This window comes from Lepus europaeus, chromosome 1 (assembly GCF_033115175.1).
Source record: "Lepus europaeus isolate LE1 chromosome 1, mLepTim1.pri, whole genome shotgun sequence".
NCBI classification, from domain to species: Eukaryota; Metazoa; Chordata; class Mammalia; order Lagomorpha; family Leporidae; genus Lepus; species Lepus europaeus.
The window spans coordinates 34,427,680-34,571,858 of record NC_084827.1 but is presented as its reverse complement, the minus strand read 5'-3'; the positions used below and the strand labels follow the sequence as shown (position 1 = coordinate 34,571,858).

At 38.3% G+C, this 144,179-nt stretch overlaps 1 protein-coding gene across 1 annotated transcript; it reads left to right on the top strand.

Annotated features, from left to right (window-relative positions):
- Positions 1-42,568: 42,568 nt before the first annotated feature.
- On the top strand, positions 42,569-138,198 carry MDFIC (MyoD family inhibitor domain containing). The gene is given in 7 exon segments (XM_062195435.1): positions 42,569-42,743; positions 42,879-43,148; positions 43,410-43,498; positions 43,500-43,617; positions 64,149-64,271; positions 101,451-101,729; positions 135,535-138,198. Coding segments are annotated over 7 exon segments (1,302 nt in total). The 3' UTR covers positions 135,783-138,198.
- Positions 138,199-144,179: the final 5,981 nt, after the last annotated feature.

Sequence of the window (144,179 nt, the reverse complement as noted above, 5' to 3'; positions counted from 1 at the left end):
TTTCATAAAGTTGTCATAAAGTTACATAAGATAAAACACACAAAGTATTTAGCAGATTGATTTTCACATTCTAGGAGCTCAAATAATTGTGGGTATTGTTAATACAACAATTAAAATATATACCAATGAGTTCTATTCTTAAAACTACTATAAAGTCTCATAAAAATAAACATTCGTTATTATTGTTACAGAACAATTTTCAATTTATTTAAAACATATCTTCAAAATATATCTTCAAGATCTTTCAGATAATGTAAGAAAAGGGTACTTCAGATAAGGTACAGGAAAAACTGTTTACGTGTAGTATTTCACTTTGTGTTCCACAAAAACCTTCTGAATTGGTATTATTAGCTGCCTTTTACAACGTGAATCTGGGCCTCAGCAGGATCGTCTGGGCCTGGCTCCAGCAAATTGACACCGTTAGGAGTTAGTCATTCTGTAACCCAAACCCAACCTTGACTCCTGGTTGAGTGATGTTTCTGCTCCGCCACAGTTGAATTGCATAGATTTTTTAACTTTGACCACTCTTGCTTGTTAAGCCATGACACAAATTATAAAATAAAAACCATGCACACTAGATTATTTATTTTATTACTTCCTATTTTTCAGTAAACAAGTAACTGACATGACCTATTTGGGGATTCTCAACCTTTATTGGCTAGGAGTTGTTCTCGGTATTTGAAATGCAATTCTCTCCCACTCCTGAGATTCTGCTCACAACACAGGCATTATGCCTCCTGCCTCTGTGCAGGTCATCATTAGACACAGCAGGGGAATGCCTCGCTCTGTCTCCTATAATGATGTGAACTTATTGTCCATTCCTTTATAAAGCATCCCTCTCTTCCTTTCAGAGTGCAAATCAAAAGTTGATGGACTTCTGCACTAATGCTTCATTTTTCCCTCCTGGATACAGTCAACCTTATAATTAAATACAATTTCCTCTTGATGCTACATGCGTAGAGCACACTTAGTCTATCTTTAACAGATGGACACTACCTCGTGTGTCTTGTATCTGGCTCTTATTTCTGGGTCTTTCTCTTTTCCTTCATTTTTTTCCTTCTATTCTTCTAACAAGTTTGAAATTACTTTTATTTTACTATGCTTTATGTTTCTGTGTAAATGACTTAAATCTTTCTGGAACAAAGTAGTCTACTAACTTTGGATTTTGTATGCAATTATCCATCTTCCAAAGGAAAACCAAGAGATGTCCCAGTCTTATGCTTTGATTCACAGAGCCAACTTATGGCGCCACATCCGTGGCTCTAAAAACAGTTCAGAACTGCTTCTGAGCAGCAAATGACATGGGAGGAAGAAGTATCTCTGCAGAAAGTGGTGAACAAGTTCGTGTGAGAATTACTAGGTCACAGAATATTTTGTTAGAGAGATGATAGAAAGAAAAATATTAAGTAATTCTTAGGAGTCACTTTAGAAAAAAGATAAAACATTAAAAATTATGCCACCAAAATGGGTATTTGGTTCAGCACTTAAGATACCTCTTGGGATGCCTGCATCCTCTATAGGAGTGCTGGGGTTCAAGTCCGGGCTCCAGTTCTGGTTGCAGCTTTCTGCTAATGTGCAAAATCAGAGGCAGAGGTGATAGCTCAATTTGTTGCTTCCTTGCCACCCTTGTGGGAGAACCAGACTGAGTCTCAGCTCCCATCTGGGGTCTTACCCAGCCCAAGTTGTTGTGGGAATTTGGAGAGTTACTCAGTGGGTGGGAGACTTCTATCTCTCTCTCTTCCATGCCTCTCAAATAAATAAATTAAACACATTAATAAAAATTTTTAAATAGAATTACTTTGTTGAAATCAGGTTTCACCAGAAACCCCTAAGACCATAAGTGAAGTCTTTCATTCATAAATCAAATGATTGGATAAAGATCCTACTTAGAAAAAAATATTCATTGCTTTACATAACACTTGAGTCTCTTCAAAACATTTCTTTAAAATATTTCAAACAGTACTATGCAACTGCTTCCACTTTTCACTCACCTCCTACCCAGCACCTTTAAATTGGGCAGCAGGAGACATTGTACTGAACATATTATCTTTATAATTTCACAGGCCCCTCAGCTGGAGGTCAGGATCAATTCTCACACTTTAATCCTATCTGCCAAAGAATTTTTAAACTACATAACTGACAAATAACCTTAGCTGTAATTTATGGATCTCTTCTCCATGGGAAATAGATAACTATAGCTGTTTTTTTTTTTTTAATACGATTCATCTTAGAATACTGTAAAAGCTGAGTGATCTTATCAAGACCAGTGATTCCTCAAAGAACCAATAAGAAAACAAAGCACAAGAGCAACCTGAAAATGGCTGCTGGGTCTTGTGTCTTGAAAAAAGGATAAATTCTGGGCTTGGCTTCATTACATTTCTCATCTTTAGTCTAATTGTATCATATCCCTTTCCAAAAATAAAACTTCATTGATACGTCTCCAGATTCCCTCCAAAGGGTATTCTGATCACAGTATCTTTTACCTACTGGACTTGAATGTTACCATTTTTGTTTTAAAGATTTTATTTCAGAGGTAGAGTTACAGACAGAGAGAGGGGAAGACAGAGAGAAAGTTCTTCCATCCGCTGATTCACTCCCAAAATGGCAACAATAGCCAGAGCTGAGCTGATCTGAAGCCAGGAGCCAGGAGCCAGGAGCTTCCTCCAGGTCTCCCGCACAGGTGCAGGGGCCCAAGCACTTGGTCCATCTTCTATTGCTTTCCCAAGCCACAGCAGAGAGCTGTGAGGAAAGAGGAGCAGCCAGGACAGAAACCTGCATCCATATGCGATGAGGGTGTGGCAGGCAGAAGCGTAGCCTACTACGCCACATTGTCAGCACTACTACCACTTTATTAAAAGCATGAAATGTAATGAATTTAGATGGTTGTATTCACTGAGTTGCATAACTATGTTTGCAATAGATGACTATTTTAAAAATACCATATGCTTAGTGAAATAAACCAGAGCCTAAAAGGACAAATATTGTAAGTTTTCTTTGATTTGTAGATAACATATACAGTACAAAAATTCTAATATATATGGGTGGGAAGTATCATTATGAGCTTAAAATTGCACACATGAAATACATAGAAACTGATCTCTTTATGTAAACAAAAAGGAATTAAGGGGCCAACACTGTGGCATACCTGGCAAAGACGTTGCCTGCGACACCCATGTCCCATATGGGTCTTGATTTGTGTCCTGGCTGTTCCACTTCCAGTCCAGCTCCCTGCAAATAGCTTGGAAAAAGCAGCAGAGGATGGCCCAAATGTTTGGGCTCCTGCCACCCTACATGGGAGTCCTGAATAAAGCTCGTAGTTCCTGGTTTTGGCCTGGCTCTTCCCTGACCATTGTGGCCATCTGTTTAATGAATCAGTGGATTGAAGATTTTCTCTCTCTCTCTCTCTGTAATCATGACTTTCCAAAGATATATTTTAAAAAAATTTAAGCAAACTCATTCATATATCAAAACTCCATGCCTTTACAGATTTTCCCATGTGTCAGATTGCTTATTGGACATCCATATCCATGATTTTTAGAAAAACACAGGATGTCTAAAGCTGCATTTACCATCTTCCCTCCTAACACTTCCATCATCTTTCCATGTTCATGTTTCAGTGAATGTCATGACTATTTTACTTCCCCCCACTGTGCACATTTACTCCAATGGCTCCTAAAGACTCCTAAATCTATTTTTCCCCTCCCTTCTTATCACTTGGATCAACACCATAGGCTCCCAACCTTCACTCCTCTGAATTCATTCTCCAAACACACCAGAGTGCTCATTCCACAGTGCTGATAAACCATCTTAACTCTTTGGTGTGCTTGTTGGTCCATTCTATTCTTTGAAAGAACTTTTAAACTCTGTATACCAAGGTTCTTCCAGATCTGCTTTTTTTCCTTTTGTCTTGCCCTTCATCTCCTGATCACCATTCTCTAGGTATATAAAGCTATCTTTATCTTTTCTATGAATTACATTGCTTTTGGATCATTATTGCTCCTTTTTAGACAAGAAGTCTTCTCCAATAACCCCCTTTTAATCAAGATTCATTTAGGAGTCTCTGTTGCTGGGTACTTGAATATGATTTCCATTATACTGCTTATCTACAGCATTTTAATTGTTTAGCACATATCTGTATCTTGCCCACTAGATTGTAATCACTCTCTTCCTGTTCATCTGTGAATCCCCAGAACTTAACAGGTTATTCAATTCATATACACATACTTTCAGTGTAATTTTATTTCTCATTTACAGTTTTTTCTTCATGTTCTTTCAATAGCAATTTGTGTTATAGCCTCATTGTTTAAGTGAATTTAGGAATTACTTATAGATATATTAAAATTATATTAACCCAAGAATAAAAGTATGCTAGATAACTATTCTATATACTCAATATGGGGACATCAAAAAGAAGCATTAATTTGTTAAAGGCATTTATATATTACAAAAAGCAAGACTTTCAAAACCTCAGAGTATTTCTATGTTGTACTACTTCTTTTCTTTTTTTTCTCCTTGGCAAGATTTTTTTTTCCTATGGAACTTAAAATGTAGATGTTGTAGGCATGATTTATATGCTGCAAATTATAAAGTTAAAAAAGACTCTAAGAAACGACTTTCCTGTCTTCTAATAAGACTACACTTAAAATTTTGCAAAGATAAAACTGTTTATTTTCAAAAACTCAAAAGTTATGTTTCAGAAACAATATAGTTTGGATATTAATTTTAGCCAATATATATATAAAGACAGAATGCAGTGGGTTCAAAAATTTTATTTTGTCTAGGAGTAATAATACATAAAATTACAAAATACCACATTGAATTTTATAGTAGACTCCTAAATAACTTCTTTTAATACTAAAATATTTATGTATACATTCAGATAGCAAAGATGAAATATTGGTCACATTTTTCCATTTGGGGAACTTTAGTGTTTCTTTGAACAATATGATAAAAATCTAAGTTTAACAAATAGAGTAAGTTTGTAGTTCATTCCTGGCTCTGTGACCCCTTGCTTGTCTTTTCCTGTTTAGTTTTTAGCTTACTTGGTTACATAACCATTGCTTTTGCTTAAAGGTCAGCCAAGAGTAAAGTTATATCTTGCTGGAGGTGAGATGTAAACAATGTCTGATCTTGCCCTGCCATTTTTCTTAAATCTTCCACAGAGCTGGGTGAAATTGTGCCAGTATTCATAAAAGAAGATTATGTTTTAGAATCTGTATTGTATTATTCAATAAATATTTCAAGGTGTCTGCAAACAGGGATTAATGGGTATTATATTTCAGGAAACCAGAAAGGTATCAACTGGAAGAATTAAATAAAACACTCATGTTTGATGCTCATATAAACTGTAACTTAAAATAAAATGTGTGTAAACTTCCTTTTCCTTTTGTTTCATTTTCTTGTCATAAGATAATACAGAATCAAATGAAATGAGACAAAAACCAAAGGTAATAAAAAAATCTAAAATTGACCTTCACTTTGGAAAGTAATGCCTTTCTTCAATCATCATTGTTAATAGTCAATGATGTGTCTGCAAGCAATTAAAACATCTGGATGAAAAAAGCATGCTTCAGAATCTCAGAGCGTGTTGCACTGACAGTCTACTGCACACTGATGCAACTGGAGGCATCTGGCCATGAGAGGACAGCACGAGAAAGTATTTCAACAGCACAAATTGAAGACTTGTATTCAAGCATTCAATCATATTTACACTGATCAGGTTCTTTGGAAAAACCTATGGGTTTTAGAAACATTACATTTATGTCATGATTAACAGATATTAAATTGGATTTTCATTTGCTATTTGGTCTTAAGAGAGTCATTAATGATCTAAATGAATTTTTAATCTGTTGTAAAACCTCTGCATAAGCTTACTGGTGTTTCTGTGTTTTTGCCTCAGAAAATTCTGTAAACAGGGCAGCTACAGCTCTTTAGAATATCCTAGATTTATTTAAGAGGTCTTTCTCCTCACCTGAACCACTTTAGACATCATTCATTTTAATGCTAGTAACTAATCAATGAATGTACACACTGAGACAAGCATTGTTGTCTTTGTCAGTTGTTTAAAATTTTAATTCAATCTAATGAATTGTATTTATACATATTTTAATAAAATAAATAGTAAACTTCTTGTAAAAATATGGACTAGTTAGTATAAAATATTAATAAGGAAAAAGTATCTTCCACAATCATTTCTTCCATGCATAATCTCTTAAATTTGTGTGTCTGCATGTTTTTTCCTACCACACAATCTTGACTATTCCATGTCAAGATTTTTGTAAAAGATGGATAAACCACAATTTTCTCAAGGTTTTTGAATCCTCTTCTAAAGAGCCTTATGGTCAGTCTAAATCTTTTATCATAATACAAAAAAGTGGTTGGAATTCTCTTTTCAGTTTAATTTGTTAAGCTTCTTAGAGATTGTGGCTTTGGCTAATATCATTACTGTATCTTTAAAAGAAAGCTTTAATCAATCCAAAAATCACAGTCTATAATGTCTTAGTTAAAATTGTTTGCTCAAAATTCTACCTTTGTGTTTTGTGCTTATAAATGTAATGTACACTAAATAAATTGTTTATGCATTATCACTCAAGGAATTGACTGAAGATTGGAGTCAATAAAAACTGGTGCATTGAAACTTCAAAAAAGAAAAATTAAAAAGGAATTACATTGTGATTATATCTATTTAACAAAAGCATTATACTCTGTGGTGGGGAAGGTCTAGAAGAATATATCAAATTATTAATAATAGATTAGTCTACCTAAAATAAGGTACACTGAAGATGTCTAGTTAAAGACTGTGGTTATCAAACCCATTGTTTCATTAGAATTATCTGAAGAATCTTTTGAAGACACAAATTATCCAGACACCATCTTATATCTATTGAATTAGAATCCCTGTAGACAGTGCTTGGAAATCTGCATTTTTTAGTCTATGGTTTTGTGTTTTGAACCTATCAGTCTGAAGAGCACACAATTTGTTTTTCTTTAAAATACTCTAACTTGTAGAATCTCCTTGGTAAAACACTTAAAATGCCCTTTACTTTTATTGAGAATAGTTATAAGAAATAAGGAAACAGGGCATTTTTGCTGTTTTATAAAATTTCCACTAAGGTGGATATGAACAGGTACTCATGGGTATGACGAAGGAGGTGATTCACACGCTCCATGCACTTGCTCTGAGCCCAGCGTAAAAGGCAAAGGTCAACACTAACGAGTGTCACCAAACTTAGACATTTAACATTTTTATTTGATATGAGATTTATGTGTGTGATAAAAAGTAATTCATGGCCGGCGCTGTGGCTCAACAGGCTAATCCTCCACCTAGTGGCGCCGGCACACCAGGTTCTAGTCCCATTTGGGGCACCGGATTCTATCCCGGTTGCCCCTCTTCCAGGCCAGCTCTCTGCTATGGCCTGGGAATGCAGTGGAGGATGACCCAAGTGCTTGGGCCCTGCATCCCATAGGAGACCAGGATAAGCACCTGGCTCCTGCCTTCGGATCAGCGAGGTGCACCTGCCGCAGCGTGCTGGCCACAGCGGCCATTGGAGGGTGAACCAATGGCAAAGGAAGACCTTTCTCTCTGTCTCTCTCTCTCACTGTCCACTCTGCCTGTCCAAAAAAAAAAAAAAATTAATTCATTACATATATTCTAAATGTCTTAAAATTTTGGTATTCCTCCTCCTTCCTTTATTTTTTAATATATTAGAGACTAGAACACTGATGTACCTCTCTTGACTTTGAGGGACCCTAATTAGTAAATATTTTTTTTTTTTTATTGAAAGTCTCATGAAAAGAATTTTAGCCCTAATTTCATTAGAGGTAATGACAAAGTTGTGTCTGCTGATGAATTTTGAGCCTGGGAGAGAACACAAATGCTGATCTGGGTTCCAAGATCAACAAGAATAATCCCTGTGACACAGCTTGAAGTTTTTTTCTCTTTGATTTATGCCACTGACCCAGCACACCACTGTTGCTGTGGATTCGTCCTGAGAGGAGAAGCGTGGTGGGGGTGAGAGGTGCAGAGTCATGACACAGACACCAGGAGTTAGCTGAAAGTGGACTAGAGGTGAGCAGCTTGCTGACTTGTTTATTTCAGTTGGTGCAGCAGCTTATATAGCTGAGGCAGTCAATCTGGTCAAGGGGCAGTTTATGTCATAAGCAATCACAGCCTGTTGCCAGGCAGGCTCCTTTGCCAGGTGGGTTCTGAAGCCATTCCTGAGTAACTGATGCTTGCTTGCCAGTTGCCATCTTGGCATGGCCTTCTCATTCCACCACACATCACCAGGGCAGATATGCCATAAAATGTATGCAGGGGATGCAGGGGGCTGGATGTATATGCCCTCATTGCATCCATTTCTCTTCAAGCACTGGCATTTCAACAGTCAAAGATGCCTTTGCAGAGGGAGGGATCAGTTAAATTGGCAGAACCCAGAACTAGAGATTTCTACCTTTTATACAATAGACTCCGTGGTGGTAAGCAGGTGGGTGGAGGCTTCAACATTTAGTGTCACACACTTCTGAAATCTACTTTACCTCGTCACTGGGTCCAAAATGGGCTTGACGGGGTGTACCATAGGTGGGAATCCTTCATGTCATCATCCTGACCTTTATCTGAGCTTTTTGGATTATTGGAGGTACTTTTGTTCAATTTCAAGAACATGTTCCATGAGAGCAAGTACTCAGTCTTGTTCATCATTGAATTTCTAGCACCTTATAAAACCACCGTTGGCACAGAGTAAGTACTTGTTAATTATTTCTTCAACAAATGAATGTAGAAGCTTCTCTTTTTTTAAGATTTTATTTATTATTCATTTCACAGGTAGAGTTACAGGCAGTGAGAGGGAGAGACAGGGAGAAAGGTCTTCTCTCCACCGGCTCACTCTCCAAATGGCCTCAATGGCTGGAGTTGGGCTGATCCGAAGTCAGAAGCCAGGGGCTTCTGCCTGGTTTCCCAAGTGGGTGCAGGGGCCCAAGCACTTGTGCCATCTTCTACTGCTTTTCCCAGGCCATAGCAGAGAGCTGGATCAGAAGAGGAGTAGCCAGGACTAGATCCAACACCCATATGGGATGCTGGCGCTGCAGGCAGAGGATTAAACTACTGCACCACATTGTCAGTCCTGCTTCACTTAATCTTAAAGTCAACTTTTTTTCAATTTAATTAATTAACTTATTTTTAAGATAACACATCTTTAATTTATATTACAGCCAAAGGCTTGATGGCTCTACTAAACAAAGAGTTCAACAAATAAAAAGTAAAAGGATCAAGATCCAGTAGGAAAATAGGCAAGGACTGTAAACAATAATCAAATGAAAAGATGTTCAAGTTCACTCACATAAGTTCCAAAACAATCAGCAATCATTAGAAGTATAGTACTATATATATAATTCCTTTCCAAGTGTTTGACAGAGCTTTGAAATGAAGCTTGATAAAACACTTAGCAGATTTTAAAAATTGTTTTTAAAAAACTTTCAAAGAACTGTATCACTTGAACCTATTTATTTTATAAAAATTATTAAATTGTACCAAGACACATGCTTAATTTAGTTATTTTTTATTTCTATTTTGTTAATTAATCAACAGTCTTCATTATCTGTAGAACACAATACTGGCACTTGGGTTGATAAAAATATAGAGAAAACGTAGCCAATTAGTCATCTGCATATCCCCTGGGGGAATTGAACTTCATAAAATATTAGAATCTTTATAAAATTAGTTTCCATATTATTACATATTTTACATAAATGTACAAGGAAACAGTTACAGGACTGAAGTTTGATACTGGTTAAAATTATGATTACCCAAATCTTAAAAGAACACATTCTCAATATAAAGGATTAAATATGGGGTGAGCATTTGCCCTAGCATCTAAGATACCAGTTAGGATGGGCTAGTGACTAAGATTCCAGTTAGAATGCCCGTGTCCCACATTAGACTATCTGGATTTGACTCCCAACTCTAATTCCTGGTTTTAGCTTCCTGCTAAAGCAGATGCTGAGAGATAGTAAGTGATGGCTCAAGCACTTGGTTTCCTGCTACCCATATGGGAGGCCTGGAATTAATTCTGGATTCTAGCTTTGGCCCAGACCAGCCCTGGGCATGTGGGGAGTGGAGCAGTGAACAGGAGCATTGTCTCTGTCTCCTTCTCTGATTCTCTCTCTCTCTCTCTCTCTCTCTCTCTCTCCCTCCAATAAGCAAATTAAGCAATTTTAAAAGATTTAATATAATAAAAAATACAGGATAAAAAAGGAAATCTCTTTTACCCCAACTCCTTTTTCCTTTTTTCAAAAGATTTATTGTATTTACTGGAAAGGTAGAATTACAGAATGAGGAGAAGAGAGAGAGAGAGAGGTCTTCCATCCCCTGGTTCACACCCCAAATGGCCACAACAGCCAGGGCTGGGCAGGGTGAATCCAGGGCCAAGAGTTTCTTCCAGGTCTCCCACGTGGATGCAGGCATCCAAGAATGTGAGTCACCCTCCTCTGCTTTTCCAGGCACATTAGCAGAGAGCTGGGTCAGAATGGAGCAGCTGGGACTTAAACTAGCACCCATATTGGAGGTTGGTACTGCAGGCGGGGACTTATCCCACCACAACACAGTGCTGGCCCTCTCCAACTCCCTTTTTCTAGTCACTTTGCTTAAAATAACTCCAGAAGTACTATTAATAGCTTAAATATTTTCATTTATAACATGTTTATGCACTTGGATTTCAATATATATGGGTGTTGTTCTATATCTTGCTTCTTTCACTCAATAATTTGCCTTGGAGATCTCTCAAAGTTAATACAGAATAGATCTAGCCCACTCTGAAGATTTTAAGTTATTTGGCATTTAAGATTTGTTAAATTTAACTTAGGTTTATATTTTATAAATACAAATGTATAAGCATGGTCTTACTTTCTAGGCTAATTTATGTTTCATTATTTCAACATATTCCACTTTATTGGCAAGTTGCCGAGATAACCTCATCTGGAGAATATTCAGTACATGAGATACTGGTTAACATAAAGCTTATCTTTTTTTTTTTTTTGTATTAAGTGACTTTAATAAAATAGTAAGTAACTCTCTAAAATTTGTCTTTTTTTCCAAAGGTGCACAATTAACTGTAGATTTTGTTTTTCTAATTATATAACAGAATCACTCTTTCATGCAGAGACATTGTTCTTTCTTCTTTCAGTATAAACCCACCACTATGTATTTTGTGTTGTTTATGAAACAAATGTTTCTGGGCATTCAGTTTTAAAAAATGGTTGTAAAATGGGTGCCGGGTTCTTGTCCTGGTTGCTCCTCTTCCAGTCGCAACTCTCTGCTGTGGCCCAGAGGGCAGTGGAGGATGACCCAAGTGCTTGGGTCCTGCACCCACATGGGAGACCAGGAGGAAGCACCTGGTTCCTGGCTTCAGATCGGCTCAGCACCGTCCATAGCGGCCATTTGTGGAGTGAACCAACGGAAGGAAGACCTTTCTCTCTGTCTCTCTCTCTCTCACTGTCTAACTGTACTTGTCAAATAAAAAAAATGGTTATAAGAAATACCTTATAAATTTACAGAAATCTTAAAAGATTTCCATGAATAACTGCTTAAAAAGATAATTTTTTGTTTATTGTTGTTCTCAAAGACTTTCATTTCATTTAAGTGAGCCATGGTCATTCTAATCAGATATAATTTTAACAGAACATTAAGCACCTAGCATTCAGACAGCATTCTGTGTATATCTTCACATATAAGTTTCTATTGCCCAGTAACCTTTAACAAATACATTCCTGAAATATGTGCTCATATCAGAAAACTCAATCAAAATTAGTAATTTTATAAAGCAAGTAACGAGTCTATTGAAGAATGAGAAATCATGCTCTGAGGCTCTGAGATGGAGTGTTCTGAGCTAAAGGTGTACCATCTAGGTGCTAATGACCAGAGAGTAAGAATAGACCGAACTGATACTCCCAGGCACAGCCTCAATGGGATCACCAGACATAGAGACAAAAGGGAAAGGGAAGGACACCAATTAACTCGCACTCACAAAGTGCAAGAATAAAATGCTCACTGATCTAGATTTGGACTCAGGCTACAAAGCATTTGATGTGAAGAAATTATTAGATTTGCACATTAGCCTACTTTTGAGTCCTATTAAGTTTTTTCAGGAAAAAAAAAAAAAACTCCTAAGAGTGAGAAGGGGATTCCTGCTTTGCCCCAGAGAGCAATGAAGTGATTAATTCCATCACCTGGAGCAAGAAAAAAAAACTCAGAGCAAAAGATTTACCTTCTACATGACAATCCCAACTGAGAAAAATAGTTTCAAGTGTTCTTTAATCTATTTCTTTATTTCTCACACTACATATGATTTCTCTTTTCCACATTGTCGAAGCTTACATGCAGTGAGTTATCTTTCATAGAGTAGCTTTCAAATATAAAAATATAAGCCTGAGCCATTGAACTATCTATTTAATTCATTCTTTTATTTATTTATTTGAAAGGCATAGTTACAGAGAGGCAGAGGCAGAGAGAGAGAGAAGTGTCTTCCATCTGCTGGTTCACTCTCAAAATAGTCATAATGGCTGGAGCTGTGCTGATCTAAAGCAAGGAGCCTGGAGCTTCTCCCTGATCTCTCACGCTGGTGCAGGAGCCCAAAGACCTGGGCCATCTTTTACTGCTTTCCCAGGCCATAACAGAGAGCTGGATAGGAAGTGGAGCAGCTGGGACTCAAATAGGTGCCCATATGGGATGCTGGCACTGCAGGAGGTGGCTTCACTCTCTAAGCCACTGATCCAGTCCCTTAATTTATTCTGACTAGATCTACTAGAAATGGTAATTTGGGGCCAGTGTTGTTGGCACAGGAGGTTAGGCCCCCTTTCAATGCTGACAACCCACATCTAACTGCTGGTTCATGCCCTAACTACTGAGTTTCCAACCCAGCTTCTTGCTAATGCACTTGGGAAAGCCCAAGTATCTGGACCTCTGCCACCAACATGCAAGACGTTTCTGGCTTCTGGGCTTCTGCCTGGCCCAGATCTGGCTGTTGTGGCCATGTGGGGAATGAACCAGATGATGGAAGATCTATTCTCTGTGTCCCCCCCTCTTTCTCTCTGTTGCTTTGCCTTCAAATTAATAAATCAAAAATTTCCCAGAAATTTTTTATTTAAGGTATACAAACTTCATGCATTTCACATTTCATGAATTCGACTTTAAGAACATAGTAATTCTTACTACTATATCCACACTCCCACCCTTCTTCTTCCTCCCTCTTCTATTGCTATTCTAGTTTTTTACTAAGATTTATTTTCAATTAACTTTATACACATATTAATTCTATACTAAGTAAAGAGTTCAACAAATAGTATGAGAAAACAACTATCCCTTTTTATTAAAGAAAGGGTAATGTACATTGGTTTTTTGAGTTCTAAGAATGTATGTTGCCCACAAATAAGCTTTATTTTTTCAGTACCTAGCTTTTGAAAGACTATACAACTTCAGTTTGTAACTAAGAACTGATTTTCTAGTCCCTGAACAGAATACTTAGCCTGAAAAAAGTTAAACTTCCTATATTGCTCATATTCACAATATATTTTCTTAATGCTAATTGATATGTATTTAAAGACTGGTAATTTAGTTTATTTTCTGTGTACAATCTATATGGAGATTCTGTTGAGTGTATATGCTTGGGAGAGACGATCAGGAAGATCAAGAAGAGGTTTTTAAAACGTTCTTCTAGTCCTAGTTGTTAACAAATAAATCATTAGAAACTAGCTTTTATCTTCAGGTGTACAGTTTAATTATGCTTTCAGAAATTACTGGTGATCCCCTTGATCTCACAGTAACATATATGACACCTTTGACATTGGTTTCCTGTATCAACAAGGACTTTTGGTGATAAGTAAAAAACAGGCCAGTTCAAACTGGCTTAAGCAAAAAGGGAACATATCCACTCACAGAACTGCAAAGAATGCTGACGATTCTGTCCTCAGGTAGACTCATTCCATAAATGGATAGAGCTCTTGTCTTCTCACCATCTCCTGTGGTTCAGGCTCCTTCTTTGCAAGAACACTCACCCTTCAACCGGCAGAATTTGTTATGTTCTTACTGTTTGTTAATCATAGGGAGAAAGAATTTCTCTTTTTAGTAACTCTCTGTAAATCTCCAGGAAGGCCAGGCATTCGAATCAAGTTTGGTTCATTATGATTGCTCAAGTCAAGGGCACATTCATCCCTATGACCATGAGGTAGAACACAAAGATTGGAAACCCCAGAGATCATATTACAATGGGGAGAGAAGGCTTTAATCCCCAAAATATAAAGAGAAGGAGAAAGAACCCAAGGAAAGATTTCATTGCCCCTTAATCCCCTCTTCAACATCTCTGATTTATTTTTCCATTTACTGCATTAAATTCTAATCCTCGTCTTACCCCATGACTTTCAATTACGTGTTCTGCTCTTTTAAAAAGTTACATTATCTTTCTCAATTAGCTATTATCAATACACAGTTTCAATTAGTGTGTCTATGCAGAAGCACTGTAAGTTTTTATCTCTAGATATCAGTACCATTACTATCTTCTTTTTTAAAAGATTTATTTATTTATGTAAAAGAGTTACAGAGAAGGAAAGGCAAAGGCAGGGACTGAGAGGGAGAGAGAGAGAGAGAGGAGAAAGAGAGAGAGAGAGAGAGAATCTTCCATCTGCTGGTTCACTCCCCAAATGGTTGCAATGGCCAGGGTTGGGCCAGGCCAAAGTCAGAAGCCAGGAACTTCATCCAGGATACCCACATGGGTACAAGGATCCAAGTATTTGGACCACCTTCCTCTGCATTCCAAGGCACATTAGCAGGGAGTTGGATCAGAAGTGGGGCAGCCAGGACTCGAACTGGTGCCCGTATGGAAGGCTGGTGCTGCAGATAGTGGCTCAATCTTGACAACTTCATTCACTTCCATTAAAGGATCAATTCTTCAAGCATAGCAAACAGCCAAACACCCTCTAACAGCAATTAGGGTACTGATACTAAGACTCACTAATTGATAAGAACTGGGCAAAGAAAGATACCTACATGAATTCTCAATCCCCACAAAACCTCTACTAATTATATACTATTTATCCAGTTTTGAAGATAGGAAAACAGGGATGTTGAGACATTATTTTCTTGGCCACACAGCTAAACTTTTGTGTAAATTGGTTTAATTGGACAATTAAATTCATGACATAAATCTGTCATGAATCCTAGATTCCAATTTTCAACTTTGGAATGGATGTTTTTAAACTTAAGATTGAAACATCTAACAAAGCATTTAACTTCTTCTCCAATATGTGTTGCTGTCTACTCTGTTCTTTCAAAAACAACCTTTCCTTTCTCTCTACTCCCATCAAATTTGCTTCATCTGTTTGGCACTTGCCACATTATCCCCCGAGCTGTTGTACAATGCATGAGGGAGAAAGCAATGCAAAGTTGACCTATTCAAGCCAAATGGATGTAGTCCTCCTTCTTCTGTGTTGTTCATTGTTCAGCAGTTAAGGGGATAAGCAGTACCCAGACCAGAACACAGGTAGGCTGCCTTCTGAGAGCCTGCCTTTGCTGTGATATATGAAAAGGGGTTCTCTAATTGCTTACATTGTAGGTGAAAACTGAAGATGTGCCTAATACAGATGGTAGAAAGGGCTCAAGTCCCTGGATTCACAGGAGTCCTGGACACGAGGCAACCATATAAACAGTTTCATATTGCATAATACGTTGCAGAGGTTTATTTTTCAAATGATGAGTTTTGCCAGGTGTTTCTGCATAAGGTTGTACATATGATGTTTCTGATATGTGAAAATCAGTGCTTCACATTAATCATATTTCTCATATAACTTTGTCAGTAAGAATGTCAGTTCCATAGTTTAGTCTCAGGAGTTCAAGGAAAGAGTAAATTCTTCCTTACAATTTTCTATTGAGATTCAAAGAGATCTTTGAATGGGCTTTGCCAGTTTGTATTTCTTCTATAGTATATAAGCTTCTGAAGAATGTGTAAATTTTTAAGTTACACTTATGTTCTTGTGTGAAAGTCCACATATTGGACTCTCCAGGCCACTACATTCACTGCCAATTTGTCCCCTTTCCTGATCTTTCTTTTCATCTCCAGAAAATTTCTCTCCAGAGATCTGTTCCTTCACTTTTGTATCTTGAAGCCCTCTTTTCGCTAGTACTGCTGAAGTGTCTGGTGTTACTGACATAATTCTGTTTTATTACAAATACTATTATATATACCTTAAATTTCCTAAATATTGGTTAAATTATCCATACAACCACCCTGCAAGGTGAATATTGTGCTACAGACATATTAAGTTATGGGAATACAATAATATCCAAGATAAGAGACAGAGTATGTAGCCAAAATAGCTTGAAATAAAACCCTCAGTCTTTCCCACTTTCCTAAGCTGCCTCTCTTTATAAGAGGAGAAATGGATATAGCTATTGCTCTTTGTCAAAACTCTGATCATTATCTGATACTTATTTCTAATCTCAAATTTTTGATAATTCACTTATTGAATACCTTGGCCATTGATGGTCTTCTCTACATCTCAGTATTCAGGAATATGTGATTCAGAAAATGGAGAATCCTATATGAAGTACAATGATGGGTGAAAATAGTAGGATAGAGAGATTTTGGGAAGATGGAGAGCAGGAAAAGAACTTATTAAGTAGAGGCTTGGCGTGAGCCTGTGTGATGCTCAGTAGTGAGCAAGGTATTCAGAGGAATAAAGGAGCAACTCCAAGGGGCAAGAAAATCAAGACAAAGATGAGTAATTGGAGTAAATGAGAAAGTTGAATGACAGATTCAGAGTTGCCAGTTTTGTCTTGAGTGAAGCTATTAGACAGAAGTATTAGAAATAAACTAATAACATTTCAAAGTTACGAAAAGACTTAATCCATATGTGTTTTATCATATTTTGCATTAGTTCAGTACACAGTTGCAGTCACTATCATTAAGTTCTGAGTCCTCAAATAGAGAATTTGCTGTTGGAAGACAGATTCTTGTGGTAGCTTCTCAAAAACAATTGTTTAAAAGAATATATAGACAAAAAGAAGAAAGAAAAAGGGGGATACAGGTATGCACACAGGTACAAAATGTGGCCAAGGAGAATAGGGAACTTGAATAAGAATTAGTAAGAGTTACATGTAATTCAAAATTAGTATCTCTCCCTCCCCAAGACACACACACACAGTGCTTGGATGTTAAAGGTCCGATATACTTAACTATTGTGAATGCTTTATTTAAAACATGTTCAATATGTCTATGCTATTGATAAAGTTAAAGAAATAAGACAATGTTTTTGCTGCTTTTTGCCAGGGCTAGACTTCAGATGACTACTAATTGTACAGTATGATATTGCTTTAATAAGAATGAGCTTGATGGTGAACGGATAAATCATTTCCTGTAGCATCATGATTGAGCCAAGAGGCAGTGGCAACTATGTGGAGCTGAGGTAGTGAGTGAATAAAATATGTAGCTTCTTCTTACTGTCCCACAACCCATTTATTTGTGGGAATTTTGGAGAAACCTTATTATGCACATACATACCATTTTATTGCCTTGCAGTTTCTCTCTCTCATTGCATGTTACCTTGCATATGTGTCAAGCAACATAAGGCAGAACCATATCTTATTTGTTACAAAATTCCACATAGTAGAATCCTTAGGTGATAGCAAGTATTCTTGTGTATTTAGTAAATTGACTTGAATTAAATGAACTAATGTACTGCTTCATAAATTAAATATTATGAAATATATGCATTCATGATATGTCCTATCAAAAATTTACTTGTTTTCTATTTTTTTTATTATTTTTAATCTACATGTACTAAGTATATTTGCCTGATACTAAGATACATTCTAGAAAATATAGGAAAATGACTGAAATAAATATAACAAATCAGGGTACCTGCTCTCAAGGAGCTAGTTTCATGTCATGTAATATCAACCTGATCTCAGTTTTTATTTTCCTGGTGGATTTCCACTTTTAAAGATCACTTGTCTATATTGAGTTTTCCAGAATTTTGTCATTCTTTCTATAGGGTAGAAACCTGACAATTATAGGAATTGAATTATTTGTCTCCATCTGTCATTTCTATTCTCATCCTTTACTTCATCTTTCCATTTTTGTTTAAAATAAAATGAAATCAAATGATATTTTTAAGTACTAAGATGACAAGTGAAATGATAAAAATCAGAAGAACGGAACATGTGACAATCCATAGTTCCTAGCTAAGATCTGAATATCTGAGAACATTTTTTATGGATCTCCACTGCCTATATACTTCAAAAATTTTATAACAGTTTGAAAAAATAATTTGGGATATCTATTTTGTCATCAATTAAGAAATATTTCATGACATATGAGGTTGTACTGGTATATGATTTTTACTGGTAGAAAAAACTTAGAAGCCAACAGATTCTGGTCAAGCAGTTTCACAGATGAAGTAACACAGTCACAAGTCCTGATGATGACAAAGTTGCAAGGTAAAAGCAGAATTTTGAAAAGAACTCAAAATTCATCACTCTCATCTAGTCCAAGGATCCTTGTCTTGCACTATAAATGTCATTCTTTCTATTTTTTAAAGGAGATCTTTATCTTTAAGAGTATCATTATTTTCCTTTTATTTGAAAAAGCAAAGTGGCATGGAGAAGAGTCAGAGTAAAAAAGTGAGAGAGAGGGAGAGGGAGAAAGAGAGGGAGAGAAAGAGAAAGGGAGAGGGAGAGGGAGAGAGAGAGAAAGATATCTTCCATTTACTGTTTCACTGCCCAAATGGATACAGCAGTTGGACTGGGCCAGACTGAAACCATAGCCAGGAACTCCATTCAGTTTTTGCACATAGGTGGCAGACACTTAAGTACTTGAGATATCATATGGTGCTTCTCAGACATATGAAGAGGTAGCAGAATCAGGATAAAGGTAACTGGGACTTCAACTCATGCTCTGCTATGGATTGCACACATCGTCAGCAGGGTCTTTACCTGTTGGACCCCAACAGTCATTGCCATTCATTTATTTCACTCAGTCAAATATTAATTTGTTTCATTTATTATGAAATATTCAGAGTGATTACTGCATGCCAGGCACCTTGTAAGAAACAGAAAGTACACTTAGTTGTATAATGCACATGTCACCTCAACTCAGGGGCTTAGAATTTTGTGCACTGTTTTCAGATTGCTTGTTTCAACCCTCCAGTTGCATAGAAGTACGTGAAAGATTAGGCTAGACACTAAGAAGCTTTCTCTAAATCAATAACAGATTTTAAAGTGATGCACTCATTGTTATTTATCTCTTTTGCACATGGTTTTGGAGAAGATTTCACGTGAAGAAAGAGTTCAAAATCGAGTCCAATGGGATTGACTAATTGCTTAGAGAAAACAAAATAAGCCATATTTGGGATAAAAGTGGTATAGACTTCCATGATTTCGTAATAATCACTCTGTTTTCCATTAAAATCTAAACATATTAAGATAAGTATCTTATTTCATTCTTTTAACACTTATTCCCAGAAATATTCTTGATATTTTTGATGATTTTGGTGCCAACTGGATCATCATGTAGAAAAAAAAAAAAAAAGGTTATTTCTCTATACTTTTAAAGGTCTTGTACTTAAAAGAGTGTTTTTTCTCGGACTGATGTGAAAGTTTATATTGCAGCTGAAACATTAATTTTTAAAGATTTTCTTATTTATTTATTTGACAGGCAGAGTTACAAAGTGAGAGAGAGAGACAGAAAGAAAGGCCTTCCCTACGTTGGTTCACTCCCCAAATGGCCGCCACGGCCAGAGCTACGCCAATCCAAAGCCAGGAGCCAGGTGCAACCCCTGCCCCCTGGTTCCCCACATGGGTACAGGGGCCTAAGCACTTGGACCATCCTCCACTATCTTCCCAGGCCACAGCAGAGAGCCGAACCAGAAGAGGAGCAACCGGGACTAGAACTGGGCCCACATGGGATGCCGGTGCTGCAGGCAGAGGACCAACCTAGTGCGCCACAGCACTGGCCCAGATACAGTGTTATAGTTACTCACAGAATTAAACATTTGCTATTTGACATTTTGTATGAGTCACATGAGCACCATGAGTTATTACTGGCTGGTGCAATATTATCTAGAATGCAGTACAAAATTGGGGCCTTCTAACTAGATGTCTTAGATTCTGTACTCATATTCTTTTTTTTTTTTTTTATTTTTTGGGGGGTAAAGTTATAGACAGTGAGAGAGAGAGAGACAGAGAGAAAGGTTCCTCCTCCATTGGCTCACTCCCCAGATGGCTGCCACGGCCGAAGCTACGCCGATCCGAAGCTAGGAGCCAGGTGCTTCTCCCCGGTCTCCCATGTGGGAGCAGGAGCCCAAGCACCTTGGCCATCCTCCACTGCCCTCCCGGGCCACAGCAGAAAGCTGGACTGGAAGAGGAGCAACCAGGACTAGAACCAGCACCCATATGGAATGCTGGCGCTGCAGGTGGAGGATTAACCAAGTGAGCCACAGCGTCGGCCTGGGGTATTCATATTCTTAATACTCGTGAATGCAGTAATCTGACTCTTTCATTTAGTGCTTTTGTAAACTTTGATTTCATTATGATAATAAAATAATGAGACATAAATACTCTGCTTTTATTTCTTTAAAAGATTTGTTTATTTACTTGAGAGAGAGAAAGAGAGAGGAGGAGGGGAAAGAGAGAGAGGGAGAGACAGACAAACAGAAAATATTCTATCCAGTGATTTATTCCCTGAATGTCTGCAATAGCTGGTGTTAGGACAGGCCGAAGCCAGGATCCAGAAACTCCATCTGTGTATTCCACATGGGTGGTAGAACTCAAGTACCTTGGCCATCATCCACTGCTTTTCCAGGTATATTAGCAGGAAACAGTAGCCAGGGCTTGAACTGGCATTCTGATATGGGACGTGGTCATACCCACCAGTGATTCATCCTATTGCGCCACAACACTAACCCAAATACTCTACTTTTCTAGAAGGCTGATGCATTTCTAAGGTATTTAAAGTCAATTAGACTTCGGCCTTTGACTGTATAACACTATCCAAATATTTAAAGCTACACAAAACTTATAGTTTTTGTTGATTTTATTTACTCAACGATGAGTTTGCCTTCAAAGATTTCCCAGAAAACTAAAGGTCTTTCCTGGATTCTTTTATTCAATGGATACCTCATTAGCTATAATACCATGTGATTTGTTAAATGCGTACAAATTTCATTTAATCTACATCTTGCAGAATTTGGGGAATTTCAGAAGTTTATTGGAGCTTGTGCTGTAGGGTAGTAGGTTAAGCCTCTGCCTGTGGCCCTGGCATCCAGTGTGGGCACTGGTTCGAGTCTGGGCTGTTCCACTTTCAATCCAGCTTCCTGATAATGCTCCTGGGAGGGAAGTAGAAGACGGCCTGAGTGCTTGGGCCCTGTTACCCCTATGGGAGACCTGGAAGAAGCTGCTGGCACATGGCTTCAGATGGGCCCAGCTCTGGCTGTTACAGCCATTTGGGGAGTGAACTAGCAGACGAAAGACCTCTCTCTCTCTCTCTCTCTTGCTCTTGCTCTCGTTCTTAACTCTGCCTCTCTATTAATAAAAATAAATTTTAAAAAAATTTATCAAAACTTTTGCATCTGTTATAAGACCTTTAAAAATATGAGCTCTGAGGATAGGTGTTTGGCATAATGGTTAATCTACTGGTGAGGATTCTTGCATCCAAAATCAGAGTTCCTAGCTTTCACTACCTACTCCAGTTCCCAATTAAGCTAATATACACCTTTGGAGACAGCAGAGATGGCTTAAGTAGTTGGATCCCTGCCACCCACATGGGAAAACTAGACTGAGGTTTTTTTGTTTGTTTGTTTGTTTTGTTTTGTTTTGTTTGTTTGTTTGGTTGGTTTTTTTTACAGGCAGAGTGGATAGTGAGAGAGAGAGACAGAGAGAAAGGTCTACCTTTTTGCCCGTTGGTTCACCCTCCAATGGCCGCTGCGGCCGGCGCATCTCACTGATCCGAAGCCAGGAGCCAGGTGCTTCTCCTGGTCTCCCATGCGGGTGCAGGGCCCAAGGACTTGGGCCATCCTCCACTGCACTCCCGGGCCATAGCAGAGAGCTGGCCTGGAAGAGGGGCAACCGGGATAGAATCCGGCGCCCCAAACGGGACTAGAACCCGGTGTACCGGCGCCACAAGGCGGAGGATTAGCCTGTTAAGCCATGGCGCTGGCCTAGACTGAGTTTTTGGCTTCTGGCTTCAGCCCCCACTCCCTAGACATTGTGATCACTTGGAGAATGAGTCAGTGAATGGATGGATGGAAGCTCTATCTTTGTTTTGTGTCTCTATCTCTCTCTGTATCTCAATAAATAAATTGATTAAACAGAAAATAAGAGCTCTTCAATGAGCTCATAGTTAAAATGTTCATTACAGCTAAAGATGCTGATTATTTTATCCACATAGATTGTATTCTATTGTGGAGGATGTCAGTGGGAATGATCCAAAAAGGAGAAAGAAAAACTTTTTTGATTTCATCATATGATCCTTTGGAAACTTGAATTTTCTGCTAATTTCCACCACACAGGTTAGAAGTAACATTAGATGTGTGGTAGAATTGTAAGGTATTTAAGTAAATAGCTTTTGAATATTATAACTATATTTTAGAAATATTTTACTATGCATTCAATATGATGAGCTCATAATATGTAAATGTATTCTACTGTTAATATGCACTCACATCATATGTGGATAATGGTTCCAAAGGAACTGTTGTTAAATATGCTCTGAATATGAATGAAGAATAATAAACACATGTTATGGGCTCAATATGTAGTAGGACTCCAAAAGGCGGAATACATAGTTTTGTTAATACTCATTCACTAAATATACTGAAGCAACAAAAAGAGACACATTACCATGTAAGTTCAAATACATATTAAATATACACCACAAATTTAGCAACCCTTTATGAGTTCATGGGTACTGCAACAGTAATGCAATGAGTAGCATTTTGTTATAGAACATTAGCTTGTCTATAAATATAGAAATTATTTAGATTGGATAATACAACTCACATTTAATAAAATGAAGCTCTTGGAATATATTTGCACCTGTCATCTATTGATCAAAGTAAAGACTTGGCAATCTGTTTTGGAGGAATGAGCTCCTAAGGAGCTGAGCCTCCCACAGATTATAGCTATAAATTTTAGAGAAACTACAAAAAAATACCCAAAGACTATGGTTAAAGACTAAAGGCAAAGACTAAGATTTGGGTGAGGAGTCAATATGTGAGAGGAAAAAATGGCGTAGTGGAGTGAGTTGTAGTGTATCATGGTTTTTGAAAGCTGTTAAAGTTTTACGAGAAAAACATGGTCTTTCTGGTCCAGGAAATCTGAAGACGAAGCTCAAAGCAGATACTGCCACAGGAAAATGAGAGGTAATCTTGAAAATGAGAAAAGAAATGAAAAAGAAGACTTGGTTCTGGGTAGAAGTTCTGCCCTAATTTCTGAACTGTGCATAATACAAAAAATTGAACTTTGATTACAGATGGCCACAGGTGGGTGGTATTTGCAGTTTGAAACAAAATCACCTATTTATGTATGTATGTATGTATTTTACTTGAAAGGCAGAGAGATTGTTGTCTGTCAAAAAAAGGAAATACTGAAACTTTTCAAAGGGTTAGGATAGAATATAGAGTTTTCATAATATAACCTACATAACAATATTCATGATTAGTCTAAGATTACTTGTTACACAAAGAATTAGAAAACCGATATATTCTTAAGAAAAAGACAATTGTGGATTTTTGGCCACATCCTATCACAGAGTGCTTAGGCTTGCATCCTGGCCCTGCTCTTGATTCCAGCTTCCTGTTAATGGCCATCCCTGGAGACAGCTGGTAATGACTCAAGTGGTTGGGTCCCTGCCACCCACGTAGGAGATCTGGATTGAATTCCTGACTCCTGGCATCAGCCTGGCTCAGTCTTGGCCTTTGTGGGTATTTGGGAGTGAAAAAGTACATAGAAGCTCTCTGCCTCTCTGCTTCTCATATAAGTAAAATAAATACATTAAAATGTAAACAAAAGAAAAACACAATAGATAGAGACTTTTATCTTTCTATTGCTGCATAACAAATTACCACAAATTTAGTAGCATAAATCCACATACATTTATTATTTCACTGTGCCTATGGGTCAGATCTAGGCACAGCTTAGTTAAATTCTCTTTCCAGAATTATAAAGTTACAATCAAGTTATCAGCTGGGCTGACTTCTAATCCAGAAACTTTGCTGGGGGAGAATCTGTTTCTAAGCTTATTTGGGTTGTTGGCAGAATTAATTTTTTTGATTGACTAAGAGTCCCAACGTTTAAAGTTGTCAACAGGGGCCTGCCTTCTGATCCTAGAAGCCATCAGCTGCTAAAGATGACACAAGTTCCTAACCGTGTGAAATTACCAAATATGGCTTCTTCATCAAGAATTGATAGAATTATTAGGAAAATAAATATTCTATAGTCATAGAAGAATCTGAAGCTCAGAATTTGATTTTTGCCCTACTTACAAGATATTAAACTAGCCAGGTATCGTTTCATGGATGCTGGCAGAAAATATAAGACTTCTGATTTGTAGAAAAATATTGTTCTTCACAGCAAAGGATATTAGTATTAGCATAAAAGCATTAGTTCTCCTTTCCCCCAAGTCCCAAAGGGGAACCACATAGCCTCAGATAGGTACACAAGGTGTCAGAGGAATAGCTAGACTGAGGAACATGCTTCTTTCTTCTTTAAATATTTATTTATTTGAAAGACAGAGTTACAGAGAGAGGGGAAGGAAAGAAATCTTCCATCCACTAGTCCACTTCCCAAACGGCTGCAATGGCTAGGACTGGGCCAAACTGAAGCCAGGAAACTGGAACTCCATCTGGTCTCTCATGTGGGTGGCAGGTACCCAAGTACTTGGGTGATTTTCTGCTGCCTTCCCAGGCATGTTGACAGGGAGCTGGATCAAAAGTGGGACTCAGACTGGTGCTCATAGAGGACGCTGATGTAGCAAGTGGTGGCTTAACCTGCTGTGCCATAATGCCCGCCTTTGAGTCTAATATTGTTATACCAAGCAGTGAGTATGTTGATTTCCTGGTGGTTTGGGACTGGCACTTCATTTCTCAAGCTTATGAGTGGCATTAATAACCCCAGGAAATGGCCCAGGCAAAACAGAGATCAGAGCTTTGTGGTTGGCACAGTCAGTAAAATATATAGAAATGCAAGAGCTCCAAAGAGAACTATGTCTCACAAAGGATATTTAAGAAAAGCTATCTCAACAACTGACAAAACAGCTACACATTCTTTTTTGTATTTTTAATTTTTTTAAAATCCGAATCCAACTTACAATAGAAAAATGCAATATTTTTCTTTCCGTGTCTCCCATATTTCACTCAATATAATGTCCTCCAATTCCAACTAAATGATAGGATTTCATTTTTAACAGCTGAATAATATTCCACCATATATACCATATTTTCTTTATATTATGTAATAATATAATATATATTACATAAACACATTATTGGATATACATATTATATATATTGTATAGTCATATATATATATATATATATATATATATATATACATACACATATACACACATATCCTACATTTTCTCTACTAATTCATCAGATGATGGGCACCATGGTTAATTCCATTTTATGGCTACTGTAAACAGTGCTGCTATAAACATGGTGAAAAAATGTTTGTCTTTGATACAATGAGTTCATGCCTTTTGGCTACATACCCAAAGGGTGGGATTGCTGGATCATTTTCTAATTTAAGAACTTCCCATATTGTTTTCCATAGTGGTTGCACTAATTTACATTCCTGCCAACAATGTATAAGAATTCTCTTTTCTCCATATTTTCACCAGCATTTGTTGCTCTCAATCTTTTGGGAAACAGCCATTTTGACAAGGATGAGGTTATAACTCATTGTGGTTTTGATTTTTATTTCCCTGATGGCTAGTAATATAGAGCTTTTTCATGTATTTATTGGCCATTTGTATTTCTTGTCTTGAGAATCGTCCATTTAGATCCTTTTCCCATTTCTTAACTGGATTGATAGTATTTTTAGTGTTGAGATTTTTGTGTTGTTTATGCATTTTGGATATTAATCCTTCAAAGTAAGTTAGAAAAAAATTCAAAATGTTTATTTATATAAAGGGTGCAAAATTCACGTATTTCATATATACAGTTTTAAGAACACAATGATACTTCCCACCTTATTTTCACTTCTTTCCCTTCCACCCCCATTCTCCTTCCTTTCTTATCTTTCTTTTAATTTTTGCAATAACATCTTTTAATTTACTTTATTTTTTTAAAGATTTATTTTATTTATTTGAAAGAGTTACAGAGAGAGGTAGAGACAGAGAGAGAGGTCTTCCATCTGCTGGTTCACTCCCCAGATGGCCTCAATGGCTGGAGCTGTGCTGATCCGAGGCCAGGAGCTAGGAGCTTCCTCCAGGTCTCCCACATGGGTGCAGGGGCCCAAGGATCCAGGCCATCTTCCACTGCTTTTCCAGACCATAGCAGAGAGCTGGATTAGAAGAGGAGCAGCTGGGACTAGAACCGGCATCCACATGGGATGCCGGCACTTTAGGTCAGGGCTTTAACCCGCTGCACCACAGCACCGGCTCCTTAATTTGCTTTATAATCACAAGCATAACCTTCCACTAAACAAAGAATTCAACAAATAATAAATAGAAAAAAAAAAAAAAACACTGTTCCTTAGGAGTATAAGACAAGGGCTATAAACAATAATCAAACTTTAAGATGTCAATTTCACTCAAACACATTACATTTTTTTGTACTCTATTTAAGTTACCACAAGTCAGGGAAATATATGACAATTGTCTTTTGGGGACTGGCTTACTTAATAAAGCATAATGGTCTCCAATTGCATCCATTTTGCTGTGAAAAAGGATTTCATTCTTTTTTTACAACTGAGTAATATCCTTCATGTACATGTATCACAATTTATCCAGTCACCAGATGATGGATATCTGGGTTGGTTCCATATCTTGGCTATTATGAGTTGAGCTGCTATAAATATGGAAGTACAGATAACATTTTTAACTGAGTGCTATTTAACATAGAATATTTCGAACTTGGTGATAGAGAGTTAAACCAGGGTTTAGAGGGAAAGTGCTATCTCTGAATCTTTATACGTGGAAAAGGAAAGGTTCTAAATCAAGAATCTATCCTGGGAATCTAGAAGAAACAAGACAAATTAAATCTACACTGAAAAAAAAAATGAAAAGTAAAATTAGAAATCAACGAAATAGACATTCAATGACATAGAAAAAATTTTGAAATCATAACCTGGTTCATTGAACAGATCAACAAAAATTTTAAGCTCCTAGTTACCTGCCATCCACCTGGAGACCCAAATGACATTCTTGATCCTGGTTTTAGTCTGTCCCAGACCTGTTTATTATGGAGATTTGGGGAGTGACCCAGGGCACTGAAGATCTCTGTCTCTGTCTCTTTATCTCTTGCTCTCTTTCAAATAAATATAAATAAATAAACATTTTTAAAGGGGATATCTTTATGCCAAAAAATCAACTACTACTTAAAACGGATACAAAATCTACAATGTCAGTACAGGCAAAGATTTCATAGGAAGAACACGCACATGAATACATGATTACATAAAGCTGTTGAATAAAACATGTATTTGAGAAATAGATTCTTGGTATTGTGTTTGTTTTCTAAATATAAGGTGCTTACTGGTGGGCTTATGACTGTGGTTAAGATGCATGTTTTGGCAGCTGCGTCCCACATGCAAGTATGAGTTCGATTCCAGGTACAGCTCTCACTCCAGCTTCCTGCTAATGCAAATACTGGGAAGCAGCAGTGGTGGCTGAAATGACTGAGTCTTTGCCACCCAAGTGGGAGAACTGGATTGAATTCCCAGCCCAGCTCAACTCGGGCCATTGCAGACATTTGTGTAGTGAACTTGTGCAGGGGAACTCTCTCTCTCTCTCTCTGTCTCTCTCTCTCTCTTTTGGTGGCTGTTTGTCACTTTCCCACTAAAATAAAGAATAAATAATAAAATCAAAGCAGTCTTAGAAGTAATTTTTTAAAGATTTATTTGTTTTTTGAAAGTCTGAGTTAGAGACAGGGAGAGAGAGAGAGAGGGAGAGAGAGGAAGCTCGGAAGCTCGGAAGCTCTTCCATCTGCTGATTCACTCCTTAGATGGCTGCAATGCCAGGGCTGGGTCAGGCCAAAACCAGGAGCCAGGAGCGTCTTAGGGGTCTCCCGTCTGGGTGGCAGGGGCCTAAGCACTTGACCCATCTTCTACTGCTTTTCTTAGGCCATTAGCAGGGAGATGGCTCATAAGCGGAGAAGTTGGGACATGATTCAGCATCCATATTACCACTGCCACAGAAAAAAATATTTTTGAAAAAGAGAGAGAAAGAAGATCATGAATTAAATTTGCATATGACAGTCCATCAGGGTTCCTCCAGGACGACCTGGCTGACTTCATGGCTCCTGGATTGCTCTGGTCTAGCCTTGTCTGTTGTGGGCTTTGGATGATTAAATTAACAAATGAAAGATCCCCCTCTGTCTGCCTCTGTGCCTCTTTTTGTCTCTCTGCCTTTCATATATATTTAAACACACACATACACATATATGTACACACACGTGTATATGTATATGTATATAAATAGATAAACCATTGTCTGGGGAAAATATTCACAGCACATACATTCAACAAAGGACTTGTATACAGTATAAATCTATCTATCTACCTACCTACCTACATACCTACCTACCTACCTACCTATGTATCTATAGTATTTTTATGTAAAATATACAATCAGGTACAACAACAAAACTCAAGAAACTCAATTTTTTTGAACTTTTATTTAATAAATATAAATTTTGAAAGTACAACTTTTGGATTATAGCGACTTTTCCCCCCATAACCTCCCTCCCACCTGCAAGCATTCCATCTCCCATTCCCTCTCCCATCCCATTCTTCATCAAGATTCATTTTCAATGATCTCTACATACAGAAGATCAACTTATTATATACTAAGCAAAGACTTCAACAGAAGGAACTCAATATTAAAATCAGCAAGAAAGTATAATAGTCTATAAACCTATAAAAAATGTTCAACCTCTTTAGTTATCAGCAAAATTCAAATTGATGCCACAATGTAACATTTTTTTACCTACTACATTGGCTAAGATATTACAGACAAGGCAAAGTATTACCAAATAAGTTGAATAACCAGAACTCTCTGAAATGTCTAACAGCATTGTAAAATGGCATAACATTTTTGAAGACCTTTTTGGCAGATTTTTGTTGATATCCTTACGCTTGTTCAGAAATCCGGCTCTCAATTATTTACCCATTTCATATGAAAACATATGTTTACATAAAAATAATACTCAAGTATTTACAGTAGTTTGATTTATAATCAGCAAAAATTCAAATAACTTAAATGTTGATCAGCAAATAAATGGATAAATAAATGGTACATCCACTTAAATAAAATGATATTCAGCAATTTAAAAAGTAAACTACTGTTAAACACAATAACATGAATAACCATAAAATTCTAATGTTAAGCTAAGTTATCCAAACACAGAATAGTATACAGTGTTTAAATGCACTCATACAAAATCTAATTTGAGGCAAAATTACTCTATGTTATAAAACTTAGATAGCTGGGATGGACAGAGGCAAGGGGAGATGACTAATTGCAGGAACAATGGAGAATTTTGTAGGGCAATGGAAATCTTCTACAGCTTATTTGGGCATATGTACGTATACATACATAAAATTCTTATCAGACTAAACATTTAAGCTTTTCATTTTATTACATATTAATCATATCTCAACTAAAAATCAGGACATTCAGTGCTTTCTCTGGGTACAGGTGTTTGTTTATTTACCAATAGGCATGATGAAAAACACAGAGTTGACACAAATTTACTCTTTGTGAAAGATGTTTCCTGAGTTTATGTGAGTTGAGATGTGAAGGAGCAACACTCCTCTGCTTCTGGAACATCAGTGAATATGCTGCTCACTAAGGCAGCTGCTGTAGGCTCTTTCTTTACAGTTCTGTCTGGTGGTCTGCTGTACTCTGTGGATTTAGTAGAAAAGAGCTACTATTTGTTGTGGGTTACCGCGTTATGAATTATTCCAAAATACAGTAGCTTAAAACAGCATCTATTTATTATCCCAAGATGTCTGTGAGTATGGTACGGTTTTGTGGAAAATTATATTTCCTTGCCTTCAGTTCACACATTTTTTTCAGCTTAACATTGTTGAGAAATTCACATGTTACTATGGAGAAAATATAAAAATCCTTAAATCTATCTTCAGAAGGTAAGTAATAATACAAGCATGGATGGGGAGGGATAGGGGACATTTGGTCTAACAGTTAAGATGCCAATTAGGACACCTGCATCCCATTTTAGAGTGCCTGGGTTCAGTACCCACCTCAGGCTCCTGACTTCAGCTTCCTGCTACTGTGAATACTGAGACAGAGGTAATGGGTCAAGTGACCAAATTCTTGTCACCCATATGGGAGACCTGGACTGAATTTCTAGCTCTTATCTTCAGCATGGCCCAGCCCTGGTTTTTCTGGGCATTTGAGGAGTGAACCCTCAGATGAGAACTCTCTATCAATCTCTTTATCTCTCCCCCAACATCTTAAATAAATAAATTAAAAATTTAAAAAATTACAGGGAACAAAGTAATCTTTCAGAGTTTTTAATTATTAAATTTGCATTGGGGGGGCCAGCACCGTGGCATAGTGGGTAAAGCTTGACCTGCAGTGCCAGAATCCCTTATGGGCACTGGTTCGAGTCCTGGCTGCTCCACTTCCAATCCAGCTCTCTGGTATGACCTGGGAAGGCAGTAGAAGATGGCCCAAGTCTTGGGCCCCTGCACCCACATTGGAGACGTAGAAGAAGCTCTTGGTTCTTGGCTTCCTTTTGGCACAGCTCTGGCCATTGCAGCCATCTGGGGAGTGAACCAGCAGATGGAAGATCTCTCTCTCTCTCTCTCTCTCTCTGCCTCTCCTTCTTTCTCTTTGTAACTGTGACTTTCAAATAAAATAAATAAATCTTTAAAAAAAGATATTACTTGATTACATGTATGACTGATTTTTATTGACTTAATAGTTCAATGAAAGAACTCATCCTGAACCACCAAATATAATTAACTTTAAAATTGATTTTCTTAAAAATATTTTATTTATTTGAAGGGTGGAGTTACAGAGAGAGAGAGAGAGAGAGAGAGAGAGAGAGAAAGTGTGCGTGTGTATGTGAGAGAGAGAGAGAGGTCTTCTATTTGCTGGTCCACTCCCCAAATGGCCACAACAGCTGAATCTGGACCAGCCAGAAGCCAGGAGCCAGGAGCCAGGAGGTCTCCCACATGCGTGCAGAGGCACAAGGTCTTGGGCCATCTTTTGCTGCTCTCCTAGGTGTGTCAGCAGGGAGCTGGATTGGAAATAGAGCAGCCGGGACTTGAATCAGCAGCACCCACATAGGATTGCAACATCTCAGCTAGCTGCCAACTTGCATGCCACAACACCAGCCCCTAAAATTGATTTTTTAATGTGACAATATTTTGAAAATATAGTAAGGTTACTACCATTATTATACACTTAAAATGTCTAAGGAAACAAAATGGTTTGAAAATTTTTCAGGGAAAAATTATATCTCTTGTATTCAATATTTTAAAATTATCATTAGTTTTCTACTGAATACACTAATTATATACACATAGATAGGGAAATAACTTTATTAATATATTAGTCAAGCTTCTGTATCATCTATAATCCTGGAAGAAAGATTCATGTAAAAAGAGATTATCACTCTTCGGAGGAATTTATTCAAGTCAAAAGAATGATATTAAATGCCTTACTGTTAAAAAAATGAATTTCCTTCATTTCATCTAAAATGTTTCATTTATAAAACGTATTTGTTGCCTTGGGTCAAAGGCCACAAGGGAAGTATTTGAGGCCTCTGATTGTTTTGCTACAGTATCTCACCTTTCTCTTGGATTAAGGTTTAGAATTTTCAAATCAGTCAAAAGCCCTCCCTCTCTTCTCTTGGGTCATTGTCTACCTGACTGGATAGAGGATGAGCAGGTCTTCTGGACTTAGGAATCATTGAGTCTAGGAAAACATGAAGAACGATTTAGGTTCCTCGTACTGAACCAAAAAACAGAACCATGATTTGCATTGAGAATATTGTTTAGCCTTGTTTTGAAGGTAGTTAGGGGAATTACGCTCAATTTCATATGACTTATTTAGAGAAAGAGAGAGAGAGAGAGAGAGAGAGAGAGAGAGAGAGAGAGAAATAGCACTTCCATCAGCTGGTTCACTATCCAAATGTCTGTAACAACCAGAACTGGGCCAGGCCAAGAGCCAGGAGCTTCCCCTGGATCTCCCATGTGAGTGCAGGGGCACAAACACTTGGGCCATCGTCTGTTGCTTTCCCAGGCACATTAGCAGGGAGCTGGATAGGAAGACTAGAAGTCAGGACTCGAACTGGTGTCCATATGGAATGTTGGCATTGCAGGTAGTGGCTTTACCTGTTATGCCTGAGTGCCAGCTTCACACTTGATTTATTTTTTTTTTATTTTTTATTTTTTTATTATTATTTAATAAATGTGAATTTACAAAGTGCAACTTTTGTATTGTTTTGCCTCCCCTCCCCCAACCTCCCTCCCTCCAGTGGCCCTCCCCTCTCCAACTCCCTCTCCCATCCCGCCCTTCATCGAGTTTCATTTTCAATTACCTTCAAATACAGAAGATCAACTTAGTATATACTAAGCAAGGATTTCAACAGGTTGCACTCACACAACCGCACAAGGTATAGGGTATTGTTTGACTAGTAGTGTTGTTTTTAAGTTTCACTAAGGACAGAGATCCTACGTGGGGAGCATGTACCCAGTGACTCCCGTTGTTGATTTAACAATTGACACTCATTTATGGCATCAGCAATCACCAGAGGCTCTTGCCATGAGCTGTCTAGGCTATGGAAGCTCCTTGAGTTCACCAACTCTGAACTTGTTTAGTCAAGGCCATATCACAGTGGAGGTTCCTTCCTCCCTTCGGAGAAAGGTGCCTCCCTCCTTGATGGCCTGTTCCTTCCGCTGGGGTCTTGTTCACCAGGATCTTTCATTTAGATTGTTTTTGCCACTGTGTCATGGCTTTCCATGCCGGTTCACACTTGATTTTTAAAATGGCTATTTAAAATGTGATGCTAAGGAAATCTCAGACCCTCTACAAGGACTGATTTATCAGAAAACATGTGTGTATATGTGTGTAGACAGTCTTAAGATGTTTTCTTGGTCTAGGTTTGAAGGCATCACACTTGCATCAAAAAGGGTTAATATCTGTAAGACTAAGTGATCGTACATAATGTCTGCCAGCCAATCAATATCTACGAGAGAGAATTCACAGTCTTGGTGTAGACTATGTAGAATATTCACAAGTCATTCCTTCAATTTTAAATGGTGTAGTTGAATTTTGCAATGACTTTCTTCAATCTCAGCTTGATAAATAAACTTTGGCAGTAATACTTATGTTTAAATGGTTTAGATATTTTCTTTCAACAGACTTTAATAATTATATCTTTATAAGCACCGTTCCTTTTCGTCTGTGTACAAATTCTTTTACTCTTTGGTGGACCTTCCAAATATAAGCTTCTTGATTAGAGAGAAACTTAGAAAAATGTTTTCTGCTGTGGGGTTCCTGAAAGTTAAAAAGTGTAGAATAAAAAGAGACATGGGAAGCCCAGGTCTTCAGCCAAAGTCCCAGCATCATGACCGGGTCTATGAGAGAGTCCAGTGCTGTGGTACATTTCATGGTGTAACTCCAAGCAAGCCTTTTAAGCATACTCTGTGCTCTTCTTTCTTTCCTCTGACTTTCCTATAAGAAAAAAGATTTTTATTTGAAATGCAGAGTTACAGGGAGAGCAGGGAAGAGCAGACCTTCCATCGCTGGCTCATTCTCCAAAGCACTGCGTTGCCAAAAGCATCTTGGGCATATTTGGAATGGGTTTTGGAGAAGATTGAATCAATGGTTTTATTATTAAACAGTTAAAATTTTAGTATAGAAATCCTTTTAGTAGAATTCTGACATGAGTTGAAAACTTCCGGAATGTATAAAAGAAGTCCTATTTTGAAGCACATACATATGATGTAAGAAATACAATGGAACAGCTGTGAAGTGTAGAGTTCTCTGAATGTGCCCATTTTCACCTTCTCTTGTACCTCTGCACTCACTATTCCCTTTGTCCTTTCTGTCCTCTATCCAATGGTTAATCCCTTCTAATCCAGGTTGCCATTTTCAAACCCATTTCACTCTTCGAACTCTTTTCTCTCAGAAAGGGGTCTATATGGGGCCTGTGTTGTGGCAGGGTGAGTTAAACCACTGCCTAGAACACTGGCATCCCATAGGGTACCAGTTCAAGCCTTGGCTGCACCACTTCTGATTCAGCTCCCTGATAATGCACCTGGGGAAGCAGAGGAAGATGGCCCAAGAGTCTGGACCCTTGTACCCATGTGGGACACCTGATTGAATTAGAATCAGGCTGGCTTCAGCCTGGCCCAGTCCCATCTGTTATAATTTGGGAGTGAACCATTGGATGGAAGATTTCTCTCTCTCTCTCTCTCTCTCTCTCTCTCTCTCTCTCTCTATATATATATATATATATATATATATATATATATATATCAGTTCTGCCATTCGAATAAATAAAATAAACCTTTGGGGGGAGTAAAAGAAAGACATCTATGCTTCTGGACACAGAACCCAATCCCTGCCTCATAGTATGAACCATGCTATATTTAAATCTTCTCTTTTCCTGGTCATTCATCCTTCTCTACTGTTAAGTATTTAGAGTATGGACACTCTAAATCTATGCCTATCCTACATACTTCTTCAGCATTCCATTGTTATTAACCACTAACTACTATCTGTAGTTATATATTTATATCTATGATTACTTGATTGACATATGATGTGTCCAAGACTTTATAGGACTTGGAGGCATCTGCTTTGTTTTCAATTTCATTCCAGTGGTTTAGCATAGCACCTGGCATCTTGCTGTTGAATAAAGGAATTCTGAATTGCCAGGGCCTAACAGGAGGTCTGGTGTGGAGTATCACTCAATATTTATCTGATGAATAATTAATTTAATTTCATTTAAAGTCCAAGCTTTTTGACTTATATGGTGGAGATTATAATACATATACATTTGATACCTTTCACACAGAATTATCCCAAGGATAAAATTGAATGATGTATGGTAAGGAATGTGTACTCTGTGCATGATAGTCATTATAATTGATGATAACAGATGGGCACTAGGCATAGAGGATTTGGGATATATATCTATATAAGCCTAGGAAAAACTTTTTGGTAAATTTAGAAAAAAAAAATGCATGGTTTATTTTAGAGGCAGGAAAGCAGAGAGAGAGGCAGACAGGGAGAATGCCCATCCACTGTTCCACTCTTCAAATTTCCACATGGCCACATGCTAGCCAAATACAGGAGTCAAGAACACAATCCATGTCTCCCATGTGGGTGAGAGGAACCCAATTACTTGAACCATCACCACTATCTCCAAGGGCGACCAGGAAGCTGGATCAGGAGCTGGAACTGGGAAATGAACGTAGGTCCTCCAACGTGAGACGTAGACATCTTCCCTGTGGGGCCCTCAACTTCTTGCAGGAGTTTAATTCTCAAAGTCACATGCTAACAGTATTAACAGGTAGGAACTTAATCCAACTACAGTATTCGGGGTGGAGCTTGTGTGATTGAATCCTGGCAGCTTTATGAACATAGAGAGAGATGCACAAACATAGGCGCAGACACTAGCAGTCACTCACCATGTCCCTCGCCATGTGGTGCTTTGCATTGCCTTGGGGCTCTGCCAGCAAAAAGGCCATTACCAGGTGAGGCCCCTCAACCTTGTACCTCCAGAACTGTGAGTGAAAATAGACCTCTTCTCTTTATAAAATTGCCTGCTGCAGCGATTTCATTATAGTAATGAAAAACTGACTAACACATAAGGCTCGGCACACAAAGTCTAAAATTAACAACATGAGTGCCTGGGAGCAGTCAGACCTATTCAAAGTAGGAGACAGGAGAAGAATGGGAGGTGAGAATATTCAAGAAAACTTTGCCTTTTTACCAGAGTTCACTAAAGGTCTCACAATAAGCTCAAAACTATAGGTTAGTCACAATCCTGCGTTTCAGATTTAGTCTGTATTTCTTCATATGAAATTTGGAATATATAGGCAAGATGAAATGTCAGAACTGAAATCTTCTCTTTTTTACTTGAGAACCTAAATGAGTTTAGGAGTCAGAAATGCAAATGAATTCTCATAATCTATGTCATTTTAAGCATTTGTGCCATGATCATCATGCTGTGATTTTTTCCATTTGAGCAGATCAGTCATCATTTCCGTATTTACTGTTTTTAAATTTTTCTATTCTCCTGGTGTATCTAGGTTCACTTTCTATGAGTGAAGCAAAAATCTGCTTATTGTCTACTGCATTTCTTATACCAGTTTTTCAAGCCTTTAATCACTTTGTCCTTATCTGATATGTACCAGTGTATAAGCTTTAACATTTCCCTCCCTTCCTTCAAAACACAAGCGGGAAAGTACAGTGACAGCAAGGAGAGACCCTGAAGGCCAGTGCCCCAGGCCAGAGATGTCAGCCAACTGAAAGGGACACTAACTGAGACCAGGGAAGGACAAGTCCAGCTAATTCAGCAGCAGAAGATTTTGTATAGTACCGAGTTCTTTGGTCCACATTCACAGCAGAAAATCTTTGGAACTCCTACATATAACATCAAGTGAAGTGCAATCTTGCTTTGCCATCACTCAGAAAGGATGGATTCATTTGCATGCATTTTTCCAGGTAACATGAGCAAGAAATGTGTGCCAAGAAACTTGGGCTGCTAGCACTGGCCCTGTAATTAACCTAGTAAAGGACCGTTGCCAAGTCATTGCACTTCTCTGGGGCTTTCACATGTCTGTGGCTTTGAAGGTAGTATCTCTTCTATCTGGAATTCCCAAACCTCTGTTACAGGCAAACTTTTACTCATCAGCAATACTGGGTTTGGTGTCATCTTCACTCTGAAACAGCCCTTGACTACCCCCACCTACGGCCTGGGCAGAGTTAAGTGTTACTTCTCTCCTGCTGCTTGCTTGCAGCAATTATTTTTGGCAGTGTCCCTCCCAGCTCTGCTGCTTTGCAGACTGTGAGTTCCCAAGAGACTAAAAGAATATTTCCTCTATTTTTGAAACCCCAGTGCCCTGCATGTGGTTTGACCTTATAGTAAACAACAATATATATTGAATCTCAAGAATGAACTTTATGTCTTTATATTTCTTTATATGTCAAACGAAGGACTTGAGCAAGATTTGTGACTTTCAAACTTTTTAAAAATGGAAAAATTAGTTTTATCAGTTAAATATTTAAGATAAGAACTAATACATTATGAAGAAGAAGAAGAAAGTCTCTTTAAAGTAAGAATAGGATTCTAGAAACCCGGGCTCTTGCTGTCTCTTCTTAGAACATCCTATTACAATACAAAGTATTACAATACAATTAAAACAAGTTGGCCTAGAATCATGATTGCTAACTTTTTTTTTTTTTGCAACTATGCCAAGTGACCACTGTTATTTTAAGTAGCAACATGTGTTTATTTGGCATTTGTTTCCTAAAACGTAAAAGTATTGAACTGGCTCCCTGAAAAACAGAATGTAGCATTCACGTAAGTGACTGTTTCCTTAATGACTCAGGTTCTCATTAGGAACATTGCTTGACGGTTTCACTGAGCTGAATTCACAGAGGTGTTATTATGACATGTTTATTTTCCTGTATCTTCCTTGTCTGTCAGCTGTCATTTCTCCTGCTGTCATTTTTACTAACCTAATAGCTCCCTTAGCTAATCTCTTCTAGTCAAAGCCCATGTGCCCTAAATTTTCTTCTACTAATACACTCTGAGCTAAGACAATAGAAACTAGTTTATTTAGAGATGTACATTCAGAAAAGAAAGAGTAGGATTTGAGAAAGTTGATGGCTTTTGTGTCCCCACCTTGTTAAGGCCTTGAAAGTTATTTTAGGTAGTGGAGGGTTGGGTTTATTTCCCAGTTTCCAGGTCCTTGAGTTTGGGGATTTGTAAAGTAGTGCATCTACAAAAATGAGGTGTAAATGTTTTTGAGAAAAACCAACCCTGACACAACCTGGAAATGACTGAATGAGTGTACTTTAACCGACTTAAAATATTAAAACAATCTTTTTTACAAACAATTGATGAAATATTTGAGTATGAACACCTAATGTTTACTTACAAAATTACATGAAGGTGCTTTTGTACTCATTTATTATATACCCTACAAAACATGCTCAAAATATAAAAATGGTAACATAAAAGCAAATATAAGTGTTTATTCTAATACTTTCTGCCCACATCCCATATAATTGTTTTGTGCACTCCCTGGGTGCACTCACAACTATACACTCTATTTGTAGACCTCTGGTTTAGAGATCTATATAAGGATATTAACTTTGAATTTACCTAGGCCCATAAGCCTCCATTCAAGCAAAAACTAGTTTATCTGCTTTTCAAGAAATCAAGTCAATTATTTCCAGAGCCTAACATGTGGCCTGGTAGTAAATAGTAGGTGCACAACCACAGTGATGAATATTTAATGAATGAATGAAATTAAACAGCCAATAAAGATGGTTTATTTAGCCTCTTAGTTTTTTGTTTCCTCAAGCCAGACCTCTTTCACAGTTGAGTGTAGGTCAGCCATCATTAGTGTGTGCCACACTAGACAGGAATGGCTGTGAAGCACACTAGGATTTCAAAGAAACAGGGTTAAGGCATTCAGATCCAGTGGAAGATAAGACCTCATGGTAGGTTTTATCCATACAAATTACCATAGAGTGAGACATGACAAAGTCTGGTCTAATAATAATCCTAGGGGTATTTGGGATAGCAGATAGGGCACTGTCAGTAGTAGTATCTAAATAACGATGATTCTCCAAGCCAGGCAAATAAGAGTATTATGACACTGAGAAGGGGGAAGCAGGGGAGGGGGTCCAGTAAAGATACATTTGTATGGAGTTTCAGAGCATAGCTGTTCCTTAGGCCCTCTGTTTTTACTCTACACACTCACCTTGGTTACAACCTTCTAGCTAGTAAAGTACCATCTGTGTAAATGTATTCAAACTATACATCCAGCAGCCTTCTGGAAAGTTCCAATTAGTGGTCTCATAATTACTACATTATTAGCGTGATTGACTAGGCAGATTTCCCCCAAGCCCGCTTCTCAGACAGAAACCTGGAAGTTAAACCTTGATTCTTCTAGCTCCCTCATCCTGCGTATTTGGATCCATTGCCATTGTCATAGCCATTGTCAGGATGGTCTCTGATTTTCTCATTGGGCTTCCTAGCTGCAATCTCAATTCCTGCAAGTTATTTCTCATAGTACCCCAGAGTGACTTCTATAAACAGCAATCTGGGTACTATAGCACTCACTCTGCCCTGTAATGTCTGAATGTTTGTGATCCCTGAAAGTTTATGTGTAAGCAGATGACACTAGAGAGTGAGACCTTTTGGAGGTGATTAGATTCTCACATGCAGAGAGCAGAGCAAGGAAAAGTATGCTCCCTCCTGTATTCTTTTTTAATTTTATTTATTTGTGAGGCAGAGTTACAGATAGAGGGAGAGACAGAGACAGAGGTCTTTCATCTGCTGGCTCACTCCCCAAATAGCTATAATGGCCAGAGCTGGGTCAATCAAAGCCAGGAGCCAGGAACCTCCTCTGGGTCTCTCATGTGGTTGCAGAGGCCCAAAGACTAGGGCTATCTTCTACAACTTTCCCAGGCCATAAACAGAGAGCTGGATTGGAAGAGGAGCAGCCAGAACACAAACTGGCATCCTTATGGGATGCTGGCACTACAGGTGGAAGCTTAGCCTACTACGCCACAGCACTGACCCTACTCCTGTTTTTTTTTTTTTTTTTTTTTTTGTAAAGGCACTAATTCCACTTGTGAGTGCTCCACTCTTATGACCTAATTACCTGCTGATACCATCACGTTAGGGGTTAAGATATCAATACATGAATTTTGGGGGACACAAGTATTTAGTCCCTGACACTCAATGGAAGAGCAAGAGGATGAAGTCCCTGGGGTAATGTTCATCAGGAGCCAAGCTAATTGATTAGTTAGACAGAGTAAGTGAATGGAGAAGGGTTGGAAGAAATTAAGTTAGGGGAACTCACACTATAACTACTGGCATCACAGACACTAAATTTACAGCATTAAGACCAAGTCTTGGACCCTGCAGCTAGAAGACCTCAGTTTATCCAAAGAAGTAAGATGTCCCTGAGGTCTGACAGCCCTGAGCTCTACAGACTATTTGTCCACAGTACACATCATGGTTATCTAGTATTTTGATGTGGCCCTTTTGATAGTCATTTTGCCACAGTCAACTCTAACCATCAAAATGTTACTGCTATATAACAATACTAATAGTTAATATTTTTAAAAATATTTTTATTTTTAATTGGCATATAGTATTTACTCATATTTACAGGATACTCTGAAAGGTTTCAGTGCATCTATACAATGTGTGATGATCAGATCAGGGTAACTGGAATAATCATCACCTCAAACATTTATTACTTCTTTGAGTTGAGAACATTCAAAATCCTCTTTACTAGCTATTCTGAAATTTACACAATTATTATCAATCATAGTTACCCCTACTGTGCTATAGCAGATTAGAAATTATTCCTCTTGGGGCTGGCATGGTGTAGCAGGTTAAGCCGCTGCCTGAAGCGCCAGCATCCCATATGGGCACTGGTTCATGTCCCAGCTGCTCCACTTCCCAACCAACTGCCTGCTGATGGCCTGGGAAAGCAGCAGAAGATGGCAACGCTGGCCCCAACAGTTACTATTTTTGAGCAACTTCCCCATTTCCTATTTTCTTCCAAATGCTGTAGGAAAATTACCTTATTTGATTCTCACCAAGAAACTCTGTGAAGATTTTTCTTTTCCCATTCACTTGATGAGAAAACCAAGGCCTCAGAAAGATTGACTAACTTGCCCAAAGTCACCCAAGAGCAAGAATATAACCATCTCAGCAATTCTACAACACAGCCTCTCATTTGTTCCTAGAAGTTTTATTTTAATTTTATCTCTTCTCCATTAGATGTTTACATTTAATTAAAGAAATATTTATTGAATTACTCACTATATCTGAAACATTAAGCACTGTGTGAAATTAAATTAACAAATATTTACCACTGACTATGACTTTCGACTAGAGTACTGGAACTTTTTTGCTAATTCTGGGTCTTACCATCTTTGTGAGAGAATTAACAAAGTGGGACAAGGAAACATAACAACGGGAAAGGACAGACTTTTCCGGATCAGCTGCTTTCTGCTGTAACACATAGAAAAGCTTCCTAAATGCTTGTTATCAGAACTGACGCCGTCATTCTCAAAACTGATATTGTCGTTCTCAAAACTGATCTGCTCCTGTGAAGCAGATTTCAAATAACTCAGGCCCCTAGACAAGTTTTCAAGAGAGTTACCATGCTTTCGTAAGTGCCATTTCTGAAACCGTCAACAAAATAAACACGCATTTGTTTGTTATACATCATTGGACAAAATGTCATTTGTCCTTCAGGGAGTATGCGATGAATCATCGTCATCAGACTCTTCCAAGGCTGTTTTTTTTTTTTTTTTCCTGAATAATAAAAACCAAATTTGAGTCCACTGACTCTCAAGAAATGCAAGTTTTCAATCAATTGGATTCAATTCCAATGGGCTTGGTGAATAAATGAAATTCCGTGGATATTAATGCTGCATCTAGAAAGTGGGTGAATCCAGTGTCCTTTTGTTCAATGTCAAGAGAATTACTGTGATTCCTTTCTTGTCCTAGAGTGTCCAAAAATGAGTTTGCACTAGCTTTCTGTAAACGAATTCTGCGTTTTCTCACAAGGAAATAAAAAGGAAATATCTGAATACCTGACTAAAGAATTTTTTTATCAGCAAACTACTTTACTTTCTGGGCTCTCAGGATTAAGCTGCAATCAGAACGTCTCATTTACACGCTGAGAGTTGATCAGTTTTTCACTTCCAACCACAACTTTATCTCCCCACAGAGGGCCTTGGTCCAGCGAGGCAGGCAGCCCGCCACAGGCCAGACTGGGAGAGGCGCCAGAACCTTCATCCCCAAGGGTGTCAACCCTGCCTGTCTGGATCTCTCCAGAGGATTGGATTCCGCAACTGCAACTGGTTTTACCTGATCAGGGACCTACCTGTTGGGCGAAAATAGACCAAGAAGAGAAAAACAGAGATAAAACACTCCACCTGCATTGTGTGTGTGTGTGTGTGTGTCGGGGGTGGCAGGGGGCTGAGGTCAAGGTTTCAAATGCACACTCTATTCCACCATGAAAGTTACATGTAGTTTCTTTTCCTTTGTCCTTGTCCATCTGAAAGGTTCCCACTTCCCTTCAGGGCACCCCCAGAGCTTCCAGCTGTCTGGGGTCAGGATGAGAATGGAGTCGGGATGCAGCGAGTTTCTGGGCAGGGCTAGGGTTCGGGGTGGTCCGTCTGGGCAGCCTGAGACCAGCCCGGCCCACTCCCTCTGGTTCCCGAGCCCGGGTGGGGAGCCCGCGAGCGCTGGGTCCGCCTTTGGCCTCCTGACCCACACAGCGCGAGGCGCGGGCTAGCGCAGCAGCCAGCCTCGTGGCCGCCCGCCAAGGGTTCGAGGCCTCGGCGACCCGGACGCGATGACCAGAAGCCACACAGGAACAAGTGTTCCGGGGCCGCAGACGTGCAGCGGCGGGCACTGAGGCACAGGAGGAAGAGTCCTCCTCGGAGGGGACCGGTCCGGAGCGAGCTGGCTGGCAAGAGGGGGCGGGGTGCGCGCAGTCGGGGCCGCCGCGGCCGCCGTGGCCGCCACCGCGACGTCTGGGCAGAGCCGCGGCGAGGCGGGGAGGGACGCGCAGGGGCGGCTGCCGCAGCCGGCAGGCCACGGGGCGCGATGCGGCCGCGCTAACTTTGCCGGACGGAAGAGGAGGAGGAAGGGGGCTTTGAGCGACCGGGGCGTGGGGGCGGGGGGATGCTGAGGTAGGTGGTGGCCCCGGGCCGGGAGGAGAAGGGGTTCGGGTCCCGTCCCCGGGCTTCCTCGGCCCTGTCCCCCTTCTGCGAGCGCCCCGGGGGCGCGCCGCTGTCAACTTGCTCTGTCACAGTTTTCCTCGCCGCGTTCAAATCAAAACTTCCCCGGGGTGGAGTTTGAGGGAGGGCCGCGCAGGGGGAGGGAAGTCCCGCAGGGGTGGCGTGCTCTTCTCTGAAAACAGGGCTTTTTTTTTTTTTTTTCTTTTCCGCCAGAAGCAGTCAGGTCCTTGCGCCCGACACGTCCCGAGCCTTCCCCGGTGCGCCCCGCGGGGCGGCGAGCTAGGCAGCGGCGGCGGCGGCGGCGGCGCGGGCTCGGCGCAGCGGCCCATGTCCGGCGCGGGCGAAGCTCTGGCTCCCGGGCCCGCGGGGCCGCAGCGCTCGGCCGAGGCGGGCGGCGGCCGGCAGAGCTCCCCGGCCCACGGTGAGTGAGCGTGCGCTGGAGAGGGGCAAGCGCCTGTGTCGTTGCTGCGCTCGGAAAGTTTGCTCGCGCGGGTACAGTGGGAGGGGGTGGCTCGTGCGCCGCGAGGCCCGCTTCCCACCGTGTGGTTGTGAACTTTTGCACAGTTCGCGTTCCTCCAGCAAGTTCGTCAGGATTCCTGCCCTAGATCAACAACCGGATAGGAGGGCGGATCGGCTGGTCCCTCCACTCCTCTTCCTTGGGTGGCGGAGGAGCAGGGTGACAGGCTTGCTTTTGAGTTAAGCGTATGCATTTCTGGGCCTGTGGCTCAACAGTGTGGGTCCTGAAGCCCTACTACTCCAGGCCTCTCTGGTTCTCGTGTCCTGGAATCCAGGACCCCCGCTGCTCTCTCAGCAAACATGCAGGCTCCCTTTCAGCTTTCTTTTCCTCCTGGGCTGCTCTGCACCCTGGCTGGTGATCTGGAGTTCTGTGACTTGGGAATGGCTCATGCATATGTTTTTAGTAACTTTTGTTTTGAAACAAACGTGCTTTAAAAGATGCTTTTCAAGAATGAATTAGCTCCCGTGTGTTCTTACAAAGTGTAAATATGTACAGCCTATAAAAAATATACTGCTGTTTCTGGGAATCTCATAACAAGTTTATATACAAATCAGACCCGTATCTTTTCTGTTTTAGGTAGTGTTCTCCAGGGTTTCATTGATGATAGAGAGCAAATGTCTTAGACTTCTCTCACCTTTTCTTCTAAGGACAATTCTGATTTAAAGCATTCTGACACTGGAAGGAACTAAGTACTCTATCAGGGATCAAAACTTCTTGATTTCAAGCAAATCTGGAAGCACCCTGCTTCCCTCTCCCTTAGCCCCGGAGAATGATAATGTAATGAGTTTGAGTTTTTGTGGTTTTTTTTTGTTTGTTTGTTTGTTTTTGTTTAACAGCCAAAAGTGGAAAAGAAGATGTTAATGTTCACGCCACACAGTAGGTAAAAGCAGAAACCATCCATGGTTAAATTAGAATGTTCTGGTATCCGGGGCTGTTAGATTGAATTACGTTTATCATTTTGCATGGACAGAGTGACTCATTTTTTCTAAACAGAGAAAATTAAAAACGATGAGCTGCAGAAAAATCAGGGAACTAGGATGATAAACATATGTTTTCCCAGAAGCAGCTTGTGTTCTCCACATTGTATTGTCAACACAATCATTTTCCTGTCATTAGACATGCCCTCAGTAGTCATATCGACTCATTGATGGGCTGTTTACGCTCACATTTGAGCTATTAATCACTACTGTTAAACAAAGCATATGTCAAAAACCAACATCAACCATCCAAGAAAAACAGTTTGACTTGGAAATGGTTAGTACCTACAATGTCCAGTGTTAGTAGAATGCATTTTTAAAATCAGCTGGAAAAGCCTGCAGTGGTTCTTATTGCACCTGTACTATAGGAAAGCTGTGTGATGTCACATGATCTGACTTTATGAGGCAGGTTGCCCAGGATGGTCTAAAGTAGAATGCTTGCTGCATACAGCACATACAGTTTCAGTGTAGGAACACTTGGATTATATTTTACCTAAAATAGCCATCACTTCAGTGACATATGTTGCTTTCTTATTAGTTTAACTTTGGCACAAAAAGTTATTTAAATAGGGATTCACTTAATTATAAATGTAATATGGAGTTGGTTCTTTAAAAAGAAAATTCTCAGTGTCTTGTTAAAAGTATTGTATTTCAGACAGGTAGATTTCATAAGGCATATTAAAGAAAAAAATTTGGAGTGAGTGAATAGGCAAATTCAGTCTTTAGGTTGGTTTCATTGGTAAAGACATCTGTGAAGAAGGCTTGTCTAAAAGCCACTGTTCTCCTAAGCCCTCACTCAAGGTCCTTAACCCACTTCCTTCTGTCCTTGGATTCTTCCTCATTCTTTTCAAGTAATAGGTTAGCAGTTCTCTTGTAGAATGTGGCTGCTTAGTTAATTGAAACTTAATTTTAAAATCCTGAGTGTTTTGTGAAAGTTAACAGAAAACACAATTTCATGAAGATCGTGTCTTTACTGTAAAGTTATACATTTATATGCACAATATGTAGGTACAGACATGCATGTGTAACCTGTGGGTAACATTACTATTTGGTAATGAGTTATCCATGCTGTTAACCAAAGGCATGGAACCTTGGAATTGGAAGTACTTTTAGTGATTCTCTAGTCTGAACTTCTCATCAAATAAAGGACTCCAGCCTAGGTTGGTTTAAACCTACACAGTGTCATCCATTGCACTCAACAGTATTAAGAGTAAGGAAGGCTTTCCTTGTTGAGAACATAGCTCTGCTTTCTTGAAACTTCTATTTTTTTGTTGTGATTCTGCAAGTTTTACTACTGCTTTGAAAGCATTAAACAGCATAAAGAATCTTTTATGTGTATTTTAAAAATTGTTCCAGAGTAGGGATATAAGCTCACATACTCCTAACTGTGAGAGGGAACCAAGATAGGTGTCAGACACTAGGGATTTCAGGAGCCTGAAGAGCACATGGCCAGGAGGGCAAGGCCCAGTTGTAACTAATTGTTGCCATGTGGCTTAATACCTTCCAGTATTTCAACAGATCCTGGAAATATGGATCTTTGTGTCTTACTTCCCCACTTTTTAAAGTTGGCAATTAAATACAACTTCTGTCCAGGCCACACAAAACAACCACACCTGCAGGCTAGATGTGGTCTCTGAGCAGCTGATTTGTGACCTCTGTTATTAAAATAGAAAGTAAATGTGATTTTAAAGTTATTTCCCTCTCTGACTGCCTTCTGAAATATTGATTTATGTTCTTATGCAGAGTACCTGTATGAAGGTCTTCATAGGTAAAAAACAACTTCGGTCATGCCTATTTTTGTTTTAAGACTGAATACTTTAGAGGGCAGGCATTTGACACAGTGATTTCAGATACTGCTTTGGGATACCTGCATCCCATATTGGAGTCCCTGGGTACAAGTCGTGCACCTACACCTGATCCCTGATGCACACCTTGGAAGGCATCAGGTGACAGCTCAAGTAGTTAAATCCTTCCACCCATGTGTGAGACCTGGATTTGAGTTCCTGGCTCTTGGCTTTGACTTGGGCCATCCTTGGCTTCTGGGGCATTTGGGTGTAAACCAGTGGATGAGAAATATTTTTCTATCCATCTGTCTCTTTCTCTCTATGTTTCAAGTACATAAAATAAATAACTCAAGATAAAACGTGAGAATGGGCCTTGTGTATGTGGTTCCTCCAACTGTCAGTCTTTTCTGAGTAAGCATTTTAGAATTCATTATTTATCAAGCAACATTGAAAATGTTGGTATCTGGTGTGATAGTTGTTAGATTCCATGTAATTGAAAGAACCTTTTAATTATTTCATTCATAAGTTTGTGACTTGTACCCAGAGAGATCTTTAGGAATGATTTAGCCTAATCTGACCATTTTTTAGATGAGGAAAAAGATGTTCAAGGAATTTAAGTGACTTACCCAAGGTCCTGCACATAGTCAGTAGCAAGAAATCAGGGTAGAAGCACAAATTGTAAAATATATTATATGTCATTGTGATAAATGTGGTTGAAATAGAAAATCAATACAACTTTTTTGTAGGGTCAGGTGCATTGAAGTTAATAGGCTTTGGATATTGTGAATCACTTGAGCCTGTTTCCGTCTTTGTAGCATGCTCCATCCCCCACTCCAGTGCCTTTGCCAAGACATAGGCTGTTGGACTCTGAGTGCTGCAATACACTTTAATGTGATAATGTGTGATTTAATGCACTCTTCTCTCTTGGGAGAGTCCTCTGAGACTATTAGGCGGACTTTTCATAGCAGGATGCAAAATGCCAGTGAAGTTAATTAAAAAATAATCTAAAATAGAAGCTAGGGAGAGAATCTTCAAGTTGAAATTACATAAGAAGAGCTTTGACTTAGAGGCTTAGCTAAGTTGTCAGGAGTTTGTAATGGCTAATCAGATTTCCTTTTCGGGAAGCCTGTTTATTTCAATTTATTTAATGCATGCTTATATATATCGGCTTTCTACTTTTTTTTTTATCATATTGTTATTATTGTTTTAAAGATAGCATTTCTCAAAATGTGTCATCTTTGGACAGCTTCTGTCCCTGGTTCTCACTGGGGACAGTTTTGCCCTCTGCGAGGCTTTGGACAATACCTAGAAAAGAGCTTGTTCCTAACAAGGGCTGGGGCGTGTGCTTCCTGTGGGCATTGAATGAGTAGAGGCCAGTGTACTGGGATTGGGTCCATAGGATTCATATTCTTGAGCTCCAGAAACCTTGCTGTCCAGATCTCTTTAGAATCCCTGGGAATAAGAACCCAAGGTCTTATTTTTAAATAGCTCCAAGTGCTCCTTAGCTTGAGTTGAGGATCACTATTCTGGAGGCTTTTATCTGGAAAAAGACATAATATATTTCAGGCTTTATATTATAAACAGTCTTTTCTTTCTGAAGCCAGAGAACGGTTTCACAAAGCTCTAAAAACGTCCCTTTTGTAAGTTCCAAAATTAAAGTCGTATCACTAGATAAACTCACTACTGATGTGCTCCAACATTTTTTTTAACACATACCCCAGTTCATCCTCAGAATAGTCCTGAATATTCATCTCCAAAAATTTTCTTTTAAAAATGTATGTACTACAATCAAATATATTTCAAACATCATAAAAATACAAGTAAAAATTAAAAGATAGTTAGCAAAAATTTGAACACTTACTTTCACCACCTCAGTAGACATTCTTGCTGATGCTCCCCTGCACTTCTCTTTGGAGACCCTCACATATGACAAAACATGGAAAGGACTCCTCCATTTTCACATGAGTTGTGTTCATATGTAAGCTGGACCTTTGAAAACATGGATTATGCTCTCTTATAGAAACAGAGTGATAAATTATGTTTGGTTTTATAATAAATCTCAAAAGATGTTGGAATTAAATTTTTTGGAATTTTTGTTTATGATGATAAATCACAGAGAACATACTGTTATAATACTGGCAATCACATATACATTAAGTGAGAGTAAAACTACACTTAAACTGCTTTAAAATGCTTTTTGAATGCAGCTGCTAGAGTAGGGACAGATTTAATTAGAAAATATAGGGAGACTTGTCTGGATTTAAAAGAGGATTTGGAGACGTTTTCAGAACTTATACTTCTAATTCTTTTTTATGTCCAAAGAAGCTAATAATGTTCATTTTATAAGTTTAGCTGTAGAAGTTAATGGCTTACCAGTTGAGCATATTCATTTTCTTTTTGCTAAGCAAAAGAATCAAATGAATAACTGCTTTAACTGAGTGGGCAGCTGGAAGGGGGTGGGAGGGAGGGAAAAAACAAAACTAACTAATATAGGAGGGAGGGAGGAGGGAAGGAAGTAGTTAAAGAAAATGTGTCTAGAAATTTAAGGAAGTGTTTGGACAAGTTGAATGGAGAAATGTAGAGAAAAAAATGTTCATGGTGTGAGCTGAGAATATGGCTGGTATTTTTTTTAAAAAAATACTTATTTTATTTATTTTATAAGTGGAGTTACAGAGAGAAGGGAGAGACAGAGACAGAGAGATCTTCCCTCTGTTGGTTCATGCACCGAATGGACACAATGGCCAGGACTGGGCCAGGCTAAGGCTAGGAGACTGGAACTTTGTCCAGTCCACATGAGTGGACTGTAATTATGCTAACTTTTGAATGGAAAAGTAAAAATAAAATTGTTTAAAAATATACTGTTTATAAATAAAGGAGGTGCGAATTAAATGAGTGGCAGGGGCCTGGGTACTTGGGTCATCTTCTGCTCCTTTTCCAGGTATATTAGCAGGGAGCTGGGTCAGAAGTGGAGCAGCTGGGACATGATCTGGCACCCATGTGGAATGATGGCATTGCAGGTCGTGGCTGTACCCACTATGCCACAATGCTGGCCTATGGGTGGCATATTTAAGGAAATAGTTACCATGGTAGGGGCACAAACATACATGAGGAAAAGCATCTATGTCTAGGGGATTGGGTGAACCTCGAGCAGAAGTTCTGGTTTGCATTGGACCAAGAAGCATGGTCATAGGGCAGTAGAAAACAACGCTTGGAGCCGGTGACTGCAGAATGCTGTCTCCTTTACTAAGGATCATGTAAAAATTGTATGAAGGGGCAGAGAATGAGGTACAGTTGTAGACAGGCTGAAGTCAGTTTTAGGAGGGTCCTGATTCTCCAGCTGAGCAGCTTGTACATCTTTTCTGTGGACAAAAGATGGACCATCGAATGTTCTTAAGAAGAACAATGACAGGATCCCATTGCACCTTTTAGGAGAATAAATCTAGTGGAAGTTTAAAGGATGATTTTGGAGGGAGGGCCAAGAATGGAGGTAGCTCACCATAGCCTGACAAAACATTAGATGACCCAGGAAGACCTCTGCCAGTGGGAATGGAAATTAGGAAATGCGTGTAAAAACAATGACAAAACTAGGGTAGAGCTGTGTCTTGGCTGAGAAAGTCCCTTGAGGACATTGATTTTTGCTTATTCATCTTCAGATCTCCTCAAAGTGCAGCGTTCACCTTTTGATGAATAGATATGGTTGGATAAAATATTTCATGGGAGATAATGGAAAGGCAGAAATTGGAAGTTATCCATGGGTTTGCCTTGATGCCAGAGTGGAAACACTGAAGTAGCTTTAGTCTTCTTTATGAAGTTGATTCAAGGGAATTTAGCCACGGTCATGGTAGCAAATGGGCAGCTGGAAAGGGGAATATGTGACCAAAAGAGTGATGAGGGTCAGGCTCAAAGTCTAAGATTTCTCTACCAGTTGGTGCTGGTGCTGTGACCTCTTAGGTTAAGCAAAGTCTTGTGGTGCTGGCATCTCATAAATGACTCATATATGACAGCATCTCATGCTGGCATCTCATATATGAGTCCCAGGTGTCCTTGTTCCAGTGCAGCTCCCTGCTCATGTGCCTGGGAAAGCAACAAAAGATGGCCCAAGTGCTTGGGCCCCTGCTGTCCATGTGGGAAATCTGGATACTGGTCCTGTCTTCTGGCTTTGGTCTGGTCCAGGTCCTGGTTGTTAGGGCCATTTGAGGAGTGAACTAGTGTATTGAAGGTTTTCCTCTGCCTCACTCTCTGTCTTTGTTTTGGTCTTTCAAATAAACACATGAATAAATAAATCTAAAAAAGAAAAATAATTCACCAACAGGAAGCTGATGGATAGGCCTAAGAGTAAAAGAGCAGTCTGAAGACTAAATTTTGCGGAATGGCCTCACTTTATGGGAGGAATGGGAAAAGGATGCACAAACACACAAAAATATCAAAACAAGTTCATGATGATCACTCACAGAAGCATTGGATGCTTGGTGGTTACAGAAGGTAAGATAAGCTGTGGTTTGTTAAAGAACAAACCAGGTGTATGCTTCTCTTGGATGGGTGGATTGAGCATGCTCACTGCATATTGATGGGAAGACAGGGGATAGAGACTGAAGATGGCATGGAGCAGAGTGAATTGGTGATATGGTGGGTTTTGTAATTGAACCAGTACGGTCTGGAAAGAATGGGATAGAGTCCAGTCTTAGAGAAGTAGTGTTTTCCTGTAAGGTGAGGGTAGGCAAAAGAATGAGTGACCATCTAGAGAAAACTTGATATGAAAAAGAGAACATGGAGGGCTTAGATTTTCTTATTAAAGCAGATGGTAACATTTGATGAGAGCAAGGAGCTTTGGATGAGTCAAGAAATTTGAGACGTGTGGAAAAGATTTGGAAGAATGAAGAATTCACCAGCAAGTGAATCTGGGGAAAACAAAAGGGCTGCTCTGTAACAGCATGGGCTTAACCAAGAATGAATGGCATGAATTCTCCTGGACCTGGATCAGCATGGTTGGTTGCTTTTCTCAGCAAGAAGCATGTGGGAGCTTGAGAATAGCTTGGGAATAGAAACAGACAGAATGGATTTTGGAATTGCCATGGGTGGGGGTTGGCTGGGTGGAAGCCCTGCAAGGACAAGGGGCTTGCATCACAGTGTGTGAGGGAAGAGTGTGTTTTGTACTAACTGCTCTTGCAGTCCAGGCTGGAGAGGGGAGCCAGAGAGACTAGAAATGGAATTGGCAGGCTAACATTCCTGGCAATCAAAGTCTGTGCTTGCTTGCTTTGTTTGGTCAGTCCATGTTTAGGGATTTAATATACATGATGGAGTGACCTTTCAGGGGCTAGGAGGGAAGCTGTGGAATTTTGGGGTGTGTAAAGGCTTTTCCTGTTTCTTTGAACCTTATTTCCTGGATTTTGTGGAGGTTGTTTCATGGAAAGAATTCTTAATAACCGTGTAATTATTTTAATAGTATTGTAGTTTATAATAATAAAAGACTTTGGGAAAATAAGGAAACATAAATCTACACAATCTAAAGTTAGGCCATTTGCAAATGGAAAATTATTTAGAACAACAAACACAAGAGAGAAAAAATTCAGTCAAATTATGTTTCTGAAACTAAATATTCTCCTGTATAAAGACAGGGGACTTCTAAGTTTCTGTTTAAGTCTTTATTCAGTTTTTATTAAGAAAATGATTTGGGCCTGGCTAGTTTCTAGATTATTGATTCTTTAACATTGGTGATTTATGACCAAAGATGCTACAACTCCTCTGTTCTAATTAGAGCTGTGTGTAGGCACCAGCATTTTGGATGTTTTTCTCTCTTTCTCTCTCTTCTGTCCTATCCCCATACATTTTTTTGTCTCTCTCTCTTGCAAGTAATACTTCATTGAAGTTACTTTTAATATCTCCTTTTTTTACGTTCATGTCTTAAAGGGGGAAAACCTTTTAACCCTAAGTTTTTGAAATTGAGTTGTATTTTTATATTCTACTTCTAAACACTTAGGGTTTACTAAGTAGGAACTGTGAAAATAGTTATTTTAATATGAATTTAATTTTGCTTGTGGTTTCCACTCGCAGTCCACTTCTGTTTTCAGATTCACACCCATGTGATCTGAAGCAAGATGATTCATATACATGTGCTTTTCTGCCAGATTTTTTTAGCAGCCTCAGGAATAAAATCTGAAATTAATTTTTATGCCTGCCCATTTACCACATATAACTTAGTATTGAGTCATTTAAAGGGGAAAATCCTGTGTACACTTATGTTTTTAGTGCCTACTCTGTACAAGGTCCTGTGAAGACTGAGAATGTATAATACACAGTTTTGCTCACAAGCAATATGTAAACTAGATGAGAGAGGATGAGATATAAATGTGCATCAAAAGAAATTGAAACTCCTTCCTTAAATATCAGTTCCAGAGTACAGAAAGAACCATGTGACAGAGCAATAGATAGGCCAGGTACCAACTGACTGCTGTGGTTCTGGCTCTAGGTAAAGGTGAATGTAGAAGTTCAGGCAGAGTCTCAGGATGGCAGTAGGATTCAGTTTTGTTTGGATAAGGCTGCTGATGACCCCAGTCAAAAACTACATGGATTGTGGTGTTTTTGGTTTGAATTGTGTCGAGTTGAGCACTAAGAAATAAGGCAACTTGTGGTCAAGCAGTTGACAGGCACTCTGAGGCTAGGTGGCAGAGTACAAAGACACTGGCTTCCTCTCCATCCTTTCTCTACTCCAGGGCATCTTTTTTCTGCTCTTTTTCATGGTGGAATAGCCCTGATTTTTTGAGTCTCTGCGTGTAAACCCATTCTGTTCTTATTTCTTTCATCACCCAAGCAACACACAGGATTGTTAGTTTTTCTGTAGGGTTTTACTGTTTGGTTTTTTTTTTTTTTTTTTAATAACATACAAGATGAAATTATTGAGCATGGAAAAGGTGTAGGATTTACAAGTTAAATTTGGGTACTATGTTAAATAACAATGTCAGTTTTTCCTCAATATACAAAATTAGTGTAGTTCTTATTTGAACTAAGATGCAACAAATCCAATCTTTGTGTTTTTGGTTAGAGAGAAAACACATTGAGGCACTATAGTGGGCATTGGAAACTACAGATTTTGAGAGCAATTGGGGAATTATAACTGTACGATCTGGTAATTGGTTATGTTAGGACAGAGGAAATAAGGAAAAAAGTCATGAGTAAAAAATGATCCTGTGACTACCATTGACCAAGGTACAGACCACAGTTAGAGAAATAGCAGGGAGAGAAGTGATGAATTGTCAGTCATGTTGAATTTGCATTGCTAAAGATATTTCTGTGTACAGTTGAAACTTCAAACATGTAGTTCAGGACAGGGATCAGGGCTAGGATAATGTCTCCAAAAGTTATTCTTCTGGACGTGACTAAAAGTGTAGAAGTCAATGATATTGCAAAGATGGGAGAACTTAAAGGAGAAACAGAAGAGTGAAGTGTCCCAGAGCAAGGGAGGAGCAGGCCCAGAAAACAGAGGCTGGGCTAATGAATTATATGAGATACTCCTGGTTTGGGTCTTATGAGAATTCACAGAGAGGACACACTTCCTGACTTCAAATCCATATCCATCATTCTGAAGTCCAAGAAATCAATTTCAATATACTTCTAATTCATTTATCATTATCTTATTTGTGCCTTCACCACTGTTTGAAATGATCTTCTCTTATTTACTTCAAGATCAGACTTGAATCATAACTTTAAAATGCCTTCACAGATTAAGCAACCCCCTTTGGTTCACTTTTGATCTCCAATGGCATTCATTCTTGTAATGGTGCCAAATAAGGGTTCATTGCCTAACCAGAGAGCTGAGAAAGAAAGTATTCTTGATAAAAGGATTCTGAGGGTTCATACCTGCTAAACTTATTTGGTGACATATTAAGCCTTTTTACTGTCATGTACATTTAAAATATGCTATCCCAAAAGCTAAAAAAAAGGAAAGAAAGAAATGGAGAAGGAAGGAGCATGAGAAGAGGAGAAAGAGGTGAGGGAAGGAAGAAGGTAATATGTTCTCACAGTTGTATCTGTAAATCACACTGAATCTGTTAACAACTAACTAAAAATTAAAATAAAAAACTTATAAGACTGATCTGCTGAAAGATAGAAAATGGATTGTGTATCATTTTTAAAAGGGGGTGATGGTAGAGTCCTTAATTATGTTTTATAATAGGATTAATGGGCTGCTAATTCAGTAAATTGCTATAGATATGGTACATTTGGATTTGAGCAACCAAACTCTTCCATGATACTTAGCTTTCCAGGTAAGATTAAAAAATTGTTATGCCTGTAAGAGTGGATAGACTGTGAAACCTCAGAAAAATCATTGAACGAACTAAGGCTATTATTAGTAGTACAGAAGATATGGATAAAAAAACATGAACTGTTTTCTAATATGCAACTGTCACACGGAGTAAAGATTATTTTTTACTTGTTTATTTTGATTTTGGAAAGACCAAACTATGAAGAATTGATGGAAATGACAGGAAAGTAGATTTTTAGCCATATGTGAGGAAAATGTTGAATAATTAAAGCAGTTCCAGATTGGGGTAAGATATTTTATTTTTTAAAAACTTATTTAAGGTATACAAATTTCATACATTTCATATATATACAGATTCAGGAACATAGTGATTCTTCCTACCCATGTTTGGACGCTTCTTCCTCCTCCCTCTCCTATTCCCGCTCTTAATTTTTTTTAAAGATCTATTTATTCATTTGAGTGTCACAGTTAAAGAGAAGCAACGCAGGGGGAGAGGCAGAAGCAGGGGGAGAGGCAGAGGCAGAGAAAGAGAGAGATTTTCCATCCTTTGGTTCACTCCCCAGATGGCCAAAATGGCCGGAGCTGGGCCAGTCTGAAGCCAGGAGCCAGGAGCTTCCTCGGGTCTCCCACTTGGGTACAGAGGCCCAAACAATTGGGTCATCCTCTGCTACTTTTCCAGGTGCGTTAACAGGGAGTTGAAAGTTTTCACTTGAATTTATGTTATCAGGTTGTCAGTGGGACCTCTGGGAGCCTAACTCCAAATTTCTTGAATCTATGACTGTTTTGTGTTAGTGTGAGTATATTGGTTGAAGAAACAGAATGAACGTGTGTTTGAGGAGGTAAGAGCTCACTGTGACTCAGGGTCAGTCATCCTGAAAATCTGTTCTGGGAGTAAGAAACCACAGGTTTAGAAGTAAACAATGGAGCTGGCACTGTGACGTAGCAGGTAAAGCCGCTGCCTGCAGTGCCGGCATCCCATATAGGCACCGGTTCGAGTCCTGGCTGCTCCACTTCCGATCCAGCTCTCTGGTATGGCCTAGGAAAGCAATGGAAGGTGGCCCAAGTCCTTGAGACCCTACACCTGTGTGGGAGACCCAGAGGAAGCTCCTGGCTCCTGGCCTTGGATTGGCATAGCTCCGAATGTTGCAGGCATTTGGGGAGTGAACCATTTGATGGAAGACCTCTCTCACTGTTTCTCTCTCTCTCTTTTTGCCTCTCTGTAAATCTGCCTTTCAAATCCATAAATAAATCTTAAAAAAAAAGTAAAAGGTGCAAATTATGATGACTGAAATAATGTGTACTGGTTCCCTCATCAGGCTGCTGTAACCTTCCCACCTTTGCTTTTACAGTAGTTCAGAATTCCTGTCTTCTCTCCCTGTTTATTTAGAGCCTTTACTTATATTGATGCATTTTTTTTTAAAAAATCTATTTATTTATTTTGAAAGTCAGAGTTAGAGAGAGAGAGAGAGAGAGAGAGATCTTCCATCCACTGGCTCACCCCAAGCTGGCTGCAACAGCTAGGAAGCCAGGAACCAGGAGTCTAGAGCTTTATTCTGGTCTCCCAAGTGGGTGACAGGGCCCAAACACCTGGGCCATCTTCTGCTACTTTTCCCAGGCCATTAGCAAGGAGCTGGATTGGAAGTGGAGCAGCTGGACAGCCATATTTGATGCTGGCATCAAAAGCAGTGTCTTTACCCACTATACCATAACCAAGTTGAGCTGTATTCAAAAAAAGTTTTTAAAAAAGATTTATTTATTTATTTTGAAAGAGTTACAGAGAGAGAGGAGAGATAAAGAGAGAGAGAGAGAGAGAGAAAGAGAGAAAGAGAGCATCCTCCATCTGTTAATTCACTCCCCCAGATGACCACAAAGGCCAGCAGTGGGCCAGACCGAAGCCAAGAGCCTGGAACTTCATCCAGATGTCCCATGTGGCTGGCAGGAGACCAAACCTTTGGGCCATCTACCACTCCTTCCTTTTGCACATTCCCATTTTGTTGCATATTTGTGTAATTTTGCAGTTTTTTTCTTTGTTTTATCTCACTGTTACTCACCCACCCCAATTCTGTAAACTGATTGATTCAGTGTATTTTTTTTTTCATTCTTATGCTCCTGAGCATACCATAAGCTTCTGTATGCATAAAAAGCCCTTTGAAAGAATGCATTTTAGACCATTTTTGTCATCTTTTTTTCCCATAATATTAGTAATCATGAATTAAGTGTTTAATTCATTCTTTAAATATATATGATGTGGCCGGCGCTGTGGCTCAATAGGCTAATCCTCCACCTGCGGCGCCAGCACACCGGGTTCTAGTCCCGGTCAGGGCGCCGGATTCTGACCTGGTTGCTTCTTTTCCAGTCCAGCTCTCTGCTGTGGCCCAGGAGTGCAGTGGAGGATGGCCCAGGTCCTTGGGCCCTGTACCCACAAGGGAGACCAGGACGAAGCACCTGGCTCCTGGCTTCGGATCAGCGCGGTGTGCTGATTTTGTACATATGCTCATTCATTTGTTAAAATGCATTATTTATCTTAACATATTTTTCAAAAAAAGAGATTTTAAACGATTTTAGGACATTAGGCAAAATAGGTTCGTTTTGCAACGTTCCTTAAAGGTCATTAGGTTTGAGGGTTGTTTTTTTGTTTTGGATCAGTGAAGAAGTAAAATTCCAGAGCCTCAAGTCTTCCTGAAACTGCCTTATCTTTGATTTTTTAAAGGTTACATTTGGGAAGCATTTGTAGAATTTTCATTTTGTTCCGAGCCTCTGGGGAAATACAGACCCAGATTTTTCACTTTTCCCAGAGATTTTTGTTTCAGATTATTTGAGATTTCATATTCCAGAATACACAAAGATTAAATGTAATTATGCTAACTTTTGAATAGAAAAGTAAAAATGAAATTGCTTAAAAAGATACTGCTTATGAATAAAGGAAGTGTGAATGTAGATCACAGAGCGGTGACAATATACATACAATGCAGATTAAACATGATCTGTCATAGATTATTATAAAATATTTAACTGAAGCAGAAGAATTCTACCATATGAAAGTCCTAAAGCCTAAGCACTAAGAGAGCTACTTAGAAGAATCTTCGCTACACTGATTACATTTTATAGGTCTTGTGAAGATTTTGAAGCACCATCGTTTATATACTCTTTCATGAAGTAAGCAAATAAAGTATGAATAACAAGTGGAAAGTGAATTTGATAACTGTGAATTTACACATACATGCCTAGTAGAATATTTGAGGTGGCTTATGAGTGTGCATTAAAAAGAAAAAGATTAAAAGAGATGAGTGGGTAATGTAGGTAGCCTAGAAAAGCCAAACCTGGAGGAAAACCAGAATGTGCAGATTTAGACTGAAGGGTCAGACTCAATTATTTGACTTTGTAAATTTGAGTTAAAAAGAAGATTTTTTATTTTCTATGAATGTGATTGTCCATAAGAAAAAAAGGATAACACAAGGCTTCTTGGAAGAGCAGTCCTTTTTCCTTGTAGTCAGTCTGGAAACGGATGTCTTGCATGGTTTTTCATAGAGGGATTGCTGAGTAGATACTGCCTTGAGCAGCCTCCTTTATGATGCGTTTATGACATGTTTTTTTTAAAAGCTGTTTATTCCAATAACAATAATAATAATAACAATAATAATAATAATAATAATGGCATGAATGAGCTGCTGTTGTACACCAGACACTATGTGTTCCAGGCATGATTTCATTTATGTCAGCATCCTCCTTATGAGGTAGTACTGTTGCCATCTCCATTTTAGACGAAAGATCTGAAAAAAAAATTGTTTACCCCGGATCCACATCATTATTGCTGGACCCGGACGCCCCGATTTCATATCATGTGTTCCTAACCAGTTGTTTAGGGCAGTGTACAATTTAGGGATAATATTTCTGTCCCAGAGAACCTAAGGTCCTCATTAGGAGGGATTCAAGTGTCTTGACCACAGAATGGCAATATTGTCCATATTTCCTGGAAGACTGTGGCATGTACAGCACTTTATATGTCATAGCGTTCAAGCACATAACTACAGTAACTTTGATAAGCTCATTTCATCCTGAAGCAATATCCTATGTTCTTTTGTACGATTATTTGTTAATAGTGTTCGGCTATTGAGTTAAGGTTTTTGCTTGATTATAAACTGAGGGAACAAATATCCTCTTCAATAGTTTGAACTTACAGAAAAGTAGCTTAGTGTTCTTACTTACAAAGGACACAGCTAGGAATAGTTATAGCTGACATGGCATGGGATTGACATTCAGGATAAATAATATGTGATGATGCTCTAAACTGACCCATAATAGACTGTCTTCCCTTGTAAGGTGCCACATTCCTTGACATTGTGGAGAAGAGCTGAGCATTGCAGAGGAGCTCTTTCCTCTGGGTGGGGCATGAAAGTAGCTGAGCCACAAGAACCTGTTTCCGGCTGAATCTCTCTAACACTCGCTCTGTTTTCTTCCCTATTATATTGTTGATGGTACTGAAGAGATAATAAATACAGATTAATGTCCTTTAAAAGCTGTAAATACTGTAATTGCAAGAATTCATTGACTTATTCATTCAACCAAAGGAAGAATTTTCATATTTTTTTTCTTTGAAAACAACCACATATCAGCTGTGTGGCTGTTGTATGGCATATATAATATTTTATATAAATTATTATTCAATTTATTTAATTTCAGTGCTCATAGATTTTTATCTTCTCTTATTTACCATTCTTTTGCTTTGTACCTGAGTTGTCTAAGTAGAACTATCAAATTTTCAAATTTGGATAATACTAACTATATAAAATATTATAGAGTTTTAAAGTTGAATAGAAGTTCTGTTTGCCTGAATCTTTTCCATTCTGATTTAGCAGTAATAATCAAGATTGAACACTGTTGCTTCTCACCATTCATAAGGTTCTGCAAAAAAAAAAAGGGGTATTGATCCAGTAAGTCATTTCTGAGTAGGACATAATTGCATTTAAGTTGATCATTTTTTCCTTTGATTCTTTTGTGTCATTCATGCTCATCACTTTCTTTGAGAATTAACTCAAATTGAAGACTTTTCTATGATTTTTTTCTGAATTCTGAACACCCTTGGATAGGAGACTTGTGTGCTATTGTTCAGCTCCAGTGCAGAGGCAGCTTTACAGGACTTCAGAGCCGGAGGTTCTCTGCAGCCATCCAGCACATCACCCTCATTTCCTGATGAAGAGGATCAGGGAAATGAGGTCCACCCAGGTCACACAGCTGCTCAAACTTAGAGCCAGAAGTGTGAACCAGGCAGCTTTCCTTACTTTCTGCTTTGTCGTTGCCTGATTTTCTCATGTGTGTGTGTGATTTGTCTCTCTGGTTAGATTTGTTATCATGGACCTACCTTTTTTCCTTAAGCAAAAATTCTTCTTCACATCTGTGTACAAAGGAGGCACCTAGAACCCTCGGGAATGAAGCCTTTAGAAGCAGGTGTCAGTGGTCTATGACTAGCCCTTGGGCAATACCATTTTTAAAGTGTCTTCAATGTCTATTTTTATATATAAAGCATATACATTTTCTCTCATCTATTATTAAACTTATTGAACTATGTATAATTAAGGTATTGTATTCTTATACTTGCCTGAAAATGGAGACAATACTACATAACATCCATAATAAGTAGATGACCAGGTCAAATTTTATTTTCTGATTACTTGAAATACTGCGACAAGGTGATGAGTAGTAAGGTCTGTATCTCAATATTTTATACATTTTTAAATGGTTTTTTAGTACAGAAGAATATGTGCCTAGAATGGTGCCCATCCAACTTGGCCATATATCATGAAGCCATCAATTTAACCATTTGAATTCAGAGTAGGACATTGAGACCTGTGCACCTTTGTTTTACAGAGCTCTATAGTTGGTTGTAACCCCTAGGCAAAGTAGGGAACCATGGATTTAGACAAATGGCCTTGTTGGGATGATGAAAGCTTCATTTTAGGAGAAAATTGCTACTTTGGGAGACACACCCATTGAATGTGCGTATAGAAATCTTGTAGAAAGATACCAACTGAATTCATACATCACTAAAATCACCTGATTGTGGACAATACCTGTCGGGCCTACATAGTAGTTGAGTTATAGCTACAAACCTTTGTAAATCCAGAATGGAATGCATGAGATCAGGAATGAGCCCTCTGCTTTTCAATTCAGAAGTGACACAGGAAGCCAGCATTGATTACAGAAATACATTGTTTAAAACTGTCATTTTGTCATCTTATTGAGTAGTGAATGACCCAATGAATTCAAAGTTGTAGTAAGGTTCATTTTTTTTACATACCGGTTGTATATGAGTTAAATCCCACTATCTTTGGTGTATTTCTTCAGTGAGGCTGCCTTATGGATATTCCATTAAACTGGGTTAACTATCAAGAGCATATTAACAAAATATGCATACATTAGAAAGTCAGAGAACAGTCAAATGGTCAAAAAATTTAGTCTATGCAAGTGGAAAATTGGCAAAAGTCAACTTAAATTTTTTCTTGGAACCTGTTCTGAGCCTTGCTTTGGGCTGGGTGCAGTGGATCCTAGCAAAAGCCAGACACTATTGAGCCAAGACATTCAGTTTTCAAAAGAGGCCAAGTTGGATAGACTGATGATTGTGATGTAATAGTAATTGCATACTACTTGTTATTTCTTGAATATAACGATGCAGAGAATGAAATTTTTTTCTCCCATTTTAACCTGAGAGATGACATTGAGGATCATCTGATTTTAGAATTTCACAGATAATGACACATTTTTTTTTTCCCAAGTATGGTAAAGCATCCTGTAGTGAAAAATTGGAGAACTTTATTTTCCTTTCAGTAGTGTGTTGCAGGGTTATAAATCCAGTGTATATGGACTACATGGCATTTCCATTTATTCAGTGGAGAGTTGAGAGGGTCTGCGTTTAGCACTTGAATATTGGACATGATTCAAATATGAGTCAAGTGTGTCTAGAGGCTTTATTCATACCTACTTTCTTTTAGTCAGCAGTGCTTCATAATGCCTTGGTTTCATGAATTAATTTTAATGGAATTAAACTTGAACAGCTCAAAATTATATAATTAATTTCATTCAGCTTCAATTAAAGTTACTAATTGAATCAAGCCTACTAGCATGACACCTGGCGGCAGTCAGCTACATTACAGTAGCAGCAAGCATGTGGGACTCTGCTGATGAGCTAGGGCACTGTTGAGTTTATATAAAAATATCTTTTTTTGATAATCTAAGAAAGGCCTTGAGTTGACTGTAGACATGTAAGATTTTTGGAGTTGTTTAAAAAAATAAAGATTTTAATGGAAACTAACACATCTCATGAAGATTACACTTTCTCTATGTTAATGCCGAGTAAATGTTAGATAAATCTAGAACACACTGGTTTAGCATGCTTTTAATTTATGTTTCCCTGCTATTTGAAATGGTCTTGCTTTCTAAAACTACTTAACATTGAAGAATTTATTTTCTTTAGCATCTTAGCGTCTGGACTTAGTTGTAAGTGGGTGTCCATCCATTTTAATGTGTTGAAATGTATCTCATGGCAGAACTTTTCAATTATTGTGAAATTCCCTTGTTACAGTAGAAATTTCTGCATGTGCAAAATTTTTCCCTTCCACTGGAAATATTAACACAGTTGACTAACAACTTCTGTTTGAATCTCTTTCCTTTATTTGCTTCCATGGTTTGACATCATCCAGCTCTTGTTACTTCTGTAACTCCTTCCTAATTGTACAGACCTTTCACCTCTTCTCATACATTCACTCTTTCAGTGAGCCCAATAATTTGAATGACCTTAGCAATCAAGATTAGGAAGAAGAGTGTTTCTAGATTAACCTTTTTTTCCCGACTTGTAAATTCAAATGTCTTATATTGAACTCATCCACTAGATTGTACAACTTTGAAATTCATGAGGATGGCCTGGGTTGTATCTCATTATGATTGTACCCCCATCACCTAACACAATACATAAACATCCAGTATGTTCAAATATATATTTTTGAAAGATTATTCTCTGAATCCCCCAGGTTTTCCCAGTCAAATCCAGACTGAGAAGTTAGTCTTCATCCCATTTTCCTTGATTATCTGTACTGATATCTAGTTTCTTACTTTTTTTATCTAGTTAATTATCTAGTTAATTAAAAATCTTATCAAATACTGTGTGGACTCTGCAGTCTCCTCTGTAGTTTCCCTTACTCTACTCTCCCTCTTAGATGTCCATACTCTAGTGATTTGCAAAAATGTAAGTGCAATGGAATCATCTGAATGCAGCCCCCAAGTGAAATAGAATCTCCCTCATTGAAATTGGGTTTTTGGTTGTGGGACTGTGGAATCGGTTTGGGTTGAAAACATCCAGGATTGAGAGCCACTGTTGTACATGAGTCTGTTAATCTGTCTCATGCACAGTTCTGATTAGGCATTTGATAAAGCTTCAGTGACTACTTTTAATTGTTTATCTTGATTTTGAATTAAGCCAAATTTTTCATCTTGGCATTCAAACACCTATCCTATATCTAATCACACGTTTACAGTCTTACCTCCTAACGTACCCCCTGCAAGTACTTCACAGTGCGGAGCTGGAACCTTTGCCCAAGTGTCTGCTTTTGGAGTTTACCCATGCTGTTCTTCCACCTTTCTCCCATCTGCACTTTTTGAAATCCTTCTAATCTTTTAAAGACCATCTGACATGCACCTTTTTCTTTGGTACCTTTCTTGATCTCTGAATCCCGATGAGTTTTTTTTCCACCCTTTGAACCAACTCTTTGGTGCTCTGAACCCCTCAGAGCATGCATTTTGCCTTCTGTTGCAGTTTGCTTTTTGTTTGACTTATGTTCCCAAGAAGACATTACATTTTCTTACATATTGGCTTTCCCTTGGGACCCCATAAACCCACATATAAATCTCTCATCCTAAATGTACTTCTTCTGTGAGGATGCATTACACAATCTTTGATTTTTTCCCAAGTTTCCACAGAGAAGTCTGCATTTGCTTTCTGTACCTCCTTAGTACTCAGTCATTCCTCATTCAACTATAGTCTAACTTGCATCTCCGCCACTCATCGGAATCTCTTCTCTGGTGCTTTCCTGGCCACACTCATCTGCTCCATGCACTATGTTCACCTTTGATGTCCCTTTCCATGGCTGTTATGTCAGATCACTTTCTGTGTAAAATTGCTTGTTTACTGTAATCTTAACAGATTGTTTTTACTATGAGTGTTTCTATCTCTTCAGTGTTAGAGAGATAAAGGGGACGCAATAAACATCTGTTGTGGAGCCAATTACACTGTGACAGTCAATAGATGCATACCTTTCCCATTTATTTAAATTACAACAAACTTAGAAGCAATTAGGAAAACTATATAAACAAAAAGAAAATATGTACCATACAATGATAATAATTTCATATATGTTTTTTATTTAGAAAAATGTGATAAAGACAATACTGACAAAGATATAAATGAAGCTACTAACAGCCATTTCACACATGGAGAGATACAAGACCAGTCCATTTGGAGAACTCCTTCAGGTGGTGAACTCATCAGAAGTAAGTAATTTTAGAGAAAACTTGAGTGATGTGGGGATATGACTGTGTTACTATGCTCTCAGTTAATTGTTCTGTATAATTCTGCTACAAATCTAATATCAAAAGAATTTATCTGACCATATTTTCAATAATATTGTAAATTACAGAGCTATAAGTAGGGTGTAAAGGATGCTGATAGCTTTTATCCTTTCTTTAGGAAAGAAGTATTGATCTGTAAAATTTGAACTGGATATAGTCAAAACTGTTCCTTTTCAAGCTGTGTTAGAGTGGAAATCAGGCAACTATTAGTTTATGTGAATGTGAAACTAGAAAGAGAAATATGGAAAGAACTGAAGAGCGAGCAGTAGCTTTTTTTTTTTTTTTCAAAAAGTCATTTATTTGAGAGAAAGAGAGAGATAGTGACAAACAAAAAGAGAGGCAGAAACCTCCCATTCACTGATTCATTACCCAAATCCCTGTAATGGTTAGGGCTGGGCTTGGCTGAAGCCTGGAGCTAGAAATTTAGTTGCGGGCTCCCACATAGGTGTCAGGAACCCTATTACTTGAGCCATCATTGATGACTTCCAGGGGTTGCATTAACAGGAAGCTGGGATCAGGAGCTGGAGCCATGGTTTGAACCCAGGTATTCTGAAATGGGTTGCGGGCACCTTGACTAGGCTAGACCCTTTCCTACCCCAGGTAGTATCTTGATAAAGCTATTGTGATCCTTGTTTTGTCTGGTCAAATGATTCCAAAGTGTTTTTATGCAATTAACATTTTGTCACTCTTTGTTTTGATACTTCCTAAAATTTCTCTCTAGAACATGTGCAAAAGTTTTGGCATATTTTTGTTTTACTCTGGGAACGTCTTTAAATCCTAGTGTCTTTGGGTTATTGTTGAGAATGCTGATTCTCTGTGAGGTCCTACTCTTGACATTTTAGAGTTTGTGCTCCGGTCACCCCTAAGGGTTTCAAGATGAATTTTACGTGTAATAATTTATTCTATACAGTAAACATGTGGATCTAAAGATCAGTACAATGCCACGCCTCGAAGAGCGTGGGAAGAGATCTCTTTAAATTCTCATTCATGGTAACCAAATTCCCATCTTTCATTTTCACTTTTCCAGAGTGACAGAGGAGAATTCATTTTTGGGTATCATGTGTTATTTTCATCATTATTTCTTAATTCATCAGTTAAATCTTGTTACACATATTATACTTACTTTGAACCTTGGAAATTCCTTTGTACTCTAGAATTCCCAATACCTGGGTCTAACTGAAACCAAACAGAACAAAGCAGGAAAAGAAAAGGAAGAGGCCAACTTAGCAGAGAAAAAAAATAGCAATAAAAAATTGAAGGAAATTTTCAGTTTTTCAAAACCAGCCCTAAAATTGAGTGTGTTTAGCATCATTTTTAAAAATACACATATATCTTGGTGAAAGGAGTAGGAAGGAAGGCAGTGAGACTCAGAAATTAGTGAGGAGCAAGATTTATAAAGCTCTTTAAAAAGAGTTAAAAACACATTATTCCAGCAAACATTTATTCCAAAACATATATTGCTTGCCTTTTATTTAAATACTGACTGTACTGTTGTGAAGCTTATGGCTTTGTGAGATACTGGCATGTTTTATCTGATTTCCCAGCGCCTGGAGTGCCAGAAAGCTCTTCTGGGAGAGAATCTTAACTCCACCTGTTGGGAAGTATGGTTATTCTCTAATTGTTTTTTTCATGGTAGCAAAATTTTAAATGTGTGTGTGTTTGTTTCATTTAATTGAATTATTTCCCTAATTCCCTTTCCCAAGGCCCACTCTAGGAAAATGTGAATAAGATCACTTAGAACAAAACCCAGAATACAGACAACTGTTGCACAAGGATATGGAGAGTCATGTTAATGTGTGAAATATGTTTGTTTTGCTTGGTGAAGCTCCTTTTGGTCACAGATTTTATCTCCTTAAAGAGAATGGATTCAAATAGAGTTACTATCTCTACTGTTTGCATTGGATAAGTGGACGCTGATCAGAAATATTGTAAATTGCAGGACCTAGTTTCTTATAGAGATAATGACACAGTGCCAGGGGACACTGCAGCATTTGGGAACAACTGTTTAGTTTCCTACTAATCTGCACTGAAAGAATGCAAAGATAGGGAGATTTATAGCTCCCTCAGAGAGGGCTGCTGGTAAAACTGAATAAATATGCAAAAGATAATGGCCAAAGACAGTAATGCCAGTACCGCTGTAAACATAAGCTGGCAAGTGTTTCCGCATACTTGTGGGTGACATCTGACTCTGAATTCTGAATTCTTATTTAAACAAAGGTTACTTTGTTAGATCTACAGGAAAAAAAAAAAAAAAAAAAAAAAACTGCGAGATCTGGATTTGCAGAAGTAGAGCCTTTATATCATCTTTAAACTTGTCTCCCCTCTGGATAGCATTTGAAAATTTGGGCTTGTGGTGGCTTCTGCTGTTCCCACTCCCAGAGATGAAACTGCACACAGCTGCCAGTCTTTCCTTCTTTTGCCTTTTCCGTGGAGCGGTTGGCCATCTCCAAAACCCGAGGGTATGGAGATGTGTGTTTTCCTCTTGCTTCAGCATCTAGCACCGTTTTGGGGCCCAGTAAATCTTTTATAAGAACAATAGGGCTTGGAAAGGGAGACTCTGGCACAGACCTCGTGTGTGGTGAGCCAGGACCATGCTGGCTTCTATCAGGGAGTCCTGTGTGGCCCCCTGAGCGTCGTGGAAGAGATGGGCTGTCACGATACTGATGCTCCTAGTCCCGGTGTCGAGCAAGGTTAGCTGAGTGGAGGGATCATCAGTAAAGTGAGGCCAGCTGTGATGTGGGGGCGTTTTCAGATGCACAGCCCACTCTTTTTCCAAGCTGTCATGGGTCAGCTCAGCTGCACCAGCAAGGCATGAAGGAGGTTGATTCTGTCGAATGTGACTTCTTGCTCTTTCTCTGTTCCTGAGAGCGGTTGGTCAAGGCTGGCAGCTCATGCCTCTCTTTTGTCCTTGCTGCTGCCCTGTTCGTGGGACATTCTGACCTAATTTAAAGGGGACCGTTAGCTGTCTGTGTGATGAGGCTGTTTTTACTTTTCTTCGCTGAGAATAACCGAGCTCTGGAAAGTCAAGGGAGTGGCTGCTTTGGAAATTGCATTCTAATTAAAGGGTGTATTCTCAGGCTTCGTAAACCATGTCCAAACTGAGAATAATTTCCAGTTATTCTATGAACTTTAACCCTGACATCAGTGGACCACCTGCTTGTTGCTGATGCTTGGTTCATGCTCCATGCAGAAGTTTGTGTTTTTTCTGTCCTTCGAGAAAACATTGCACGTGGCAGACCTGGAGTGCAGGGGTCTTTCAGGGCTTGGATTTCAAATTGTTTGCCCTTAAGTTGCTTAGAATTGAGAATCTTTTCTGAAAATAATAAATAAGAGAGAATAAATACAAACATTTTCAATAAATAGGCCACACACAAATCTGGTCAGGGAATGTACATTATAATTCTCTTTTTAATGAAATTTAAATTTAAAAAGATGATTCTGCCCACTTAAGTGTATTTAAAAAAAATCTAAATCAAATTAGTAAAAGAATTAGAGACACAGTGGAGGTTTTGAGAGGAAATTTTGTAATTGGAAAATTTCTTTTTTATTTTGTGATTTTTAAATTCCTTTTTACAGTTTTAAATGCTTTTGTATTCTGAGAAAACCTTTTGGCATATAATTTAATTTCTGGAACAGGGCTTAAAGTTTGGGGTTTACAAAATCATTTTTTAATGAGAGCACCAACTAAGACTTTGGCTTTTCCCCTCAGATTAGCATATATGGTACAGTATATAATTTGGAGCTATGTCTTGTTTTAATAATTACTATTCCCTCGACTTAATAAAATAAATGTTGTGGTGAAGTGCCACCCTCAATTAATATTAATTTTTCTATGTAACCCGTAATATGCATAAACTGATAACAGTAATAGGCAACATTTCATGTTTTAATTAGACTAGAAAAGAAACAGAAGTAACATTTTGATCTCAGTCTTTGGGGGACTTTCTAAGGTAGGAAGGATGTGTGTGTGTGTGTGTTCTTGTGCTTACATTCAGGTATGTGTAATGTTTTCCTTTGATTTAGGTCAAATTCTACTATTCTAATTATTTCCTGTAAAGAGCTTAGGTTTTTCTTTGTTCCTCTTTATAAAGTGCCTCAGGTCTCTCTCTACTTCAGATTTTTCTAGGTCTTTCTGAAAATTCTTATTACTTAACTTTATCCTTGGACCTTACTTTTACATAAACGTCTCCTAATTCTAAATGTTATTACTTAACTTCAGAAATTTTCCTTAGCTTCTCTTCTGAAATAAATTTCCCATTAAATTAAACTATTTTGTTCAGCTAATTCTCTCCTTTGTGATTTTACAGAATTCCCATGATCTGAAGCAAAGTTAGAATGCTCTACTTAAGTGGTAATCCCCATTCTATTTAACCCATTTATTCATTTTGAAGAGTTTTTAGCTCTCATAATAGTAAGCACTTAATTGGCAGTGGAATGCACACCGTTTTCTAATTCACACTTGCCCACTCTTACCACTTCGCCTTGTGCGTTTTCACTTATGCTCCTCCTTGAAAACTTCCTCTTGTCATCCTCTGAATTTACTCTCAATATCAACAGGCTTTGTTATTAGGGACCCTATTATTGCTTTTCTCGGCTTTGACAATTTACTGCTGATCACTCTTTAATGAATACAATTTCATCACTTTAGGGAATGATGCCTTTATATAAAACACTGAAAGAAAAACAGATACTCAGGTATACTATTTATGTAGTTAGAACATTTCTTACTTTGATGGAAAGGAAAGGGCTTTGGGAGGCTTGGATTTAAATTTCTTCTGTAGCTCTTTTCTTGGAATGCACACTTCATCAAGTATTATTTGGATTCTTTAGGGTTCACGTTATATAAAGCAAGCCATAGATAAGCCCACAGATAAGAATCATTCAGTTAAGACTGGTGCATGTATTTTTTGTGTTATATTCCTTAGGTAATCTAGGATTTTTTCCTATAACACTTTATATTCATATTTGTTGGAGCACATATTGGGAGGAGTTACTCTCCCTTTTACTCAGTATCCTTTCGTCTTCCATTTAACTCTAAGAAAAAAATCTCTATTTTTCGATATGCTGGCTGATTGTCTATGTGGCTGTAGTTCATCAGTTGTTCCAAAATCAGACTTAGGATTTGATTTCAAGGTTGGGTGGATAGTTGTGAGTCATTTTTGATGGGCTGCTATGTTTATCTTATTGGTCACTGGCAGCCTCTAGAATGTGTTCTAGAATGAAGATCAAGTTCCTTGGCATACTTTTCCTCAGGATGCATTATTCTATTTTATGTGGATTCTGCCCAAGAAGCTGGAGAGAATTATTGCCTGTCTTTTGTTTTGAGCATCTTAGGGTCAGAGGTAGGAAGCAATGGAAACTGACTACCAGGGTTCAGACCACGGCTGTATCATTACAGCCATGTATTATTATTGCGTGAGTTACTTTACATCTGTGAGCTAGGATTTCTCCTTTTAAGATAAAAGTGCTAACACCTTATTCCCCATTGCATTATTTTGAGGATTCTACAACAAAATGTATTCATATACTTAATTAGCTCTTTGCTGAGTAAGTACTCAATGAACTCATTGCTCTTCATTATTATTATTCTTGTGCCCAAGTATCAGATTTAAGGCTTTGTTTTTCTTACTGATATAGTTCTATTGGATTGCCTGCACAGGAATGCTGTGTACACAGACCAGATCTTTCCAAGAACCTTGATAGATAAGTTCACAGCAATAGGCAGCAGACTAGATGCTACATGGTTTATGCTTAATGACTGTCTGATGGCTTAAGTGTCTTGAACTAATGAGGGGAGGGGAGAGATGCTTTATCAGTCTTGCCTCAGTTATTTCAGACTTTTAGGCCCCGTGCTGAAGATCCTGAATGACTCTGTTTTTCCGTTTATTCCTTTGCACTACCAGCCCAAGCCTGCTTCATTCACATTGAGTTCCAAGTTTATGTAGATGACACTAATGACATGAAAGCTACCAATTCTAAATTTCACCTCTTTACATGATCTTCATGAACAGGATACTCTGAAGAACTTTCTGTGAGTTTCTTAAAGGCAATGGTCAGATTAACATCCATTTTCTGTAAATGTGTGTTTGAATAACACCTTATTTTAGGCCTTTTTTGGTCCTCTATTCCTTATTTTTTTCACTTACATATGAGACAATTTTGAGGCTACTTTAGTTTTCTACTTTCCTTTTTTCTCTCTCATTCTTTACCTTTCCTTCTGTCCTTCCCTCTTACCTTTTTTCTTTCTTCTTCTGAGTCATATATTTGCCCTTCTAACAGAAGTGTATAATCCTATTGCATACATAGATGCTGTTTATTTGTGTAATATGTGTACATGTATATAAAATGAACCCCCTTACTCTTTAGAGACTGTTACTCCCAGTGAGTTTCTTCTGATATTTACCTCTGCCTGTCTGGATTTGTAAACTTAAATTTGCCTATTGATTTTAATGGGTTGTGAAGTTGCAAGTTGTGTATAAACTAATTTTCTGGATGTATAAAAGAGAGGAGACTGTTCTACAACTTATGTAAGTTCATGTTTCTATGTATATGTCCTTGTCTTTCCCTCAAATGAAAATGTGTCTTTTTCTAGGTCCTTTCCATAATGCCTGTTTAAGTGATCAGAGTTTTATTTATGTAAATACTGTATGAGAATATTTTTAAAGTGCTTTATATACTGTGAAGTACAATATGGTATTATTGTTTATCTTATTATTAACATGATTCTACTTTATTACTTTGTACTTCCCCCTGCACGTATCCCATAACTTATGATTTTTAATCTGTATCCTACTTCTTTTTGGCCAAAGGTTTCAACTTCTTCCTGATAATACTAAATCTTACAACTTTTTAGGAGTAGGTAAGACGGCATTGAAGTGTAAGTGGTGGATGAGGGCTCAGCATGGAACCAGATTTCTTTCTTTCCCATTTGGGAGTTCATTGAGCCTCAGGGAGGAGCTGAGGCCTGGGAAATATCGTAGGGATCATTCTGAAAATGCTAACCACTGAAGAAATAAATAAGACTTCATGATCAAGACCACAAATGCTGTGGCCTAGATAATTTTAGTTCTCAGACCTCAAACTTCCTGGATCTGAACATTCTGTGAATTTATACGCTAATTATTTTCTGTAGAGAATGTAGTTAGATGGAACTTCACGGTTTAGGAGTCAAAACACCAGAGAATTTCAAAAAGTTCATAGAAGGTGGAATTAAAGGTAAATTTATTTTGACACCAAATTTTTTTTAAATCATTGCATTGTTTTTTAATAATACAAATTTCTATGTACTTGTTGAACATTCCTTGTTTAAGTTTGAAAACTGAATTAAAAATAAATTTCATTAAGTGCTTTTACAGGTTACTAACTGGGGAGATATAGTGATGTACAAAACAGGTGTGCTGTCTGCATTCAAAGTTTGCAATCTGTGGGTGAGACAAGCTATCCCGAAATGATAATGTATGCTGTAAGTGCTTCAGGCTGTATGTGTTCATAGGAGAAGCTCAGATCCCCACATGGTGGACAGGTCCAAGAGAACTTTCTGGAGGAAGTGATGATATTATGATACCTACAAGAGTTAGCCAGCTGGACATGGGGGGAGTGAGGTCAGAATATTCCACACCCACACTGCATCACTGGTCTAGAGAAGCCATTGACATGTTGAATAGTGTTGGAGAAATTTTTTGTGTTCTGGGTGTAAATGTTAGATGAAGAATGGAAAGAGAGATAGGAAAATAATCTGTTAAGGGGTTAAGGGAAGGTGGAAGGTACTTCAGGAAGTGGTGACCCAATCAGGTTTTTCTTTCAATTTAGTTATATTTCAGGATAATTACTTTTTTAATAGAAAGTAAATGAGAATGGAAAGGGTTGAAGGTAAAAAAGGAAGGTGTCTAGGATTGTGATAATGGCTGACTTCTAATGGATGAATTTAGCTTTTTATGGGATGCAATAAGTAAGACTTGTGGAGTAGGAGAATGTCAGCTGCTGGAAATGAGGCCAAAGGTTTTAAATAATATTTATTTATTTATTTAATTTATTAAGAGGGCATGGCGCAGTGGGGTGTCAGATATCATCTATCCACTGGTTAATTCTCTGGATGGGAGAGAGAGAGAGAGACAGAGAGAAATCACCTATCCACTGGTTATTCTCCAGATACCTGCCACAGCCAGAGTAGGACCAGGTTGAAACCAGGAGCTAGGAACTGAATTGGGGTCTCTCATGTGAGGGTCAGGGACCCAGCTATTCAAGCCATCAGCCTGCTGCATCCCAAGGTTCGGGAATCTGGAATTGGAAGTGGAGCTGGTGCCGAAATTCTGGCATTCTAGTATGGAATGGGGGTGTGGGATGTCTGAAGTGACATCTGTAATTTCTACACCAAGCATGCACTCCCAAGGTCTTTACTTTGGACAAATGATAGCTATGTTGAAAGGAAATGAGGCCAAGGTTTTTAGAACATTGTCCAAAGCGAGTCCGAAGTGATGGGCACTGGATATAAAATGGGTAGGGGAGGAAGTAAGAGTCTTAACAAATAAGAAAAAAAAAAAAATAGAAACGGTAAATATCCTAGGTTTTGGTTGTTTAACAAATAAAACAAAACAGGTGTGGATGTAATGAATGAAAGGCCTATGTGGAAAGAGAAGATGGAGTTAGAGGATGGGAACAGGAATGTTAAATTTCTGAGGTGGAATTTCAGGTGAGGGCAAGGTCCAAGGTGTGGTCATGAGGATGGGAGACTGAAATAGTTTCTCCCACATCCAGAGTGCTATATTTGGAAGAGGCTTTGGAGAGTTCATAAAATTTTCCATATTTGGAAGGTGGGAGTCAGAGACAGATGTTTGTTCCAATCTCCATGTAAGAGGGAAACTGAGATTTTATCTTTATTTCTTGAATTTCAGTCTCCTAGATTTCTCATTGAACCAATGGTTTAGAAGTGGCCAGTGGGTATCTCTGATTCTTTGGTGCTTTGCTCTTAGATCAGTCCCTTGTTGTGGGTAAATGGAATAATTGTTTGACATTTTCTAGGCTGAGATCCCACAAACTAGTGAAAATTAATACAGTTAATTTATAGCTGCTGGTCTTCATTATTGTAAAACTCTAATAGGTCTCTTGTATCTAGTCCAATAGTCATACAAAGTTGGAATTTAGAAAAAAAAATCTATGTCAGTATTTGTGTGTGATTATATATACATACATGAACACATATATGAAGGAAAGATTCCTATTAAATTGTGTGTATGTATTATTAATTCAAGATTTATAGCCATTTCGCCACGGAAGTTACTGCTAGATAAACAAAATTGAATTGGGACATATAGGTGAAGCAGACTTCTACTAGTATCCTGTGTTCTCTTTTATAACATTGATTTTTCTCCATAAAGGACATTTTTATTACATTAAAAGAATTAATATTTTGCAAAGGAAATTCTCCCATATAGCAAAAAAAAAAAAAAAAATGCAGGGGTAAGGCCCTAGCTTCCCACAGCTGCACGAGGTCGTGGCCACCTGGAGGTGATACCTGAGAGTATAGGTAGACCAGAAGATCTACCTCCTTCAGGTTCTGTGAAAGACAGGACCAGCTACGTAATTTTGGAGAAGGATGGTAGTGCAAAATGATATTATAGGGATTTTGGTTCAGAAATTATATGGATTTCAACCCAGCAACAGTAGAGTACTAAGCCAAATGTGAACCCTTTACAGCAAAGAGCTGTTTATGATGCACAAGTTCATGCCAGCTGTAGTGGGGCAAGGTTGGAGGCATGACAGACTGGAGATCCAGGTTTGGCAATGTAAAATAATACTCTATACTTACTTTATAGTTTTTTCTCAGTAAGTCCCAACAATTCCTAAATGAAACAGTTTTTACTGGGCTTGGGCAAATCAGTTGGTAAGTTGGTTACAAATGTGAAGTTCATAGAGCTCTCTGGAACACCTGCTAGAGGCAGTGGTTCCAGTCACAGCCTAAAGAAGGGAGCAAGACTTGGCTGGCGCCGCAGCTTAATAGACTAATCCTCCGCCTGCGGTGCTGGTACATTGGTTTCTAGTCCCGGCCAGGGCGCCAGATTCTGTCTCAGTCACTCTTCTTCCTGTCCAGCTCTCTGCTGTGGCCCGGGAGTGCAGTGGAGGATGGCCCAAGTCCTTGGGCCCTGCACCCACATGGGAGACCAGGAGAAGCACCTGGCTCATGGCTTTGGATCAGCGCAGTGCGCTGGCCACAGCGCACTGGCCCTGGTGGCCATTGGGAGGTGAACCAATGGAAAAAGGAAGACCTTTCTCTCTGTCTCTCTCTCTCACTGTCCACTCTGCCTGTCCAAAAAAAAAAAAAAAAAACGGTAGCAAGACTTGTGCCCAGCTTCGTTCCTGGCTCAGGATAGCGGGTGAGGAGTGTCATCAGAACGAGGGGGTGGGTGCTAGTTAATGGAAACCTTCTTCCACTCCTTTGGTGAGCTCTTTATCTTAGCTCAGCTGTAACTTACCCCCTGTTTGTTTCAGCTAGGCCTTCAGGAATTGGTGGGAAATCCATGCTCCGCATTTCTCCTTCACAAGCTGGATTCTTCCCATGTCCCTGAGTTCTGCAGCAAGATACACAAAAGGCAAGGGGAATCTGTTTTAAAACACTCAGATGCTGGTATTAGTGGGTGAAAATTACATTAAGTGAAACAGTAGAGAGTGGGTGGAGAAATTTGTTCTGCTTTGGAGCATTATTTAATTAAATACATTTTCCATGGTTCTTGAGAAGTTGTGAGAACTTGGATTGGAAATTTTAAGGGAAAAAAAAAAAGGTTCCCACCATCTCAAATTGTCATGAATAATTGATTCCTGCCAGTGTAATCATAATAAAACCATGCATCTCATCTTTGGATATTGCCCATGATTTCTTGTCTTTATGAAAAAGATGTTAACATATCATTTATGTGGAGACCTGTCTTTGCAGGTTATCTTCACAACATTCCTTCAGCATTTCAAAGGTGCTGTCATAATCACAAAGGTGAGTGATAATGCAGGCAGCAGCAGCAGCAACAACTGCATACCCAACTAATGGTATGATTATGAGTAATTATCATTTTCCTACTATTTCCTGTGAGTTGGGTTCTGATTATTGCACTTTTCCCATATCCAGCAGATTTATAAAAGTCTTACTAAATAACTCAGTATATACATATTCACTATTGGAAATGTAAAATTAACCCCATATTTTTATACATTTAGGTTTTCAGTATTTCAGCCAAATAAAGGTTTTTGGTCTGGACCTACAGTTTTTAAAGATGAAAAACAAAATGTTACTTTTTAAATTTAAATCTATATAAATTGTCTTTTAATTTTTTCAATAAAAGAACTCATTTTAAATTGATTGAAGTTCAAAGATTGTACCTAAGTAAAGTAAAATATACAAAGATGTATACACACACATATACACACACACACACCCCTACCTACACAAACACTGGTACATATCTGTTTTTAAGAGGATTTTAGAAATACTGATTTTAACTATAAAGTCCACATTTTTTAGATGAATGTTGAACAGTTTCAGGTTATATGATATTATTATTTCATAATAAGGCTAGTTGCTAGTCTGGTACCTGGGCAGTTGCTATGAAGAGATAGTGGTAGGACAATAATTCTAGGTGACACTGAAAATCAAATGGCAGAACCTTAGTCACAGAGGGTGCTGGGGTGTAACTGTTCATGTCTTCTGCTCTACTTTCTAGCTTGATCTATGTGATCCTTAACTAGTGTCTTATTTGACCCTCTGAGTCACCACTTACCAGTATTTGATTGATGTAGAGCTTCTTTTAATTTCTTTGAAATTTTATTGATGTTTGACTTCTTTAACTCTAAAGACCATACTAGTCTCACTTTAGTTGCCTTATAAATAGGGCAACACTTTGGACTTTATTGTCTCTAGTCTTAAGATGTTGAAATCAGAAATTCATGTTCTCATGTCTCTCTGTTCTTTAGCTTAATAATAATTATTTCTAATCTCACTGTGGTTTTTGTTCTTCCACAGTATCTCATGTCCTTATCATGGCCAGCTGGAACCTGCTAATGATGTTTCATTGTATCCCTGAATTCCATGACCTTATGGTATATCTGCCATGCCTAAGCTGAAATCACAGTAACACCATGTCTTCTCACTTTGGGTTTCAAGAGCTGTGAATCATACGGGAAGAATGTTATGTATTCGAAGGACTAATTCTCCTGTAATGTGTGTTATTTAATCTCAATTAGTATGTCTCTTTTCTCTGCTCTAATTGATTTTCATTTTGTTCCATTCCTGCCTTCTAATTTTATGATGCTATTTTATAGTGACTTTGCTGATTGATCACTGGAATATTTTAGGTTATATTTAAGTACCTGTTGCTGATATTCAACCCATTTCTGGTGTACATGACTGGTACCTTAGCCCATTAAGTACTTCTGTGACCTGTTTGCCCTTGCCATATCCCTCCACCTAAAATAGTTCTCCCTCTTTCACACAGTATCCTTTTCCTTTTTAGCTGTTGCCACAATTTGTAATTGATCTGTACAGTTAGATGTCTAATATGCACTGTCTCTGCTTTGTGTTCTCAGGAGTTAACAAAATTTCAGGGCCACAATCAACTTAGAGTGAATCATTTTGGATGATTGATTCCAGGAATAACATAAATTTTGATTTGTGTCCCAGCTGCTTCCTTTCATGAACTTTTGCTGTAGCCAAAATATGTTGCTTGCTCTTCTCTACATGTCTAGTATGTTCCTTCTACCACATTTCTAGCTAAGCAGGCAAGGCTGTGTGATTCCTTCCTCATCTGGACTCACAGAATTCATCTCCATCTTTCCCAAAAGACTCATTAATTTCAAATGTGTAGTACATGTTCTGTTTATGACCCTCATCTCCATTACTGGATTGAAGGCTCCTTAAGGGCAGGGTTGGTGTCTCATTTTGGCTTTGTAGCTGTCACAGTCCTTAGCCCAGGGCCATGCAGAGTTGGTTCCCCATACTTCTGTGTTAATTGTTGAATAAATGAAAGTCTTTACCTTTTGACTACATTTAGCTTCTCTGTAGGAGACTGACAGCCTTGAATTAGTTAAGCTGTAATAATTTGTTTTAAAATGTGGATTGACTAGCTACGCTTCTGTTAAGGAGCTGATTTTCTCAGCCTACAGTTCTGCAAATTGAAGGATATTTTTATTAGTAATATTAATAGTATTATTACAATATTTGTTACAGTTAACAGAGTCTTTCACATTGATGATCTAATGTGCTCTATTAGAAATTTTTTGTCAGCCAGGATAATTATTATTATCTAAAGACTGAGCCAGGACCAGTGCTGTGGCACAGCGGGTTAAGCTGCAGTCTGTAGTACCAGCATCCCATAGGAGTGCCAGTTCGAGCTCTGGCTGCTCCACTTCTGATCCAGCTCCCTGTTAATGCACCTTGGAAAGCAGCAGAAGATGGCCCAGTTCTTGGGACTCTGCACCCATGTGGGAGATCCAGATGAAACTCTTGGCTCCTGGCTTTTGCCTGGACTAGCCCTGGTGTTGTAGCCATCCTGGGGAGTGAACCAGCAGATGAAAGATCTCTCTCTCTCTCTGTCTTTCTCTCTCTCATTTATTTATTTGAAAGGCAGAGTGAAGGGGGGCGGGGCGGAAAGAGAGAGAGAATCATCTATCTGCTGGTTCACTTCCTAAATGCCCACAGCAGCCAGAACTGAACTAGGCCTAAGGACAGGAGGCAGGACAACATCAGAAGCCTGGAACTCAATTCAGTCCCACCATTTAGGTGGGCAGGGAACTCAGAACTTGGGCCATCATCATCCAGCATCTTAGAAAGAAGCTGGATTGGAAGTGGAACAGCTGGATGGAGTAGAGGGAATGTAGGGACTTTATGGTTCTCTGAAACCGCTACCATCACAGAGGAAGGGGCAGTTTTTCCAAATTATAAATTTTTTCTATGTTCTAGATTTCTGGTCCACTTCTTTAGTTGAAAATCGCTGCTGTGTTTTACCACTATCGCTGATGAGACTTTATATTACCTTTGTGTAGGGTCAGAAAAAAGTTGGAAAAATCGCAGCATACTATACTTATTCAGAATTTCTTCTTTATTATGACAAATTCAAGACAATTCCTGGGATAAACAAATAATTGACATCTTTTGAAAAAAAGATCCTTTAGTTTTCAAAATTACTCACTCATTACCTTCAGAATTTGGTCTTATTCCAGCAGATATTTAGAGGACCTTGAGTTATACCATTCTTTTTGTATTATAAAAATTCACACTTCCCTTCTGTAGGAAGAAGAAATCCTGATAACTGAAGCTGAAGATTCAAGGTGGGACAGGAAGAAGGTTCTGTAATCATATCCCTTTGTGCAAAGCAGTGATTCTAAACTCTTCACATTAATTTAAAAAATATACTGATGTGGCCAGGGTTGTGGCACAGGGGGTTAAGCTGTAGCCTGTGATACCAGCATCTGTATCAGAGCCCCAATTCCAGTCCTGGCTGCTCCGCTTCTGATCTAGCTTCTTGCTACTATGCCCAAGAAGGCAGCAGATGATGACCAAGTATTGGGGCCCCTACCATCCAGTTGGGAGACCAGGGTGAAGTTCCTGGCTCCTGTCTTCAGCTTGGTGCAACCCCAGCAATGGGGAGTGAACTAGGAGATTTAAGATGTCTTTCTCTCTTGTCTGTCCTTCTCTCTGCCACACTGCCTTTCAAGTAAATAAAGCAAATCTTAAAAAAAAAAAAAATACTAATGTCCAGGACCCATCCAAACTAGTTAACTTGGAATCATTTGGGAATGAGGCATAAACATTTGTAAGCTTCCCTGGTAATTCTAATAAGTAGCACAGATGGAGAACAAATAAGGTTTTCAGTAGAACACACTGCCCTGAATGGATACTGTTACAAGCTGAACATTAACTACTTACTTGAAAGTTTAAAGACTTTTTTTTTCTCCCTGCCTCCTTCCCTCCTTCCCTCGCTCCCTCCCTCCCTCCCTTTTGTTCTTTTCATTCTTTTTTTTTGAACATGGTTTCTTTTGTTATGCATTGTTGACCTGCAGGAGTTGATGGGTGTGCCTGCCTGTTTGGGGCAGCCCACATTTTGGCTTCTTATTATAGTTCTTAGCCTTTGGGCGAAGCTGTTTCCTTGAGAGGTGTTAACAAGGTTCCAGATGTTTCTTCTAGTTTCTCCATACAGCACTTCAAGTTTTATAACATCAGAGAACGATTATAATTAGTTATCTAGCCCAGCTAACTGACACAATGAAAGGACTTTGATATCTTTAAGATGCAGTCATAAGGACTTGTTTGGTTAGTTTAGGATTCCCAAAATAAAGGCTTATAGTATATGAGTAAAATGAACAAAAATTTTAAGGGCTAAAGCTGTTTTACTGATTTTTTCTGAAGAATTAAAAAATGTCTGTTTTTTCATCTTCCTTGGATACTCTGTCCTGAGTGGGAGTCTTAAAATTTCTGGAATCAGCATCCTTTTAATCAAGTGTTTGTAGACATATTGGAAAGAATATCTCCCTAACTATTAGAGTTTGTTCTCGGAGCAAAGCAAAGTCTTTTATAATAGAGATACAGTTTACCTAAGAGTCATAGTAATAAGTAAAAAAAATCAGCTTTTTGAATAATATATGAATTCATATGGTATCAGTGGTATCTAGGCATTTGGGACAATACATAATTAGTTTCAATTCCCTTTGAGGGGGAGATGTGGATGTTAAAATAAATTGCTGATGAAGCATATACTTTGGAGAACAGTGTATTTCAAAACTTTGTGCAATATCAGCTGTTTCTTTCAATGGTATGAAAATATAGCCTAAGACTAAGAAGATTTATTAGGGGCAGTTTTAAACCATTCTGACTGTATAAAAATTCAGAGTTTGCTCATTTAGGAGTAGTTACGAAAACAAGGAAAATAACAAATATTTATAGATGTGTCAGGAAAACATTTCTTCTATATAACTTCTGGCATCATTGTTTATTACCACTAAGCCAATAACAATCATTGGCTTATGTGTGAATAATCTGGACCACAGTATTCAAGCATTAAATAAGGCTGGGTCACATAATTATTAAGAGTTACTCTTTTACAAAACACTGAATAATAGACACTCCAGAAAACTCAGCACTTGGGGTAAGAAGACTTAGAATTGTGAAATAAATACACTGAAGAAGACAGAGAGGAACGGAGCTAGGAAAAAGTTAATTAAGTAAAAGTGAAGAAATGGCTGGTATGGAAGGAACTAGTTTGCTATCAGGAATAAATATTCTAAATTAAACTGTTCTTACATAGTTGAATTCCTATTCACTCTTACCTGGAGGGAGATCCTTCAAGGATCTAGATTGTACTGTGAAAACCTTAAGTCTGCAGTATATACAGTTATAGGTCATTAGAGACATATATGCAAAGTATACAATCTACTCCTGATTTAAATTTTCTTTTATTGATTTATTTGAGAAGTAGAGAGACAGACAGAGAGAACTCCCATCTGCCGGTTCTCCTGAAACCGTCTGCAGTGGCCCAGGTATGGAGCAGGCCAAGGCCAAGAGCCAGGAACACAATCCAGTCTCCTGCATAGGTGACAGGAACCCAATTACTTGAACCATCACTGCTGCTTCCCACCATCTGCATTGTCAGGAAGCTGGAGTGAGGAGCTGGAGGTTGGTCTGACGCTGGAGGTCTTAACCACCAGACCACACGTGCACGCCTCCTGATTCTTTGAGACACACAAACAAAACACTGTGCCTTCTTATCCTTTGCACAGCTCCTTGGAGTCTAAACTCTGATATTGGTGCAGGTTGTCGTCATTGTTTTAAATATGTCCAAAACTTTTCCTCCTGAGAAGTGGAGTCCATTATCTAGGCAAGCATTCATCACTCCACAGTTTCCTCTTTCTCAAGTTTGCTTATTTTGATAAACATTGAGTTCAGAGTCAGTTCCTTGTCCCCGTTAAGTCTGAAGAAAATGAGGGGTTTGTTGTAATACCAAGTTTGTTAGAATGCAATAGAAGCTTTCCATTTAGTTTGTTTTTCTGGTGACATCTTCAATGTTACAATAAAAATACTTGAATGGTACGGTTCACAGAGTGCATAGTTAACGTGCAAAAAAGCACAGATGTGGGGGAGAGTTTCTTGTCTGCATTTTATTTTTCTTTTTACCAAACACAAACAAAAGCCCAACCACTACTTCTCGGGCTTAAAAAACAGAATTGAACAACTAAGCTCTCAGAAGCAGAATCTACAGCTCTAGCATGGCTGAGTAGGTCCGATTACAGCCTGGTCTGTAATAAGACAGATTCTAGCGTCCCTTTTAGTGTATGAAACATTCAATTACAGTGAATTGGAAAACAGGTAGTTTGTGGCTCTAGTACAGCCTATCTCGTGGGGCAAAGTCAGTGTTAAATCGTTTGAGGATAGTTTTGTTCTTAACTGAAGGTACAGTGTCATTTTTTATGAATACACTTTTTATTAATACAAATGTGAAAATATTTATAGATGGCTTCTTTGGAGAAGTTACTTCTTTTTTTTTTCTTTTATTTAATAAATATAAATTTTGAAAGTACAACTTTTGGATTATAGTGGTTTTTTCCCCCCATAACCACCTTCCCACCCACAAACCATCCCATCTCCCATCCCATTCTTCATTAAGATTCATTTTTAATTATCTTTATATACAGAAGATCAACTTAGCATATACTAAGTAAAGATTTCAACAGTTTGCACCCACACAGACACACAGAAGTATAAAGTACTGTTTGAGTAGTAGTTTTACTGTTAATTCACATAGTACAACACATTAAGGACAGAGATCCCACACGGGGAGTAAGTGCACAGTGACTCCCGTTGTTGATTTAACGATTGACACTCTTATTTATGGCATCAGTAATCACCTGAGGCTCTTGTCATGACTTGCCAAGGCTTTGGAAGCCTCTTGAGTTCACCAACTCTGATCTTATTTAGACAAGGCCATAATCAAAGTGGAAGTTCTCTCTTCCCTTCAGAGAAAGGTACCTCCTTCTTTGATGGCCTGTTCTTTCTGCTGGGATCTCACTCACAGAGATCTTTCATTTAGGTCATTTTTTTTTTTTTTTTTTTGCCACAGTGTCTTGGCTTTCCATGCCTGAGAAAGAGTAGTTACTTCTTAAGAGTAGTTACAAGAATGAGGAAAATAGCAAATGCAGACATGTCAGGAAAACATTACTTCTACACAACTTCTGGCATGATTGTTTATGACTAAGGAATCAATAATAATCACTGGCTAATATATCAATTATCTGTATCATGATATGCAAGCATTAAGTAGAACTTGATCATCTGATTATTAAGAGTTACCCTTTTATAACAAACTGAATAATGGATCTACTTCAGAGAGGCCTGTTACCATATGTATCTCCACCTCCAACATATCCCTATGATGTTGTCTTAGCACACAGTGTTACAACTTCATCCCTTGGAAAATGTCATAAGGATATTTCGTTATTTGAAGACCTTAAATTTTCTGAGTCTTCCTCAAGGCTGCTTCAGGAGTTTATAGTCAGTGAGTCCTGTTACTGTGCCCTGTAATGTGTCCTGGGAACTAACTGCTGAAATCTGGTATCTCACACTGTTAGTGATTGTGTGTAAAGGCTCTGGAAGAACTAGGAGTGCCGCTAGTGACAGCTGGAAACATGACACGAGACATAGCAAAGGACCAGGCAGTGCCCGACAGCAGTGTTATGGAGAAAGACAGTACACTTACTCCCCATGTGGAATCTCTGTCCTTAATGTGTTATACTATGTGAATTAATGTTATAACCAGTACTCAAACAACTTTATACTTTATGTTTCTGTGTGAGTGCAAACTGTTGAAATCTTTACTTAGTATATACTAAGTTGAACTTCTGTATACAAAGATAATTGAAAATGAATCTTGATGAAGAATGGGATGGGAGAGGCAATGGGAGATGGGATGGTTGCGGGTGGGAGGGAGGTTATGGGGGGAAAAAGCTGCTATAATCCAAAATTGTACTTTGGAAATTTATATTTATTAAATAAAGGTTAAAAAAAAAGAAAGACTATAAGTACTTGGAAAAGATGTGGTGTAGAGTTCCGTAATTTGGATTGTAATCCTGACTAAAGTGCATTCGCTATGGGACATTGGGTAAAAGTCACTTTGTGTCTTGGCTTGAGCTGTAGCATCTTTGAAATACACTTGGAAGCCATCTCTTCCCTCCCTACCTTATGCAGTTGGTGAAGGGTCAGACTTGAACATCTGAATGGAAACACTTTATTGGGTGTTTAGATGGATGAGAGTAACCAGTTAATGGAAGGTATACAGTGCCATTTGAGTTATGCTTGCAAAGAGGAGAGCCTCTTGCTACTGCAGTTCAGGCCTTTCCAGAGTCACTGAACAGAGCACCTGGTGAGGAAGGTGGAACATGACTTTGTGCACCCTCTCACTAATTAAACAAGAATTGGGGGAGAAGAATCCAGTAAGCATAGCATGGCCTTTTCCACATGAGTCTGAAAAAACACAACAAACTATAAAGTCCACAAAAGCATTTATTGGATTTTTCACAAACATATGAGGAACTAAGCCATTGCACTGGATAGACCCTTCCTTGTTTTAAAATAAATTTTTAGTTTTAAATACAATAGCTCAATGAAGTAGGGAAATATATAGAATATTGCAAGTACCAGTGTACCAACCCAATCACTCAGATCTAACAAGTGTTAATATCTTGACAAATTTTCTAGATTTTTTGTTTGTGTTTTAAGAATAAAATGTGTTTTGTTCAGCTTGGCAGTTTGAACCGTATGTGCCATTTTTTTTCATAAATCCCACTTTAACAATAGTGAAGTGCAATTTTTATAAAGGCAATTGGTGAGAGAGAGAACAGGTAAGGAAACAATGATGGATTGGAAATGTCAAGCATTCCCTGGAAGATGGTAAGAAGGCAGAGAAATAATAACTGATTGTGTAGCACCGAGACGCCAGAACCTACATGCCAATATGACACAGCACAATATTTTTCCTAAAGGATCATTATTTGGTTGTACCAGGGCTCTTGAAATCTGGGATGAGATTTGCACCTGAGAAGGAGAATGCCTAGGATTTAGATTATCAGTTGTGTTCTGTACCCTCCACGCCTGCACAGCAGAGTCCAGGAATGAGTGTCAATACTGGACATATGGTGCCCAGTGAAATCAACTGCCTGAATGGTGGTGCACCCTCCCTTCCCCATGACACTTAGAAAGTCCTGTTGTCTTTTCTTCTTAAGCATTGAGGTCATGAACCAGATAACTAAATGAGTCACGTAGAGAAAATGTCACTAAATATCTAAATGGCTTGGGTTGGACTAGGTGAAGTCAGGAGCTAGAAATGGAATCTAGATTTCCCACCTAAGTCAGGGGAACCCAGTTACTTTAGCCATTATCTGTTTTCTCCCATAGCCTGCATTATCAAGAAGCTGGAATTGAACACAAGTACTCTGATGTGGAATACAACTACTAGGTTAAACACCCACCCCAGAAAGTGTTTATTTTATTCATTAGTTTTCCAATTTGCAAACAAACAGGAGAAATTTAATCTTACTTCCTCCTGGTAGCTGTCTTTACTAGCAGGAGCCTTGAGGTCCTGACACCTGACTGAGAGTGGAGGGGATATGGTGATTGTTCAGTTAATAATTGTTGGCTGCAGGTAGGAAAAATACTCACTACTATCACTCCTGCAGGTTAATCTTGCTGCTAATGAATGTTTCTGTTAAGGTGTACACCTTCATCCTGTGTTATGTACTTTTCTAGCAAAGGCAGAAAATTTTAATAACTATGCCATTAGCTATTATTTAGGTGGCTTTTATCCTAAATTACAAAGTCCTCATGAGTTGAATCATTCATTCATTCCATATTGTTTTCGAGACACTATGTCGTATGGACATTGTTCTTCTCTAGATTGACAAAGAATTATGGACCTGTACTCTTATAAAGTAGGGAAGATGCCCTAGAGCTCAGTGTGCTCAACCTCTGTGTTTCTTGCTTGACATACTGAGGCTGTAAGAGGTAAACAGTTTGTCCTAAGTAGCCCATGTTGTTGTTGGCAGATGTAAGGCTATAATTTTTGAAAATAATCCTTGATTATTACACAGCATATATAATTGCCACTTGCAATTTGTAAACCACAGTGTGGGATTTGAACATTCATATTTATAGAAAATAATTACTGGAAATTAATAAGAATTTTGAAGATCCCAGGTAGATTGACTTACTCAATTCTCTGTTGAATTGCTCATTTTTCTCTCCCCTAAGAGCTTGAATTTATGATAAAATTCGCTGTTGGTCAGCATTCTAACCATTATGCTTCCAGGATTAAAATTGGGATTCTCCAGTAGAGTAAGTAAGGCAAGAGATTTGAGAATCCTTGGAGAAGGAATATGTTTTTTCAAACCACAGAAGATATTACTAAAGAGTATGTATTGCTCACATAAACTCTGCGGAGTTGGAAAAAGATTGAGATCTATTTCTAGAGAATTATGTGTTTTAATTGAGTAAAGGAACCTGACTTAGGAAATTAGAATAAAATATGAAGATAAATACAAATCAAAGTAATAGTCTCATTTCTAACATCTGAGTAGATTTGTAAGAACAGCAGCATGATTCTCTTACAACTATTCATTCCATTATTAAAGAACATCAAATCATTCATGCTGTTCTCTCTAGCCTGAAAACAATTTTCACTGAATTTCAATATAAATAGGTTTGTACATTTCAGAGAAATGGTTGTATGTGTTTCTCTCTTGGAAAGTAATTAAAGTATAAGATTTCTATAAATGTTTCCTAATGTTCCAAATTGTGATTATGCTTTACATTTATATACAGTTGATGGCTCCTTTATGTAACTTCCTAAGAACCTTTTATCAGGAGTGTCATGACTCATAACAAAATATTCATGCCAGCTTCTGGTCAGTTATACTGAGAGTGGTCTTGAAAAATGAATAATTTATGGTAGGAAAGAAGCACAACATCTGGGAGAATATTGCCAGCAAGAGTTTAGGGAAGCACATTTTTGGATTTCTCTAACATATTTGTTAATTTTTATAGTTTGAATTAGGGAACAGATATGTGTATTCCCTGGCTGTGCTGGCTTCCCATCAGGTCAGCAAATGTGCAGAGACTAGCTCTGTGGCAGGACCTCACAAGATGATGTTAGTCTAGCCTCAAACCCTGTACCTTCTCTTTGGGAAGCCCCTTCCTCTTCAGGTCTCTTTTCAAATGCCCATCCTAGCTGTCTACATGGAAAGAATTGCCCTTGTTTTCCTCTGTACAGTTACCATCATTTAAAATTGTGTGTTCTATGTGTTATTTATTTACATGGCTAATTTTTTGTTCACTTCTATTTAACTAGTCATAGCACTCTGGCATATAGATGTTCATTAAATATTGAGTGAAAGGTGTATCATGTACAGGAAACAAAAGTATCTAAGTGGCCACTTGACAGTTCATTGTTTATCCTTCAAGCACTAAAATTGGTTTTTTTAGCTCCAGTTATTATTTATGGATTTTTCTACTATTGATGAAATTAATATGAAGTCTATGGTGATGAATAAATATGACATCCTCATTTTCCTAATTCTTTTAATAAAAATAATTGGCCTTACGGATGATGGAATATGTATGGGATGGGTGTGGTGGTTTGGGGGTTGGGGATATTTGCCTTAGGTTCTAAAAATGATCCAGATTTTGAAGAATAAATTAGAAGAATAAATTAGAATATATTAGGAAGGTGCCGAAGAAAGCAATTCTGCTTAGGATTTCCTTATTTACTTTCCTTGAAAAATTGTGTACTTACTTAGATTTCATTTAAACAACTAAAATAAGCAGCTGCAGAAAAAAAAAACATTATTACTTCCTTCTATCCTTTTTGTTATTTATTTGAAAGGCAGAGAGGGAAAGAGAGAATCTTCCATCTGCTGCTTCATTTCCAAGATTCTTGGTTTAGTCAGGTATGGGCGGAACAAAAACAGGAGTTGGGAACTCAGGCCCTGTCTCCATCATGAATGGGTGGGATCTAAGTACTTGAACAATCACCTACTGCCTCCCAGGGTGCACATTCGTAGGAAGCCGACATCAGCAGTAGAGTCAGATTCAAGCCCAGAACTCCACTATGGCATGTGGGTGTCCTAAGCAGTGTTTCAGATGCTTCAGAATCCCGCCCCTGTGTCACTTTTATAAGGGGCCACTTTTCCAAATGTTGTAGCAGATGTTCAGAATAGCATTGTACGTTCCTGGCACTTGAGTGTGACACTTAATGGATGCTTGCCAAGTGACTGCATGAGTGAATGAATGACATGTTTGTTGCTATGAAAGAGTATATGGTCAAAGGAGAAGGCAGCATTTAAATAAACGTTTAAATAAGCCTTCCTCTTAGAAAAGAGAAGGGAAGCCACAGTTTCCAAAAGGAACCATTTAACAGAGGAGAGTTGATGGAATTTGACCTGGCTTTCGAGGCAAGTGTAAGAAGTAGAGGAGGGCATTTTGAGGAGAGGAGTAAATGCAAATCATGGAGGCAGGAACTGTGCGATATATTTGGAACATGGGAAAACTTCTATGTTGTTAAAGCCTGGGGAAATGATGGGCTGTGACATTGGGGCAATATGGTGAAGGGTTTGGTCAAGCTACTAAACTATGATTTTATCCTGGAGGTTGGTAGATTTTATCTAGGATGGTAATATAAACTGATTTAATTTTTATTTTATTATATAGATCTATAACATGTGTGTGCGGGCGTGTGTGTGTGGTAGTGTGGAAAATGGGCTGGAAGAGAAAAATCTGGAGGTACGGACCCTTGGTTGGGAGGCTGAAGTAAAGTAGGTAAGAGATGACAGGACTTAAACTGCTGATGCAAGGAAGATGGAGGCAGAGAGGAGGCATTAGACAGCACAGATGGCATATCAGAGATTTGTGTGCAAGGCACACAACCAGAAGGCTTGCTTGATGTAATGGGTGACAGGTGGTGGAAGATGAGCAGGAAAGGTTTAGTGTTGTAGTCTGGCACTGTCTTCCTGTCACATAGAAGAAACATTGTTTAATCTCTCATTGTTTTCTGTCTTTTCCTAATGTTTCATTATTTTTCTCCTATTTTATCGTTATTTTCTAACCCTGTTTTTTACTATTTTTTTTCAGCTATAAGAATGCTTTGATTAAAATATGTCACATGCCAAAAACAATACAAAAGTCAAACCAAATCAAAGTAACAAAAACCCACCTCTGTACAATGTTGTTTCAGATTACAATTCATAAGTACTTATAAAATATATATAAGTACTTATGTAAAATATCTGTATATGTATATATATATTCATTCCAAAGGATACTCTTTCTAGAAAGAATACTTAAAATCAAAGCCAGTAAACTTATTTAAATTTATGTTTTATGTATTTGTCAGATGTTAAGTCACTGAAAATAATAATTGACTAAATTTCAGACTTCATAAATGAAAGCAACCATTTAAGGAAATGTAGAAGATGGATTCAGTTTCAGTGGGATGTCTTATTTACTTGTTGTAAAACATTAGTTCTTCAAGAGAAAGGTGGTGTTGCATGTTACAGAAAGATGTTCCCAAAGGCAGCGACAGGTTTGTGAGTACCCATGGCCTTGGCAGTGCTGATGTGGTGGGCCTGATGTTATTTGTGGTTTGTGATTCTTACAGTCTGCTGTCATAGGGCTCACTGTGATGGGGAGTGCTTTCATTTTATATGGTTATTTTCCTTACCTTTGGCCCTACACCAACATGATAAATTTGAAGCAGCCACCTGCACGTGAGGCTGATGAGCCCTAGGTGAAGCTGCCGTTGTGGAATTTTACAATCCAAATCCATACGACTGTAGCCCTTCATCAAGCAATATTTCAAAAAGAACGGGCTGTTTATGTCACTAAACACTCTAATAAAATAATACAACGGAACATTTGCAATGTAACTATTTGAGATCAGTCTTTTCCAGTCTGGTTATCAGAGTTACCTGGAAAGCTGTTTTAAGATGCTCTTCCTGGGATCTGCTCTTTGGAGTGCATACAGCAGTTGTATCTGGGAAGTGAGTTCGTAGCAACAGAACGATTTTCAGGAGAGACTGTTCCAGGATATTGTTAAAGGAAAGAATTTACCTGCTTAGTGAAGTGAAGGGAGATATTAGTCATTCAAGAAAATGTGTAGGCTTTTTTTTTTAAAAAAAAAAAAAACACTTTTTTAAAGCAAATATACAAAAGGTGCAACTTTTAAAAACTCTGGTAGATATCTGGCTGTTACATATTATTCCCAAGACTTTCTGTGTTTAAATAATAATAATGATAATAACAATAATAATAACAGCATATGGCTACATTTGAAATTGTTGCTCTTTTAATATCTACCTTCTTTTTTAAGAGAGCACAGATTTTGTTCAAATGTCCAAAAAGTCAGCAGGGAAAATATTGATTAGTCTCAGCCAGTCATGGCCAACCTATTCCATTTTCAAGTAGCTGGCTTTGGTGACCCAATACTGATCAATGAAATTTGAGTGAATATTCCCTAGGGAGTTTCATGGACATGGTTTAAAAGTATTCTTAAAGAAGACAGTAAGAAAGAGTGTCCTCTTTTTTAAAGAGTTGAGAATGTTCTTGAATGCATTGTCTGGAAGTGCATCAGAGTCTTATAACTAGGATGGGAGTTCATTCTCCTGTGGTTAGCCATTTCCTGATACTTAGGTGTTGGGTAACATTCTATTTTCATAGAGACTAAAACTGTCTTGATACTTTGGTGAAGGCAAGAATCTAAAATTCATAGTCCTCAAATCAGTCTCTAAAAAAATTAAAGCAGTCTTCATAAAGGGGGCAATTAAAAAGTTCCAGTTTATTCATTTCAAAGGTAGAGAGAGACAGAGAGATCTCTCAACTATTAGTTCACTCTAAATGGTTGGCCAAGGCTGGGCCAAGGCCAAAGCCTAGAGTGGGGAGCTCAATGCACATCTGTTACATGGGTGACAGAGACTCAACTTCCTGATCTATCAACACTGTCTCCCAGGGAGTACATTAGCAGAAGGCTGGAGTCAGACTCAGAATGGGTATTGAACCAAAGTCATCTGGTATGGGGCATGGGTGTCTTAACCATAGACCAAACATTTACCCCCAAGGGTAAGACTTTAATCTCAAGAGAAAAGATGAGAATAATGAGGAAATAGTATTTTTTTACTTATTTATTTACATATTGAAAAAAATTATTATGTTTAAGCAATACTCTTATTCACCTATAAAAATAATTCAAAATTCATTCCTGGGAACTCAGTTTTGCAGCTTTGAAAAACTTTATTACACTATTTTATGAATATTCTAGGAGTTGGCCATGATAGTAAGACCATCCCAGTCTTTGAGTCAGTTCTTAGAACTTTGCTTGCAATCCTAAATTTTCAGATTGTGTCAGAAAGAGCAGCTTTTTTAGTAAGAACTGTTAGTAGACCTAAGGCCCAAAGGTTTCCTTGTCTTGGGTCCTATTTTAAGGGAATTTATTGGTGCCCTTTTACTAACAAGTACTCATCAGTGAACTTGAGGGTTGTGAGGTCTGTTTAAGTTCTGGGGTAATTCATAATAATAGAATTTGCTTTTCTTGTGCTTTACCTTGTATAAGCCATCACAAATAAGTTAATCTTCTAAACATTCATTAGCTATCTATAGCTTGCTCTGCATAATTCCATGTCTCTTAACTGGAACTTCATTCGCATTTCCACTGTTCTCATCTTAAGGAGACACTGGTTTCACTTGTACACTAAGGTAGATTTGCTTTTATTAAAGGGAGGGGAAAAACTTTTTGATATATAATTTGGCACTGACTTTTCTTCCCCTATTTTCACAAAGGTTACTTAACTAGTATTTTTGATGTATTTCTGCACACATAGTATGACATCTGTAACTGAATCTTTAATTACCTTGCTATAACAGAGAGAAATTCTCGAATCCTTGCTGCAGTTCCCCCATGCGCATATTATGCTTTTACAGCAATTCCCTAGACCCACGAAGGTGAAGGATGAAGTTTATAATGGTACTGAATACCAAACTGTTGCTTGATTTATTCAGGAAGGTTGTTATGTGCTGGGATCAAGTGACAGCTTAAAAGCTAGTATAATTCATCATCATCAGTTAATTTTCACTGGGTGTCCACTGGGTGCTGAACATCATACAAGGCTCTTTGTCAGCATGTACAAGTGTGTGTCTGATGAGGTTGACGGACTCCTACGAATATGAGATCTTGTCCTTAAATTACTCTCTATATATTCAAGTCAAGTCGGCAGATGCCCTCTGTTTTCAAGCTGTGTGTGCAAAACACAAGTAACCATAAATACTTTAGTTTTGTGAAGGGATCGTGTCGTTAGTAAGTTGAGGTCCCATTCTCATTAATATCTACATCGTTACCATAAAAAGGGTACAATGTCTAATAGAGCAAGAGTAGATGTCTACTCTAGTCCTGTCTTGGGCTACCCAGACCATGTGTATTTGTGCCTGTGTAATATTTCACAGTGTTTCCCTTTGATGAGATCCAGTTCCCCATTGAAAGATAAAGTCACATCCAGGTGATGCATCTAGAGCTAGTGTTATTGTGTGCCACATACTGCCAGGTGATGCTTATTTATTTGTATGTTGTTGGCTATGGCTGTGTTGTTTGCAGGTTAAAAAAAACAAAAAACAAAAAACTTTCAATGAAACTGCCTGGTTTTTCTAGTTGGTTTTCACTTTGGTCAGCTGGAATAGCATTTCCCATTTTATTGTAGTAACTAATAATGTTGTAAGACATGGACAAGTTTCTGCAGAGTTCCTTAAAGCTCCAGCCTTAACATGAACACAATCTGCATTCCATTAACTCAGGATAGCTTATAATAATACCTCCTTGGCTACTGTTTCATATTGACTGCTGATTTTCCAGGCCGGGATGGCATCTCATTGCCTACATTCTTGCCTTTACTTAGCCAGTTTTACATTTCAATTGCAGATGCAGGTTTTTTAGATTAGGTCATAGATTTTTGTTTCATTTTTGTTTTTTGCTTTTGTTTTTGACTTACACCCTTGCCTTATCAGAGTGCCTGTATCACATTCGGGCTGCTCATGGGATTCAAGGGCAGGGCTGACTTTAGGACCTGTATCAGAAAGCAGTTCTTGGGGCAGGCATTTGGTGTAGTGGTTGACACCACTTCGGATTTCTGCATCTCATTTCAGAGTGCCTGAGTTTTGAGTCCCTAGTGGCTAAGTTTCTCATTCCCCCTTCCTGCTGTTTTGCACCCTGGAGGCTACAGATAGTAGCTGAAGTACTTAGACCACTGAAACTCTTGTGAGAGACTTAGATTAAGTTCTTGGAGCCTGGCTGTGGCCTGGCCCAGCTGTGGCTGTTAAAGGCATCTGGGGAGTAAACCAGCAGATGGAAGAAAGATTCTCTCTCTTGGCCTTTCAAGTAAGTTTAAAGAAAAAGAAAGAAGTTCATTTCTTCATTTCTCCCAAATATCAACAAACATAAGTGAAGTTGAAACTTAAAGAGTTCTTCATACTTCTTAATGTGGGGTCTTCTTGCATGCTTTGTGGTCCTTGAATGCTATACTCAGGGAATAAAACTCTGAGTGAATTCTGAAGTTTGAAATCTATGAAGTTTTTAGTATATGCTTTATGATTATCCACTAATTTGGGCTATTTTCTGCTTTAACTGTTCTGTAGTATACATTGCTTAATGTTTGTTGATGCTGAACTTGGTTAAGAGAAATATTCAAAAGATAATTGAATATATCTGATCCCATTGTGATAGCCTACCAGGGACTTTTAAAGTGATTGCTTATACAAAGTAAGTGACAATTTCAAAAAATGTTTTCCTTTATATTTTGTATTAAGATGTCTAAGAAATGTTTAACTAATGGTTTGAAGATTACAGTATAAGAAGCCTTGTTTTGAGAATACTGAAGCAAGCTTCTGTTTGTTGAAACTTAATGCAGTAACAGTAGGGCTTTTCAAACTCCTATTAGAACACTCAGGAGTGATTATTTAAAAAGTAAGCATTATTGCTTCTTAATCTCCGTATTGTAAAAATTTCATCATGTAAAATAGAAAGATTATACCTTCATGACTGTTTGTAATTGAATTATTTTATTTTCTTTCATATCAACACTTTGTAGGTGATTTATTTTCTGTAAAATATGTGTAAATACATACATCCTTATTTGATACATTTACTATACAATGAGAAATAATTACTGAATGGTCACTTATCAGTTAATTCAAAATATGGAAGTATCTATTGAGTCAGGGGACAGAGTGATCCCACAGCAAACAAGTGAATATCATCTTGACATGAGATGAGGTGGGAAGGCCATCCATAAGATGTTTTAGATGTATTGTTGCAGGCAGCAATCCACTGGGTTTCTTGACAAGCCTACTGAATTAAACGGAAACTATTCTGTTTGCAAATGTGTGAGTGGTAGACTCTATTATCTGGATAAGTAGAAACTATGATGTTTGATAGCTGGCAGAATTTGGTATTCATTTGAGGATAAAAACTAGCATTTCTTTAAAAGCTTACAGTTGGATGGAATATGGTAGAGATTGTTGTTTTTCACTGGTTTACTGTCTTCAGTAATGTATGCAGATTTTAAAAGAAAGTTCTGAGTATTTGTTATTATTTTTGAATGCAATTTGCTGTAACTTTTGGAAAAAAGTTGTAACTTTTGGAAAAAAGATTGTTAATGTTTGAATATTTATTTGAACCTTGTTTATTTATAAAAAGGGTTTTAGATTGATATGTACAATAAGAAAAGCTAGTAACACAGAACAAAAGGTAAAAGCTAAAGGATAAATCAGAAAGAAGTGGGAGAAAACGGGGAAGTAAAGAAAAGGAAAAGTGAGGTTGTGGGACTGGGAAGTTAGACTTGCCGATAGCATTGAGGGCCTGTCCCCTGCATGTCCCCATACCCTGGGGAGCAGGGAGAGAGTGGCGGCAGTGAAGTAACTTTGTCCAGACTGTAGAACTGCAATACCAAGTCCAGAATTCAAACCCTAGTTTCCCTTGTTGAAGTTCACATGCTCGCGGTCCCACCATGCCATTTGTGGCTGTCAGAATCGCGTTTGAGGAAAGCTGTAGCAGTTACCCACAAATCGCTCCTAATGCAGGGGTCACCAGGTCATCCCAGTTTGCCTGGGACTGACCTCTTTCTCAAACTAAGAATTCCACATCCCAGGACTCAGCTTGGTCCTGGACAACCTGGATGGGTCACCCTGTTTGATATCCAGCCAGCCATGATGAAAATTGGATGGAATTTGAAATAATTGTCTTTGAATGGTGAAGTAAGCCTGGGATGGATCGTGGTTTTTTTTTTTTTTTTTTTCCCTATAGACTCTTTGTATCATTATCATATCTCAGCAATTATTAGATCTTGTGTTATAAAGATCATCTGCTTTCTAAAATGCACCACAGGCTTGAATTTGGCAATGACTTTTTATTGATACTTAGTAGTAGATGTTTTATATTGGTAGCAGTTCATCACTTTAACATTTGGTATCATTTGAGTCATTTGGGCTGGGGCAAGTTTATTTATATTATATCTATATTTATGACACAAGTTGTTAACAGGTCTTGATAGAAACTACCAATGCTTTTATAATGAGTTATAGCATTAAATCTGTGTCTTCAACAGGATCAAAGTTAGTGTCTTTTGTAGCAGTAAAGGAAGGACACTCGAAGTCAGCAAGAGGCTCTGCTCCATGCTGACATGCAGACTCCTGTTCGGTTTCTCCAGCATCCCTTAAGATAGTTCCCACTGCTGTGGTCAAGGCTACGTTGCTGCCAAGGAGAAAGAAAGAAAGTGTAAAGAGCGCACACCACGTCTTACAGCTCAGGCCAGAAGTGGCAGGAATAATTGCTGCTCTCATTCCTTCAGAGAGAATCTGAATACACATCTAAACCTTACTGCGAAAGAAAGCTAGGGAATGGATTCACCAAGTGCCCAGGATGGTGGGGGAAAGGGATTGGAGGGAATGCTGCCCGTCTCCCCCTCCAGCCATTCCATAAGTGTGTTTATGTACTTTCTAAATATTCTTCATGAAATACAGAAAGGCGATTACCTCTCCAAAGGACTTCTAAAGATTTAATCCTTTTGTGTTCGTAATAGTATCAGTAGTTACCACTTGGTGATTTGTCTTGTAGTCATTAACCTGAGTTAATATTAGAAATGATACAAGAGGTGATATTTTAAAGCAATCCTCTCTGGCTGGTGCTGTAGTGTAGCGGGTAAAGCCACTGCCTGCAGTGCCGACATCCCATATGTCAGTTTGAGTCCCAGCTGCTCCACTTCCCATCCAGCACTCTGAAATAGCATGGGAAAACAGTAAAAGATGGCCCACGTTCTTGTGCCCCTGCACCTGTGTGGGAGACCTGGAAGAAGCTTCTGACTCCTGGCTGCAGATCGGTGCAGCTCCAGCCTTGTGGCCATCTGGGGAGTGAACCAGCGGATGGAAGACCTCTCTCTCTCTCTCTCTCTCTCTGTTTCTCTCTGCCTCTAAAACTCTGCCTTTCAAATAAAATAAATAAATCTTTAAAAAAACAAATCCTTTCCATCCTATGAATTCCTATTTATGTAGTCATAGAATTTGATTGGAGTCCTCAAATTGCTCGATGTTTCCAAAAGAATGTGATGATTACAAAATATATTTCACTTCAATAAACATATACATTATTAAGTAAAATGAAGATGGAAAATATGTTATAGTATGAAAAAGCCTGGAAGTTCTCGAAGTAGATAAAAATTTTGGAATTTGGGGGGGGGGACAAAGGAAACAGGTATAGAAAATATTAGGAATTTGCAGATTGCCTGAGTATTAGTTTCCATCCAGGGTCTACATTTTGGGAACTGTTTGGATCAAGCTGATGAAAGAAAACTGGGTTTTTAGCACATTTATTTTAGTTTTTTTTTGTCTAAATTCATGCTATCTAGCAATTAAAAAGTAATATTGGGGCAAATAGAAGTGACTTTTCTTCTTTTTAAAGCTATTATTGTACATAGATGAATTTTTATATCATATTTGGTATAGGATTAGCATGCATGTACACAGGCAATGTCTGCCATTTGTGATATGTACACGAGTATGTATTTGTTGCATAGTGACATAGCACTGGGCACCCAGGAAAAGCTTCATAACTATCCATGGAGAAAGTAGTTTAGCTTTATGCTAAGTCATTTCCTTGATTCCATAGTCTGTATTGATCATTTTGTTATTAGCAATTTTATATCCTAAGCATTTAATTTTGATTATTTTATGTGTACAACAACCATTTAAACTAACTAAACTAAACGGTATGAGAAATCTATTGTAATTTTATTGAATCTGAGTTGTATAAAGAGACCAGTGACTGGAGATGATTTGTACATGCTAATAGATTATTTGCTATAGCAAAATGTTGCTTTATATTACTACCAGCAGCTGTCATTTCAAGTGTAGTTACTACTAGCTACAATATCACCCAGCTTAAAAAAATTATCAAAAGAAGTCCATGCTATTGATTCATTTACGCTCATATTTATTATTCTTATTGAAAATCACTAGACCTAATTCTATTGGTTTCCTTCCTGATTGAAAACATTTGAACCTAGAAAGCACAGTATTTCTTAAGACATTTGTAACTATTCATCATGGATGTTAAAATTACAATCATGCTGCATTGTGTGAGCAATGATTAAAAAAAATCCCTACACATATGGTAAGCGGGTGACCAGTGCTATCCAGGTTTGAAGATGCTGAATGTTCTTATAACTGGTATTTGAAATTTTGATGTGTATTGCATTTGTTACTGAATATCAAGAATACATTTTTTTGCTCATATAGAGTAAATTTAAAATGGGGTCTTTTGTAGAAGCACCCATCCTGTTTAGAATGATATAACAGATGCTGAATGTTCACATATCAAACAAAATGCCAGCTTTCTGTAGAAAAGAGGTGTCAAAAAGTTTCTTTGTACCTTTAACGCATGTGATTATGTAGTACAAAATGCAGAGTTTGTAAAATTTCTTGAATATACAGGCAAAAAAATGAATAATTCAAAACAACTCATAAGTTCTACATTCTATTGTCCCTTTATAACGCAGGCAGAAGATAGCAATGTGCTCCCAATAGAGCTGAATTTGCACAAGTTACACCTCTGAAAATGCCAGATGGTCTATGGTCTACTTTTGAGAGCTGTCACATATGTAAAGATTTGAAAAAAGAAAGACAGCTGAATGAGAGCAGTGGATCATTAAAGGGAGAGTGAGGGTCCCTAGACATCACTTGTGTTTTAAGAAGCATTGTGTCATTCCCATATTAGCGTGCTGTTTTTTTTTTTTAAAGCCATACACAACTTTTACACAATAAGGAAAAACCACGTAGTTGTGGTATAATCAGTCTGGTGCTTTTGTTTCTTTTTTTTGAAAATAAGATCATATTTCCTAATTGATTTTAATAATAATTTAATCTTAAGATGGAAGTCATATGCATAAAAATGATCAACAATGCTAAATATTATGTTGATTAAAATAACTCATATACCTAGGGAATATCCACTTTTGATCTTATTTATGTAAAACTGCACATGTGAAAAATCATAAAATTAAATTGATTTGAAGTTAAAAATTAGAGTGAAGAAATAATACTTGATTTCCTGACCATGATACAAACTATAGCAACAATAATTAGGTAAGAATGAAGCAAAAGTAATGTACTATCATTTATCTTCCAAGAGAAATAAATATCATGCTGAAGGTTGAAATGTAGCTAAATCATTAAGAATGTGTTAGAGTATCACTGCCACCATACCTGGTAATTTGCAAATAGTCAATTTTGATAGTAGAAAAAGGTCAGATCTGTCAAATTTATAATTTGGTGGCAGGACGCAGTGGTATTCTACCATGTGTATTTTTGTTTACTGAGAATGCTTAGCGATTCCATAGTAATTATAAATTTACCTTGGGTTATAGAATATGGCAAGATGCTTTTGATGGATAAAAAGTCTTCACGGCATTGACCAATGACAATTTGAATTAACCAAGCTCTCATAAATCTTGAATTATTCTTTTCAGAGAGAAAGTGGCCCCAAACATCCCATTTATTTGCTGAGATTACTAGAAAGTGCCCTGAAAAGAACATCAAATTAGACTTAACTGTCTTCTTTGGCATCCTTTTAAATACATATGCAAAACTAGCTTTAAATTCAACAGCAGTCATTAAAATGTCATTCTAGTTGATACAAGAAGTTACAGGAGCAGCAAATTAATCTTCAAATCAAGTGACTGCACAACCATAAGAAATAGATCTCCTTTTAAGATGCCTTGATTGTAGATTTTAGTTATGAGATGGGTAGACACAGTTGCTCAATGGAGAAGTGACCTTTTCTATTTTTCCTTTTCTTGCGAGAACAACTATTTTATGACCCTTTTTTTTAGGTATTTCTGAATATTTCCTTATGGAGAATTATTTTTCACAAGGGAACCAAAAGACTGTAAGATATTTTTTCATGTTTTAATTTGGTAACTCAGGTATTAATGTTGATAGACTTGATATGAAACCATGTTTTTTTTTTTTTTTTTTTTTTTTTTTTTTTTTTTTTTATCAAGTGAACTAATTGAATTGGTTCCTTTTTTTGAAATACGCACATTCAGGAGTAGGGTATTTTGATATGTTAGAATGTTCTTTTTCAAGGTACAGAGACTATGTGAATAAGAACTGAAATAAACAATTTTGTGGTGAAGACTTACTCAAATACAAATTGTCTCTTTGTTAAAAATTGGTACCAAGTCTTAGCTAGTCCCCAAACTGAATAATCAGTCCCCTTGAGACATTTATCAATACCAAGCATAACTGTGTCAACTTTACATTTGATACTTTTTATTTTTTTAAAGATTCATTTATTTATTTGAAAGAGTTACACAGAGAGAGGAGAGGCAGAGAGAGAGAGAGAGAGAGAGAGAGAGAGAGACAGAGGGGGAGAGAGAGAGAGAGGAGAGAGAGAGAGAGAGTTCACTCCCCAAACGACTGCAATGGCCACAGCTGCGTCAATCTGAAGTCAGGAACCAGGAGCTTCTGCCCAGTCTCCCATGCTGGTGCAGGGACCCAAGGACTTGGTCCATCTTCCAATGCTTTCCCAGACCATAGTAGAGAGCAGGATCGGAAGTGGAGCAGCTGAGACTCAAACAGGCACCCATATGGGATGCTGGCCCTGCAGGCAGCGGCCCTACACACCATGCCACGCTGCCGGCCCCCAGTACTTTGAGTTACCTGGAAATGGAGCAGCCAGGATAGGAACCAGCACTCATTTAGGATGCTGGTATCATCTTACACCACAGTGCTGGCCCCCACAACATTATTCTTACAAAAGATTTACTTATTTTATCTAAAAGGCAGAGTTACAGAAAGAGAGGGAGAGACAATAAGAGAGAGGTATCTTCCATCCACTGGTTCTTTCTCCAAATGGCCACGACTGTGTAGCTGGGCCAGGCTGAAGCCAGGAGCACAGAACTCCATCTGGGTCTCCCATGTGGGTGACAGAGTCCCAAGTACTGGGCCATCTTCCCCTGAATTCCCAGTGCATTAGCAGGGAGCTGGATCAGAAGTGGAGCAGTGGGGACTCAAACCAGCACTCATATGGAATGAGGGTTTCACATGCAGTGGCACAACCTACTGTGCCACAACGCCAGCCCCGAATGAAAATGTTTGGCTTTTCATGTAGAGACATTTAATACACCTGGAATTTACATGTATGAGGTATACATGCATATATGTGAACAGACCTACATACTTGAGACTCTACTGTTCTGTTGGCTCATATGTCTGTCTAGTCCAACACCACACTGCTTTAGTTACTGTACTTTTATAATTAGATTTCATGTCCAACAAGCCAAGTCCCAAAACTCTCTTTTTGTTCCTTAAAATTTCCTTAGTGATTCTTGATTATCCTTCCCTATAAATGTTTTGACCAGCTTTTCCGGTTCCATAAACAAGCTTGTTGGAAATGTGGGAATTATTTTATCTTAAGTAAATTGGAAAGAATAAATATATTAACAGAATTAATAAATGTATACTTTCTCCATTTATTTGGATTTCCTTACACCCTTTAGTTAATGTTTTGTCATCCTGCCCATAAAATCTCTGCCCATATTTTCTTAGTTTAATTCCTAGTTACTGTTTTATTTTTCCTTTTTTGCTATTGTGAAGCTGTTATTTTTTTTCTATATTTGTTATTCAGTTACTGTTGGCATGTGGGAATAATTGTTGATTTTATATGATTGATCCTGCTTATATTTTTCTAAATTCTTAGTCTTTGAAGATTTGTATATTACTTTTTAAAGAATCTTATAATCTGTGCACACCTCAGAATCCTATTCTTTCTTTCCAGAGCTCAGACCCACTTTTTCTCTTTGTTTATTGTTTCACTAGGATCTCCAGTGTAATGTTGTCTAAGATGGATGGAAGGCAGCAGTCCTCGCTTGCTCATGACCCAAACTGGAGTGCTTACAAAAGTACTGACAGTTGATTTTGGTGGCTATGTTTATTAGTTGAAATAATTTCTCATTTCCCCTCACTTTCTGTAAATTGTGTGTGGTTTTTTTTTTTGTTGTTGTTGTTATAAAGGAATATTTAGAGAAAATATTTTCTTCAGGCAGGATTTAAAATAGAATTTTAAAAAGCCACAATTCTTTCTGTTTTGTACCAATTCAGCTTTGAATACCTAATTCATTATTCCTTTCCCTTTGTTTCAAAAAGATAATTGAGTAGTCTATCATTATTAGGAGTATAGAAATAATATTGCTGTGCTTACAGCACTGAAAAGAGGGCTCAGCATGTATAAAACAAGAAACATTTTGTTAGTTTCTCAGGTTTCAAACTTAAATTTCTTTTTAAAATACCAAAACCAGTGTTTCTGTACCCTGTTTATATAAATCACATTTGATGACCTGCTCCTCTTCTAACTTTCAGTAGTTATTCTTTCTCTTTGCCCATCTATTCTCTTTCTTTCTCTCTTTTCTCCCTCTTCAGTTTTAGAATTATGGGGAAAATCTAAATTTCCATTCCTGAAATTACTGAATGTCTTTTCACTTTTTTCTTTCCTAATTTAGCCCAACCTCAGCGCTTACCCCAGCTTCAACCTTCCGCACAGGAACCAAGTGAGGAGGAGCTTGGCAAGATAAGGAACGGTGGCCACACAGGTCTGAGCAATGGAGGTGGAATTCACCACGGGGCCAAACATGTATCTGCAGATAATCGCAAACTTTCAGCACCTGTTTCTCAAAAGATGCATAGAAAAATTCAATCCAGCTTGTCTGTAAACAGCGATATCAGTAAGAAGAGCAAAGTAAACGCTGTCTTCTCCCAAAAGACAGGCTCTTCACCTGAAGGTAAGTGTGAGTTATGTGCATATTTTATTTGGTCCAATGTAAAAATCGTATTCACCGGTAGTGATTTGATCAAGCACACATAGTTGAAGAAATCTTGCTTACCCTTCAGACAAACAGGAATTTTGGTAGAAGGCAGCTTAACTTCCCCAATGGAAAGCACGGGGTAGAAAAGAAGTATTGACAGCTGAAATCCTGGTTTTTTAGATTGTCGTCTTGTAGAGGGAATAGTCAGTACTTTAAATATAGCTGCTGTGCTTTTTTTTAATGCCACATTTAAAAATATGAATACAACATTTTGGTGGCACATCTGGCTTGAATACTTGTTCCCTCCTGGATGCAGTATGCTAGTCTATAGTTCTGAGATAAGATTACCTGCTTGTATTTTTGTCTTGCAAATCAGTTCTTAAATATGCAAAGCCAACATAAGAAAAAGATGGGATACTTTTCTTGATCTTGCTAGAGACTGGGCCAGGTGATCTTTGTTGCTGGACTGACCATCACCTGCCAGACCCTGTGCTGTGGGGGGCCTCACCCCACCCGACCTCACTATAGTCTAGCCACTATTAGTTCCTCCCTGTGGGCCCTTAGCTATATACTCTGACTTGTGGAGAACAAGTCACTGCTTTTATTCAGTTCTCTGTCTCATTCTGCCCTTGGTTAAAATCAGGTTAAATACTATGAACTTGAGAAAGTTTGCATTATAAAACAAACCCAAGTGATGATAATGAACTCTATAGATATTTTTATATGGCTCATTATTTTGTCATCCACTCCCTGCCACCCCGCATATTTAGGGTTCCAAATTTCTCCCAGCATATCTATTGCTCTTCTTCCTTTTCCCCTTAAGCAGTTCTTGGGAATGTAAAATGTTGAATGTTATATATGTGTGTATATATATTCCCTTTAGTGGTTTTAATTGCCATGAAATGTTAAATAAAGGAAATTCTGTGGCATGCCTGTGTGAAGTTGGCCATGCTTATTCATAGAGAGAAATTGAGTTGTAAATAGGAAATTGTATTGAGAGTTACCAGTAATGAGTAGTAGAAAGAATATTACATTTTGGCTACAGGTGTCTCAAACTCAACTAAGGTAAAGTGTTAGGATGATCAAATGATATGATAATAAATGGTCTGCATAGTTCCAGGTCAGTGACACTACTTTCCAAACTAATTAGATTGAAAGGACATGATTGACACTTTAAAATGAGTTTGACATGTAAGCTCCTTGGTCATCTCTGAAGTATAGGTAGGCTGATAACTAAACTGGCTCTCCAAGGAGTTGGGAAGGCAATGCAATTTTCTTTAGAGGATCTTCGCTTCTGGGTGATTGGGTGAAATAATTGAATGCAATTGAAATCTACTTGTTTTATACATTTGAATTTACTTATTACATCCCTAACCTCTTATTTACCATTGGATATTTACTTATTTTAATATTAAAGAATGGTAACATTTGCATATCAATCCAATTTGAAATAGGTTGTATGGAATTTTTATTGCTTGCTTTTAATAGCATAGCTGGTTTCTAATGTAAGAATACAGCTTCATAAGTAACATACGTGCAAGGAAGAAAACCAACATCATTTGAATGAAATACAGTTCTACATTTTCTGTCCCTCCTTTTCTCTGTACACTTAAGTTATTGCACAGATCTGGATAAATGAAGTCCTTTGTAATCTGCTTATTACAAGGTGAAGTTCAGATTGTGTTGGAGGCATGAGAAATATGAAATACAAATGAAAATGTCTAGATATGCTGATTAAATACTGCTATCTGTATTCTCCATTAGGCTATAGCATTATCTATTGTAGGTTTCTGTTTTTCATTTTTAAAAATTAACATTTTTTAAGATGGGTGGGAGAGAGAGAGAGATCCATATTTTTTGTTTCTTTTTGTTTTTTACTGGCATTTATTCCCCAAATGCCAGAGACTTCCTGAAGCCAGGAACTCAATCCAGCTCTCCAGTGTGGGTGTCAGGGACCTAATCACGTGAACCATCGTTGCTGATTCGCATGGTCTGCATTAGTAGGAAGCTGGAGTCAGGAACTGAACTAAGGCACTCTGATGTGAGGTACTAGTGTTTTCACCAGTGCCCTTCCCATGTGGGTTTCTTGTATTCTGGTACTTGAATCTAGATTAAAACACCCCTTTCTTGTTTCCTGTTTGTCCATATTTCTATTACTACAATTTTTTTCATTATATAAATTTATGTCGTAAAATTTCATTGTTTCTTCTTTCAGTTTTGAAGTTAAGTTTATTCACTGACAATGTAGTATAGTAAAAAGATAAAAACACACTGAACTGATAGATTAAAAATTAAAAAAAAACAAACAAACATTCTCAACTCTGCTACTTGCTAGCTGGGAGACTGGATTTCTCTGGGCCACTTGTTCTATAAAATTAAAGGTATGTATTAGATTATTCTTAAAAGTTAGGTTTGGCTCAGAGAGTCTATGGTTCTCTTCATACAGCACAGCTGCTTCAGCCTCATAGCAAGTCTCTTGGTCTGCAGATTGAATTGAGGTGAGATCTAAAACCTCACGAGTAGAAGGGGAAAGTGGCAGAAACAATTTTGGTGAGATGGATAGCTGCTGGGTTTCTAGAGACCTGTATATCAGAAGAGTCTTCACTAGGCTTGCTTTGTTGCATGAACAAAATAGGTAGAACATAGTTTTGAAAAAAGCAATAACGATGATGGGATTTAGTATCTAGACTTTTCTTAGTTTTATGTTTTTCTGTTCGTATTTTTCTTAAGTCTCCATCAATGACTCCTTCTTCTTTGATAGCAAATGTTCAAATAGTTGTCAAAGTCTATTAACTGAAAACCTCAAAACAGCTAACCATGCTCATTTTGATAGTCTGTGTTCTTTCTGGATACATGGTGCTTATGGTTGTGATTTTTGTATTGCACATAAATAATATAGACAAGCTGAAAGGGAATCTTTCTGGTTCAGATGATGGAATTAAATGTTTACTTCATAGTGTTCCCTTAAGTGCACTAAGGGCCTCTGCTGACCAGATTGCAAAACACTGCTAAGAGGTGGGTTCATTGAACACAGAGGTAAGGAGTGAACCAGCTGCATAATTGAGTGTGTGGGTTGATGAAATGTTTTAATGTCTTTCTTTGACCATGGGCTACATGAGGCCTGCATCTAAATAGCCTTGTATTTCTTTAAACTGTTGATTCTTATTATTTGAGAGGTGGGGAGAGAGATAGAGAGACATAGAGATAGAGGTAGAGAGAGAGAAAGAAAGAGAGAAAGAGAGAGAGAGAGAGAAAGAGAGGAGACGTCCCACATACTGGTTCTCTCTCCAATTGCCTGTGATGGTTAGGGCTGAACTAGGCTGAGGCTGGGAGCCAGGGACCTCCGTCAGGGTGTCCCACTTGGTGGCAGGAGCCTTTCCTTGCTGCCTCCCAGTGTTTGCATTAGCAGAAAGCTAGAATGGAGAGCAGAACCAGAACTTGAATCTTGGCCCTGCCGTATGGGATGGGGGCAATCCCATGTGATGTCTTAACCGGTAGGCCAGATGCCCATCTCCAGACTCTTAGGATGCATCAATTCATGCAGTTAGAAAATGTCTTCTATGGACTGGGCCCTGCTCTGTCTGCTTTGCTCACATGAACTCACTGATATTCCCAACAACACTGTCATTCCATGAACTATGTGTACTGATATAATGATAAATGTGGAAACAGAAGCAGAGAGAGGGGAACTGAAACAACCAAAATCAACTGATCCATGCGTGGTAAAATTGAGATACAAGAAGAGATGCTCTGTCTTTGTAGAACATGCTGCTAACCACTGTATTGTGCCATTTGTCTCATTAGGGATCTCTGAGAAAACAGTAGTTTGCTGCCCATTCCATCACTGCATTGGATATTACTGATGTTAACAGGTGTGGATTAGAAAGGCTCTTCCTATTAGTAAACGTTTGCTTCTTGAAGCCCTTCCTATGAAAGTTTGGAAAACAACTCTCATCTGTGCTCTTGTTTCATTTTTCTTCCCTACTCATCCATAAATTCTAATAAGGCTAGACTGGGTCTGAGCCAGGTTTTTGGTTTTGTTTTTTCAAATGTACAGTCATGCCCAACATAATAGCTCTAAGGAGTTTCCTGTGAGTTAGCAAGTGATACAGTACTTTGTTCCTTTTTTTAGGCACATGTTTTCTTTTTTATGAGATTTATTTGAAAGGTAGAGTGAGTGATATACACAGAGAGAGAGAGAAAGAGAGAGGGAGACCATCCATCCGCTGGTTCACTTGAAAGATGGCTACTATGGCCAGGGCTGGGCCAGGTATAAGTCAGGAGCTAGGAGCTTCTTCTGGGTCTCCCACCTAGGTTCAGGGGCCCAAACACTTGGACCATCTTCAGCTGCTTTCCCAAGTGCATTAGTGGGAAGCTGGATGGGAAGTGGAGCAGCTGGGTCTTGAGTTGTGTCCATATGGGATGTCGGTGGCAGGCGGCAGTTTTACCCGCCACTTCATTTCAAACCAATGTGTCATAATCTTCCTTGAAACTAGAACTAGAAAGTAAAATATGTGCTCATAGTCACTTAAAAGAATTCTCTTTTAAAAAGTTCATTTTTTTTTAAAACAGAAGAAAAAAATACCCATGTGGGAAAGTATTGCACACTTTATTTAAATATTATTAAATTAATAGATTTCTACTTGTTTTGTATAATTAAATATTTTCATACATACTTTCATTTTCTGATTGCATCACCTGGGTGGAGAGTTTTAAGACTAAATGTGTAAGATTCTTGACCTTTGAAATAATTATGGTATAATTTAGTATCATATAATGCTCAAATTGCCAGGGGTTTTCATTAGGTTAGAAGACATTTATCAGAGGAATGATAAATCCCAATGTATTTTAGCTACAGCTATATATTTTTATAAAAAATTAAGTTGTAACAAAAATATTTTTTTTAAAAATGTATACATTTTAGGAATATTTGATGTTAATTTATATTCAATACTTGATATTATACAGTGAGTATTTATAGAGATACATACCCAATCCTAGCATATCACTGATCACAAATACTGAATAAGACAATGAAGAGCATGGTTTATGTAACTAAGATCATCTCATTTTTGATCACGTGGAGAGCATGGACTCCAGGACCATTCTTGGGCTCACTGTTGGCTTTCCTACTGAACAGTTTCCTGGGGCAGATTACTTAACCTTTTTGTGACTCTGTCTTATCTGTAAAATGGGAATATTATTAGTGCCTTCCTTTTAGGATTGTTAGGAAGAATTGCATGGATACTATTCAGTACTTGGAGCACAGGCTGGTCCAGAAGAAGTAGTAGATAAGTGTCAGCTGCTGTTAGTGCATCACTATACAGGATCACTGAGGAGTCAGGAATATCAGCTTCCTGGAAAATGCAGTGCCTGGATGGGGTAATGAAATATGAGGCACCCTTAGGTTAGAGAATTGAGGGTGCAGAGTGGCACGCAAGGCTGGAGGAGCTTTATAAATCATGTGTTCTGTTCACAGAACCTGAATTAGGAGAAGTGAAACTGGGAAGGTGGAAAGGACCAGTCGTTAGGCAGCCTGGGATGACCTGTTCTTCCAAAATGGTAGGCCAGACATATAGGAGTTCTCGGGAAGACATTATTTTTTATCCCGTATCTACTTGTTAGAAAAATTCTGTTTTCTTTTCTTGCTATAGTACTGTATTTCAATGGTTGCAGTTCTGTAGATGTAAGACAGGTACCTTCATGCTTGTAGGAAACGTGTGATACATGATGCACCTGCACTCCTGCTGCCTTTATGGTCTTTTTATTCTTTAGTAATGACTCATTACTATAAATAAATAGGGAATTGGTTTTAGACTTGTTGAGCTCTGGATGCCAACGAGCTCTCCATTTGCACCTATGCATAAGAGCATTTGCTCCTGTGGATGGACTGAGGTCCAATACTATTTTACTAGTTCTTTTCTCTCTAAACTCTTCACTCAGCTTCTGACATCTATAACTTTTCTTCATCCTCATTGTAGGCATCTCTTCCACTTTTTGGTGCATTTTTTCCTTGTATTCACAGTGTAGGAATTTTTCACAATATACCAGAGAGGAAGGACATATTCCTACCAGTAGGAGAACAGCCAGGATTCTATAGGCCTCAGCCTGGGTATGCTACACAGTTTTCAAATGAGTGCTAACCAGGTGATTCAGAGAGGGCCTCCCTGCTCCTCCTTGAGAATCATGGTGAAACGGTAGAAGGATCTTTCCTTAACCTTATTATATCCCTTTCCCTCTTCTGCACCTGCAAACTCCAACTCAGCTCCTTGCATTAGAATTATACCTTTACTACAGTGCATCAAAGTCCCTGCACAGGTGATAAGACAGCATAACTCAGTGCCTCTGCTTCTCTTCTGTGAGCCTGGAATGTCCTTCTCACTTGTTTTACTTTCTTGACCTCTGCACATTTTTTCAGAACTTATCTTTGGCATCTCCTGATGCCTCATTCGGGCTAACTGCCCTTCTTTTGGATCTCCACTGCACTTTTGATAAACAAACTGTGCTATAGTTTATCTGTTTTACTCTATTTCCTGTGCTAAAAATTGATCTCACTGAAGGAAAGACTCTGTCTTGCTCCTCTTATAATTTCAAGCTCACAGTCTAGTGCGTGGTTATATGCATTCAATGAGTGTTCAAGTGAGTAAGGGTTGAAACCTGGAGAACTTGGATACTTGTTCTTTAACATTCCATAGACATTGTGGTTGAAAGGAATGACTCAAATCTTCAGGGGAGAGAATGTGAAGAGATCAAAAGAAGTGCAAATATTTGAGCTAAAGGAAATATAGAAAAAGAAACAGCAGAGCTAGGATTAGAACTCAAAGCTCTTGCCTCCAAACATCATCAGGTTTTCTCATTATTCCATATAGTTAACAACTTCACTGACCCAAATCCTAAAACTAGAAAAACAGCAAGGTAAAAATGAAATTGAGTTGTTTGTTCTTAATTTCAGGGGTGTTGTAAAATCTTACATCTCATTAAAAAAACTCCTCAGTTTTGCCTATAATTGTAAAAATGTAGCCCTAGTTTTTTTAGGGAAACATAATAATAGGACTTCATTATATGACCATAGTGATATAATCAGAGCTTCCAGAAACAAATTTTCTTTGACTTTGGGAAGATATGTCACTGCATTCTCAAAATACTTAACTTGTTTGGATGATGTTTTGTTTGTTTTACTCTGTTTTCTCAGGCTCAATGCCTTCCATTCCATGTCAGAATAATGGTGTGGGAGAAGGGTTGAGCATTCTTCCTTCCAATGCAGTATTTTCTAGTCCTTTGAAAAAAATGAGATTTTAATGTATTCTGTTGCTTAGCCAACATACTAAATGGAACAGTGGGGGTGGATGTGTGTTTGTGTGTGTGTGTGTCTCGACTAGGCATGATCATAGCTGACTATGCTGAACTATAAATCTTTTAGCACCTATAAATCATTGATTTTTGTTTACTTGAATTATTTAATGATTTTTTTTTTATTTGAAAGGCAGAATTGCAGAGAGAGGAGAGGAGATTAGAGGAGAGGAGAAGAGAGGAGAAAGAAGAGGAGGAGAAGGAGGAGAGAGAGAGAGGGTAAGGGGTATCTTCCATCAGCTGATTCATACCCCAAATGGTGCAATGGGTAGGGCTGGGCCAGGCCAAAGCTAGGAGCCAGGAGCTTCTTCTAGTACAGAGTCCCAAGCACTTGGGCCATCTTCCACTGCTTTTCTAGGCACATTAGTAGGGAGCTAGATGGGAAGTGAAACAGTGGGGACTTGATCTGGGATGGCAGCGTCACAGGTGGAGGCTTATCCCCACTATACTACAACGTTGGCCCCTTAATTATATGTTATTTAAAAATTATAACATAGTATTTATAAGTGTTTCTGTAGGGCCAACATTTAAATATACTTCTTAGTGTTTAGGAAAATAGGGTTGCAGTGTAATTTGTACTCCCATATTCATCTATTTGATAAGGAGGAAAGAAAAGATTTTTACAAGGTTCTGAAATATATATAATTTGAGCTTCAAATATAGTAACAAATCAAAATATACCTTCAAGTTCTACTTTTATAACAAGCAACAGCTTTGTGCCCATCTTAAAGAATAGAAGTTGTCAGTTACATATGAACTTCACCTCCTTCACTTTCTGTTTTCTGATTTTGCAAACAAGCTATCTGAGGCCACTGTTTGAACGATTTAGATTAGTTTAGCATTTACTGAGGAGATGGGTGGGGAGGAAATAAAACAATAGAGATACAGATATAATGGCCAGGAAGCTCTGGGGTGTGGGGTGGTTGAGTGAAGAGGCTATTTAGAAACTGAGCTTCAGAATAATAAACTAAATGGAAAGATTTGAACAAACTTTATGACCTTATTACTACACCAAGGTTTTTATGTTTTTTTTTAAACGACACTAATGAACATTTGAGTATTTTTTAAATCTCAAACAACACAATATAGGTACTATAACAGACAAGCTGGAGCCCAAAGCTTACTTTCAACTCCAAGTGTTGTGCCAACTGTAGACAGTAAAGGACCTGAAGGTTTTCTGTAAAGATTTGGGATTAGATGTAGAGTCTTGGACAAGGCCTCACTTTGGAATAAACTCAAACAGCAGTTTGATATGCCTTTTGAACAGGAATGCCACTGACTTTCCAATTCAATTTGATGGAAAAATGAATAAAAATCAGAAACAATGGCTGAATGTAGTTTGGAACTGATCACCAGTTGAACTTTGATTTTTTTTTTTTTATTTGTAAAACAGAAAGAGACACAGAGAGACTTCCCATCCACTGGTTCACTCCTCAAATCCCCACAACAACCAGGTGTGCCATGCTGAAACTGGTAGCCAGAAACTCAATCTGGGTCTTCCATGTGGGGACAGGGCTCAAGTACTTGGACCATCCCTGGCTACATCTGAAGTGTGCGTTTTCAGGACACTGGATCAGAAGCAGAAGCAAGACTTTAACCCAGGCACTCTGATATGGGATATGGGCATCCCAAGTGGTATCTTAATGATTGAGCCAAATGTCCACTCTGTGAGCTGAGCTTTAGCATTGTTCCATTTGAAATGATAAAACATTGTCCAAGAGGAGAATTCCAAAATGCATTTGGATCTACACAACTGGGGCTTGTGAGGAGTTAGGCCCAAGCGCACTTGCTTTTGTTCTCAAACTGGAGAGATTTATAACTGAGAATCTGGATGAGCTTTCTTAAGCAGAGATTTGGAAGAAAAGGTCAGATGACTGAGAACAAAGTGACTCAGGGAGTCACTGGGGCTGGCCAGTTTGATGGGATGGGAGTGTGAGTTCAGCTTGAGTTTGGAGACAGTCCCATGGAAACTTCAGATGTTTCTCCAGAGGCGAGGTCAGATGGAGAGTAAGTTAGAGAAAGGCTGCACAGATAATATAGTCTGGATGAGAGGTCAGAATGCTTATAGAAGAAACAGTAAGAACAGTGAAAAGAGAAATAAACTGGAGAATATAGTGTCATGAAGGGGAGGGGAGGATTTTTTTTTTCTTAAATTTTAAGTTATTTATTTCCATTTTATCTGAAAGGCAGAGAGATAGAGACAGACTGGTCACCTATCTATCTGCTAGTTCATCATCCAAAATGCCTGCAATATCTAGGCATGAAGCAAACTGAAACAAATCTGGGTTTCCCACATGGGTGACAGGAACCTAAGTACTTGAACCATTATTTACTGCCTCCTAGGGTACACATTAACAGAAATCCAGAATCAGAAATGGAGCCAGGATACAAACCCAGACACTCTGATATGGGATGCAGGCATCCCAAACAGCATCTTAACTGCCGGACCACACATTCACCCTAGGAAAGAGTGTTTGAAGAAGAGGACCGTACCAAAGTGCACCTGATCTTGTTGACAGGTTCAGTAAAAAGAATGCAGAATAATCCCACCAGATTCAACAATGTGATTGTCATTTGGTCATTTTATTAAGAGTCATTTTCATGGAGAAGACAGAATGGTGTGGGTTGTGGAGTTCCAGTGAGACCAAAGTCCAGAGTGGAAGTGAAGAGTTAAGGAGATTTTGTTTGGTTTGCATGAGTATTATTTTTTTTAAGATGGTAAGATTTGAGTATGTTTCCATTTGGGTGGAGAGCATCCAGGTGAGTTGCAAAGTCTGAAAATCTAAATGGCGGTAATGTTGCCTTCTTAACAGGCCAGCATATAGTTTCTTGGGAGACAAGTGGTAGAATTCAGTACACTGAATGAAGTGAAAGTCCGTACATTGTCAAAGCAAGAAGACTGAGGAACAAGAGAAGCATTTGCACAATTGTGGTCCCCAGAGGCTGTGCTCTTTGTAGGTTCTGTGACTGATGAGGTTCCCAAGACTTCTGAGTAACTTCTCTGGAATAAGGAAAGGTAACCTTTGGTGACTAAAAAGCCTTTCTTGAGTCCACACTTCTTCCTCTTTCATTGAGCATTAATTGCATTTGAATGGTAGGCATTTGCAGGGCTATGTAATTTTGAGTTCCAAACTTCTGTCTGTTGTATTTGGGACCACAAATTGATAGCAGTGGTAGTTTTTTGCAATTTAGATTTGTAAGGTCCTAAATTGAATTAAATCATAACTTTCACACATAATGCAGTATAAGAAATAAAACATAAATAGATAACCAAACAGTTAAAGAATTAGAAGTATAGAAAAGGTGAGTATGAAAACCACTGCAAAATCCTGAGAAATTGAGGCCAGTAGGTTAGTTTTAAAATATATTTAAAGTAAATTTATGCTTCATTGAATTATAGTTATAAGCAATGGCTTGAAAAGGTTAAGATTTAACCTATAATAACCTTAACCATGATTCAGATCATTTTTGGTTTTATGAGCTTCTTCGAAAATCTGACCAAAATTATCATTTCCCCCCTCGTCCCCAAGTTTTTAAGAAAAAGAACAAAATCTAGTTAGCACTTGTGTTATTCTTGGAGGTAACAAAAGAGGTTGGATACTTTTAGATATCTTATTCTAAAATCAAACATATTTATGAACTGAACAGCTAACGAGGAACCTAACACCTCATTGTGATGTTTTGATTTTGGAGGAGGAAGCTTGTGGCAGATTTTGAGCAGATGGTTGACATTATCTGACTTACCATTTCTAAACAGCGCTTTGCCTTTAAGAGCTGAGTTCAGGTACCTAAGAGCCAAAGAAGGGAGACTAGCTATGAGACTTTTGCTTGATTCTCATGGGAAGTAATGGAATTGGATCAGGGTGGCAGTGGTGGAGATGATGTGATGTTGCATACAAATGTATTTTGGAGTTAAAGTTTGCTGAAGAATGAGATTCTAGTGTGAAAGCAAGACAGGGGTTAAAAATGACTTCAAAATTTTTGGCTGGCTAGTTGAAAGTATGGAATTGCCATTACCTGAGATGAGAATACTGTGGGAAGAATAGGGTTTGGATCTTAGAGAAAAGTTAAGTTTGGTTTGAACATGTTGTATTTGAAATGCCCATTACTTATACAGATGGTGATGTGGAATAGGTGGTTGGAAAGAGGTGGGTGGAGTTCAGAAAGGTTTGCAGTTGTAAGATGTGTGTGTGGTTTTTAGAGATTTGTTTATATATTTGAAAATCAGAATTACAGAGGTAAAGAGAGAGAAAGAGAGGGAGAGAGAGAGAGAGAATCTTCCATCCTCTGGTTCATTCCCCAAGTGGCTGCAACTGCCAGGGCTGAGCCAGACCAAAGCCAGGAGCTTTGTCTCAGTCTCCCATGTGGGTACAATGGTCCAGGCACTTAGGCCATCTTCAGCTACTTTTTCTAGGCCATTATCAGGGAGGTGGATTGGAAATGAAGCAGCCAGGACTCAAACCAGCACATATATGGGATGCTGGCATCACAATGGGCTTTACTTGCTATGCCACAACACTAGCCCTTTAAGATGCGTTTTGTGAATAGTTAGGGTACCAGGTTTAATGTAGATGGGATTAGCCAGGGTTAGGATTTTCAACCCAGACACTGGGTATTTAGAGTAAGAGCTTTAGGAAAAATTTTATTTTTGAGGAAGTGAAATACAACTTTGGACCTTATCTCAGAGATTATAATTAGCTTGGAATGGATTGGGTTCAAGGTCTCAACCTCCCATATGATTCTAATATTCATGCAGTGTTAAAAACAGTTGGCCAAAAAGTAAACAAAAATATTGTAAAAACTGAGCCCTAAGCTTTCAATTTAGCTTCTTCTCCTTCCTGCAGGTTTCTAAGAGTCAGACCACATGGTATTCAGACACATATTCTGTATTTTCTCCTATGAAAAAGTGAGGATGAACAGCCAGTAGTGGATAAAGAAGGGTAGTGGAGGAATCAGACGAAGGAAGTTTTAAAATGGAGGGAGTAATCATGTTTCAAATGCAACTGAGAAGTCCAGTAAGATGAGTAGAAGTGACCACTGAAATTGTTATGTTGAAGTCATTGTTGACCTTCATATTTTTGGTGTTGTGGTAGGGACAGAGTCTGACTGAAGATGACTCTACAGAGAATGAGGGAACAAAAATTAAAGATTGCAAGTCTAGATTACTCTGTTCAAGAAGTTTCCTAAAGGGGAAAGGAAGAAGGCCTGGGAACTGAAAGGGAGTGTTTTTAGCAATGGGAAATGCTGGCTGAGTGTTGTTGGTAAGGAGCAGACAGAGGGGAGACTTCAGTGTCTTGAGTGGACAAGAAGGGAGGAGAGCCATTACAGAGTGCACTGTGTTGCAGTTCTCTCTCTTTGTGTGTGTGTGTGTGTGTGTTGTGATCCCTGTCAGATTTAGGTCATTGGAAGAAAGGGCTCATGCTTTGACAACATTGTGTTTTATAGTTTATGTAGCCAGGAAAATCATACATCTTAAGTACAGCACTTTACATGTCGGACAGACTTTTATCTACTTCACTGGAGACCTTTCAAGTGACCATAACGATTTGGCATGGTAAATCCACAGTTTTGGAGACCTTCCATGTAAAAAAATATGATTTGCAATAATGTTAAATATACTACAAAGTTTCCTCTCATTTTAGAAGAATTTCAAAAAAATATGTCTTCATTATAATAATAGCACTAGACACTGCAAAATACTACAATTAGAAGGAGAAAGTTTTGGGGGAAAGATACAAGGTTTGCAGAGTGTTTGAATCTTCTGACAAAAACTTGCTGACCATTCATAAGTGTTTTGCAATTTATAAACAATATACACAGAGAAAAATACTATCAGGATTAAAATTGTATCACAGATACAATTTTAAAAATATGTTGTATGCATTTCAGCCTAAATTTTACCACTCCATTTAAAGTATTTTGGCTTTTAATAAATGAGTTGCATTTTGAGACTGTAAAAGTAAGTATCAGGGTACTTCAAAAATTTGTGAGAAATGGAATGAAAAGGTATTTATTATTGAACAAAATTTGAAATTCATTCATAGAACAACCTTGAACATGTTAATAATAAATCTATATGATAAAATAATCTAAGTATTTCAAAATTGTTTTGTAGCAAAATGAACTTGGCTTTTAATCCACTTTTTAATGAATATTTTGAAGTCTGCATGTATTTTTAAAGATTGATGCATTTATATGAAAGCCACATATGGGTACACACACACACAGACAGAATCACACACACATATACACACACAGATAGAAAGAGAGAAAGAGAGAGAGAAATCCTCTATCTCTGGTTCATTCCCCAAAAGACCACAACAGCCAAGGCCGGGACAGGCAGAAACCAGGAGCCAGGAGTTTCTTCTAGGTCTCCCACGTAGGTGCAGGGGCCAAGCATCTGGGCCATCTTCTGCTGCTTTCTCAGTTCCATTATCAGGGAGCTGGATCAGAAGTGGAGCAGCCAGGACCTGAACTGGTACTCACGTAGGATGCCAGCATTGCAGATGGTGGCCCAGCACTGTACACCACAGTGCTGGTCCCTCTGAATTTTTAAATCAAGTCCAAATACTATGCAGTTTGCCTGTTAGAAATCTGTTAGGGGGAGAGCATTCTAAATTTTTAGTCTTGCTGAATGATATTCATGTTTCTTGGTCTTTAGCTGAAATTTGTTTAATGGGACCATATTGTATATGTGTGTGTGTGTGCATGTGTGTGTTTTAAGATTTATTTTATTTATTTGAAAGACAGAGTTACAGAGAAAAGTAGAGAGAGAGAGAGAGATCTTCCATCCGCTGGTTCACTCTCCAGAGCTGTGCCGATCTGAAGCCAGGAGTCAGGAGCTTCTTCCTGGTCTCCCACACGGGTTCTGGGGCCCAAGGACTTGGGCCATCTTCTGCTACTATCCCAGGCCATAGCAGAGAGCTGGATCAGAAGAGAGCAGCCAGGACTAGAACTAGTGCTCATATAGGATGCCGGCGCTTCAGGCCAGGGCTTTAACCCGCTACGCCACAGCACTGGCCCCTATATTGTGTGTTTTTAATTATCGTTTTTGGTACCTTTATAAAATTTCCTTTTTTCCCTTCCAGTATTTTATGACTGCATTCTTTCATTTCCTTTTTTGTGTGTGTACCCCCATCCCATTCTGTGTATAAGCAAAAGATGTATGATTTCCTGACTACATAAACATAAGAATATTTAAGAAAAGAGAATTTTAGCATTGGAAAAAGTAACTTTGAATATGGAGGTTTTGGATTTTTTTTTAAAGACAATTCTAAAGAAACAAGGTAAGAAAAAGGTGCCATTCCCATGAGGAGTAGCTCTAGGAAGAGGAATGTTCATCTTTGAAGATCTGGCCTGCCCAGTCCTGAGTTTGGGTTCTCTCAATTTGGTTGTTCCTCCTCCTCCTTAATTTGGTTGTACACCTTCTGTGTTTCTGCCTGTGTCCCGTACATCTCTCCCTCATTTCCCTTTCCTGTCTCTCCTCTCATTTCTTTCTTTTTTTTTTTTTTTTGTTCCTGTCCCACTCCTCTCCTTACCTGTTTCAGTTGAGAATTTTGCTTGATTTTATTTAATGACCTATGACAATGCATAGGGACCCAAATGGCAGGGGTTCATGACATTTTCAATAATGCCTGAATAGTTTTTTTTTTAGATCATTTTATTATTAATGTCTATTTTGAGTATGGGTACATTGCTTAAATGAAACAGGTCTAGAAATTTCCAGGAACCAAGATGTTTTCAACAATGATTTTTATTCCTAGATTGAATTTGATTCTCATAGTATTTGAATTGATCTTTGTTATTTATCGTGTATAGTTACTTAGTCATTGGTAGTTTTTTTTTTTTAATTCCATTCCCAAATGATCCTACCTGACTCTCACAACTAATTGAAGTAACATAGAAATACTAGTTTCCTTGGAAATCTTTTCACTTTGTGTTAAACTATCATAGCTTTGAGATACTTTTATAGATAATTTGTGTAATTCTCAATAGAGTGTGAAGTAGTGGTGAACTCATTGCATAAAGCAGATACATATCTGAAGCACTCTCACAAGGTGAGTTTTTGATATGCAAGGTTTAAATAGAATACAATAAGACACTAACAGAAAGATTCACTGGGATCCCCCAGCTCAGTGTTCCCTGATTTGGGGACCAACTATGACTTGGATGAAATTTTAAAAAATCACTTAATTTCACTAACCTCTAGTAAATGAAATTTTGTTTCCCCCTCAATTGTAAATGTAGTCGTCAATATTCAGTAGTATTAGTAGTACCTGTGAGTCTACCTGTAATATTTACCAATCATATTAATGTTGTTTTTTAAGTCATAAAATATTGTTTATGCTGAGCACGACCTTAAAATCATGGTAGTTATCGGGTTCTCACTAGATCTTGTTAATGTAAAGAAGCACATAGTTATTCTACTTCAACTTTTATTTTTTTAAAGATTGATTTATTTACTTGAAAAACACAGTTACAGAGAGGCAGAGGCAGAGAGAGAGAGAGAGAGAGAAAGAGAGAGGTTTTCCATCCGCTGGTTCACTCCCCAGATGGCCTCAATGGCTGGAGCTGTGGGGATCCGAAGCCAGGAGCCAGGAGCTTCTTCCCAGTTTCCCATGAGGGTGCAGGAGCCCAAGGACTTGGGCCATCTTCCACTGTTCTCCCAGGCCACAGCAGAGAACCGGATTGAAAGTGGAGCAGCTGGGACTCAAACTGGCACCCATGATAGGAGGCTGGCACTTCAGGTGGCAGCTTTACCTGCTATACCACAGTGCCAACCCCCTACCTCAACTTTTATTGTTATTATTTTCACACAATTGGTTTCCTCCAAAGTCCTATATATTTAATTTTTATAGATTTAAAAATATTTTGTGTCCATGGAACACTAAAACCAAAACCAAAACAAGCAAAGAAAACCCCTAAACATACCTGTTTTAGCCCCTTTCATATCTTAGGCATTCTTTGTAGGGAAAACAATTTCTTTCTTAACATACTTGTTTTGCAAATTTGCATTTCCATGTACAGTTTTCATGATGTGGAAACAAAGTTTGTTTTTGTGAGTAGCTCTTTTGTGCTCACATTAGATTGAAATGGTAAATAAATAACATATTCAAATTTCCACCTTAAAAATCACATTAAATAAATTCCAAAGTAACTGTTATTTTCATGTTTACCTTTTAATGCCATACTTTTACCAGTACATAGTCAGCAATACCAGGAATACAAAAGAGAGAAAATTAACTTCATTGTCTTTGTAAGCAACTGTTTGGGTAATCTTAATTTAACCCTCCATAAATAAGTATTTGTGAAACCAGAGGTTATGCTTCCAAGTCAACGACACAGTGACACAATGTTTTCAGGGCTTTTGGGCAAATCTTCCAGTGGGATTTAAATTGATAGGCAACACAGTGTGGCCTCAGGCGCCCTTCTAAGCACTTACTAGGGCCCCGGTAATTTGTACTGCCTTCCCTTCCTCTTGTGTACTTAACCAAAGGGAAAACGGAAGGTGGTAGAAATTCTCTCAAGTGGACTAGAAGGCAATTAGAAGAATAAAATTGAATAATTATTCAGCACTTTGCTCAGGGAAATTAATCATTCTCTCCATTTTGAAAGAGGAAAAGTATGCATACAAATAAATTGTAGTTGTCTGTTAGAAATTTAGAAGTTTGGTGGAAGTGTGAAGATAATTGAAAGAAAGGAGCAAAATGAATTATATGCTAGTTTTCAAAGACATATTAAAGCTGCCTAAATTTCTACTCTGACTTCTCTTAGGAAATCAAATTTGAGGAAACAGACCTCTTGGGGAAATAATATCCCCATAACATAACAGAATTTAAAGTTGACACTGGAAGTTGAAGTTTATTTTTCTCCTCATAATTATGCTCAGTGAGGGGTATAGAAATTGCAATTTCAAATGACAGAAGAGTAGTTATTTTAGAAAGAACATTTCAGTATCAATGATAGGTATCACCTAGAAAGTTGTGTTCAGTGGAGTGACAGGGGAAGTTAAAGCAAAACCGAAGTCTTCTTTACATTTGCATGGCTTCAAGTCAACAGCTATTTACTAAGGGTCTGCCACAAGCCAAGGCCTGTGTGTTAGAGCCTATAGTGGAGTTGCATTTTATCTTTTAATAAAGTGTCTTTGGTATTTTATTTTCCTTTTCTTGAAAAAAAAAAACACACACACAAAAACAACAAAAAACCTTGTATTGAGAAATAAAATTTGAAACTACAGGCTCTTGAATACCAACTGAGCATGCCATAAATAAGTGAATAAATATATATATATATATATATATACACACATATTTATACCAACATGTCTATATGAAAGGACTACAGGAAGTTTATGGAAAGTGAGACTATGAAAAAAACTGTGCATGGTTTTCAAAGTTTTTTTGAACCAAAATAAACATATCTTTTTGTTCTATTTTCCAACAACCTTTTTGAAGTACCCTCATGTTGTCCTCACATACATTTCATTTTTCATTATTCAGCTTTGGATCTGTTGGTGAAGATCCCAGCTCTGTTGTGACCCTGGCATTCTGGAATACCTTTCAGAACCAAACATCTATATTGTGTGGATGTGGGAGCTGGGTACTACTGGAGAAAGCTTGTTGACCATGTAGATCTCTATCACTCTGCATGTGTTCACAGGTCTCGGGTGGATGCTCAGACCCCCTCAGCCGTTCTTCAGTATGTGCCAAGGTCATTCAACAAATACTTCTTGCAACTTTCACCAGGGACTGTGTTACAGCAGTGAACCACCAAGGCGAGCAGACCCTACACTCCCGTTTCCCCCTATGGCTTTCTCATTCTGTTGCTGTTCTCTTCAGAGGAGCTCTCTGTAAGGTTTCCTCATAGTCCTGGAGGAGAAGTCGTCCTGCTTTTTTCTCAGGGTTTCTCCATCAGGGGCCCCACCTACACACTTCCCTAAACCTAAGTCTGATTTTACCTCCCGTTTCGAAGGAGATGCTGCTCTTCCTGTTGTAGCATTCCCCCAGATGCTGCACATCTTGTTATCCACTCATTCCGCTGTGGCACCTGTCCAGAAGTGTGTATGCGGGGGTCTGTGTGTCAGTATGTATGTTTCTTCCTGAATTCTGCTTCCCTTTGTAGTGTTTCCTGTTTCCTCCTTCCCTTCACGGATAGCTTTCTGGAAAGGGTGCTTGAATTCATGGTCTCTGCTCTGTCCCATTTCAGTCACACTCCATGTCACTGCTACACATTCCCATCACTGACACATCACTGGGATACACAGAGCATCTGACAGAAGCTCCTTGAAATGGACTTCTCCCTTGCTTCCACGGTGCCTCCCTTCCCTACCTTTCTGCACCCTTGTTAACTTCTTCATCTCCTCTGCCAGCAACCCTTTCTCAGTCTGTTTCCTTGACTGCTGTCTCTCTTCACCTGGTTATTTTATTCACTAGGAGAGTTTTAGCCACCAGTGACTCCCTAGCCTGGATCCACCTGCCTTCCAGGCTACATTTCCAGCTACCTCTCACCTGCTATTGAGGGTCCTCAGACTTAACATGTCTCCAATGCAAACAAATCATTTTGTCAGAATTATTGTAAGCCAAGCCATTCTTCTTCCTAGATTTTTTCCTTGGGAAATGACTCCAGAAACCACGGTGTCACAGTTGACTCTGTCTCTTCCCCACTGTGCCTCCCCCAGAATCATCAATGCATGCTGGTCCTGCCTCCTTTGTATTTCCTCAGTCCAGTTGCCTTGCTTGACCTCTCTGATTCTGTGTTGTCACTGCATGCTCTCCCTGCCTCCATGTTTCATACATAGAATCTTGAAGGTGTTTTCAGCTGATTGCCCACTCCAAAGATACTGAGCCACTTGCATCTCTGAAAGTATCTTATTCTTGCCTCATTGCCTTTACAGAAATTACCCACTGGCTGGGACAACCTTTGCCTTTTCTTTTCCCCACCTTCTTCAAGACACAGCTCAGAGATCACCCTGACTTGCTTCTTCTACCCTGCCTCCTCCTCTGTCACCCCTCAGAACTCCATCATGCAAGTCTGAGTTGGATGTTGAATATGCCATCCATTTGTGCCTCAGTGACCTGAACTGTAAAATGGGACTACTTATGGCAACCATCTTATAAAATTGCTCTAAGAGCTTAATGAAGAAATACTTGTAACCTGCTTACAGTAATATCTGGGCCATAGTAGCTACTGTATAGAAGGTTGACAAAAAGAAAATTTAATAAACTAAAACATGTTGACAGTATGTCTTAGTGTTGAGAACAGCCTTTGAAATCACATATACTTAAATTTGAATCCTAGGGCTTCCCTTTGGTGCCTTAGAATCTTGGGTCTGTTATGTAAACTTTTGGAACCTCGATTTCCTTATCTATGTAGTGGACCAAGTGCAAATGCCCACCTCATGAGATTGATGGTCGTGCCAATGAGGCCGTGCCTCGTTAGCTTTCCTGATCATTACCTGACCATCCCTCCCACCAGCTTCACGCCAGCACTGTGGGCTTATCTCAGTCACAGCAGTTACAATGCCTTTAAATATACATTGCATTCCTTGAGATCCCTCTCTTCAGTTAGGGCAGTGTAGCCAAAAGTTCAAGTTTTCATTGAATGTACATTTAACCACCAAGGTGTTGTCTCTGGGTTCCTGTGCAGGTCAGGAATAAGGACTGTGTTTATTTTTCCTCCCCCCCCCCCCCGCCCCATTTCCTATGTACTCACCACTTTCAGAAAGACTTCTGTGGCTAATACCATGTGACTAACAGCTTCTGTGGACCTGAGCATGCAGTTTGTACTTTGATCATTGCCCATTGCTTATACAGAGCCTTCTTTCTGGGCCCCTGTTTAGTCTTTGCAGTAAGGCTGTCTGGGCCTGTTTCTTCTTGGTTCCTGCACAGTAGAGCCAAGTGCTCCTGGTGCTTAGCCAACTTACAGTCAGTTTGTATTCAGCCTTCATTCTTTCCATAGTGCTTTGAATGTTGCATTAAGTTCAGTAATGGCCCTATCGGAGGCCAAGAACAGACCCTGAACTGGACTTTAAAAATCTACTGGTTATAGATAATAGCAGATTATATCATCTTAGAATGTTATTTCTTGGAAAGAACTTAGAGATCATTTTTCCCTTTTCTGTGTGCATATGGACATCCATTGAGATGACTTGTTCAAGATTACTCAGCCAATAATTGACAGAGCCAAGACTGGGAAGCCAGTTTTAATTTTCCAGTAACACAGCCCTCCTGAACAGGGTAATCATTGGCTATCTAGGACACTCATGAAGTTGGAAGAGTGATCGTTAACTGAAGCACCTTTGTTTCTGTGCCCCAAGTATGTTATTTTCCTGTTGCTAATCACCTAATTTAAAACAAACATACAAACAGGTGGCAACCACAGACACTTACAGCATTTCTTTTTGTAGCTCAGGAGTTTGTCCAAATGAGCTGTGACTCAGGATGAACTCAGCTGGGGGTGGAGTTGGGGTTGGAGGAAGTAAAGGGATTGGGAGTCAGCTCAGTCAGAGGGCTTTTATTTTTATCTCTTTTGCACAATTTAATAAGAATAAGTAAGCCATTTTCATTGTGTGAGAAAGGCAGGTTTATCTGCTTTTGTCAATTTCAGTGTACTTGCAAACAACACAGTCATAGATTTTCTTGGCTCCAAAGTTATCAGCACACTAAATTAAGGTAGAGGTATTTATAATTTATAATTTCAGTATCATGCTGTCCTGTTCATCTGAGCCTTGTGATAGTGCCTTAAAAAAATCAAATGCTATTAATAGATGACATGGGTAAAGGGGTGTGTGTGTGTGTGTGTGTGTGTAAAGAGTAACAATGCCAGCATTGATTCACAAATTAATTCCATAAATAATAGGATTTACCTCCTGTGCACTGCTTTGAAACATGCTTTGGTGCTGCATTTCACTGTCACTTCTCACTCTGCTTGTTCCTCTTCATCTTGCCTGGTGTGTCTGTTGGACTGCTGTGCCTCTTTGGTTGGGCCTGAGGATCTCTTCACGGGCCTTCTCTGGTGAGGCTCCTCTTCCTGTGTGAGGCTTGTTCCTCCAGCTGGGCATGCTGTCCCTGCCTCCTTGGGGCTTGCAAGAATATTCATCCGTGGGAACTGCTCAGTCCTTTGGATTACAAAGGTGCTGTTTGGACTGTTGTTGAGCTGTGGTTGGTCGAGTGCCTGGAGAATTGTGAATGATCCCAGTCCTGCGAGTATTGTAGGCCCCAGTGCAGATTCTGTCAGCTCCTGTTCCTGTGACTGTGTACTCCCACGAGCTGCCATGCACTGTCAAGGTGAAGTGGCCAACTCCACGGGTCTCTGCAACACGCTAATGTCTGTAACTATCATCAGCCATGGCCAGGGTGAAATTTCCCTCATCCTTGTCATCACCACTGTAACATTTTGCAGGATCACTCAGTTAGGTACAGTATATATTTTTTTTCATAACATGCTGATCTGTTTTCATAACATACTTTGCACAGTTTATAAATAAAGGACAAATAAGAGGTGAGGTCAAAATGTGAATTGTGTAAAAACCACAGTTAGAAAAATGAAATTAGAGAAAATATTAAGTCAAGCATTTCACAGAAATTTTGCACACTTTCATTAGCACTAGAGAATTTATTTTCATGTGTTTTGCCCTAACCATAAAAGTTATTGTTACCAATTTGAGTAGACTGTTCAACATTGATTTTTTTTCTAGGACAAAGTTTTTAAGAGCTATAGCAGGGGCCAGCATTGTGGCACAGTGAGTCAAGCTGCTACAATTCCAACATCCTATTAGGACAGCCAGTTTGAGTCTTGGCTATTCTGCTTCTGATACATCTCCGTGCTAATGTGCCTGGGAGGGCAGCAGATAATGATGGTCCAAGTACTTGGGCCCTTACCATTTACATGAGAGACCTAGATGGGGCTGCAGTTTCCTTTCTTTGGCTTGGACCAGCCCTGGCCATGGCAGCCATCTAGGGGAATGAACCAGTGGATGGAAGATACCTCCTCCCTTCCCGATCTCTCCCCCTACCCTTCTTTCTTGGTGTGTATCTATGTGTCACTATCTCCTTCAAATAAATCTATGTCCTTAACAAAAAACTAAAATTGATTTCATTATCCAAAAATTCTGTTAAGCCTTATTAATATCAACTTGTTGCATGAGAGATATTTCACTGGCCAACTTAAGAGTCAGCTCTGAGTAGGTTCAAGTAAAGTATAGTCTTGCTGTATTTTTGCTTTCTAGCTTCTGGAGAAAAAAATTGATAAGAATTCAATATGGAAAAAATAGATTATCATTTTTGAGTCTTCTGCTGTAGCCAAAAATAAGATTACAGATTCTTTCCTACAGATTTCTGCTCCAGTCTTTATAAAATCTGTTTCTTAGAATTGCCTCCTTGATTTTTTTTTTAATTTGTGTTGAAGTGTTAGAGCCATATGAACAGAGCTTTTCACAAATCTCCCTAGATTAAAAGAGAATGATGCCAAGTCATGATGAGGGTGAATGGAACTTAGTTGGATGTAAAATAAATATTGTGCCACCATCATCATTACTATCATCATAATATTAAGTACTTGCATATGAAGTCCTTGATACAACATTAACTCTTTCCATCATCATCATAACTATGAGGAAAGTAATATTATTATATTATTATTATTATTCATAGTATCAAATTTGTGATCTCAAAATGTTGTAGAGGGAGTGAGCTTTTTGCCTAGCTATTGAGATGCCCATTAAGACACCTTCATCCCATATCAGAGTTCCTGAGTTCCATCCCTAGCTCTGGCTTCTGACTCCATCTAACTGCTTATGCTGACCCTGGGAAGTAGCAGTGATGGCGCAAGTAATTGGCTTTGCACCACCCACATAGGAGTCCCAGGTAGAATTCCTGGGCTTCTGATTTTATCCCAGGCCCATCCTCAGCTTCTTTAAACAATTGGTGAGTGAAGTAGTGGATGTAATCACATTCTCTCATTCTTTCTCTCTCTATTTCTCTCTCTCTGTCTATGTGTCTCCTGTCTCTCTGCCTCACAAATAATTTAAAAAAAATAGTGTTGTAAAATGAATATAAATTTTTTTTTTGTCTTTGGTTCCCTTCTGTCTGCCCAAATACCAATTTTATGTATAAATTTTTACAGCATACCAATTATTTAATTGGGTTCTTGGTAAGAAATTTAGAACACCAATTTGTGAGGCTAAATTCCATTTGTTAGAACAAGAAAGGATTGCAGGTGGAACGGGGGCTGAGGAAAACTTTGATTTTGGGGGAACTTTGCAAGCCCACAGCTCTCCAGTTAACGTTGGGCTACTCTGTAAACACATACTCCCCTTTCTGTGTTGAAGATCACACCTTCCTGGTAGCTGGGCTTCTACAGGTGCTTCTTGGTATAGTAAGCATCAGATGATCTGGGGTGTTTATGCTATTGATCTCACTTTTTATGGAGATGATGATGGCACATTCCTGGTGTGTTCTATGCAGAGGAACTCAACAGAGGGAGGGAAAGAAGTTCAGTCACAGGTAGGAAGCCACTGCTCATCTGCGTCAGTAAAAGTCAACTCCTTCCTCTGTGCTACCCACTGGGGATGATGGACATGGTTTGGAGCTCAGTTACTTATACTCAGGGTTTGGTGTTGTGTCTCATCAGCTTTCGAAGGGCATTTAGTTGGATCATGTCTGGGTATTTCACAAATCCTAGCCACCCAGGTCACAGCATTCTTGTCAACACCAAATGTGACAGTAGCAAGGATATTCTTTGTTTTCTTTTCAATCCTGTATTTAGTGGATAAGGACTTTCTCTTAGTATTTGGCTACTCAGCTTTTGCATCTGCCATCTTTCAAGATGGGGAAAGAGCTACACATACGGTTTAAGAAAACCCCTCAGATAACGACGTGTTTCCTTGGCTTCAGTTTTCTGGGTTAAGCTTTTGGGAGACAAAAAGTATTTTGATACCTATGCTATCTTATAGACTTTGTAAAATGCGACTTTTAAGAGAACTATCTACACCACTGCTTCAGTTAAGTCAAGACCAGTGATTCAGGATCAGTTCTCTCCGGGAGTTTGGAATATTTAATGAAACAGCCACAGATCAGGTAAAATGATAAATGAGTAAGAGAAGCAAAAACTCCATGCCATCCCCTTGATGTAGTTTAAAAAACGAATTTACCACCCATAGGCCAGGGATGGATGACGTTTGCTGGGAAGGTCAGTGGGGAGTCCCTTCATGGGAGTGGGACGACAGTGCTGTTTCTGTCAGAGATGGTTTGAGTTCATTGGGAGGATAGATAACAGTAAAGATTATTGTTCACTTTCCCAGAGCGTGGTCTTCTTTGTGCTGCAGTGGAAATGTGGCTCTTCTCCAGCCTTCTTTTCACCTCCTGACCTATCTCACTTTCTTCCCCATTAGGAAAATGTTGACTCTATTCTGGCTAAGGCACTTGGCCACTTGGGACAGCCGTCAGCCAGAGGGTTCTGTGTAGGAGGCACACTGCAGGCCAGTTTATTCAGGCAGCAGGTCAGTCTAAGGCTGTCGGCCAGCAACGCTGTGCGTCCTCTGTCTTGGAGGCATGGAGCTACTTGGAGCTGCGCTACCGTGCAGAATGAGTAAATATTTCCCAGCCCCACACACACTTGAGGAGCAGAACTCCCTGGAGAAGACTGTCCTGGCCCTCACAGCTGGATTTGCACAGAGGCTGGATACTCAGCCTTCTCGGCTGTGATTCAAGATAACCAAAGCCCACTTCCAGGCTGCTTTTGGACTCTGTATTGAGAAACCACAGTCACAGGAAAGCAGTATCTGGGAAGAGGAATGCCTCCACCCAGCTGGGCCCTGCATAACAGGTATCATCCCACCGCCGGGCAGATGTGAATCTTAGCAGCTGAAGGACAGGGAACAACTGTGAGTGCCCTGGAGCTTTGCTGGTGAAGCTACAGAGTCAGGTTTGAGCTCAAAGCAGTTTCCTAAATTGCTAATTCCACGTAACAGTGATTGCTCATGTTCCAATCTGCAGCTGCTTTTTGGCATATTGTTAGTCTGTCAGATTCTAAAGAACCTTCTTCTCAGAATATAGTTTACATTGACAGGGACCTGATTAAGAAAGTATTTTCAAGCATTTTAAGTCATAGGAAGCTGTATTATAGATTAGTTAAGATAAGATACATACAATCTGTATTCACTCCAAAAAAAAAAGCTGATCGTTCTCAGAATTTGCTGGGCCGTGTCCCTGTCTGTGTTCCAATTCAGCTGCTTGGTATCTTTGTTCCAAGAAATTCAGAGCACCTGTCACACCACATCTCAAAGGGTGGAAACGAAAGAAACATAAAAGAGTTGTTTAGAGCAGAGCTGAGTTTATTGTGCAAATAGTTTCTTGGTGGCTGTTTTTCTGGTTTCCCTTTGCTGTCACAAGCTACTCTCCTCCAATTTCCTAGTGATTTCTGGTCACATACTGATTGGGTAAATCAATTTGGGGTAATTCATTATAAACTGACATCTATGGAAACAAAACTTCAGTCTCATTTTAAGCAAAGCAAAGCTCCTTGGATGGGACACAGACATTTTCGGCCAGTACCTATGAGACGGCGAGGTCGGTTTCCGTTGTTACCTTCCTAGCTCTGAGGAGCTAGTAGCTCTCCAGGTGTGCCAGCTGCAGGGCCGTCACACGGATAGCCTCTCCCAGGACTCAGAGACTCAGTTGTGTCCGCAGTCACTCATGACAGTGTTTTTAGCTGTGGTTTGCTTTTCAGATCCAGTGCTGTGCTAGAAACTTTCTTTCATGCTTTCTTTATAGCTGCTTGGCTGCCAGTGTGTTTCTTTGTTTCCCTCAATTTACAGTAGCTGTCAGTCTTGTGCTGAGTTCTCCTCTCAGTACGCCGAATTGTGCAATTCTGGCTTGGCCCAGATTAAGACAGGATAGGCTTCCTTCCTGGAACCCAGTTGGCTTCTCAAAGGTTAAACACTTTTGGCAAAAACTGCAAATAATGACTGAATAAAACCATAAAAACTAAAAACCTCAAGAACAGGAGGAGAAAGAATTATTTCTGACGGTGAACCACATGGATACAGAGAACCGGTCTTTCTGAAAGTTTGTTTCTCTACTACAATCTTCTTGGATTGGATCACTCTTGCAGTCTCTTTATGCTTCAGTTTCCCTGTCTTTTGTGACCGTCAGTGCCCCTTGGCAGTGTGGGGCAGGAACCATTGCAATTACTTCATAGTTTATTGTAGCCTTTTCATCAGTTGAGCTCCTCTTTAAAGAATACAACTTGAAAAAAGATAAAACGTGTGGTAAGAATAGAAACCAGATAATTGCTTTGATTTGATGTAACTTAGGGATCCATTTCTTGTTGTTGCCATTTCTAGATGTGTTACTACATATAAAGCACATAAAATGGGTGTATTTCTATGGATATACTGTGTTTAATAGCTCTGTAATCTTTAAGATGCATTTTGGTTTGTGGCTTCTTTGGGTGCCTGTTAATAGATTAGGTTTTTCTGAGTATGTCAAAGTGGTTTCCTAGTAAATTATGTAGGGTCTGTGTTTTAAAACAATGATTATTTTTATGTTTTATATTTATATAGATAGCTTAGCCTTTGGGGTGTCTACCATTAATTTTACCACTAGTATTCCTATGAATTGTCCACATTGCTTTGGTATATACAACTGTGGCCCTTAATTTTTATGTTTCAGGTTTTCTGAGGTATTTCTTTAGACTGAAACATCATCTGCTTCCAGGTTGCCAACCCTCTGCTGCCTATTTCAATAATGTGGCCAGTAATTTAATAGTTCTCCAACTCAGTGATGACCCTGCTCTTACTTATTTAGTGTTAACATTTACTGTGAACTCTTCATTAAACTCTAAGGTCAGAATAATCCTTAGAAAGGAAAATGAACATGAATGAAAACTAAAAACAAGTAGATAATGATGTGCACATTGTGGTGCTATGAGCTCGTCACTGCTTGGGATGCCTGCATCCCATATCAGAGTGTCTGGAACTGAGTCCCACTCTGCTGCTGCTTTGCTTAATTCTATAGGATACTTTTTTAAAAACTTGGTACAACTTATTTTATTTTTAAATGTTCATTAGTATAAAGATAAAAATTTCATTTATTGCACAGATACAATTTTAAGAAGATAACTGTACTTGCCTCCTTTCCTCCCTTCCTGACTCCTCCTTCCCTTTCTTTTTTCCTTTAGTTTTTGCAATAACATGTTTTTTTTATTTCATATATACAGTTTTAAGAGCATAATGCTTCCCACCAGATCCCCCCTCCCTCCCTCATTCCCATCCTTCCACCTCCTTTTCTTACTTGCATTTAATTTTTACAATGACATACTTTCACTTTTCATTGTAATCACAAGCTTAACCTTTCACCAAATAAGGAATTCAACAGTATTAAGTAGAACAACCACTGTTTCTCAAGAATATATACAAGGGCTATCAACAGCAGTCAAATATCAAAATGTCAATTTCACTCATATACATTACAGTTTTTTCTATTCTACATATTAGTTACCACAAATCAGAGAAACATATGATATATGATTTTTTGGGACTGTTAATGGATACCCTGGGATGCAGCATATGATGCTTCAACTACTTGTATCCCTGCCAACCATGTGGGATACTCAGATTTTAGTTTATGGCTCCTGGCTTCAGTCTGACCTAGCCCAGGTGTTGTGGGCATTTCAGGAATGAACCAGCTGATGGAAGATTCTCTCTCTTTCTCTCCCCCAACCCCATCTATGTGTGTCTTTCTCTCTCTACCTTTTAAAAAACAAAATTAAAAATAAATCAGTCTCTGCCTTGGTAAACTGAGGATAAAACCAGTACTCACTACTTCCTAGGAATGTTATTGGAATTAAGTGGATCAATATCTATAAAGACTTTAAAACAGAATTTAGTGCAAAATTAGGTTTATAATTTTTATAGAGTCATGAAAATATCTCTTCTCTTAAGTTAACATATTTCTTAATTTTGAAAACATGAAATAAATATGCTTTCTGCATTGATACTAGATGGCCCATTCTATGTAAAGCAACTGTGTTAGTTATAATGATCAGTTTATGTTATAGGAGGTAGATTCAAAAAAAGTGTTAGATTAACTTAGAGCCAACAGCATTTTCTAAAATCACTTTCTTTGTCTACTAAAAGTAAAATGACATTTTAGCAGACTTAAATTAATTTGTAGATCTCACTGGCTTGAAGTAGGAATTTAGACAGATTCATTTCTTGGCTTAGGGCTTTTAATTTCTGTTGACATCTGTCTTTGTAGTCGAAGATCTGGAAGACATGAATTCTCAGATGAATATACCCTATGAGCAGCATGAATTGTTTAGTTAGGAATGTCACTTTGCTTATTGGTTTCTACCCACTTTCTGCATGTAAGCATGACTGGACTCCCTTGGTTTGAATCAGACACCAAAACATTTTGTTTCTTTCTGCCACCAAACCGTGTCAATGCCTCCTCTTCTTCTCACTGATTAATTTGTGAAATCTGTCCATCTGCCTCTTAACTTCTTTAGCAAGGTAATTCCATATCTTCAGCTAACTACAAGAATTGATGTGTATTTCCGTTCATCACCCAAACTCTCAAGGTTTAAAGATGAACTTGTCCCCTGTTGTTATTTTTACTAAAGAAAATTACATACTTAGAGAGGAAATCATATTTGACAAAGGACTGCTATCTTGAATGCATGAAAAACTTCTGAAAATCAACAAGAAAAAGAACAAACTCAATAGAAAAACTGCTTGAGTGTGAAATACATCTTGTGGTAAACTCTGTGAACACATTTTTTTATAAAAGATTTATTTTATTTACTTGAAAAACAGAGTTACAGAGCTAGGTAGAGCCAGAGAAGAGAAAGAGGTCTTCCATCTGCTGGTTCACTCCCCAAATGACTGCAGCAGCCAGAGAAGAGCTGATATGAAGCTAAAAGCCAAGAGCTTCATCCAGGTCTCCCATGCAGGTGCAGGGGCCCAAGGACTTGGACCATCTTCTACTGCTTTCCCAGGCCATACCAGAGAGCTGTATTGGAAGAGGAGCAGACGGGACTGGAACCAACGCCCATATGGGATGCAGGAACTGCAGGCTGGGGCTTTAACCCACTGTGCCACAGTACCGGCCCCCTGAATATATATTTTATTTTTTTAAAGATTTATTTTATTTATTTGAAAGACAGAGTTACAGAGAAAGGTAGAGAGAGAGAGAGGTCTTCCATCCGCTGCAATGGCTGGAGCTGCACTGATCCAAAGCCAAGAGCCAGGAGTGTCTTCTGGGTCTCCCAAGTGGGTGCAAAGGCCCAAGGACTTGGGCCATCCTCCACTGCTATCCCAGGCCATAGCAGAGAGCTGGATAGGAAGAGGAGCAGCCGGGACTAGAACTGGCGCCCATATGGGATGCCAGCGCTTCAGGCCAGGGCTTTAACCCACTGCGACACAGCGCCCGCCCCTGAACACATATTTTAAAGAAGAGGAAAACATGGATGGCCAATGTAAAACGATATCCAGAATCATTGGTAAACAGGAAAGGCAAAGTGAAATCATCATAGGATGTCATTTCACACACAGCTAACTGGCATAAATATTAAAGTGCATCCATTTCAAAGCTTGGTGAGAATATGGAGTAAATGGAAGTTCAGTGTGTTTGGTTAGTGGGAGTAAATTTTGGAACAACCCTTTTGGGAATGTATAGACATTACCAAATAAATAATAACATAGGCAATCCTGCAGTGCAACAGTTCTACTACTTATTTGACATGTGTATACCAGGTGACTTGCCAAAAAGTGTTTGAAATATAAATATTTAGAAGAGGAGAAATGCTGAAAACATGAAAAATGCCCATAAATAATGGAATGAACAAGTCAGTTGTGGTATATTAATTCAAAAGAATCCAAACACCTGGAATATGAGTGAACTACACATCTATTAAGTGACATGAGTGAATCTGAAATACATTATGTTGAACAAAAACTGCTACTTACACATGAATTCACACAGTGCAGTTTCTATTCTTTAGAGGTAGGGATATTTAGACATACACTGTTACTATAGAATCCAATGAAAAACAGGCGAAATGTTCACTCAGTATTCAAAACAGTGAGTATCTCTTGAGATAGGAATATATAGGAAAAGCTAGCTTAAAAAAAATTAGAGCTCTCGATTTCTAAGGCTGAGTGTGACAAACATGCTTTCCCCTTTAAAATTGATAAACCCATTACATACAAGGGTACTTCAAAAAGTTTGTTGAAAATTTAATTAAAACGTTATTTTGGTGCAAAAATTTTTGAAATCTATGCATACAAGGAGTCTTCAGAAGGTTCATGGAAAATGCATATTATGAAAAAAGATATGCATGAGTTTCAAAACTTTTTTTTACCAAAAATAAACCTATTGTTTGTTTGTTTTTCTGCAAAATTTTTTTCTGCAAATGAAGTTCTCTCATATATACTTCTATGTAGAATGTCTTTCTATAATTTGTATGTGAAGAATCGACATGTTCAGTGGCCATTCTGAGGGTTTTAAGAACATTCAGTTAAAAGTTACCCAGTGTCCAGTAGGCCTTTGTAAATTCCTTCTCTATCATGAAATTAAAGACATGCCACAGTGCAATCATAGAAAGTGAAATTCTTGGGGCTGGCGCCGGGGCTCACTTGTTTAATCCTCTGCCTGCAGCGCCAGCATCCCATATGGGTGCTGGATTCTAGTCACGGCTGCTCTTCTTCCAGTCCAGCTCTCTGCTGTGGCCCGGGAGGGCAGTGGAGGATGGCCCAAGTGCTTGGGCCCCTGCACCCGCATGGGAGACCATGAAGAACCACCTGGCTCCTGGCTTCGGATCGGCACAGCTCTGGCCATAGCGGCCATTTGGGGAGTAAACCAACAGAAGGAAGACCTTTCTCTCTGTCTTCTCTCTCTCACTGTCTATAACTCTACCTGTCAAAAAAAAAAAAAAAAGTGAAATTCTTGATGAACTATTTTATAATTAGTTAACATAGGATTTGTTTGACAGCCCAGTGAATAAGCGGCTTGTTACCAGTTAAACACTGTTTTTCTAATAATAATAAAACCAATTATAACATTTCAAGTATTTTACAAATTATAATGACAATTTAATCCTGGAAGGGCCCAGCTAAACAGAGACATATAAAACAGATATTAGGATGAAAGTTTCCAGAAAGAACATAGACAGAGGGGAACCATGGCATTCTCTGTAGAAACCCAGAACAGGGGCCGTCGCTGTGGCTTAGTGGGTTAAAGCCCTGGCCAGAAGCACCAGCATCCCGTATGGGCGCTGGTTCTAGTCCCGGCTGCTCCTTTTCCCAACCAGCTCTCTGCTGTGGTCTGGGAAAGCAGAAGATGACCCAAGTCCTTGGCTCCTGCACCCGCATGGGAGACCTGAAAGAAGCTCCTGGCTCCTGGCTCCTGGCTTTGGATCAGCACAGCTCCAGCTGTTGCGGCTATCTGGGGAGTGAACCATCGGATGGAAGACCTCTCTCTGTCTCCTCTCTCTCTCTGCCTCTCCTCTCTCTGTGTAACTCTGACTTTCATATAAATAAATAAATCTTAAAAAAAAAAAAAAAGAAACCCAGAACTTTTCAAGTACATGGAATTGTACACTCATAGGTTGATTTGTCCTGAAATTATTGGATGCTAAAAGAAAATAAACATTAGGGGAAGATTGGGAGGCTTGGAGACTTTAACATCTAAATGAACTTTTTCCATTTGCCCCATGGATGATCATATATAAGAATGGACTTGGCGCTGAAAAGAATGAAAGACTGATCTATTCTTTTAGGCTTTAAATCTACAAACAACTCTGGGGTTTCCCATTTGAGTTCTTGTTTGACCCTCTCCCCTTTTTGTCATCTGGCATGTAGAGAATGACTTTGTGTTTCCCCACTGCTTCTTTTCACCCACTGAATTCTCTACAGAGTTAGAGACTGCAGGGAAAAGGGGATGTTCGGTGAATTGGGAGTTTATGCTCAGGTGGTTAGGGGTAGGCCTGCAGAGTTGAGGGAACACCCAGATACTTTGGTGTTTGCTTGTTTGGGGATGCTGTCAATTCCTAGCTATATGTAGAGTTATATGGTATTATATAGAGAGGAGTATTCTTGTCTATTATAGCAGGCTTCCAAGCAAGCTGATTATTTCCCCTGCATCTGTGGTTTTCTCAGTTTGTTGAAATTCCATTCAAGGCTTTCAGTTTTAGTGCCAAATATAGAAATGCAAAGAACATGTGACAGTAAAATGAGGGTGGGGTTGTTGTGTGTTGCTGCTGTTGTAGGATATGAAATCCCTTATTAAAATATATATCATACAACATACACAAAAAGGAAAACCATCCTATAAAGTAAACCAGAAAAATGAGGATAAAAGTATTCAAAGAAAATGGAATTAAATGAAGTTTATTTTGGTGCAAAAACTTTTTAAATCTAAGCATAGTTTTCTGCTAATATGTATTTTCCATAAACATTTTGAAGGTCTCTGTACTTCCAGTAAAAATGCACAAACATTTTTAATACTGGACAAATGTCATAAACAGAGGTCTTAAATGCTTTTAGACTTTCAGAAATATAAATTTCCTTCAACTTCTCCTCCTATTTGCCCAAGAATTCCAAAAGAAAGAACTGCAGAATATGTACACAAAGCTTATTAAATTATAATTTGCTTAATTCCTTTTTTTTTTTATCAATTAGTAAAGTTTGTTTAGAGAGGCATCATTAGTTGTGTCTCAGGAAATAACAGAGATAGAAGGTATTTTGCCACCAAAGGAAGTGGGAAACCACTGTTACTCTGTTCTTATTCCTATTGGCTAAGGTGCACGTTCCTTTGTTGGAAATAGGAAGAACTTTTCCAGAAACAATGCGTCTCATCACTTTTGTTTAAATTCTTGTGAAATAAAAAAATTGAAAAATATGAAAATAAGTCAATTGGAGAGTCAAACATGTGGATCCTAGTTTAATGAATTCTAGTTTAATGAATTAAGTATTCAATAATATATCGATCATTTCTTATTTATGCCTTATTCTTTTTAAATTTGGAGCATGTATGTGGCGCAACTGAAGGAAATTTCTGTTTCTCAAAGGTGTTAAAACATTATGGGATTGTTTTATCCTAGTGTGGTAAAGAGGAATAGCATATAGAAGAGACTGGTTAAAAAAAAATCAGAAGTGGATGGACCACACAATGGTGTAGTAGAATGATAATCTTAAGACACGTGGACAAGTACACACACCTATAATATTTTTTTTGAGTGTAGTATTTGCTTCTGAAGATCTCTCATCTATAACCCCTTTTTTGAGTATTCAGCTCACAAAAATCTTCTAGAGATGAATGTCCTGGGGGTTGTGTGTTGTTTACTTGATAAGTTCTTATTCAGTCTGCTGATGCTGTATATTTTGTGTTCCTTTTTTTCTCACTATGTGGTGGCCTCACGACTGACAACACAGATTGTTGTGTCCACTGTATCCTGGCATGCTTGTTCTGTGAATTCCTGACCCTCTGCAATATTGTCCTGGGACAAGCTTCGTGTGGCATCTGCACCTCGGAAGCCTGCTGCTGCTGCTGTGGGGACGAAATGGGGGATGACTGTAACTGCCCTTGCGACCTGGATTGTGGCATCATGGATGCCTGTTGTGAATCATCAGACTGTTTGGAAATCTGTATGGAATGCTGTGGAATTTGTTTTCCTTCGTAAATATTTATCTTTTGTTTGTGTTAAAACTGGAGAACATTTTCAACTTTCTCTTAAGGGGAAAGAGAGACACATGGTAAGACTTTCATGCAGCAACCCAGTATTTGCACTGTTAACTCATTATTTTAAGTAGTCTCTGAAAGCCTGTTCTCTCACCAAATCTACGTGGTTTAATATGTGAAAATTCAATTCCTAACTACGTCTTTTAAACTTCTTAATAGGCTACAATACTTGAGGGACACAGCACATTCCCCTCAATTATTAAATCTCTCCTCCTTTTTGTTGGTGTTTCTATTTCTTCTAACCATTCTCAGGAGCTCTTTGCTCCCTGTATATTATTTCTCAGTGGGTATTTAAGCTGGACAGTTTATTTTTGATGTTTATCTCGTAGTGGTTAAAAGTAAGCATCCTTTGTTTTAAAGTAACTTTGAAAAGCAAGCCCATACAATACTTGGGCACCCAGTGTTGCTGGCCGGGCTCTCCTCTCGTCTTCCCCACCTGTCCCGCAGACCCGAAGGCCTACTGTGTGTGCTTTCCTGCACTGGCTGCAGAGATGGCTGTCTTTTCTCTGCCGTCCACAGGGGTGTGCAGTTCAGCAGAGGAAAGACGCCCTTAAAGGATGAACCACAGCACAAGGCACACAGAAGTGAGGGTGATGAGAGCGAACTCCGAGGGCCCTAGGAATACCCAGAGAAGAGCTGCCAGGATATTCAGGGGATGTGGCGTTTGAAGAGACCTCTTCAATGTGGGAGTCATCTGCTACTTGAATGAGATCTTTAGATTTAGGGCAAAGTTTAGGTGGACAGCTTGAACTGTGTGTGCCCTCATCCATTTAAAAGAAAAACGCCTTCAGCATACATTTTTTTTTTTTTTAGTTGCAGGAAAACATCCTTTTTTAAAACTATTAAAATTTAAATTGTCCCAAGTTATGCATTTTCTTACACAAAATTGAAATGAAAAGATAATACCTAATTAAGACATCTTTATTTTTTAAGGAATAGAGTACTTTTGCCAAATTTAAATTAGGAGATATTTTATATTAAAATCTCAGTCTTACAATTTTGTTTTCCTAAAAAGTTTTCTATTATTTGAAGAGCTTTCAGTCTGTTGGAGAGAGGTTGTTGTTTGCTTAATTGTTTTTCTTAGCCAGTGTTGTATTTTATGAATACAAACCATTCCTTCCAGTGCATTGGGAATCTAGATATCTACTATGACCAAATTTCAGGATTGTACTTTTATGTTAGGTTAAGCCAATATGTCATGTTATGAAGATCCTTAAGTATTTAAAAAAAGTCAATTGCAAGACTAATTATGAGTTACTGAGACATGAAAACTGTATAGGTCAGATGAAAAGGGGAGTAAGTTTCCATACTCTTTGCTCTCCTTCTGAGTTCAGTCACTCCAAAATTGTACTTCAATTCGACTTCATGTAATTCCTTGGAGAAGTTTTACAAATGTCCTTTACAATTAATGGTTATTTTCAGCTCCTCTGTCCAAAATCAAATTGTTAATAACAGCAAAATTATATTTTTCAGAAGTCTTTAGCAAAACTATCCATTTTATGAGAGTTTTTTAAACTGAAGAGTGGGAATGTCACCTATGTTTCTTTTCTTTGAAATAAAACCTAGTTTCTAGTTATGTGAATATAATTACTATAAAGGCTCAAAAAGAAAAAAAGTTAGCAAATTATTGAATCCTCCTTTGCATGTTATTTACACACACACACACAAACACACATATGCACACCTTTAAATCGTTGAGTTTAAATAGAATTCTCGTAAACAGCTGTCTTCCTTTTCCTCCCCTCATATGCACCTTGCATTTGTACATTAAATATAAGGAAACCTTTGTCCCATTTCACAGATACCAGAATCTGAATATTTACATATGCCAGAGGTCAACTCTTGTTTATGCATCAGGGTGTAAGAATATCATCTGTTTATAGACATAAAAAGTCTCCTGATGATCTGGAATTGTTAAATATTGGAGCTTTTATCCTGCAAAAATTTTCAACCAAGCGGTTGATATTTAAATGTATCCTGTTACTATTTGTGATGAAAATATTAACACATTTGAAATAACGTTTCTCTGTAGCAGAGAACATAAATAGATATCAGAATTTATTTTCATATTTATACTGTAGTATTTTTCCTCTGTTGTCTATGCCAGGCAGTCATTCCATAAATCATTTTGTAGAGTTTAAAGAAAAAAGAAAAGTAGGCAAATGTGAATATAGTTTCCATATATTTTAGAATTTCTATAAGTAAAATGGTTTGTTGACTTATATGGAAATCATGACTAAATGCTATAATTTACAGTTAATAGATTTGATCTCTTTTTAAATGTGGGAACTTAAATATTTTTAAACTGGACCTGTGTTATCCTAATACACTATTTTGAAATAAACAAATGACTTCTTTATTGTGCTCTTGCCTACTTTCATATCTAATTGATATATTGACTTACATTTGAATGGATTTGATTGTAGTTTACAATCTGAGGTTTTTCTTTATCCTGTGATATCTTTTTCTGAAGATTTCATGGTTTCCTTGTGTAAATCATATGACTCATGTCCATAAATGAACTATGAAATATATCAGTCACTATGGTACAAAGCATAATTGAAGTATATGAAAGCATAATTTAAAAAAATTTACAGTATATCAACGTACCAGTTTTCACCCTTTTTTGTCAATTGATTTAATTTGTTTACTTTGAAATAATATTTCAACATAAAAACTGAGGTGAATTTTTATGTATGCTAAGATAGAACACTGAGTTAAAATGTTCAGATATCTACAAAATTGGATTCAATGAATTTCACACAAAAGTAAATCCTAGGAAGTATTTCCATCTAGAATTTTCAATGAAATAATTTTTGGAAAAGTTTTACAGTAAGTATTTAACGAAAACAGTACAATATAACTTCAGCAATACAGAGTGGCCTTTTACTTAGAAAAATAATAATTTCATTTTTTGTGTTCTTGACACTGTATCAACCGTAACCATTCTCCTCACCTGAATACTCAGTGTTATCTGAGCAGTTTAAGGAGTAACCAAGGCAACCTTATGTAATAACTTTACATTCTTTATCCAGACAAACTCTATCAGGGCCCTAGATTCTGATGTTATAAATGTCAAACGTCATTGCCTAGCATAAATAACACTTGAGCCCAGAAACACTGTGGCCACCTTTTGAATGCTAGTTAAAGGCTTAGGTTTACCCAAGTGCCTAACAAATATGTTTGATTATTAATAAGATTATTATTCAAATTATTCAAAACCTTTATGCCCTTTCCAATTACTTACGATTTGTTGGCCTGCAGGATTGCTGCATCTAATCTGACAGGCAAAATAAAATTTTGTCAACTACTATAGTACCAGCTTTTCTTTTCCTTTTATACTGATGCAGTAGAGCCTACCTTTTTTGTGTCAAGTAATGGTTACTATATTGATAGAGTTTATCCTGCACTCATTATTTATACTTTTAATCAGCAGTTGGGTATCACAAGGGATTCCTTTCAATCCTTCACCTCATGTGCCCCTATAACCAGGAAGTGTAAAGTGAATGTTTTTTCTGCTTGGATTGGTACTGGGAACTGCCAGAAAGCCATTTAATCCTAAGGAAGCTTCAACTCTGGCACCACCAATTAAAATCCAATCTTTCTAATTGTATGGTTACTAATACTTACATCCTGTTAAAGAGGACTTTTAGAGGATTTGGCAGGGGTCATGGAGAGGGATAGCACAATAGTCTGGCCCTAATGTGAAGCTTGAGCTTTACAGACCTTTTCACCTTTTCACTCATTAATAAATTCATCATGAATTTTTAAATTATTTTATTTTGGTGAGAGAATGATGTCCCATCTGTTGATTTTCTCCCTAAATGATTTCAACAGCATTTGAGTCTGGGCCAGGCCAAAGTAGGAACTCAGTCCAGGTCTCCCACAGGGTAGTAGGGATCCAACTACATGAGCCATCACCTGCTGCTTCCCAGGGTCCATGTTAGTAGAAAGCTGGGATGAAGAGTAGAGCTGGGATTTGAACCAGTAACCCTAATATGAGATATGGGCATCCCATGTGAAGTCCTAACTGTGATGGATGTTCACCTTGTAAAATTTGCCATGAACAATACCTCTCTCTTTACTTTAAACAACTATGACCCAAAACATCATGCATGTATAATCAAATTGCCCTGAAGACAATAGGCAATCTGGGACAAGGATCATATACCAAGCCACCTTCTAGAAAACAAAGTCTCTGTGCAAACAGAAATCTGCATCATCACATTTCATCCAACTGAGACATTAGCATGACAGTTTTCATTGAGGCCATAACTCTAGTGCCTAAGCCTTCCAATTGAATAATGACTGGTAGTTTTTTTTTTGTTTGTTTGTTTTTTGTTTTTTTTTGACAGAGTTATATACAGTGAGAGAGAGAGAACACAGAGAGAAAGGTCTTCCTTCTGTTAGTTCACTCCCTAAATGGCTGCTACGGACAGCACAGTGCCGATCCAAAGCCAGGAGCCAGGTGCTTCTTCCTGGTCTCCCATGCGGGTACAGGGGCCCAAACATTTGGGCCATCCTCCGCTGCACTCCCGGGCCACAGCAGAGAGCTGGACTGGAAGAGAAACAACCAGGACTAGAACCCTGGCGCCCATATGGGATGCTGCAGGCAGAGGATTAACCAAGTGAGCCACAGCGCCAGCCCATTGACTGATAGTTTTAATTGCAGTATTTGTTTTTTCATTATTTGTACACTTGCTCTGTCACCTCATCCCATTTTAGTGCTCATTGAAAGAGAAGCATACTTCTCTTAGTTGAGGGGTGACTGTTATAATCATCTCAGAAAACCATCATTTGACAGACTATCAATATGAGGTACAGATGTATGTGTTAAAGACAAAGTATAGCTCTTCAGGCAGGAGTTTTGTAAGGTTTGGTTGAGAATGTAATTACTAGAAAAATGGTAAAAATCAAATTCAAACAAATTCTTTCTAAGTTGAGCTTGAAAAATTGAAAAGGTTCTTAAGTTCTGTCTGATGCATAAAGGGGTAGAAGCAAAGGAATTACATTCCAAAGCCAAGAAAGAGGGTGTACAAAAGCAGCTGATCCACTTGACATAGTTCATAGCCTTTTGCAAAGGAATAAAAGCCTGTTGAGCAGGGAACCAAAAGATCTCATTATAGGATGAAGCCAAGCCATATTAAAGCTTGTGCACTAGTAACTATGTCTAAAAACAGCCTGCTGTTTTATATTGAACCAATACATTTCTTAACTTGGTAGGTTGCAGTGTAAAGATGTACAGAGCCTGTCTGCTGGATGCTATGCCAATTACAGATGTGGCAGAGTGGTGTCAAACACCTACAAACAGTATCACAAGCAATCTTAGAGTGAAACAAAAGAAGTTTAAAAATGTCACCTTAAAACCTCGAAAGCACAGTTCATCGTGTATGTCTGACTCTTAGAGTCCCAAAGTCACCTTTATTATGTAATTTAATGTGGACCTCATATGATCCCTCAATCAAAATGTACTATTCTTTCAAGGACATGAATAGTGCCTGAGAGATAAGGAGAGTATCTGTTAAAAGTAACACTCTCAGATGACAAGGCGTCTGATCAGCTCGCAGAAACTGCATTTTGTTGGTTTCAGGGTAAAGGATGAGTAAAGTATCTGTGAATACATGTTATATTAGATTTTGTTAGATCATCAGAATAATTGGGCATATTTACACAATTACATTTTAGTAAACTATTATGCCAGCTTAACTATAATACATATTCTGGTAAAAGTACATTAAATCACAATCCAAAAGCAATTTAGCTGCTGAGGACATTATTTTTTTTATCTAATTATTCGCAAATTAATGAATAAAATTAAATTCTAATCACTGAAGAAAATGAAGCAATGGTGAGAATCAGAACTGCAGATTAGTTAAAGCAAAGATATGCAATGCATAACAGAATTAAAGCATTTCTTTTATTCAAACTCAGTGCTTAAAAAAGAACAAATCCATCATCTTGAAATTTGACTTGTAGCTTGGCATTAAAAATAATATGAGTAGAATTTTCAGTGGGGTAAGCACAAAACTAGTTCAAGTTGTGTCACTCTCAATTACTGTACTCAGGTGGTGTACCCATTAAAATTCCCACTTGTGGGTTCCGCTCACTATGCAAATGGGGTCATTACCTGGAGAATTTAATTGGTTATGACACTGGGAGTGGGACTTTTCCTTTCAAAATAAACCTACTTACACACAATTTCACTAGAAATTTGATTGTTATATATACTTTGGAATTTTTTGCACTATAAATATTTACTAAAATTAGACTACTCTTACTTATTTCTTACAAATAATGCAAAATGCATTAAATTCCTTTGATATGTTTTTATTTGTTTGTCCACGAAGTTAGTTAGAATAGATCTTTTGTAATGTACAGCTTCTCAAAACATTATAAAAATGTTTTGGGTCTCTTTTAAACCACCCTTCACGTGCATACGCATTTCCAATAAAGGTTTTCACCATTTCATAGTTAACATTTGCTTTTTCATCTCAGTTCCAAATGTTTGATTTGAAAGGCTTCTTGACACCACCCCCCCCCCCTTTTGCCACATGAAAAACAATTTAGCTCAGGCATAAAGTTGCCACTTGGGACCCCCGCATCCTCTTTGAGGGTACCTAGGTTCAGTACTGGCTCTATTTGTAACTCCAGATTCCTGCTGATGTGCACCCTGATGACTCAAGTAGTTGGGTCCCTGTCACTTGTGGGAGACACTGAATGAGGTCCTGGCTCTTGATTTAGGCCTGGCCAACTTCCAGCTCTTGCAGGCTTTTAGGAAGTGAACCAAACAATGGGATCTGATTTATTTCTCTCTACCTTTAAATAAAATGGAAATAAATAAATATTTTTTTAACAAGAGCTACCTTGTTCTTTTAGATGTATTCTATGCATTGCTGAGGCGCCATGTGCATAACACGTGCAAGAGCTTTCTATTTACTGAAAGCACAAAGTGGTACATGAATTTGTTGGTCAGTATTAGAGACACTTCCACCAAAGCCTTGGGATGACTGAATTCAAAGTGAACAAACATCAAATCAGTGTGAACAATGCAGGGTTCCCTACACCCGTCAACTGTTTTCATTGACTATGGCAACTTCAACCGCTGAATCCTGTTTGTAGGTACATAACAAGAATATTGATAATGGTCTGAATTTACAGTGAACACTGAAAATCAGATTATGGTTTGTGGATATAATAGTTAGCTGAACACTGAGGAATTTATTTTCTAGACACTCTTAACAGTCCTTCCCAGGGTGAACTTGAAGTAGGAACAGAGTTGTAGTAAGTATTAATGGGATCATGTCAGAGAAGCATTAACATTTCCTTGAAGGAACAGAGTAATGCCGTCTAAATTTGTATTACTATACCACGTTGTACAACAAGCCAAGATTTTATTACTAGTTTATCTGGACCTAAAGAGAATATTTTTTCTTTAATATAAGAAGAATATTCTAAAATCTGAGGAAAACTCATTCCAATATTATAGAAGAAGAAATACTACAAATTCATAACTGGACTATTGGGCAGGATTTTTAACATCTGTAACTATGGGAAATTTCCCATAGAATATCAAATATGGATCCAACTCTCTGACATTCATTTTTCTATGATATTTCTAATTGTGCCCGGAGGATAAGAAGGGGTTGGCGCATCCAATAAATATAATCATTTACATGCACAGAGCTTCCTTTGAAGTTAATAGGACCTATGGAAAGGGGAGTTATGCACCACGAAAACGAAGTTCAATGTGAATCTAGTTCATTCTTTTTAACATGCAGTGGTATTGCCAACGCGTTTGGATTTTCTTACTGCTTATCTTTCCTTTATATGTGATGTTTAAGTTGGAGTTGAGTGAAGTGCTCCATGTGTAGAGGAAAGATAGGCAAAAAGAGAGGATATGATGATTGGCAAGCATATACCCAGGGACCAGCTTTGTAAGATAGCATCCAGAAGTGATAGGGCCGGTAGAGCTTGTTTAACTTGTCCAACAGGAAACCATATTCATTTTTTTATTTGATCTTCTTAACGTGATGATTCTGTTAGGACATATGTTTTTACTTCCATTTTACAGATGAAAAAATTGGGATAGGTTACTTGAGTTTATTTCCTAAAGTAACATTACTAATTACTGATAGACCTGGGAAATCTAATTTAGACTCCTGGTTCTTTCCATTAGGTCAGTATATTTCCAATGAAATCTTTTTTTCTGTTTATGTAATTCCTTTTTTTAAAAAAAATTCTTTGTTATGAAAGCTTACATATTACTTTATACAGTAAATATGCTCTGCTAAACTCTTATGGGGATATGGGGGGTCAGAAGTCTTGTGCACATTTTTTC